Genomic DNA, 121,852 nt, shown 5'->3' with positions numbered 1-121,852 from the left:
TGCTGACTATTGCAAGTGGGACTGGAGCTGCGATTTGAGGACGTGGTCTACAAGGTCAGGCACTAAGGCTCACATACCCGCTATGACATCAGTATGTGTGTGTGTGTGTGTGTGTGTGTGTGTGAGAGAGAGAGAGAGAGAGAGAGAGAGAGTGAGAGAGAGAGAGAGAGAGAGAGAGAGAGACTAACTTTATTAGTTTATGCCACAAATAATATATATAACATTATTTATCTCTGGGACGGTTCCCAGTATACCAGCAAATTATGTGTTGATCCACCCACACCTTCTTGAACTGGCCTTCCCAATATCTACTCTTAGTCTTACGGCCTTGGAGATATTTTTCAGAAAAAAATGGAAATCTCTGGAAAGTTTCTGGAAAGCGTGTTGGAGTTGAGCACGATTGAAGAGGTGAGCGCGTTTGAAGAAGTGAGCGTGATTGAGGACACAACAGCGCCATCTACTTCAACGCCTCTGGCTGAAGGCAAAGGTTGAAATGTTTCCTTGAAATATAAAACAAAAAGGCCTGGTCTGTTCTCTGAACACTAATTCAATGTTTGTCATGCTAACCAAGAACTCAAAACGATCAGAACACACTATCAGAATACATATAGAATGGGTTGCTTCCAATCAAAGTTAGAACACAAACTCACAAGAAGTAAGTTTGCATGCGTTCTCTCTACGGTTATGGTACTCGCGGTTGTGGTACGCGCGGTAGTGTGACACGCGGCAGTGTTATACTCGCGGTAGTGTCGTACTCGCGGTAGTGTGACACGCGGTAGTGTTACACGCGGTAGTGTCGTACTCGCGGTAGTGTGACACGCGGTAGTGACGCTCGCGGTAGTGTCGCATAACCGGAGTGATCTGGAAAGGTGTCAATCTCTCTCTCTCTCTCTCTCACACACACACACACACACACACACACATACTGATGTCATCTGACTTACTTGGTATCACAAAAGGTGCTGCCTTGCCGGTTTTTGCTGAAAAATAACTCCGAGACAATTAGATTCAATGAATACAATGATACAAGTAACCGGCAAGTCATAAATCCAAGAAGGTGTGGGGACCGACACAAAATAGGCTGGTTGTGGGGTCCGTCACAGAGAAATTAGGTCGAAAGTGGGGTCCGACACAGAAAGTGGGGACCGACACAATGAATTATGGGAACCGTCACGCCTACGTCACAAAAGTGTGGGGGGACTGAACACAGCCAATTTCACTGACTACTTTTGTTGTTATATTTAGTCAAGTTTTGACTAAATATTTTAACATCGAGGGGGAATCGAAACGAGGGTCGTGGCGTATGTGCGTGTGTCTGTGTGTCTGTGTGTGTGTGTGTGTGTGTGTAGAGCGATTCAGACTAAACTACTGGACCGATCTTTATGAAATTTGACATGAGAGTTTCTGGGTATGAAATCCCCAGACGTTTTTTTCATTTTTTTGATAAATGTCTTTGATGACGTCATATCCGGCTTTTCGTGAAAGTTGAGGCGGCACTGTCACGCCCTCATTTTTCAACCAAATTGGTTCAAATTTTGGTCAAGTAATCTTCGACGAAGCCCGGACTTCGGTATTGCATTTCAGCTTGGTGGCTTAAAAATTAATTAATGACTTTGGTCATTAAAAATCTGAAAATTGTAAAAAAAAATAAAAATTTATAAAACGATCCAAATTTACGTTTATCTTATTCTCCATCATTTGCTGATTCCAAAAACATATAAATATGTTATATTCGGATTAAAAACAAGCTCTGAAAATTAAATATATAAAAATTATTATCAAATTTTTTTTTTCGAAATCAATTTAAAAAACTTTCATCTTATTCCTTGTTGGTTCCTGATTCCAAAAACATATAGATATGATATGTTTGGATTAAAAACACGCTCAGAAAGTTAAAACGAAGAGAGGTACAGAAAAGCGTGCTATCCTTCTCAGCGCAACGAATACCCCGCTCTTCTTGTCAATTCCACGGGCACTGCCTTTGCCACGGGCGGTGGAGTGACGATGCTACGAGTATACGGTCTTGCTGCGTTGCGTTGCGTTCAGTTTCATTCTGTGAGTTCGACAGCTACTTGACTAAATATTGTATTTTCGCCTTACGCGACTTGTTTTTATTATTACGGCTGTTTGGATGGCCCTACAATCTTGAAACTTGGGCTGTCTGCTACAGACATGTTGAACTTTTTGCTGGACCAACGACAGTTCCAAGCAGGCATTTTTTGGTAGGATATTTCTTGCCGATGCTACGAATTATGCAGTTTTGCAGTAAAGTGGAAGGCATTCTACCTAATAACGGCTAAAATATCAAAAACCTTCAATCCAACAGCACCTAGGCATGTAGTGTAAACACTCACAGATCTAACAAGACCATTCTCAGAGAGCAAGATTGCGTAATACTACCATAAATGGATGTTTTGGGTGACAGTACCTCGATCTTGTCCGCGAATTTTGGCGTGTGGGAACCGAGTGGGAACCGAACACAAAGGGTCAGGGCACCGAACACAAAGCGTAGGGGAACCGTCATAGTGTCACCGGTGTGATATTCCAAAGACTCGTGCAATCTTTGACGTCAAAGCAAAGACACGTCACTCTAGAAAGTGTAGCGTGACGTGACAGTTCTAAAACTTCCAAGTTTACCAGAAGAAACAGGGGACTATTACATTGGTGTTACGAGATCCGAGACCCCGTACTCACCGGCCTTGTTGATCTCGAATCAAGTCCACACTGACTAGCTATTCGCCCACAACACGCACTCGGACAACTCACACGGCACAAAAAACAAAGGAACATTCCAATCATTTTACTATTGAATCGAATCCGTCATAAATAACCATACAAGATATACATTCTCGCCGTGCAGAAGAAAAACACACTTCCACCAGTATCCTTGGAAACCATTGTTCTCAAGTCTTTGCAATGACATCACAAAGCCCTGAAAGTTTTATCATTGTAGTCTGCACAAAATATATCGAACGTTCACATCAGTCTCCATAATTATTTTCTGTCTTTATCGCAGGCAAAACCTAAACACTATTTCTAATACACAAAACTCTCAATCGCTCTCTGACCATCACAACCTGAGGCCAAACTGGACAGGCACACAGGCGGGTTGACAGCCTGCTTGCCCCCCCCCCCCCCCCTCCCAAGTCGTCATATACACACAGCACTCGTGCATGCCTGCCTCTAAAACCAAAGCCCTATTGTAAACCTAAAACCTATTCAAATTTCATTAGGTCAATCGGTTCCTCCGCAGTACCATTATTTTGGCGAATCGTTTAAGAATAAATCTGATGCTGGGACTGGCACGTGCACACTAAGGTACATTAAACATCCCGGTATTTCACTACCGTAAACATTAGGAAATGTTCCCGTTAACAGTACGCCCAAGTGTTCATTTCTTACGACAAAATAGTGTCTACAGTCTTCTCTATTAATCTCGTTGGCAACAGGCCTATTTTCTCTCTTCACTTGCTGTATTTAAACATTCAGTCAAGTGAAGACTGTGCGCGGTGTGTGTGTGTGCGCACTGCCACATGTAGCCTCAGTGATGATGACTCAGCGGTTTCCAGTGTTGATAACAGAGATCCACAGATTGACTAAATTTAAATATTATATGGCTTAAAGGCACAGTAAGCCTCCCGTAAACCATCACAGAGCTCCCCGAGCGTCTAAATACAGTACAAGCATACTTCCATTTGAACGCTCACCGAACGGGAACATCCTGGCTGCTTTCTGTCGAGCGTGAGACATTTTCCAAGAATTTATTTTCGTAGACTTGTTCCGTTAACAACAACGGCGCCTCGTTTTTGCGCTAGACCTAACTTTTAAAATCTAAATAATAAATTGACAGCTTGTTACACAAACATTCTTTAATCATAAAAGAATTCGTTTTTCATCAAGACAAGATCAGAACAATTCGAAGTTGTGAAAGTTTAAAAAAAGAAAAGCCCGGAAGCAGGGTCACGCAAGGGTCGTAGCAGACGACGGCCGGTTTATCAGTGCAAATCGCCGTTCCTCTCAACAGTCACAAGCCATCGCTAGAGTTCTTGTGAACCACAGCCAATGTTTCGTGCATAAAAAAACGTGCTATTGTAGATAAGCTCACGTCGAGTCGCATTCAAATGACTAACTATGACGACTGCATTGTGAAAAGGGAAAACTGGATCACACGGGTTCACGATGGCTCAGGGGTAAGATAAACCACGCAAAAATAAATTCTTTGAAAATTGTTCGCTCTTTACGGAGGGCACCTAGGATGTTCTCAATTGGTGAGTGTTTAAATGAAAGGGTGTTTGTACTGTGTGTAAAAGCCTGACCGTATCTGTGATGGTTTACGGGAGGCTTACTCTGCCTTTAAGCGACAAGTTTACACTTTAGTTCATGTGCAAAACTACTGCAGAATGGACTAATACCAAGCCATCTGACTATTCCAGAAGAAAACGGAGTGTCATGCCGTTTTAATGACTTGATGATAAGCTTACTGATTATGAAGGCACGAGATTTTGTTGAAATAACGATGTGGGGAAATGTCATGCCACTCAGCGCGTTACCCCTCACCCCTCTCACACACTCGAGTCACTCACTCACACACACACTGACTCGGACTAATCAGATTAGGTAGGGGAAGGGCCCCTAATATGGACCACTTTTTGTTTATTGCTGATAACTAGCTTGTTTTCTTGCGAAGAAGTTTCATTTTGTGGTTGGTAGTCCTTCTCTCTTAGTTGAACAGTTAGGCCTAATTAGAGTGAAATAGCTTTGATAGACCTTCAGCAAAAATTAAATACAGAAAAAAATCACAAATGGTCCATATTAGGAGCCTGTGCGCCCAATATGGACCAGTGAAGCGGCCTTCACGAATCACTGTAAAAAGCCCCCTATACTTCAAAATAACATGATACAACTTAGTGTGCAAGTCAGACTAATTCAAATATGCTTTAGATTTAGCTGTTTCGGGTTGATGAGAGCATTATTTGAAGCGCGCCAGGAAACCGAAGAAGCTTATCAAAAACAGAGTGAAAATAAGTGAAATTATCAACTTCCACAAAAGAAAGACTATTTGTTATATTTTTTTGAAATCTCGAGGGCTAGTTATAGGTTATTTTCAGCAAGCTTCGAATTAATTAAAATTGCCTTTAGTTTTTATTTTCTTCGATTTGTTGAAGGTGGTCCATATTAGGGGACTCACACATACTTTGAGGTTTTGCTATTATTTTTTGTTAGCAGTAGAAACTCGGGGTACACACTGTTAAAATGTAACAAATACTGCCTTAGCTGTCATATATAGCCATTTTTGTGTTATGAAAGCTTTGACTGTGGACAGAAACGAGTCCGTTTTAGGGGGCAAATTTAGAGTGAACGCTGCCAAAAGTGAAAAAAAGCGAAACAGCCTAACCGTTTTAAGGTTTGTGTTTCTGCAACTGTTTTGACATGTGCAACTCATCCAGAGAGGGTGAATAAAGCGAATGAAATTGTTTTGAGCGCTCTAGCGCCGTTAGTTTGTCAGAACAGGAGGTGGTCCATATTAGGAGCCGGTCCATATTAGGAGCCTTTCCCCTAATACAGACAAACCCACACGGAACACATCAGTGAACCTGGTGCAAGTGTGACTTAGGGAGTTACACACAGACAAAAAGCACACACACACAGGCTAAACTCTGTTCCGCAGCACACAATGGTATGGCTTCAAATGAAGCATAGCGCCGCTGTCCCAGGAATCGCGCTGCAGTGGGAGTAGTTCGTGCTTTACCGGCGGGAGGATGTCGAACTTCTGAAGCAGCGTGGTGACGTACAGAAACACACGGGTGCGGGCAAAATTTTCCCCTGGGCAGGCACGCTTTCCAGCACCGAAAGAGAGAAGGCTGAAATGAAAAAGCATAATAACATGATCAACTGCAATAACGTCAAAAGCACAGCAAGCTCTCACTACACCCCGTGTATTCTTCATGCAGAAATACACTATGATTCGTATGTGTCGTTTAGTCATTGGTTTTCAGTCAAGGTAACGTTTTGTTTTTTCAACAATTCTTGTTTTTTGGTTTAGTCAATGCCGTTCTGGAAAGAGAGAATGTTCTACAGGCTAAATATTTCGCCTCTTAAGGACAAGATACGGGTTATATGATTCGAGTTTTACGCCCTCATCGCTTTTGACGAGACACACAAGTGTATGCGTGTTTTAGGTGGTATCAGCCATCTGCACTTATGGCAGAATGACCGAGGTCTTTTACGTGCCATTGTGGTGACACGGGGGTGGGACATGGCTTCCGTCTCTGGGTCTGCACATAAAGTTGACCCGTGTCCGTCCCGGCCCGAATTCGAAACTGCGACCTTCCGATCACAAGACCAACTGAGCTACCGGGGCCCCCATAATGCCGTTCTTAACATTCAGTCAATATTTGACTAGGCGTAACTTATAAGTCGACATCATTGTTGGCAGGTGATGGGCGCAGTGGCGTGGTGGTAAGATGTCGGCCTCCTAATCGGGAGGTCGTCAGTTCGAATCCCGGTCGCTGCTGCCTGGTGGGTTAAGACTGTAGATTTTTCTGATCTTCCAGGTCAACTTATGTACAGACCTACTATAGTGACTTAACCCCCTTCGTGTGTACACGCAAGCACAAGACCAAGTGCGCACGGAAAAGATCCTGTAATCCATGTCAGAGTTCGGTGGGTTATAGAAACACGAAAATACCCAGCATGCCTCCCCCGAAATCGGCGTATGCTGCCTGAATGGCGGGGTAAAAACGGTCATACACGTAAAAATCCACTCGTGCTAAAAACATGAGTGAACGTGGAAGCCCATGAACGAAGAAGAAGAATTGTTGGCAGGTGTCAATGTGGTTCTGACATCCCTGCTAAGGGAGAAATAGATACAAGGGCAGTGAACATACGTCATCAAGCCAAACTCTCCACTAATCCTGAAATATTATTGTCTGAACATCTGAAAGTGGACACCACACCATCTGAAATTGCCCCATCAGTTCTAAGTAATTTCCCACTTCTAATTTTCTTCTGCTGATTCCCTCAAGACTGAAACGGACCACCACAACTTGAAATCTCAAAATCGCCCACAATCTTCTTAAGTAAAACTGCTGACTTCTGAATATTTTCTGATCCCTGAAATGTGACCACACGAAGTCTAAAAATCTCCCATCATCTGTTCCGCTGAACCAAACTTGTTTTGATGATCTGTGAGTTCTCATGACTTTATCATCTAATCCAATCTGCTGTGATCTGTTCTATGGCGTTTAGCCTCCATACTTTTGCCTTAGTGGGTGCGTGATCTGTGAGTTCTCATAACTTTCTCATCTAATCCAATCTACTGTGATCTGTTCTATGGCGTTTAGCCTCCATATTTTTGCCTTATATAGTGGGTGCGTGATCTGTGAGTTCTCATAACTTTCTCATCTAATCCAATCTACTGTGATCAGTTGTATGGCGTTGAGCCTCCATACTTTTGCCTGAATGGGTGCGTGATCTGTGAGTTCTTATAACTTTCTCATCTAATCCAATCTACTGTGATCAGTTGTATGGCGTTGAGCCTCCATACTTTTGCCTGAGTGGGTTCGTGGCCAGAATCAAGCGACCACTGTCGTCCAAGAATCGCTCTGGCCGGAAGTCAGTGGGATCCTCAAAGGCGTTTGGGTCCTGATGGCACACCCACGTGTTGGCAAACAGCTGCACACAGGTATTTAGAGTCTGAGAGTTAATGGTACACAAACAAACCAAAAGCCTATATGTCGACTCCATGCATTTCACTACTTCGTTAGCCATACAAGACACACAGACAGACAGACAGACCGACAGACAGACATACACATACACACACACTCAAACACACGTGCGTGTACACATTTTATACGCACTCACACACAACATCTTTTGCCATTATCCGTCTCCTGTTCTTACCAAAGAACCCTATACCCATGCCAACACACACGGTTGGTTTTATCTCTTGCCTCCGACGGTGCACAACAACCACAACACAAACATCACTCACACACACACACAAACACACACACACACACACACACACACACACACACACACACACACACACACACACACGTCCTACGTACCAAAGAACCTTTGGGGATCGTCATCTCATTGTACACGATTGCCTCCCGACACTCGTGAGGTACACCCAGAGGGATGAAAGAGCTGTGACGTAATACTTCCAGAATGACAGCTTCTGTGTAAGGGAGGTTACTCTTGTCCTCTATCCGGGGCATTCTGTCCCCTATAGAGTGATCCACTTCCGCTTGTATCTTGCGGGTCACTTCCGGTAGATGTTGCAGGTACAGGAACAGATCCAGCAACGTTTCTCGTGACGTCAGATAGGCTGAAATGAGACGTCAATTTTTGTTGCATGGGCAAAATTCAAAGACCGATTGTCTTCGGTTTCATCTTTATCCACCAAGACCGAAGGCCCTTTTTGTAAGCGTTATAGCCCCATGAACCTACAGTCGAATACAAATCTTGTAAGGCATTTGAGTGTGTGTGTGTGTGATATAATTTCCTTTGTTAGCATTAAAGCCCCATGAGCTACAGTTCAATACAAATCTTGCGAGGAATTTTTGTGTGTGAGTTAGTTAGCGTTAACCGTTAGCGCGGTTAACGCCCCATGATCCTTAAAGGCACAGTAAGCCTCCCGTAAACCATCAGTGATCACAGATCGAGCTCCCCGAGCGTATACATACAGTCCAAGCATACTTCCATTTGAACGCTCACCGAACGGGAACATCCTGGCTGCTTTCTGTCAAACGTGAGAAATTTTCAAAGAATTTATTTTCGTGGACTTGGTCCTCTACAACAATGGCGCCTCGTTTTGGTGCTGGACGGCTGTTATCAATATTCAATACCGGAAATCACGCCCGGACAGTAAGCCTCCCGTAAACCATCACAGGCTTTTACACACAGTACAAACACCCTTCCATTTGAACGCTCACCAAACGGGAACATCCTAGGTGCCCTACGTAAAGAGCGAGCAATTTTTAAAGAATTAATTTTGCAGATTGTCTCGAACACTTTTTGGACCCATCCTGAACTCAGGTCAAAAATGAGTTACTTCCCTTCGGGTCTCATTCTATCGATGTAAACTGACGATAGCCGTGGATCGATGATTATCAGAATGTTTTTGGACCGTGGTGCGTTTTTGCGCTAGACCTAACTTTTAAAATCTAAATAATAAATTGACAGCTTGTTACACAAACATTCTTTAATCATAAAAGAATTCTTTTTTCATCAAGACAAGATCAGTACAATTCGAAGTTGTGAAAGTTTGAAAAAAGAAAAGCCCGGAAGCAGGGTCACGCAAGGGTCGTAGCAGACGACGGTTTATGCATATCGCCGTTCCTCTCAACAGTCAAAAGCCATCGCTAGAGTTCTTGTGAACCACAGCCGTTTGTTTCGTGCATAAAAACGTGCTATTGTAGATAAGCTCACATCGAGTCGCATTCAAATGACTAACTGACGACTACATTGTGAAAAAGGGACACTGGATCACACGGGTTCACGATGGCTCAGGGGTAAGATAAACCACGCAAAAATAAATTCTTTGAAAATTGTTCGCTCTTTACGGAGGGCACCTAGGATGTTCTCAATCGGTGAGTGTTTAAATGAAAGGGTGTTTGTACTGTGTGTAAAAGCCTGACCGTATCTGTGATGGTTTACGGGAGGCTTACTGTGCCTTTAAATGTAATAGAAATGTTGAGAGACTTAGCGTGAAGCATTGCAACACACCCGTGATGACGGTGTCCATGATGACGCACTGGATGTGAGTGTCGGTCAGCCAGTCGCCCTGTGCTTTGTCTTGCTCCTCCAGCAACACGTCCACTATACCGCGCGGCTGTCCGGGCTGTCTGGTCTGCTGAAACGACACACAGTCACGACTCTTCCATCACTCAGCCCCTTTACACACGTCCACTATACCGCGCGGCTGTCCGGGATATCTGGTCCGCTGAAACGACACACAGTCAACAACAACAAAAACAACAACAACAACACCCCCACTGATCTCACTGAGAGGGTGAATACAGCGAATAAAATTATTTTGGGCGCTCTAACATCGTTAGTTTCTTAGAACAGGAGGTGGTCCTTATTAGGCAACCATCCCGTACACACATACGCACGCAAGAGCACACACACACACACACACACACACACACACACACACACACACACACACACACATGAATATATACACCAACAAAAAATCCCAGAGCAAATCACATCAAGATTTCGAATGTTTTCCTTTTTTAGAATCAATACCTTTGCTTCGGTAAATAGTGTGTCCATGAGATCCGCTCTGCTACGTTCTACGTTACGACACACGTTACGGTAGTAACCAGGAAGATGACGTAAAAATGGTAATGCCGTCATCATGCCGTCGGTGCTTGGGTTGAAGAGGATGTTGACGTCACGATCAAATTTCTTGATGCGTTGCACCACGTCTGCGTCCGGCTCTGGACATTCACCCGTTAACTGTGGATGGAAAAGGAAGCATGACCACAAGCAGATTTCTCTGAGTAAACTGTGTCGGTAATCTGAGGCGGATCCACTTTTATCCTACATACGTGAAAGATACCACTCATGAGATAACAATATCGTTCAAACCACAGTTCATGTGAATGAGGTCGTGTCAAACTAGTCTGGCAGGGACCTGATTTTCCACTGCTCGTGATGCCGAGTCACCGAGACAAACGTCATTCTGGGAACACTGTTGCGCTCGTTGTTCTCCCTAGAAGGATTTTGAGAACGTACACGTCACACTATGCTTTCTAGAGTGACGTCTCTTTGCTTTGACGTCAAAGATTACACGAGGCTTTGGAAGTGATCGACGTTCCATTTAAAGCGTCTTCAATTTGGGCGCTTCGACTGGAGCAAGAACGTTGGTTGAAAGCATGTCTTCATTTCACAGACACCGAACAATTGTTCTGAGAAAAAGGAAAACATCGGCTGGGGTTAGTCTGTCTTCCTGTGCGCCCTGTATAAAAAAAATAAAGGCAGCTCACTTGGTAGAACTAGTCGGTTCGAATGTCTGAGTCCCTGACAGACACGGATCATATCCAGGGCCGGACTAGGCAAAGAGGAGGGGGGGGGGGGGGGGGGTTGCCAGTGGTGGTCCAGGTCCCCTTGTGGGGGTTCGCCCCCTGAAGCTGGAGGGTAGGTCATATTCTGAGATAGGAAAATGGTCGCTCCTTGCATGAAACGGCATAAAATAAACAATAATACATTTTTTTTTTAAATAAGTGAGGTACATGTTTAGGCTGGGGGGGGGGGGGGGTTGCGCAACCCCCATAACCCCCCCGGTAGTCCGGCCCTGATATCTTCTTCTTCAGCGTTCCAGAATTTTCTGGTTACGTGTGAGCTCGTTTGCCCATTTGGGTTCCCCAAACGATACTCTGAGAGCATAGTCAGCTTCACTCCGCTTTCGTTGAGTAGGCATGCTGGATATTTTCGTGTTTCCATAATCCACCGAACTCCGACATGGATTACAAGATCTTTTCCGTGCGCACTTGGTCTTGTGCTTGCGTGTACACACGAATGGGGGTTAAGTCACTAGCAGGTCTGCACATAAGTTCACCTGGGAGATCGGAAAAATCTCCACTCTTAACCCACCAGGCGGCAGCGACCGGGATTCGAACTCACGACCTCCCGATTAGGAGGCCGACGTCTTACCACCACGCCACTGCCAATATGTACGCAACACGTGAAACTGAAGCAGTAAACCGTTCTTATGTTAATTTTATTTTATTATGCTATACTTTTAAAAAGGGACACATACCGTACAAGATAGACAATGCTTGCAGGGTCAGGTCAAGTTTATGGTATGAAGATGAACGATCATACGCGATGAGGTACAATGATACAGGGAACTTAACGGGCCCCGGCGTTTTGCCTGTTCGTTCAAATACAAAAAAATTCTTTTGAGTTTTGCCTTATTCAGTTGTCTGTACTCACCAAGACACTGAGGACGCAGAGTAGTGAGTAGGACGTAAGGTCTGACATGTTCAACTCCCTCTCCACAATTCCTCCGCGGCTCTGCGCATGCTCGCTCGGTGACGTCACAGTTTCCGTAGCGAGCACGCGCTCCGTCAGGCGGCGTAACTCGATTTGCACAGTGCTCTCAAAGCGCTCCACGCCATCGCCGTAAAATCTGGAAAACACACACACACACAAGTCAAACTTAAAAGTAAAGAGTGAACGTAAAATGTGTTTGATTTTGCACAGCGCTTTGAGTAGGTATAGGCTATTTGGCCATTGTCTATGTTTCTTCAATTTTTTGTATGCGAGAACATTTTTTTAAATTGCATTTTAATAGTGCTTAGGCTACGTACTGTAATCTGCACATCTCGAGATAGCGAAACTGAACAATACAAATCTACACCCTGTTGTCTATTATGCCATGTTAACACAGCCTGACCAGATCTCAGACAGTGAGGCCAACTGTTGTCTATTATGCCATGTTAACACAGCCTGACCAGATCTCAGACAGTGAGGCCGACTGTTGTCTATTATGCCATGTTAACACAGCCTGACCAGATCTGAGACAGTGAGGCCGACTGTTGTCTATTATGCCATGTTAACACAGCCTGACCAGATCTCAGACAGTGAGGCCGACTGTTGTCTATTATGCCATGTTAACACAGCCTGACCAGATCTCAGACAGTGAGGCCGACTGTTGTCTATTATGCCATGTTAACACAGCCTGACCAGATCTCAGACAGTGAGGCCGACTGTTGTCTATTATGCCATGTTAACACAGCCTGACCAGATCTCAGACAGTGAGGCCGACTGTTGTCTATTATGCCATGTTAACACAGCCTGACCAGATCTCAGACAGTGAGGCCGACTGTTGTCTATTATGCCATGTTAACACAGCCTGACCAGATCTGAGACAGTGAGGCCGACTGTTGTCTATTATGCCATGTTAACACAGCCTGACCAGATCTCAGACAGTGAGGCCGACTGTTGTCTATTATGCCATGTTAACACAGCCTGACCAGATCTCAGACAGTGAGGCCGACTGTTGTCTATTATGCCATGTTAACACAGCCTGACCAGATCTCAGACAGTGAGGCCGACTGTTGTCTATTATGCCATGTTAACACAGCCTGACCAGATCTGAGACAGTGAGGCCAACTGTTGTCTATTATGCCATGTTAACACAGCCTGACCAGATCTGAGACAGTGAGGCCGACTGTTGTCTATTATGCCATGTTAACACAGCCTGACCAGATCTGAGACAGTGAGGCCGACTGTTGTCTATTATGCCATGTTAACACAGCCTGACCAGATCTCAGACAGTGAGGCCGACTGTTGTCTATTATGCCATGTTAACATAGCCTGACCAGATCTGAGACAGTGAGGCCAACTGTTTTCACGAGGCGAAATGAGCCTTTTAACGCCAAGAGTGGCAGCCGTGGCCAATTATAGGTGCATGTTTTCAAAATACGCTTCAAACAAAATTGTAGGAATGGGGTGTATAAATACAATGTAATACAGCCGAACCCGCCCTAGCGACAACATCTTGATAACGACCACGTGTCTAAAACGACCACCCCAAAGGGTCCACGACGGTCTTTTTATATTTAGTCAAGTTTTGACTAAATATTTTAACATCGAGGGGGAATCGAAACGAGGGTCGTGGTGTATGTGTGTGTGTATGTGTGTGTGTATGTGTGTGTGTGTGTGTGTGCGTGCGTGTAGAGCGATTCAGACCAAACTACTGAACCGATCTTTATGAAATTTGACATGAGAGTTTCTGGGATTGATATCCCCATACGTTTTTTTCATTTTTTTGATAAATGTCTTTGATGACGTCATATCCGGCTTTTCGTGAAAGTTGAGGCGGCACTGTCACGCCCTCATTTTTCAACCAAATTGGTTCAAATTTTGGTCAAGTATTCTTCGACGAAGCCCGGGATTCGGTATTGCATTTCAGCTTGGTGGCTTAAAAATTAATTAATGACTTTGGTCATTAAAAATCGGAAAATTGTAAAAAAAAATAAAAATTTATAAAACGATCCAAATTTACGTTTATCTTATTCTCCATCATTTGCTGATTCCAAAAACATATAAATATGTTATATTCGGATTAAAAACAAGCTCTGAAAATTAAATATATAAAAATTATTATCAAAATTAAATTTTCCAAATCAATTTAAAAACACTTTCATCTTATTCCTTGTCGGTTCCTGATTCCAAAAACATATAGATATGATATGTTTGGATTAAAAACACGCTCAGAAAGTTAAAACAAAGAGAGGTACAGAAAAGCGTGCTATCCTTCTTAGCGCAACTACTACCCCGCTCTTCTTGTCAATTTCACTGCCTTTGCCATGAGCGGTGGACTGACGATGCTACGAGTATACGGTCTTGCTGAAAAATGGCAGCTACTTGACTAAATATTGTATTTTCGCCTTACGCGACTTGTTTCTTCTTATAATTGGCCTTTCCATGTGTAACAACCACCTGTCTGTAAAGACTACTCCGGGAACAGACTACTTCCAATTCAGTAGGGGGGCGACTATCCTCAACCCGGCGGGTCCCCAGGTGGTGGATAGGGGAACAGCCCCCAGATATGGGGGCCAGCTGCGAATATAGAATAAGCAGTCCCGGACCAACTAGCGGTGTCTCTACCAGGACGGGGTGGGTTGGCAGATGGCACTGACTACCCTATAAATGCCCTACGTTTCCGATGACGGTTACACCATGCGAGTAAGAGCCGGATTAAAAGCTCTAGCCCCGGGGTGGGACCCCCGGTAAGAAATCCCCCATGTGTTCCCAGGGTTAGGTTTTTGAGCCAGGAACTAAGGGCGGGGTAACCCTGAAAGAAACCTAAGGGCTGAAGTCGGCGGATCTGGGCCAACAGGCGCACCTTAACCAACCACAGATCCACGCAAATCGCCAAAAGCGAACGACAAGAAAGATAAAGACTACTTTTGGTCGGTCCCTTGGGAGGTGGTTAAAGACAGGTGCCGCGCCACTGTTTAGCACGTGCCTGCCACTGACCTGATGGACGAGTGGAAGAGCTTCCGCAGCTTGGTCCAGCGCGGGTCGGTGGGCGAGCCGAGGATGACATCACTGTAGCGGTGCATGGTGAACCAGCCGCTGAAGGTGTGTGGCCTGTCATTGGTCACGTGCTCTCTGTCCTTACTGCTGTACACCTCACGGATGGCGCGGCTACACACACATTGTTTAAAACATTCATTCGACTAATTTTTTCTTTGATTTTTTAAATATTTTGTTTTCTTTATTCATTTATACAATTCTTATAACCTTTATGATTGTGCCATTTAATCAGTGTGTGTGTGTGTGTGTGTGTGTGTGTGTGTGTGTGTGTGTGTGTGTGTGTGTGTGTGTGTGTGTGTGTGTGTCCATGACACCCTCTTACCAATTCTCTCCCCTGTAAAATACAACCACCACCAACCACAACAACAACAAAACACAAGAGCTTGCCTCCGTGTATCTATGAAAAAGCAAGGAAAAACAAGGGAAAGCAACTCTTTCATAACCCATAAAAACCCGATAGAGTTATTTCCGCTATTCGTTTATTTAATTGCAATGTCAGAACATGTGTATTAATGTGAAAATTGGATCCGTACCCAAGTCTGTGCTTATATTCTCAGATCCTTTACAGTTTAACAAAGCAGAATTAAATGCGTTGACGAACAAATTGGAGAAACTGTTGAAACAAGGACAAGATATAAAGCTGTCTGTCTGATTTTTGCAATTTCGATTTCAAGCAAAAGTTTGATTAACAAATAAATTAAAGCCGTCATTTAAGCTTCCATGCTAAAATGCAATCTTGTAGTCCAGACCGGCTCTAACGTTGTTGAACCAAAATGTCCATCAATGCGATTGAAAAATGCAAAAATGCGTCCAACACAGTGCTGTCTCAATTTTTTTTTAAAGCCTGATACGATGCCATCACTAACTACATTTATTGAAAAATGAGAACAATTTCTGTGTGGGTATCATCTGTCCAGTAGTTTCTGTTTTCTAACAACTCACCTTGAGTTTAAAAAGACAATGTTTCTGCCAGGAACTTTGCACAAGACGACTTCGCCGTACTGCTTGGCCCAATTCTCCGCCTCAAGGTGGAGTTTGCCGCTCAGCATGGCGTCAAGCAACACTCGCAGGGAGTGCACTCCCCTGGGCCCAGGCGGCAGGCGGTAGGGAGCGTGCTTGTTGCTGACGAGCATGTAGAGGACGACAGAGACGACGGAGAGAAGGAGACCGATGGTGAGGGGCTCCATGGCACCTCTCAGTGTCGTGATGCACACCCCCACAACACTAGCACTGAAAATGAATGAAATGGTTGTGCTTGGCTTAAAAGTAGTTCAGTTAATTGGTTATAAACCAATGTGTCGTTGGCCTGTCCTTAAGAGGCGAACAATATATGCCTGTAAGACATCAATATACCTTGTCTTGTCTTGTGTCGTTGGGTTGCTGCGACAAATTAAGTTCCACGTTTAATGAAACCATTCTCGGATTCACATTCTCTGGGTTGTCGCGAAACATAATTTGTTGGTTACTTCAAGCAAGCAATCCAGAGAGAATAACATATCTTTCTGAATCAAACAGTTGAAAAAAAAAAAAATGCTCCGCAATTTCCACTTCAAAAATACATCACTAAGCCAAGATCGTCAATCCAATGTGTCTTACATCAATTCTTTAATGCGGCTTACCAACAACACAACAGCACTGCAAATGAAGAGTATTGCATGCGGCTTACCAACAACACAACAGCACCGCAAATGAAGGGTATTGCATGCGGCTTCAGCTGTGACACACATAAACGTTCGGCTCTGCAACACCATCACTGAATATGAACATAAACAAGAAAATTGGTTGATTATAATCAACAGGGGTCGAAGCTGTGTAACAATAAAAGAAACGGTTATGTACGGACTCTATCATATTGTATTTGGGTTACAAAACTTACATGTGTTACATAATATTTGAAATGGCGGTATTACTGTATATACAGTGGTACCTGTGGTTAAAGGATACGATTTGGATTAGCCATTGGCTGTGCGATTGTGATGCGTTTGACCAATGAGATACAATTCTATACTGGACATTGTGATTGGTTGTATTGACGCTATTATGTGCTGTTTGGTACGGTACGGTTTGAGATTGTTGGCAGATGTAAGAAGAACTGTGACTGACTCAGCGCAGGTAGAATTTGATAGATGATCGAAGAATGTGCTTCGTACAGTTGGTTTAAAACAATGTTTTATTCATGTATTACATATGTTCCTAAAGTTTACATTGACATGAAGTGAAAACAATAACAAGCCCACAGCTTGTGGCGGTGTCTTCAACACAAACTTACAATCATAGGTAGGAACATGGCAGACAATCAAGTACTTACACAATGTGCAAAAACAGTCAGTCAGTTTAACACAAGATGTCACCCAAATTTAGAAGGGAAAAAACACAACACCAACAACAGAGAAGGGAAAAGATATTTAAAAAGTTAACACACATATACACGTCTAACCAGAGCATGCGTAAAGAATAAAAACCGCCCAAGGAAAACGGATTAAAGGACATGTATTCAGACCGGGGGGAGGGGATTCTGTGTTTTTCTAATTTTGTCCAAACACGCCAGTTAGTTTTACAAATTCCTGAACGGTTTTGAATATATTAATGTTTTCCAGCTGACTTGCATTCATATCCCCTTCTAATGATATAACTGAGTATTAAAAAAAAGACTCTGAAGGCTATAAATGGTATCCTGGCGGCGTTCTTGCAAATAAGTTGGGCATTCAAAGAAATAATGATCAACTGTTTCTGCACTTGACCAGTGCCGCATTCACATACACTATCGTTCCTTAAATGTCGATTAACAAAATGTTGCTTCGTATGGTTCTATTATATCATGGATAGAGCATTATGATTGTATTTGTCGTGTGGACATTTTATTTTGGTCTTGTGCTGTTTTTGGGACGAGGGAGGAACGGGAATTAAAACGACTTGACACGTGTGCGAACGAGGAGTCATGGTTTTATTGAAGAGTGTGTATGCAATTGTGCGTCGGTTTGTGCTAGTGAACTGTTGTTTATTTTTGTACATATCAGATGCACAAGAAAATGTTTTTTTCACCCATGTTCATTTCAGTGATTACTGCATTTTGTCAACAAATGCTGCTTCTAGCCTCGGCGTGACCAATACATGAACATTCTGTAAAATTCTTCAAGTCAATTTCGTAAACACTACTACTACTACTACTACTACTACTACTACTACTACTACTACTACTACAGGCATCAACATAATGGGGGAAAACAACAAACAACAACAGCACAAACACAAATAATACAGAAAGACAAACAAACAAATAAGCAAACAAACAAACAATCATGAGAACACAAAAAAAAGGAAACAAAAAGGTACGTTGGAGAGAAATTAAATAAAATAGATTCCAGGACCATAATTTAATTTTGATATTCCTGGCAACGTAATCTTTTACACATGAATAAAAATAAACAAAAATAAACAAATTTGACAAAGGGTTAACAAAAAACACGTGAGAACGGTAACAACGATGGCCCATGTCACAATCCCCAAGGCCATTATTGAAAAGGGGGTATCAGGTAATGCCCTCGTTTTTACAAATTGTACCGAAGTCGATTAACTTTATTATGTACGATGTTTGCTTGCAAATTACAACACAAACGCGAAATCTATACATATAATAAAAGAGAGTGTCTGTCTGTGTGTCTGTCTGTCTGTCTGTGGTCGCCATACCTCTGAGATGGCAAGATAGTGTGCACGTACACTCCCTAGGTGCCGCAGATGTGCACCTGGGTTTTAGTTTCTTGATTCACTGTTTCCTTTCTCAGATTATGGACCTCCCATTTATTGAATACAGCCTATATGGTGCAAGACCAGTTCAGTGCCTACTGTTCACCTGTAGCAAGCACATCATGCCAGTGATATTAGAGACTCGCTGTTGCTCCTATGAGGGGAAGAAATGAAGAATGAAAAATTAACTGGACAGTTCCGGAAATTTCTAGAAGGTAAGGGAGATAACTGTTCACCTGTAGCAAGCACATCATGCCAGTGATATTAGAGACTTGCTATTGCTCCTATGAGGGGAAGAAATGAAGAATGAAAAATTAACTGGACAGTTCCGGAAATTTCTAGAAGGTAAGGGAGATAACTCTTTTTTGTCTGTGGTCGCCATACCTCTGAGATGGCAAGAGGCAGGAACAAGATAGTGTGCACGTACACTCCCTAGGTGCCGCAGATGTGCACCTGGGTTTTAGTTTCTTGATTCATTGTTTCCTTTCTCAGATTATGGACCTCCCATTTATTGAATACAGCCTATATGGTGCAAGACCAGTTCAGTGCCTACTGTTCACCTGTAGCAAGCACATCATGCCAGTGATATTAGAGACTCGCTGTTGCTCCTATGAGGGGAAGAAATGAAGAATGAAAAATTAACTGGACAGTTCCGGAAATTTCTAGAAGGTAAGGGAGATAACTCTTTTTTGTCTGTGGTCGCCATACCTCTGAGATGGCAAGAGGCAGGAACAAGATAGTGTGCACGTACACTCCCTAGGTGCCGCAGATGTGCACCTGGGTTTTAGTTTCTTGATTCATTGTTTCCTTTCTCAGATTATGGACCTCCCATTTATTGAATAAAGCCTATATGGTGCAAGACCAGTTCAGTGCCTACTGTTCACCTGTAGCAAGCACATTATGCCAGTGATATTAGAGACTCGCTATTGCTCCTATGAGGGGAAGAAATGAAGAAAGAAAAATTAACTGGACAGTTCCGGAAATTTCTAGAAGGTAAGGGAGATAACTCTTTTTTTGTATCCAAACAAAGGAGGTAAAGCTAATGATAATGGGATAGCGAGCGTCTTAAATTGCTACAGGACTCCGCTTACTCCCGGGCGAAGCCGGGCTTAACTGCTAGTATTTAACTATTTGTAGATTTAAGGCATTGCAGACAAAGCAACTGTGAGAAAGTAAGGTTTTAGCAGTGTGAAAATCCACTGAAAACGGGCTTATATCCCTTCCGTTAACATGGCTTCGTCCGGCCATACATGTATGACACTGACCCTGAGCTGACCCTGAGGCACTGGAAAGGTTTTCCCGGAAAACTTCTCTCGAAGAACGTCGAATGGGTTCGGTGGATTTGTCAGTCTGTCACGAGATAAGTTACTTCTGTTTTGTTCCGTTTTCCTTGTTTATACGAGTGCATAAGACATTAGACTTGTACAACAAAGGTACCATTGAGTTGATTAATGCAGAATTTCTTTTGTATGGTTAATTGAACGCTGATTTTTGTCTTCCCGCGGTAAACTTTTGACTTTAAATGCTTGCTTCTTCACAGAATCCTTTTGAGTGAAAAGTGTAAGGATGCCATAACAAACTTGAATATGTTCTGCTAATTTCTGTTGTTGAGAATCAGACCTGTTTACCCTTAATATTTTGGAGTAATTTATTACTATTTTTTTGTTTTTGTTTGGGGAAAAATACTCCATTTGAGTCCAGACTACGATTTTCAAATGTGCTTCAAATTAGGTTTGTGTTGCTAATGTTGGCGTTTGTACACTGGGTTACTATTTTGGTCATCAGAGTACTATTTTTTTACTTGACCATTACTCTTGTCAAGTGTTGGGGGTAAACAGGTCTGGAGAATGGAGGAAATGTTTAGTAGAATTGATTTAGAAGATCAGATGTTCACGTTTTCAAACAACGGTGCCGCCACGTGGAGACGAAAGCATGACAACGGCGCTGACTTGGTCAGTATGGACAACAGTGCTGAGTCGCTTACCAGGAAGACTCTGTAGTTGATTGAGTCATAAAACAGCGTTGTATTGAGTAACTAGGGTATATCATTGTTCAATAGTATACAGAAATGGCAGAGACTGAAATGTGGATTGAGTTTGATTTCAGATGGATGTTGAGATTTCCGGAGAGTGGGTGGAGAGTTTTGTTGAGGTTGAAACAACATCAAAGCAGATCTTAATCTGGGTTTTGTTCTGTGCAATAGCTTTCAGTGTATCTTCACGAACACCAGGGCGCACTTGTTTCTGTTGTGTGAGGGAAGAACTTTGAAGGCATTTTGCTGATGGAAGTTAATGTTTGCTTCAAGCAGATTGTACCGACCTCTTTCTGCACACCCTTAATAAGCTGTCCTGCATTTGTTGGTCCTCCCATGAACCTCAGAAAACGTCCATGAAACAGACGAAAACCAGTCATCCAAAATCGCTTGACTTCATTGCTGTATCTCATTTCGATTGTACTTTGTGTTCCAAAATCTGACCACATCGAGAAATAACTAAAAGCAAATATTGTTAATTGGAAACGTTCCTTCTGAGACCATTTGGTGAAACTGTATCCAAGGTTTCAAGCACCCAAAGAATTTCATGCATTCAGCAACATATGGGGCAAGTGACCTCAGCAATGCTATGTCTTCCATTTCTTAACTTGTGCTGGGTACTGGTTGCTCAGGAAGCTGCTTAAAGTGTTGTCGCCACTCCTCAAGATGAAATGATCCTGAAGACTGTTCCTTGATTTTGAGCTGATTTTCAAATGAACATGAAGAAGGTGTTTCTGACAACTTCTAGTTTATTTTTTTGAAGCTTGAGATCACTAACTGTGATTTTCAATCCCTTGTCATGGATGTCTTTTGGTACCGTACACGCCCTAGCAAACGCCCCCCCCCCCTCCGCACAGTTCGGCTAAAAGTAGGGGGTGGGCGTTTGCTAGGTATACACCCCCTTGCAAGATAAAGTGTCATCACATTTTCACAAGAAAATAATTGATACAACAATTTCAGAGAAATACAGTTGGACAAAAAAAAACCACCGACACACAGATACAGACACAGACACACACACACTAATAAATGAAGAAGAAACAAGTCGCGTAAGGCGAAATTACTACATTTAGTCAAGCTGTGGAACTCACAGAATGAAACTGAACGCACTGCATTTTTTCACAATGACCGTAGTCCGCCGCTTGTGCATAACGGAGTGAAACTGACGAACCTGTTCAGCGCCGGGTAGTGGTTTCGCTGTGCTGCATAGCACGCTTTTCTGTACCTCTCTTCGTTTTAACTTTCTGAGCGTGTTTTTAATCCAAACATATCATATCTATATGTTTTTGGAATCAGGAACCGACAACGAATAAGACGAAATTGTTTTTAAATCGATTTCGGAAATTTAATTTTGATCACAATATTTATATTTTTAATTTTCAGAGCTTGTTTTTAATCCAAATATAACATATTTATATGTTTTTTGAATCAGGAAATGATGTAGAATAAGATGAACGTAAATTTGGATCGTTTTATATAAAAAAAAATTATTACAATTTTCAGATTTTTAATGACCAAAGTCATAAATTAATTTTTAAGCCACCAAGCTGAAATGCAATACCGAAGTCCGGCCTTCGTCGAAGATTGCTTTACAAAAATTTCAATCAATTTGATTGAAAAATGAGGGTGTGACAGTGCCGCCTGAACTTTTACAAAAAGCCGGATATGACGTCATCAAAAGTATTTATCGAAAAAAAGAAAAAAAAGTCCGGGGATATCATTCCCAGAAACTCTCATGTCAAATTTCATAAAGATTGGTTCAGTACTTTGGTCTGAATCGCTCTACACACACACACGCACAGACACACAGACACACACACACACACACACACACACACACACACATACACCACGACCCTCGTCTCGATTCCCCCTCTATGTTAAAACATTTAGTCAAAACTTGACTAAATGTAAAAAGAACGCTGAGGCGTGGTTAACCATTCAGTCAAGCGATTGCACGCTAAACTACGCCCGTGTTCATTTTACACACACACGCGCACACGCACACACACGCACATACTAAAGATGTGCTTTTTGATCTATGGATAACACAGAGAAGTACAGGCAAGAATAAATGGATCGTAAGCTTTTTTGGCGACAGCCGTCTGACATATGAAAGCAGTAAGCATCCATTAGGAAAACCTTTTGATTGCTAAAGTAATATATATTCTACAAACAACTCGGCTCATTTGCAAACTTTATGTCCTGACATTGTAGCCTGCAACTTAAAAAGCACAGATATGGGCCATTCTTTCAAGTCACAGTACCAGCACTTAAATTCATTCAAATCCATTATCAGTCCATAATATTTCACTGGAATCCAAACAACAGAAAAACTTATTAAAAGTGATCACGGGGATATAGCTCAGTTGGTAGCGCGCTGGATTTGTATTCAGTTGGCCGCTGTCAGCGCGAGTTCGATCCCAGGTTCGGCGGAAATTTATTTCACAGAGTCAACTTTGTGTGCAGACTCTCTTCGGTGTCCGAACCACCCCCCGTGTATACTACATTGGGTGTGCACGTTAAAGATCCCACGATTGACAAAAGGGTCTTTCCTGGCAAAATTGCTTAGGCACAGTTGATAATTGTCTACCATACCCGTGTGACTTGGAATAAAGCCGTGATAGGTAAATATGCGCCGACATGGCTGCAATCTACTGGCCGTATAAAATTTCATCTCACACGGCATCACTGCAGAGCGCCTAGAACTGTACCCACGGAATATGCGCGATACAAGCTTCATTGATTGATTGATTGACTGCAAACAGTTTTTCTTTTTACAAACAGAGAAATGTCACAATATTGCATTGTTTACAGTTATCTGATGGGAAAATACGCAATTGTTCATTCCTATTTTTGTAATGCGAACAAAATTAAATGAAAGGTATGTGAATGCGCATGTACGTTTTGTTTGCATATATACATGTTTCCTCTGTCTCCAGTAACCACAGACAGGTAACCCTTGACATGCCAGTGGGAATTTACATCCGACAAAATCACTGAATCACTTCACAACTTAACAAGCACTGGAATGCTTTCAATGTTAGCAAACATAAACAACGGATGCATAGTCAAGTATCATAATAACTATCTGTGCAAATATATGAAATAAGAAAATATTGTTCAGAGTTAAAATCAATATCATGTCATTTTAATGTTTTTGTGTAGAAATATTGCCTGTCAACACCGTTGTATCCCTTGCACAGACTCTGCTTCGCACCGTTGTTTGGTACATGTCCGCACCGTTGTCATCGAACTGCAGTATCAGTTCTTTCGAATTATTTTAAAACAACTTAGACACAACTTACAGTCACAACACTTGACGACCTGTTTAAGTAGACATTAAAGTGCGATTTAAAACATACTCTTTTGTTCTACAGAGAATCAGTACGGAGAAACGGGGTCAACCCGCTATTGCCGCGGCCCGTTATTGCCGCAACCCGCTATTGCCGCAACCCGTTACGGTTAGGGTTAGGGTTAGGATTGCGGCAATAACGGGCCGCGGCAACAACGGGCCGCAGCAATAGCGAGTTGTAACCGGAGAAACGACCATCAAAACGGAAAAAATCGGGACAGAAAGACAAAAAACGGCGTTGTATGTTAGATAATTTGCATGAAACAACCTAACGGTTGGTGTAATATCCGAGCCTAATGTTTCATACGCTTCTTGAAGTAAAATCAGCCTTATAAACGTCAAACTGACCTCAAACGAGAACACTTTCCAAACACACCCGATCGGAATCGCCACCGGATGCACGCGCGAAGCGAGTACGTTGGCGTTTCCGGCGATTCTCCGGCGTGAGCTAGAGCTTTTATGGCGGCTCTTAATCGCCATGATGAGCCTGTCATTGGACATGTAAGGCATTTTGTAGAAGTAAGTGGAGCCACCATCTACCCCACCCCGTCCTGGTAGGAACATCGCCAGTTTGTTCGGGACTGCTTATTTGCTAAAGATAGCTTTTTCGCAGCTAACCCCTAGATCTAAGGGCCATCTGTGACCCGCTGTCCGGCCTGACATTGTAAGTGTGATCGACAAGAAGAAGAAGTTTTCTTGTGGATATCCCTTACTAAAAATAGAATACGGGATTCTGGGAAAGCTGTTCAAGGGCACTTCCGCACTATATTCGATTTTCAATACACGACTCAAAGCCTTTGGAATAAATCAAAAAGAATAAAATAAAAGAATAAAGAGTTCAGAAAAGGAGTAAAAAAAAGATGAAAAATTGAGAAAACAGTTTGACAAAAGTCTTTCGATTTACGGGACTCGAACTCGAGTCGATAGTCACAGTTTTTAATTGCTTCGTGCGTCTTTGTTTCTTGGCCTGTACTCTTGATTTTAGTACCGGTGTGTTCCTAAGACTCTGCACTTTCCTTTGATATGATGCTCACTGCGAATAACTGGATCAAACACGTGATAGTCGCTGAAAAATAAAGTGATTAGTTTGTTTGTGATTATGGTACATGGTGTGACTAATTGGAACCTCGCAGTGAGGAAGGAATAACCGCAACAGTTGGTCTACATCCTTATGCACCCGTGTACGTATGTTTGGTTTTGATTATCTGCTAGAGGAAGAAGATATCAGCAAAATGTTAAAAATATGGCCACCATTTGCATTTCACATTGCCAAAAGAAGACGCAAGGAGCAATTGAAAACTGTGACTGTCGTACGTAACAGATTACTTTACCTTCACCAAATAGCAAGAAGATTACGCCACAAGAACAACAATTTCTGCAAAGTTCACATCGTGAACTTTCAGAGACAGCGGAAATAAATGTCAAAGCAAGACCGTGAAGTCTAGCACCGATACATTAGGATTTGTTCACACAAGACAAAGTAAAAACTTAAATCAACAATATCAGCGTGATTTTTTCTGAAGAATGACACTTCAAATGCTGTCAGATAATACTCTCTTTATCTAAAAAATACCGAAAAGCGAGTTTTGTCGGTGGTGCTTTACGGAACAGCAAGTGTGCACAATGCCGACCCGCTCACTTGAAATCTAAATTATCCAAGCTCGAAAAAATTAAGTGAAATTGCTCACTCGCTTTATGTCAAATCTGCCGTGTGCTGACAAAACCGAGTAAGTCCACTGACGCTACTTCCGAGAAAAACGACTTTTACTGTTTATTGGTTTGTTTGTTTGTTTGTTTGTTTGCTTAACGCCCAGCCGACCACGAAGGGCCATATCAGGGCGGTGCTGCTTTGATATTTAACGTGCGCCACACACAAGACAGAAGTCGCAGCACAGGCTTCATGTCTCACCCAGTCACATTATTCTGACACCGGACCAACCAGTCCTAGCACCAACCCCATAATGCCAGACGCCAGGCGGAGCAGCCACTAGATTGCCAATTTTAAAGTCTTAGGTATGACCCGGCCGGGGTTCGAACCCACGACCTCCCGCTCACTGGGCGGACGCCTTACCACTAGGCCACCGTGTTGCGGTGTTTATTGGTTAATAACAGGATATTCGATGATTATTTTCCCGTGGGTAGCTTCCCTTTGCTGCACAATATTTACATATGTTTTAGACCAATGAGCGCTGGTATGCATATTCGGTGCGGATGCATGATTTGACGCAGAGTGGATATTAGCGGCTCGCAAACGAAGATTCGTCCAAATGATGGTTAAAAACAACCTGCACCGGACGGAAGCTGAAAACTAAAGGCACATAATAGTTCAAACAATCATTCAACTGTATTTATTTGACCTTACACAGACTGTAGGAAGAGACAAACCGTCTTGAACAATATTTTTCCCCAGGAAGCGACTCCAAGAACACAGAAGACTCGAAGGTGAGTGACAGACCTTGTAGTCTTTCTGTGATAGTAGAAGTCCAGTCAGAGATATGTAGCCTATATATGTCAATACACATCTATGGTCCAGTGGACGATACCTTCCGCCTGTGGTTCAACATGGTTTAACTTGTGAGATTGTTGTGTGTCAAACGCATTTGACCTGTGAATATTCATCACGTCGGGTGTGTTACTCTGATTGGCTGACCCAGGTCACGAGAATTCTTTGACTGACACTGCTCTGTCACTGAATATAACCAGACGTTGCGCTCAATTCTTGATAGGCACGCCCCTCTCTGCCAACGCACGGTTCGTCAGCGGAAATCTAACCCGTGGTTCAGTAGCATCTCTGAGCAGTTTGGCAAACTGAAACGTGAACGTCGTCAGGCGGAGAGGTGCTGGCTTAAATCCAAACTCACTGTTCACAAAGAGATTTTTGAAACCATCAAACGCAAAGTAAATGACTTAGTTGAAGGCGCTAAAACTGCTTTCTTCTCTGCCCAGATTATAGGTAGTAGAACATGCAAAGAACTTTTTCAAAATTTCAATTCTCTGCTTGGAAAACAGACGGTTTCCAGCCTCCCCACCACCCATGACCCCAAGGACCTGCCAACTGTATTTTCTGACTACTTCACTGAGAAGATCGAAACCATCAGAAATAGCTTTCCTCCACCAGTGGCTTCGCCTCCGGCTTCACAATTCTCTGGTTCTTTGTTGGATAGCTTCATTCCTGTATCTGAGCAGTTTGTTTTGAAGATTTTGAAGAACACAGTGCCAAAGTCTTGTGAGCTAGACCCCATCCCCACCAACTTGTTTTATGAAAACCTTGACCTTTTTCTTCCCATCATAACCAACATAATCAACTCTTCTCTCACTTCTGGCACTGTGCCAATGGACTTGAAAACTGCAGTAGTTAAACCTTTGATCAAGAAACCATCTCTGGATAAAAATCAGTTGAAAAACTATAGGCCTGTTTCCAACTTGCCATTCATTTCTAAAATTCTGGAAAAAGTAGTGCTTAGTCAGCTTCTCTCCCACCTTGAAACCAACAACCTCTGCAACCCTCTTCAGTCAGCGTATAGGGCTGGCCACAGCACCGAGACTGTTTTGCTTCGTGTTGTGAATGACATTCTTTCTGCTCTGGATAATGATGACCTATCAGTTCTGCTTCTCTTGGATAACTCAGCTGCGTTCGATACGATCGATCACTCTGTTCTGCTCTCTCGTCTCGAATCTGTTTTTGGCATTCACTCTACCGCTCTTCACTGGTTTAGTTCATATCTACAGGGCCGTAGTCAGTATGTGTCTGTCAATAATCTCTCATCTCCTCCATCTCCTCTCTGTTTCGGCGTTCCCCAGGGATCAGTTCTAGGCCCAGTTTTATTTGTACTATACACCACTCCTCTCTCTGCCGTCATCAAGCAACACGCAGTCAATCACTACCTCTTTGCAGACGACACACAACTCCAACAAGCATGCAAGCCTACAGAAATCCAAGCGGTGACGCACACTCTCCAAAACTGCACTTCAGATATTAAATCATGGATGACAAACAATATGCTCAAGTTAAATGATGACAAGACTGAATTTCTTCTTTTCTCTGGAGCTTCCTGTTCGACCACTTCCCTTCCAGCCTCCATCACAGTAGGTTCTAGTGACATTTCTCTCTCTGATAGTGCTAGGAATCTTGGGTTCATCATGGACTCCCACCTCTCAATGAAACAACACATCAAAAAAGTCTGTCAGACATGTTACTTTGAGATCAGAAGAATAGGTTCCATAAGAAAATTTCTCACTGTTGATGCCACTAAAACTCTCGTTACATCCTGCATTCTGTCCAGATTAGATTACTGCAACTCCCTTCTCATAGGCTGCCCTGACTCCACTCTCCAACCCTTGCAAAAAGTACAACACTCTGCTGCACGTCTCATTTTCAGAGCACAGCATCGACAACCCTGCACTCCTCTCATGAAAGAACTTCACTGGCTTCCTGTATCTGAACGTATTAGGTATAAAGCTGCCTGCTTCTGCTACAATATCATCTCTGAATCGGCACCTGCCTATCTTTCTGAACTGGTCTCTCTCTACACTCCCTCTCGCACCCTTCGTTCTTCTGATGATGCTCGACTTCTCTGTCAAGGTCGCTTTAAACGCAAGGCTCATGGCTTCCGCACGTTTTTGTATTATGGACCTCAGTTATGGAATTCACTCCCCTTTCAATTACGTCACTCTCCATCCATTTCATCTTTTAAGTCCAATTTGAAAACTCACTTGTTCCAACAACACTACGGATAGTTCCTTAGTATAGAGTCTGGGGATGTGAGATGTGCATGATGTGTTGTTTGAATCTGACAGTGATTGTATGATTTTTGTATACATGTATTGTTGTCCCGCGCTTTGAACTTTTGATAAGGCGCTTTATAAATGCCCGTTATTATTATTATTATAATCAGGTACTGGGCGCTCAAGTTCCCATTGCGGCTGTTCTGTCTAATTCGCGGGGTCGCTTCGAAATTTCTTTTGTTCGAATTACGGTAATAAAACCGTTATTTCTAATATGCTGACTGATAGCAAATGATAACAGACATGTCTCACAAACGATATCAGCATTCGCCTAAAAGGCTCATGCTTGATATCTTTTAACAGTCAGCATATTAGAAATAACTCATAACTTATTCTTCTCCGTTACAGATCATGTCAGGACTCGACGACTGACACGCCGCATTCGAACAAGTGTTTCCGACTGATCTGCCCTTTCATCCAACCCTATAAACCCATTTGTTTGCACAGCGACTATCTCGTAAACACTAAGTCTTTAGTGCACGCTCAAACCGGCCGGCGAGGAAAAAATACACACAAGAAACTTGAAGCTACTATAACATTAATGCATTTCACTTTCTTTTCTTTTCTTTTTATTTTTTTACTTATGTTTTTAGCTATGCGAGAAGTAGTCAAGTTCGTCGGGTGCACGGGTACTACACATCAGTGTTGGTCTATAAATAACTCAATAGCATGAAATTGTGTCAGTAGTATGGGTGGGTGCAGGCTTGTAGAAGTACTGTTGACCCCGTTACCTTTTCACAGGCCTCTTTCTTGCATGGAACGTTCTTGCTCGTTTGCTGTATGCATAGCACATGGTTTTTCAGAGATATCTCGCCAGCTATTCACATGTTGATATGGGGGGGAGAACAAAATATGTTCTCAAAAAGTATACCTAATTTAATTTAATTTTGCTTCATCTCTCAGTAGTCATGGGCTGGCGTTCATGAGGTCTTCATGGTGTCCTGTTAAATAACTAACTTCTGTTCCCTTTACCGGGCCTCAGAGCTAGTTTTCTGCATAATGCAGGTCAAACTCGTGCGTTTTCTGTGTTACGTATGTAACCCGTGTACACGATTTGGTTCACTACATTGGGGTGTGCACGTTAAAGATCCCACGATTGACAAAAGGGTCTTTTCTGGCAAAATTGTATAGGCATAGATAAAAAAAAAGTCCACCAAATACCCGTATGACTTGGAATAATAGGCCGTGAAAAGTAAATATTCGCCGTAATGGCTTGAGATTTACTGGCCGATGTGAATACGTGATATATTGTGTAAAAAATTCCATCCCACACAGCAGAAATTGATATGTAAAGCGCTTAGAGAACGTCAAGCGCTATATAAATCTCCCATATAAATAAAAAATAACTGACCAGGCATTTATTGGGTTAAGCCCAACCCCCCCCCCCCCCCCACCCCCACACACACACCGTTTAACAAATACCAGGAATCAACAATATCTGCTTTTCGTGGTGCAGATATTTTGTCAGTTTGTATCAATTAATGTCTAAAAAGCCACCAGTGTAAACTGCAAGAATCATTCCTTAAAACCACAGCTCAAGAAACAGTCAGGATGTTGATTATTGGTAAGTGTCCAAGTCGAGAGATGGAAGTTAATCCTCTGTAAAAGCCTTGGCAAATCTCAGTGTATAGTGAGCACAACTGTGATTGTTTTGGGGCAAGGACTGTGCCGGTAAGCCTGTATTGACGGCTCAATTGTTTTGAATACCTCCATGGCAATGAGTGTTCGTTCACGAGCTGGTCCTACGTAGTCCGGCCCAGATGACAACAAACCGACCTGCGTTTTTGTTCGGAGGCCTTGGAAAGGGGAAACTTAAGTTTTGTTCATTTCAAGTAGTTTTTATAAAGAAATACCGTAACAAGAAGGAAATTGGAACTTTAAGTAAATGCAAATTAAGTTAGGTTTCTGACAAACTTTTTCTGTTCTTATTCACATACTGAATTATGTGTTGATCGCGAGATATTTTCGAGAAAACAAATATGTTTCAGGCAACCCGCAAAGGACTATAGCAGTCTATCTGTTTTTAGATGTACACGGACCACCGAGCCATATGCCACGTGAAGGAAATACTACAGGTACAGTAGGCTTCTGGCCACATCTATAGACAACTGAGACTACAACGCCGGTGACTCAGTAATTCAGTTTAAAAGCAAGACGGATAATCACGACAAGGCGTCTTTGTATACTCAAGTCAACTGAATGCAAATATAGTCTCGCCGCAGGGCGCTTATCTCAGTTTAGGCTCCAATACATACTTCGAAGCATGACGTTGCTCCTCCCCCATCACACAGACCATTTTTACCTTCTTACCTTATAATTAACCGCCGAAGCCAAGGCACTCCGTATTGAAGACACACAACACATTCCCTGGAACCGTAGCGGCCGGATTGAACACGTCTCTAGGTGTAGGTGTTGGTGTTGGGAATCCAAAGTAGGCAATCGCACTCAAGCCGAACCGGCCCCCCTGTTGCCTCGTGCCAGCTGGACTGCTGAGCACAGGCGCTGGAAAATGAAAACTCAAAATTTCTCACAAACTGGTATTGGTCGAGATCTGTGTGTGTGTGTGTGTGTGTGTGTGCGCGCGCGCGCGTGTGTGTGTGTGTGTGTGTGTGTGTGTGTGTGTGTGTGTGTGTGTATGTGTGTGTGTGAGTGTGTGTGTGTGTGTGTTCAAGGAAAGAGAGTAAGAAAAGGCCTGGCCTTAAATAAAGTTCAGTTCAGTTTAGTTCTCTCTCTCAACGAGGTGTAATAACATGTCAGCATCTACATACATACACTGACAGCTCTGATGGGGAACAATGAAACAATAAATGACACGATAAATCTTACATACAGAAATACATACATTGCAAATACATTTTCTGAAGCAAGGACGCGCGCGCGCACGCACACACACACACAAACACACACACACACACACACACACACACACACACACACACACACACACACACACACACACACACACACACACACACACTTTCAGTTTATCTCTTTTTCTTTCTCTTTGAGATGCACTTCATATGTCGAATGCAGTCGACACTATTTTCTAACGTGTTAATAGAAGTTTCAAGTTGCGGTAATTACTTCGTCAGGACTGACTTACAAGCGTTGTCGAAGTCAGGAGTTTCGATCGTTGTTTGAACTGGTCGACCATGTGTTTTCTGTTTACAAATCCTGACCGGGTTATTTCCAAAAATCGTCTATTTATCAAAAACAGGTACTGTACAGAACAAGAGAAGAACTAGAGGTGTTTTCTGATGTTTGAACGAAGGAAGTGTTTTCCAACAAGGGAATGTTTCAGGGTGTATTAATTGTTCCAGATGGGGGGGGGGGGGGGGAGGGGGAGGGGGAGGGAGGGGGAGGGAGGGGGGGAGGGGGAGGGAGGGGGGAGGGAGAGAGAGAAAGCACGATCGTGGCCTTCGGATTTTGTGTGGACTTTTGATTTGGGATAAAAATACAAAGTTGTTGTCACGGTGTCCGAATGGCTCGGGTTTGTGCATTACAGGAATATCTGAGAGACATAGCTTATGAAGGACGTAGACTTATGTCTACCAGGCGACACAAACCAAGGACAGAGCTCGAGACCCTGTATTTGATGCGTCAGTGCATCTCACTACCGGATCTCAGTGTAATATGCTGAGGTGAGGATAGATGCGATCTCTTTTGCCAACCTTAGAAATAAGAATTATCAAGGATGTTTTGCCGGACCGGCTTTAAAGGGATAACAAACCTGAAAACAAAAGACAGACAGACAGACACTGACAGTGAGAATGACACGCGGCACGCATGCACACACGTTCACACACACGCACCTATGCATACGCCCCAGAATAATTCGCTGTTATAACTGTCATTGCTTTTTAAACAACAACAAACAAACAAACGACGAATAAATGTTACGCTTTTAATTACACAGTGTCATAATGGTTCGCACCCTAACACTGACTCGGAGAAACAGACGCATGTGTGCGCTTGGCACAAAGGGTCAAAAATCCCAAAAATAAGGCCTTAAAAAAATAAGCCCTTATTTTAAAAATAAGGCCTTATTTTTAGAAATAAGCCTTTATTTTTGAGAAATAAGGCCTTATTTTGAAAATAAGGCCTTAAATGTCCATGGTCATAACAAATGAGGGCGCAAAGCAATAAGGCCTTATTTATTTTAAAACCTTAATAAAATAAGGCCTTAAGAAAAATAAGCCCTTAAAAAAATAAGGCCTTAAAAAAAAAGGCCTTATTTTTCTGCGCATCACTACTGCTAACCCTAATAGCAACACACAATAACTTAATGACACATATAGACGACAACACACACACACATTCACTCACACGCACGCGCACAATCACGAACGCACATCAGTATGCGGGTGAGCGCTAAAAAAGAGATAATAAATGGAACAAGAGAAAACATTTCCAAACGATAAACATTACGACACTGGTTGAAATCGATTGTCGCACCTGGACTCTCCTGTACACCTGTACCTACCCTAACACATTTGCAAACACACACACACACACTGACACACACACACCCACCCACACACACACACAAACGTAGAAAAAAGACACACATATATATATACGTACCAACACACAAACACACAAACAGACAGACACACACACACACACACACACACACACACACACACACACACACACACACTCTCTCTCTCTCTTTCTATCTTTCTCTCTCTGTCTGTCAGTCCGTCAGTCAGTTCGTTCGTCAGTCCGTCTGTCTGTCTGTCAATCCGTCTGTTTGTCTGTGTGTATCCCTCTCTCTCTCTCTCTCTCTCTCTCTCTCTCTCTCTCGTTCTCTCTCCCAGTCTAACGCCGCTCTCTCTGTGTACCAGCATACAACTGAGAGACGCAAAAATAAGGCCTTACAAAATAAGGCCTTATAAAATAAGGCCTTATTTCTGTTAAGGCCTTAAAGAAATAAGGCCTTAAAACAAAAGCCCATACAAAAATAAGCCCTTATTTTAGAAATAAGGCCTTATTTCTTGAAAATAAGCCCTTATTTAAAGGCATATGTACGCGCTCCCGTGTTTACAAAGTGTAGTTTGCCCATAATCGATGTCAAACGCACCATAAGACCATGTAATGACGATATGTCGCCATGCGCGGACCATATACATGCATTACAGCTTGTTTTAGAGTCTCAAAAACTTTGGATGTAAACAAAGACGCGGAGTTATTTCCCTTGCGTCAACGCTACCTCTGTTGGCAAATCTATAAATAGGACGATCCAGATCAAAATGAAAATTAACATATCTCAACATTGAAGGGGTCCTAGACCACAATATTTTGCAGGGAACTTAATTTATCATGTCTCCAGCTGTTGGTAAAGCAATTAGCGTGTATAGTCATCGAGTACATATGGCTTTAAGGAAATAAGGCTTTATCCCCGAGTACGCTAGGACTAGGGCTCAGCAGACTTTAATTGTGTGTCTGTGTGTGTCTGTCTTTCTCCACTTAACAGCTTATTGCTGGGAAACTACTGGGCGCAGTTCGTTCAAAAGGTGATACACTAACTTGATAATAGGTCCGATTGATCGTATTAAAACTTCATAATGTTACCTGGGACCTAAATGCGAAATAAACCACAAAAAAACGACTTGACGGTGGGAGGAATTCGCGGAGCCACAGCCAGCCAGGCAGTCTGATAGAACAGCCGAACTCGTCACACATTGACGAGAAATATAGCGTCATAAAAAGATTACGTCACGGTCAAAAGTCTTTGACGTCTTTTTCTCTCGCGCGGTGTGTGTGTGTTCATTTTGTGCACATGTGTTAGTGTTACTGTTGGTGTGTGTGTGTGTGTGTGTGTGTGTGTGTGTGTGTGTGTGTGTGTGTCACAGTGTTTGTGTGTGTGCGTGCGTGTGTGAGTGTTATTTTGTGTGTGTGTGTGTGTGTGTGTGTGTGCGCGTGCATGAGTCTGTACTCGTGTGTGTGTGTTTGTGTGTGTGTGTGTGTGTGTGTGTGTGTGTAAGAAAGAGAGAGAGAGAGAGCGAGAGAGAGAGGAAGAGAGAGAGGGAGTGAGGGAGAGAGAGTGTGTGTGTGTGTGTGTGTGAATGTGTGTGTGCATTTTCACTGTGATCAAATAAAAGAGAAAGGCCAGTCACCACGCACATCCTCGGCTCGCATGCAATGTATTTATATATCAAAGGGAATGCCTGTAATTCACACAGATCAATCACTTGGTCTTAAACGTGCACAAGACAAAAACGTTCATACTGGGGGAGCGAGCCAGTCTGAAGAGTATTAGGGTCCAGCGCGAGCGTTTTTTTTTTATTCATTTAAGGCCTTATATTTTGGATTTTTGACCCTTTGTGCCAAGGATACACAGCGCGCGGCTTCGTCATGGTCCAGGAAGTTAGTTAGCTAGCACTCGGCTTCGTCATGGTCAAGAAAATTAGCGAGCTTCATATTGTAACCTGAACGGCCGCTCTTTCTGACGTCATCTCGTTCACGCGCACACAGACTATATTAAAAATAGTCTCGACTAACCACACCCAAAGACCGGCGTAGGATCCGGTCCGGTCCCCCCTCCGAAGTAGTCCCCCGGGGGACCAATTCGTGGCAAAAACTGCTCTATAATGGTCCCCCCTTAGGCATCCAGCCTCGTTTTTCTTGTTACAATGTTAGTAATGTTACCAGCATTAATTTCAGAGAAAAGAAAGGAAAGAATCAGAGACTGGTTTCATTTCTTCTTATCAGTATTTATTTATTATTCATTTTATTTCATGTGATTTTTCTTTTGAACAGCATTATAAATCAGATCTATTTTATTTTCTGCAAAATATAGTCAAACAAAGAGATTGCTGTCTGTGCACTACATAATACCGGACGAAGATATAGATTGAAAATGGCTTGAATGCCTAAGAAAAACGAGGCTGGATGTCTAAGGGGGGACCATTATAGAGCAGTTTTTGCCACGAATTGGTCCCCCGGGGGACTACTTCAGAGGGGGGACCGGACCGGATCCTACACCGGGACGAGTCACGCTCGTCTCCGCCCGTTAGCTCATGTGGGGCCTCTGTTGCTTGCAAGTAGTCGAGGTGAAGCCGTGCAGTGGATCGAGCTTTACGTCGCACGAGGGAGACGTTGACTTGAGACTTGCACGTTTGTTACGCGTGATCACACGTTCTCTTCGAACACCACTGGTTGAGGTCAGAGAGAGAGAGAGAGAGAGAGAGAGAGAGAGGGGGGGAGGGAGGAGAGAGAGAGAGAGAGGGGGAGAGAGAGGAGAGAGAGAGAGAGAGGGCGGGGGAGAGAGGGAGAGAGAGAGAGGGGAGAGGAGAGAGAGAGAGAGAGAGATAGGGGGGGGGGGGGAGGGGGGGGGAGAGCGAGAGTGAAACAGAGAAAGAGAGAGAGTGAGACAGAGTGAGACAGAGAGAGGGGGGAGACAGAGAGGAAGAGAAATGAGGGAAAGACTAAGAGAGATACGGTGGAGAGAGAAAGGGAGAGAGATGGTGCGGGGAGATAAAGAGAAAAATGGGGGGAGAGAGAGAGAGGGGGAGACGGAGAGAGAGAGAGAGGGAGAGAGAAAGGAAGAGAGAGAGAGAAAGGAAAAAAGAGAGAGAGAGAGAAAGGAAGAGAGAGAGAAAGGAAGAGAGAGAGAGAGCGAGAGAAAGGAAAAGAGAGAGAGAGAGAGAGAGAGAGAGAGAAAGGAAAGAGAGAGAGAGAGAGAAAGGAAAAAAAAGAGAGAGAGAGAGAGAGAGAGAAAGAGAGAAAGGAAAAGAGAGAGGGGGGGGGGGGGGGGGGGGTCGGAGGGAAAAAGAGAACTCAGAACGGTTTGTTGCCATTATAACCTTAATAGGGAGCCCTATTACCTTCACATTGATTAGTCATGAACCGGGGTCTATTTTAAAGGAGCAGAACACAGGAGCTGGCCAAATACGATCGTCAAATGCCGCCAGTAATTATGGTAAGCCGGCTTTACTTCTTTGAATCTAACACACATGTTGTTGGCTTTTCATTTTAGTGTGTTTGTTTTAGGGGGAGGAGAGAGACAGACAGACAGAGATTCGGAAATAGACAGAGAGAGAGAGAGAGAGAGAGAGAGAGAGGGGGGGAGGGAGGGAGGGAGGGAGGGAGAGGGAGATAGAAAGAGAGACAGAAAGACAGACAGACAGAACAAAAATACAGAGAGAAAGAAATAAGGGCAGAGATTTAGGGACAAATCGAGTGACAGATGTGCACAGATAGAACCCACAGGCTGTTTATGTTTGGTATGTGATCAACTGGAGATGGTCTTTTTTTCTCTCAACACATTACAAAGGAAAACAAGAGGCGAAGCCTTCAAGGCTCCCGTAAGAAATCAACAAACAGTAACATAACACAAACTCACTCACTCCGTAACACACACACACACAAACACACACACACACACACACACACACACACACACACACGCACACACACACACAGTTAAAACTAACGCATCATATCAACTCCATGTATAATTTTCAAAAGAAGGCAAACAGATAAAATGACAAGGGTAATAGGTTAGGTACCTGCCATGTGGGCACTTTTTCCACTGCTGTCCTCAGTCCTATACTTTTCATCAAGACTTGTCACCATGCCGAGTAGATCTAAATTCGGAAGTCTTCATGTGGCTGAGGCATATATATCTGACATAGCGTCGATCTTGTTGTAGGTTAACCTCCTTTCTGAAACAAATGGCAAAATGCGATTAGTTATGATGACTACAACCTACACAAATATAAACAGTGTTTTGAAACAGAATAGTCAGGTTATACAAGCCACTTTACCTATGCAGCATGGTAACCCTACAATATGCGAAACATGTCGACTGCAGCAGCCTGGTTCTTAAAATAATTCTGACGGTCAACACAGCCAGAAATGCCAACAAAGACAAGAAAGCTGTTGCAAGGTAAGCTTACCAAACGTTACATAGCGAATCATATGATAGTGCGTAAACAGCAAACAGTAGATCTACAATCAAAGAGAGGATCGAGTCTGGAATGAAACGCGATACAGATCTAGCATTCAAAAACTGTCTTTCACGTTCAAGGAAGTTGTTGCAAAGTACTTAAGACTTACTAAATTGTACAGACAAAACCATGACAGTGCATGTTTTGAATCTGAGGAAAAAATCGTGATCATTTTGACTTTGAGAACAGATTCATTCCGTTTCCTTATATCTGCATGTTCAAGTAAATGGTGGACATTTTTTTTCGGGCAGAGTAAACTTAACTTGAGACTCTACTGCAAGTCTTGAAATTCACATAAATCGAACCACGAGCAAAGACATCCAAACATTACAGGCACTTTAGATCAACTCATTTCACTAGAGGTGACTGCCTAGCACTGTGTTTGACATCCGTGTCTGCTGAAATAAAAAGAAATTAAAACAAAACGGATTAACAGTAGGTGACACGTTATCAGAGTGGGAGACACTGGATCTGTCTCTGAACTTACCGGGATACGGCTGCAAGATCGACACTGACTGCCGCGCTTTCGACAGCTCTTCCTCGCGTGGGGCATTGGAAACACGCTGTGCAGATCAAATTGTAGGAAATCTCCCTTTGGTATCTTCTTTATTTACTTTTCTGGAGCTTAGAAACCGAACAACATGAAATCGTCTTCCCCGGCGAATCGGCGAGGTGAGAACTGGACCACAATCCTTCGCGCGACCCCTGACCTGATCTTGACACCTGACCTGCCGTCTGCATGCCAAACACGACACAAACCAGTCAACTGCTTGTACCCCTTCAAAACCCCCCACCACCCGTTTTCTTTGGATACACGCTTTAACTACACACATGCCGACACAATGTTGATCATTGCTTCAATAATTTGAAGATGGTGCTTGAAAATTAACCACGTGAAATGAGTATTTCGGTGTTTAGCCAAAAATGTTAAAGTTTCTACCACAGACATACACACATACATACGCACGCACGCACAGACAGACAAAGTTTACCATCGCATAGGCTACACTTACGTGAGCCAAACATATGATTGTTCTTGTTACGATGTACCTCAATATACATTGTTTTACGTTGTTTAAAGGACTGTGTTGAGAATGTCTGGGTTTTGAAGTGCTCTAGTTTCTGTGCTGATGTGTGTGCGAGGTGGATGCTCACTTCCAAAACATCAAGTTCGCGTTTTCCTTACTAATAATACGGTACAGACAAACAGAAAGTACCACCCCACCCCCCCAAAAAACACACACAAAAACACACACAATAAAGCATAGACTAAACAAATAGCAGTGACAAATACAACAAGAGGCGAAGCCTTCAAGGCTCCCGTAAGAAATCGACAAACAGTAACACAAACTCAATCACTCCGTCACACATACACACACACAGTAAGCATAGACACAGTGCAAGAGTGGGAGACGCTAGATCTAGATCTGTCTGTCTGTAGCCTACTTTACTTAGTACTTACGGGGACACGACTGCCACTGAGATCGACACTGCCCTTTTGACAGCGCTTCCTCACGCAGACACTGAAAACACGCTGTGCAGATCAACCTGTAGGAAATCTCCTTTGGTATCTTCTTTATCTACTTTTTCTGGAGCCGCTACGAAACCGAACAATGTGAAATCGTCTTCCCCGAATCGGCAAATGCAGCTCGGTTAGAACTGAGAAGTGAATCTATACCACAATGCTTCACGCGATCTGACCTAAACCTTGACCCCTGACCTGGTCTACATACCACACAGAACACAAACCAGTCACCTGTTTTTACCCCCCCAAAAACCACCACCACCCGTTTTCTTTGGATACACACTTTATCTACATACGTGCCGACGAAATGTTGATCATTGCTTCAATACTTTGAAGCTGTTGCTTGGATAATAACCCGGTAAAATTAGTATATCGGTGTTCAGTCAAATGTTACACACACGCACGCACGCACGCACGCACGCACAGACAGACAAAAGTTAGCATCGCATAGGCTACACTTACGTGAGCCAAAAAGCACCTGGGGATACATTATACAAAACAAGAGGCGAAGCCTTCAAGGCTCCCGTAAGAAATCAACAAACAGTAACATAACACAAACTCACTCACTCCGTAACACACACACACACAAACACACACACACACACACACACACACACACGCACACACACACACAGTTAAAACTAACGCATCATATCAACTCCATGTATAATTTTCAAAAGAAGGCAAACAGATAAAATGACAAGGGTAATAGGTTAGGTACCTGCCATGTGGGCACTTTTTCCACTGCTGTCCTCAGTCCTATACTTTTCATCAAGACTTGTCACCATGCCGAGTAGATCTAAATTCGGAAGTCTTCATGTGGCTGAGGCATATATATCTGACATAGCGTCGATCTTGTTGTAGGTTAACCTCCTTTCTGAAACAAATGGCAAAATGCGATTAGTTATGATGACTACAACCTACACAAATATAAACAGTGTTTTGAAACAGAATAGTCAGGTTATACAAGCCACTTTACCTATGCAGCATGGTAACCCTACAATATGCGAAACATGTCGACTGCAGCAGCCTGGTTCTTAAAATAATTCTGACGGTCAACACAGCCAGAAATGCCAACAAAGACAAGAAAGCTGTTGCAAGGTAAGCTTACCAAACGTTACATAGCGAATCATATGATAGTGCGTAAACAGCAAACAGTAGATCTACAATCAAAGAGAGGATCGAGTCTGGAATGAAACGCGATACAGATCTAGCATTCAAAAACTGTCTTTCACGTTCAAGGAAGTTGTTGCAAAGTACTTAAGACTTACTAAATTGTACAGACAAAACCATGACAGTGCATGTTTTGAATCTGAGGAAAAAATCGTGATCATTTTGACTTTGAGAACAGATTCATTCCGTTTCCTTATATCTGCATGTTCAAGTAAATGGTGGACATTTTTTTTCGGGCAGAGTAAACTTAACTTGAGACTCTACTGCAAGTCTTGAAATTCACATAAATCGAACCACGAGCAAAGACATCCAAACATTACAGGCACTTTAGATCAACTCATTTCACTAGAGGTGACTGCCTAGCACTGTGTTTGACATCCGTGTCTGCTGAAATAAAAAGAAATTAAAACAAAACGGATTAACAGTAGGTGACACGTTATCAGAGTGGGAGACACTGGATCTGTCTCTGAACTTACCGGGATACGGCTGCAAGATCGACACTGACTGCCGCGCTTTCGACAGCTCTTCCTCGCGTGGACATTGGAAACACGCTGTGCAGATCAAATTGTAGGAAATCTCCCTTTGGTATCTTCTTTATTTACTTTTCTGGAGCTTAGAAACCGAACAACATGAAATCGTCTTCCCCGGCGAATCGGCGAGGTGAGAACTGGACCACAATCCTTCGCGCGACCCCTGACCTGATCTTGACACCTGACCTGCCGTCTGCATGCCAAACACGACACAAACCAGTCAACTGCTTGTACCCCTTCAAAACCCCCCACCACCCGTTTTCTTTGGATACACGCTTTAACTACACACATGCCGACACAATGTTGATCATTGCTTCAATAATTTGAAGATGGTGCTTGAAAATTAACCACGTGAAATGAGTATTTCGGTGTTTAGCCAAAAATGTTAAAGTTTCTACCACAGACATACACACATACATACGCACGCACGCACAGACAGACAAAGTTTACCATCGCATAGGCTACACTTACGTGAGCCAACAAGTCGCGTAAGGCGAAAATACAACATTTAGTCCAGCTGTCGAACTCACAGAATGAAACTGAACGCACTGCAATTTTTCAGCAAGACCGTATACTCGTAGCATCGTCAGTCCACCGCTCGTGGCAAAGGCAGTGAAATTGACAAGAAGAGCGGGGTAGTAGTTGCGCTGAGAAGGACAGCACGCTTTTCTGTACCTCTCTTCGTTTTTAACTTTCTGAGCGTGTTTTTAATCCAAACATATCATATCTATATGTTTTTGGAATCAGGAAACGACAAGGAATAAGATGAAAGTGTTTTTAAATTGATTTCCAAAATTTAATTTTGATCATAATTTTTATATTTTTAATTTTCAGAGCTTGTTTTTAATCCAAATATAACATATTTATATGTTTTTGGAATCAAAAAATGATGAAGAATAAGATGAACGTAAATTTGGATCGTTTTATAAAAAAAATATTTTTGTGTGTATGTATGTATGTCTGTGGTAGAAATTTTAACATTTGACTAAACACCGAAATACTCATTTTACCTGGTTGTTTTTCAAGCACCATCTTCAAAGTATTGAAGCAATGAGCAATGTGTGTAGTTAAAGCGTGTATAAAAAAAACCCGGGTGGTGGGGGGTTTTGAGGGGGTACAAGTATCTGATTGGTTTGTGTCGTGTGTGGTATGTAGACCAGGTCAGGGGTCAAGATCAGGTCAGGTCGCGTGAAGGATTGTGGTATAGATTCACTTTTCAATTCTCACCTCGATTCGGGGAAGACGATTTCACATTGTTCGGTTTCTTAGCTCACGAAAAATAGATAAAGAAGATACCAAAGGGAGATTTCCGACAGTTTGATCTGCACAGCGTTTTTACAATGTCTGCGCGAGGAAGAGCTGTCCAAAGTGCAGTGTCGATCTGGCAGTCGTGTCCCCGGTAAGTACAGAAGACGCTTAACATTTTTTGTTACATTGTCCAAAATTTAAAGAACATAGAACCATTTTATTCAATAGTCTGCCAACGCACGCTCTGGATTGCAAAACACTTTTGTTTGGAAATATTGATTTAACTATATCTTTGAACACGAAAATATTTTCTGCTGTACAAGATTACGTTATGTCAACTGATTGCTTCGGCTGATATTATATTAACAGTGACAGCAATAGATGTAGCAAAGCATTCTCTCTCTCTCTCTCTCTCTCTCTCTCTCTCTCTCTCTCTCTCTCTCTCTCTCTCTCTCTCTCTCTCTCTCTCTCTCTCTCTCTCTCTCTTTATTTGTATAAAATATTATGAAATATTTTGAAAGAAAAGGGTTGAAGTTCGCCATGTCTTGTTATCAGAATGTGTATTGATTATCAGTTTTAGAACGTGTCCATAAGCAGTCTGCTTGTTAACGTTCTTAATGTTGCTACTGTATATAACATGTATACAAGAAATTAATAAAAACACGCTTAAACCAAGTACAGACTGATCTATAGTGTTTCCCACTCTTACAATGTATCACCTAAGCTTAGCCCCCCCCCCCCCCCCCACAAAAGTTGTATGTTTCTGGTAACATGGCTAAAAAAAAAAAGGGTAGGTAGGTACGGATTTTTTATTTTTATTTTTTTTAATTTTTTTTGTGTGGTCAGGGTAGAAAATATATATAACGCAAAGAGACTGGACTTACTATACAAAGAGAAAGACAACACATTACAAAACAAATGAGACAAAAGGACCCCTTGTGTCGTCTGCCGTCTGTTACTTTCGTTTTGACGCTTTTTTTTATTATTTTTTTTTAACAAATGCAATAAAATAAAAGTCTAGGGTCGGCGGGAAAAAACTAGGCAGGGTCGGGTGACCAGAAACATACAACTTTTTTTTGGGGCCTTACTTTTTGTTTGTTTGTTTGTTTGCTTAACGCCCAGCCGACCACGAAGGGCCATATTAGGGCGGTGCTGCTTTGACATATAACGTGCGCCACACACAAGACAGAAGTCGCAGCACAGGCTTCATGTCTCACCCAGTCACATTATTCTGACACCGGACCAACCAGTCCTAGCACTAACCCCATAATGCCAGACGCCAGGCGGAGCAGCCACTAGATTGCCAATTTTAAAGTCTTAGGTAAGAGCCGGGGTTCGAACCCACGACCTCCCGATCACGGGGCGGACGCCTTACCACTAGGCCAACCGTGCCTTACTGATAATCCGGCTTGTTTTAATTTCTTTTCATTTCAGCAGACACGGATGGCAAACACAGTGCTAGGCAGTCACCTCTAGTGAAATATTTCATGCCAACTTACTATCACAGGGTTATCCAGTCATTTTCTGTGTACGGGGGAGTAACGAGCCGGGGGAGTAGCGATACGGGGGAGTAACGAGCCGGGGGAGTATCGAGCCGCCGGGGGAGTACGGGGGAGTAACGAGCTGATCCCGATCTAAAGTGCCTGTAATGTTTGAATGTCTTTGTTCTTGGTTCGATTTATGTGAATTTCAAGGCTTGCAGTAGAGTCTCAAGTTAAATCTGCCCGTATAAAACTGTCCACCTAACATGCAGATAATAAGGAAACGGAATGGATCTGTTCTCAAAGTCAGAATTATTACGATTTTGCCTCAGTTTCAAAACATGCTCTGTCATGGTTCTGTCCGAGTGTAAAATTTGGTACCTTGCAGCAACTTCCCTGAATTTGAAAGACAGTGTTTGAATGCTAGATCTGCCTAGATCTGTATCGCGTTTCATTTCAGACTCCTGTCTTTGATTGTACTGTTTTCTGTTTACCCATTATCATGATTCGCTTATGTCGGTAACTTTTGGTAAACTTACCTTGCAACAGCGTCCTTGTCTTTGTTGGCATTTTTTTTTCAAGGCAGCACAACGTAAGATTTTGGACAGCAAGTAGAATGCGAGTTTTGAGACAACGACAGTCGTCCAAAGAAAGCTTACTGTGGAATGTTGTTGTACATAATGGTACATGTAATTCTGTATTTTTCTGCGGTTAATGTTAATGGTTTCTTTTTTCTTCTGTTGGTTTCTTCCTCCTGAGTTGACCGTATCACTGAAACAAGACCATCAGAGAGGACCTCAGTTGCTCCTCAAAATGGACTGTGAATAGTGTGTTGGCTGTGTTGACCGTCAGAATTATTTTAAGAACCAGTCTGCGGCAGTCTGTTGACATGTTACGCATATTGAAGAGTTCCCATGCTGCATAGGTAAAGTGGCTTGTATAACCCGACTATTCAGTATCAAAACACTGTTTATATTTGTGTAGGTTGTAGTCATCACAACTAATCGCATTTTGCCTTTTGTTTCAGAAAGGAGGATAAGCGACAACAAGATCGACGCTATGTCAGATATGCCTCAGCCACATGACGACTTCCGAATTTAGATCCACTCGGCATGGTGACAAGTCTTGATGAAAAGTATAAGACTGACGACAGCAGTGGAAAAAGTGACCACATGGCAGGTACATTGCTTAGTGTCTGCAGTGCAAAAGACAGATACGCTGATGGTAGATTTCCAAATGAACACAGTACCCTCAGATCTACTGCTGATTTACGACGGGCCCGCTACAATCCAGGGCAGAACATTGCGGAGCTGGTGGCCAGCAGGACAATGTGTCACTAGAAAATATAATAGACTTCGGAGTGCGAGGACCAGGGAAAACAACCTCATGTGAACCTGTCTGAGTGTGACCATCGTGACGCCCATATCTTTAAACTCTTAGTCGTATGACAATTCCAAGAGTATATATATAGGTTACACACTCCGAGTTCTGAATATCGTGCATATTTTCCCTAGGGTCGATTTTCAGGTATTACCGAGCCTCTGGCGAGGTAATACCTGTAAATCGACCCGAGGGAAAATATGCACGATATTCAGGACGAGGTGTGTAAGCTGTTTATCCCATTACTCCGACGTTTTAATTAAAAAACCGAACTTTTTGACACAAACTCTGCGAGTGCCTGTTTACTGCTCATCATACCTTCTCCACCAAAAATCGTGTCATGATATTCATGTGCAAAACGAGTCCCCTTTTGTCTTTTTGTTTCCAGGATTGTGCCGTTGAATGCATTTGATACTGTGCAGTTACCGGCCGGTTTCAGTCGGTTACCCGAGCTGGCATTCGTCAAAACTGCGAAAGACCGCATTCTGATAATCTTCGCTTCACAGCTAGCGACGGGAGAGAATGATACCCGAAGGGAAGTAACTCATTTTTGACCTGAGTTCAGTGGGATTCGAAAGACCGCGTGTGTGATTTTACAAGCGATGAAGATGATTGCTGAGTTTGTGCTTATTCGAGCCTTTGTGCTTCAGTGTTCAAATTTGTATTACCTACTTCTTCAATCGTCACTTACTGATTTAGGTGAGCCTAACTTTGGTGTCTGTCGTTGTCTTAGGCGAGGTAGTCTGTCTGGGGGATAACGGCGCACCACTGACTGTCGAGTTGTTTTTATGCGGCAACGCATGTAGCCTAGTGGTCTCTGTATGTCCAAGATCCGACCTTCTTCGCCACCTTTTATTCTAACAGTATCACCAACTTTGAAAATGACAATTTCCATGCTTGAGCCGAAGATACTACATGTATAGCAAACGACAGATCCTGCAGCAGACGACAGATCTGTAGCAGACGACTGATGAGACAGCCTTGTTCTGTTGAACCATATTTAGCAATCAATGCTCTAAAAGCGATAACAAATGAACAAAACTATAAGCATACTGTTTTAGTGTAAGTTTTATTTTGTCGCTCAAGATTTTGAGTCAGGATGCTCTTGGGATTGATCTAAGCGGTTGCCCATGAAGCGTACCTCGTTACGACAACTTTACTAGAGTTGTGCGCCTTGAATCACTGTGTGTCTCTGTCGCTCTCTCTCGTGCTCTCTGTCTCTCTCTCAGTCTCACCGCGTCGGACAACTCATAATCTTCACTCAGCTCTATTCACCCAAACAGATTATGTACATTCTTTGTTGTTTTCTTTATTTCTTCAATGATAATGTTTGCAGATCGTTAGCCAAACGTCAGTTCGACTTTTTTACCGCAGAATATCTCAATCGTTTTGCTGAAAAAAAGTAGTCCTGAGTTAACGATAAATATGCAGATGACCTCTAAAAATTATTCAGTTGTACTCTGAGACCAAAGACCAATGACAGGTGAGATCGAGACTCGGTTGTGATGGATAATTCATATGGTTGTGATGGATAATCCAGAATAATCCCCTCCTCAGCTAACAGAGACAAAGAGGCAGGTCATGGGATAATATCTTCATACGCAAGCTCTAGGGTTAATGATTGTAGATAAGCTTTGCCATGATAATTATGCTGATGCTGTGTGTGTCTGTGTGTGCGTGCGTGTTTGTGCGGCCTTGTGTGTGTGTGTGTGTGTGTGTGTGTGTGAGGATTGCACAAGATCTCCTTCAGGGACAACTGCACCAACAACAAATACAGTCATTTTATCTGTTTGCCTTCTTTTGAAAATTATACATGGAATTGATATGATGCGTTAGTTTAGTGTGTGTGTGTGTGTGTGTGTGTGTGTGTGTGTGTGTGTGTGTGTGTGTGTGACGGAGTGAGTGAGTTTGTGTTACTGTTTGTCGATTTCTTACGTGAGCCTTGAAGGCTTCGCCTCTTGTTTTTCATGTATTTGCATGACTAGCAAATTAACGCCAGCGGCTACACACAAATGAAACTTGAACAAAATCTGTATCAATCTTCTCTCTGTAGATATGCAAAGTTATGAATTTGTTTACACAAGTTGTCACGATCGGGTGACAGAGACCAAGAAAGTGTCACTCAGTGGAGTGCCTGTTCTTGGTCGATAATGATAGAAAGCGCCTGTGCGTGATATTGGACACAGCAGAGTTTGCTGACAGTGCTCAACGAGCACGGATGTTTTGAAACGCACGAGCTTCACAGTGCGGGTTTCTGCTATCATAGGGCTGACGGTTTTTCGCTGACAGCGCACACGGGATTTTCAGGGATTGAGTTTCTCGTGTCTTTTTTCTGCTTGGGGAGGCAGAATTGTGTATAGCTGGACTGGTTTTGTGACAAGGTCAGTCACGTGTATTTGGCTAGGTTGTCTGACAGAGACACGAGTACGGGACACTTGACACCCAGCGGCAGAAGGGGAAGGAGCTAACACACAGTTTCTAGAGTATGATGGTTTTTCACCGAATATTGTATTCGGCACTCTAGGGGAACTTCCACTGCCACATGTTTTGCTGAGGACAAGTCGTCAACATTCCTTCGTCGGCGATGGCTTTCGCATAAGGATTCGACAAGGGGTTCTGGAGGTTTTTGGTCACTGTTGACGAACAGAGGCTGTTCCAGGGAGGAGGCGGACTTTGCTTCCATTGAGAGTTACAATCATAGGCTTTTGAGGTAATAAATCATTATTTAACGCTGTTGATGAGTCTGTGTTGTGGAATGAAATACTCTCTGTTGTTCTTTCCAGGTTAGCGCATAATTTACTCTCTGTGACGCTAAAATACTAATCTGTATATGGTTTTTGCAGATAGGGAGAGAAGGACGGAAAATGGCTGTTTTGTTGTTGTAAAAAGTCAGTTTTGTGCAGGCCCACGTGCTCGATGAGATATTTAAAGATGACATGTTTTAAGGTGGTGGGTGAGGGGTAGCTGACATGTTTAGTGCACCGATGCTTTCTGTTTGCAGCCTTCGATTCGTTCGATCCGATTCGTTCGTTTCGTGTTCCTGTAACATCTGCACGGCTGACTCTGGCGGGAACTGTTGAGGCTACGCTAACCAGGAGACCGGCTAACCAGGAGACCGGCTAACCAGCGGACCGGCTAACCAGCGAACCGGCTAACCAGCGGACCGGCTAACCAGCGAACCGACTAACCAGCATACCGGCTAAGCGGCAGCAGCAGAGATAAAGCTAAGTGCACCATGTCGTACGCACCCCGTTGACCACCGTTGTCTTTTCGTATCTATGATTTCATTGGAGTAGTGACAACGTGGGGTGTGGGACACCTGCACGAACTAGAGCTTTTCGAACAGAACATTCTCATTTGACTGTATTTACACGGGTTCAGCGTGTTACTATAATTTTCTACATACTACTGGCATTTTGTCAGTGAACACTGGTTTTTTACGTGTTGAGAACGTAAAAGGAACATATTTTGAGTGAAGGCTCGAGGGAGGTGGCGAGTTTATACATAAACAGGCGTCTGAAACTTATACTTTTGTTGACTCTATTTAATTGTATGCCTGCGAGAGTGGATCGTGGTGTGGTTAGTTAATTAGTAGTAATTAACCGGTTCATAATCACCTTAAGTGATATATTGAAACGTGACACATGGGGGCCAAGCCGGGATTTACTCAGTTAATTTCCAACTGATAAAGACCCACCAATTAAGGATAACTAAGAGCAGATAATCTCGTCAGTGCTCGACTTATTTTCTGCTTGGTGCTACCCTTTTTTGTATAGTTTTGATCATATGCCACACCTTAAGCGATTCACATCTTGCAGGAAATGTAAATTGTAATTTGTGAGTTATTGTATGCGCTAACTGTGATTACTTCCCTTTCCTTTGTTTGTGAATCTTTGTTGTTGTACGTTCAGAGTTTTCCGTTGCAGAGAGCTGAGCGGGGTTAGCGGATTTGTTATTCGTTTTACTCAGTTTTCTCTACATTGTTGTTTCGCACTCTGTAACAGGTTACATTTGTACCGTCTTGCTTTACTTGGATTTTTCTCCATATTTTGACTTTGTTGGAATTTTGGGGGGGAAGGGTCCGAGGACTTCTGTCCTAACCAAGGCTGTGGGAGACACTCTGTTTCACCGCAAAAAGCAGCCGATAAAGTAGGCCACGGCTGTGGGAAACACTTTGTTTCACCGCAAAAAGCAGCCATAAAGTAGGCTACGCGATTTGTTCTACATCGTTTGGATTTTTCTTCTGCATTTTCTGGTTGCTGGATTTTTGTATCCACCGCTTTCGTCACCGCGTGTTCTAGCTATAGCTGCGTTAGACTTACTTTTGTGATAAAGCTTTGCTAAAACTAACCATGGCTACAGGGGGATCTCCTACGAAGAGGTTAACTTTTGAGACTCCTGGTAGCGAGGAACAGACAGAGCGAGACGCACGCGTTAGAGCGCGTAGTTTGCTTAAGCGCAAGGAGTTAGAACGTAAGGAAGACATAGAGCGACAGACGAGGAAAGAAGAGCTTGACAGACAAGAACGACAGGCCGAACGTGAGAGACAGGAACGACAAGACGAACGTGACCGACAGGATAAGAAAGACGAGCTTGACAGACAAGAACGACAGGCCGAACGAGACAGACAAGAAAAGAAAGAACAGGCTGAACTTGAGAGACAGGAACGACAGGCCGAACGTGACAGACAGGACAAACAGGCGGATCGCGATCACCAGCTAGAACTAGCTAGGCTACAGGCCGAGAAGGGTACGCTTACTCAGGCTAGCGCGCCGACGTTTGTTGCCGACCGTACGAGACTGCCGACGTTCGACGATGACAAGGACGAGCTCGACGATTTTTTACGCCGGTTTGAGCGCATTGCATCTGACCAGAAGTGGGAAGAGGCCACGTGGGCTAGCCGCCTTAGCACCTGCTTAAAAGGACGCGCATTGCAGCTCTACAACGCTTTGGAGGACGACGAGGCGAGAGACTATCAGGCACTAAAGAAGGCGTTACTCCAGCGCTTCAACCTGACTGCGGAAGCCTACAGACGGCGTCTGCGTAACAGCAAGAGACTGAGCGGCGAGCTGAGTCATCAGTTTGTGGCACGCCTTAATCTCTACCTGCGGCGCTGGGTGGAGATGGCCGAAAAGGACTGGACCGTCAACGACCTTGCCGACCTCATAGTCATGGAGCAACTGATGTCCAGCCTGCGACCTGAGGTGGTGACCTTCGTGCAGGAGCACCAACCAAAGACTACTCAGGAGGCAGCCGACTGGATCAGAGTACACGAGGACGCCCAGGCGATCTCCGGAAAATCCTCAGGCTCACGGCCAGGAAAATCAGGAAATTCGGGTTCTTCAGGACCCAAGGACGGGAAGGACGATCAGGGACACAAGGGATCGAGTTCCAGATCTGACATCCAGTGTTACTACTGCAACAAGCGGGGCCACGTGAAGAAGGACTGCCACAGGAGACAGGCTGACCAGAAGGGCGTTCACTTCGTTGGCAGTGAGGAGTTCAGGGACGTCACGAGCTCATGCACCATTCCACAACTCTGCGTTCCGTGCTCCAGGAAACATTTCCAGCCCCACTGCAACGTCTACGTTAACGGAGTGAAGGGCGAAGGTCTGCGGGACACAGGGGCAGACATGATAGTGGTTCGGGCGAGTCTAGTTCCAGCTATGGCCTACACAGGAGACAGCATCAGAGTGAGAATGGCCGAGGCATCTCACGCTTACGACTTGAACACGGCAGTGATCAAGGTCGTAACACCGTTGTTCACGGGGACCATTGTGGCCGTCGTCATGGACGATCCTCCATGCGACTTGCTCATTGGAAACCGGGTTCAGTTTGTGGACGGCGTCACCAGGGAGGTTCCCGTTTACCGGTCTCCCGACGTCATTTCAGTTCTCACGCGGGCACAGGCGGAGCGAGAGGACAAACCTCTCAAACCCCTACCTGCTGCACGAGCTGCCCTGGGGAACGTGACCCCCGCGCTTCTCGCGAAGGCTCAGGATTCTGACCCGACCTTAGCTACTCCTCGGGAGCACGCGAAGTCGGGGAAGGTGAAGCTGAGCGGGAAGCATGGGAGGTCAAGGTTCCTCAGGGACAAGAAGTTGCTCTACCGTGAGTTCAGCAACAAGGAAGGTGCATTCAAACAGGTTGTCGTGCCTCGCGAGTTTCGCGAGGGTGTCATGGCAACGGCACACGACTCGATTCTGGGAGGTCATCTTGGCACCAAGAAGACCACGGATCGTGTCTGGCGCCACTTTTACTGGCCAGGCATCTGCACGGATGTCCGACGTTTCTGTGCGTCCTGCGATAAGTGCCAGAAGGTGGTTGCCAAGGGAAGGGTGAGGAAGGTCCCCTTAGAGAAGATGCCGCTCATCGACGAACCCTTTCGTCGGGTGGCAGTGGACATCATCGGGCCCATCTTGCCTGCGTCTGAGGACGGAAACAGATACATTTTGACCATGGTGGACTACGCTACTCGATACCCAGAGGCGATCCCTCTGAAATCGATTGAAGCCACGCGAGTAGCTGAGGCTCTGGTTACTATGTGGTCCCGGCTGGGAATTCCATCAGAGGTACTCACCGACAGAGGCACGCAGTTCACGGGAGGAGTGATGGCGGAGGCAGCACGACTGCTATCACTGGAGCAGCACTTCACCACTCCTTACCATGCTCAGTGCAACGGACTGGTGGAAAGGTTCAATGGCACCTTGAAGACCATGCTGAGGAAACTAGCTCAGGAGAAACCACGCACGTGGGACAGGTACATCCCAGCATTGCTTTTTGCATACCGCGAGGTTCCTCAGGAGAGCTTGGGCTTTTCCCCATTCGAGCTGTTGTACGGCAGGCAGGTACGCGGTCCCATGGCTATCCTGCGTCAGGCTTGGACAGACGAAGAAGCTGACGAGGAGGTGCAGACGACAGCGACCTACATCGTAGAACTAAGGAACAGGATCGAAGAGACCTGCAAACTGGCTCAAGAGAACCTGGGAAGAGCAGCACAGCGTTACGCGCGAGGATTCGACCGCAAGGCACGGCCGCGCAGCTTCAAGATTGGAGAACGGGTGTTGCTACTTCTACCTGTCAAACACAACAAGCTACAACTGCAGTGGCAAGGACCTTTTGAGGTGACAGCGAAAGTGGGCCAGAACGACTACAGGATCGTCATGAACGGGAAAGCACGCCTGTACCACGCCAACCTGCTGCGCGCCTACATAGAGAGGACTGCCTACGGGGAAAAGGACAAAGTGACAGAAGCAGTTGCTGTCGTGATGGACGAGACAACGGAAGAACAGGGAGGAGGACGTGTACCAGTTTGTCCGCTGGAGGCTAGTGAGGATCACACGGACGTGCACATCTCACCTGATCTTGGGGACGACCAGCAGGCGGACCTGCAAGAGATCCTGAAGGATGCAGCACGGGTCCTTACAGACATACCACTTCAGACGCATTTAGAGGAGTTTACCTTCGACTTGCTGGAGAAACAGCCAGTGAGGACGAAGCAGTATCCCATGCCTCATGCCCAGAAGGAGGTGGTCAGGAAGGAAATCGCCGACATGACGAAGTTGGGCGTCATCGAGCCAGCGAACTCTCCCTACAGTTCTCCAATTGTGCTTGTGAAGAAGAAGGATGGACGCGTCAGGTTCTGTGTCGACTACCGGAAGCTGAACAAAATCACGGCGTTTGACGCGGAACCCATGCCTGACGTGGACTACCTCTTCAGTCACTTGGCCAAGGCCAAGTACTTTTCCAAACTGGACCTCACCAAGGGATACTGGCAAATTCCAGTTGCCGAGGAAGATCGCCCAAAGACTGCATTTACCACTCCATTCGGCCAGTTCCAGTGGACAGTCATGCCTTTTGGTCTACAGAATGCAGGTGCCGTCTTCACTCGCATGATGAGGAAACTTTTGGAACCATTGAAGCGCGAGGACATCAGCAGTTTCATCGACGATGTGCTGATCGCGACAGAGACATGGACTGAACATCTCGACGCCCTGCGCGACGTGTTCGGAAGGTTGAAGGACGGAAATCTGGGAGCTAAACCGTCCAAGTGCTACTTGGGATTTCGGGAATTGTCTTTCCTGGGTCATGTTGTCGGCGAGGGATTGCTCGTTCCAGAGGACGACAAGATCCAGAAGATTCGGGAGGCGGAGCCACCGCGCACGAAGAAAGAAGTCAGGTCTTTCCTGGGCCTAGCCAGCTTCTACAGACGCTTCATCCCGCACTTTGCCGAAATCGCACTACCGCTGACCAACCTTACCAAGAAACTACAACCGACCGTTGTAGTGTGGACTGAGGAATGCAGCTCCGCATTCAACACCCTGAAGAGGCGACTCACCAGTCAGCCTATTCTCCGACTACCAGACCTGAACAAGGACTTCGTGCTGAGGACAGACGCTTCAGGGAAGGGACTTGGGGCAGTGTTGCTTCAGGAGACAGAGGGGTTTTTGCACCCTGTTTGCTTCGCCAGCCGTAAGCTGACCTCGGCCGAGGCAGCGTATGCAACGGTTGAACGCGAGTGTCTCGCCATTGTCTGGGGCATCCAGAAGTTCGAAGCGTACCTGTACGGACGACCTTTCTGTCTGGAGACGGACCATCAACCTCTGCAATATCTTCAGGTTGCAAGGTTGGCAAACGCCAGACTTATGCGCTGGGCGTTGATTCTCCAACCGTACCAATTCACGGTACGCGTCATTCCGGACGCCAACAATGTTGGAGCTGACTTTCTCTCTCGGGCGGTAGAGGAGAACATGACTGTGAGCGAAACCGAGGTTTCGTCTTGAAGAGGGGAGGTGTGTCACGATCGGGTGACAGAGACCAAGAAAGTGTCACTCAGTGGAGTGCCTGTTCTTGGTCGATAATGATAGAAAGCGCCTGTGCGTGATATTGGACACAGCAGAGTTTGCTGACAGTGCTCAACGAGCACGGATGTTTTGAAACGCACGAGCTTCACAGTGCGGGTTTCTGCTATCATAGGGCTGACGGTTTTTCGCTGACAGCGCACACGGGATTTTCAGGGATTGAGTTTCTCGTGTCTTTTTTCTGCTTGGGGAGGCAGAATTGTGTATAGCTGGACTGGTTTTGTGACAAGGTCAGTCACGTGTATTTGGCTAGGTTGTCTGACAGAGACACGAGTACGGGACACTTGACACCCAGCGGCAGAAGGGGAAGGAGCTAACACACAGTTTCTAGAGTATGATGGTTTTTCACCGAATATTGTATTCGGCACTCTAGGGGAACTTCCACTGCCACATGTTTTGCTGAGGACAAGTCGTCAACATTCCTTCGTCGGCGATGGCTTTCGCATAAGGATTCGACAAGGGGTTCTGGAGGTTTTTGGTCACTGTTGACGAACAGAGGCTGTTCCAGGGAGGAGGCGGACTTTGCTTCCATTGAGAGTTACAATCATAGGCTTTTGAGGTAATAAATCATTATTTAACGCTGTTGATGAGTCTGTGTTGTGGAATGAAATACTCTCTGTTGTTCTTTCCAGGTTAGCGCATAATTTACTCTCTGTGACGCTAAAATACTAATCTGTATATGGTTTTTGCAGATAGGGAGAGAAGGACGGAAAATGGCTGTTTTGTTGTTGTAAAAAGTCAGTTTTGTGCAGGCCCACGTGCTCGATGAGATATTTAAAGATGACATGTTTTAAGGTGGTGGGTGAGGGGTAGCTGACATGTTTAGTGCACCGATGCTTTCTGTTTGCAGCCTTCGATTCGTTCGATCCGATTCGTTCGTTTCGTGTTCCTGTAACATCTGCACGGCTGACTCTGGCGGGAACTGTTGAGGCTACGCTAACCAGGAGACCGGCTAACCAGGAGACCGGCTAACCAGCGGACCGGCTAACCAGCGAACCGGCTAACCAGCGGACCGGCTAACCAGCGAACCGACTAACCAGCATACCGGCTAAGCGGCAGCAGCAGAGATAAAGCTAAGTGCACCATGTCGTACGCACCCCGTTGACCACCGTTGTCTTTTCGTATCTATGATTTCATTGGAGTAGTGACAACGTGGGGTGTGGGACACCTGCACGAACTAGAGCTTTTCGAACAGAACATTCTCATTTGACTGTATTTACACGGGTTCAGCGTGTTACTATAATTTTCTACATACTACTGGCATTTTGTCAGTGAACACTGGTTTTTTACGTGTTGAGAACGTAAAAGGAACACATTTTGAGTGAAGGCTCGAGGGAGGTGGCGAGTTTATACATAAACAGGCGTCTGAAACTTATACTTTTGTTGACTCTATTTAATTGTATGCCTGCGAGAGTGGATCGTGGTGTGGTTAGTTAATTAGTAGTAATTAACCGGTTCATAATCACCTTAAGTGATATATTGAAACGTGACACAAGTGAACAATCCCATGACGGGTTTAACAACATTTTCCGAAACATTGCGTAAAATCTGGATAAACAACCGTAACGATCCAAACGTTCGCACGAATTATCTCTAGTATGTTGGTAAAATATTCTGAAAGTTTCAAAGCAATCCACGAAGTCATTGCCAAAATGTAGCGCTTTTTGACATGATACCCATAAAAATGGACGTAAAACGTCCCGTTTTTGACCGCTCTTGCGATCGACACCTGCATCAGTAGGAATAGCATAGCACACGAAATACGCAAGTAGCAAAACAAAGCAAGCATAGGGTAGATGATTGGTTTGACTTTCTTCTCGTATGTCAAAGTTGCAAAGTTTTGCCTATTGTGATTTTTTTGTCGATTTTTCCTTCGGCTCTTCCGTTTTTGTCTGGTCGATTGTGAGGGTACCCTTACTTAAGCGGCGGTCACGTGAACCATGTTAAAAAAAAATACTTAATCCAAAATAAACGGCCGTAACTGGCATATAAAGTTGTAATGAAATGGGAATCAATGCTCTAATTTGGGTTTGAAATTTGTTGCAATAATTTTTTGGCCAAGTTTATATTTCAACAGCACATACATATTCAAAGAAGAAAATAAACGAATAAAAGCCAGAGGCAAAGTTCATCAAAATGTCAATGGCCATGGTAAGTTAAACACATTTGCACGATATTTGTTGGAACAGTGATGAAAAAAAAAATTAACAAACAAAAAATAATAACAATCAATACTCTTATAACCTGTGCAGGTCATTGACACACCTGGAATGCCAGCCTCAACTCTTCATTCGGACAACACCTTCAATGAAATCAAAAAAGGATTTCCTCTCAGCAAACCAGGGCCTCCCGCCATTGTATACGTCCTTGACCCCGTACACCGCAGCATGGACGACGATTTTCAACTTTACTACAGGTTGCACCAATACTATGGCTGATGGGGTCTATGTCGACCAAAAGAGTGGGATTCCCTGTAGGTGGAGTTCCTGTAGAGGGATTCCCTGTATACAGGGAATCCCACAGGTTAAAGTTTTTCAATAAAACTTGAAAACCATACTCGAATTTCTAAGAATTATCACTAAAGATCGAAAAACATCAAATTCTACCGATGTCGCTAAGCATCACGTGACTTTCAGCGATATCAGCGAAACACTACTGGAATCCCACTCTTTTGGTCGACATAGACCCCATCAGCAATACTATCGAGACAGCATCAAGAAGTATATCATCTTACTAGTTACTCATGGAAGGGAAAAGAGACATTTTGGAACGATGCAGAGTGTTGGCCAGTCATGGAGAGACTGGCATGAGAAATATTCTGGATGAGGTGTCTCAGATGTTCACGATTTTCAACAACCACGGGGTCACAGCGACCAAACGTGAACATGTTCATGAACTGCTGCTGATGATTGATCGAATGATCCACAATAATGGCGAAAAGCCGTACTTCCAAATGAAAGCTCCGAATGGAAGGGAGATAAAAATGCAGCGCATTGGAAGACAAACGGATTGACAGACATGAAGCAAGGGAAGGGATTCGAAAAAGGTGCAGCGAGTCAAACGCGTGTTCTGTTTCATAAACTGTGAAATCTCTTATTGGGTATCAATGACGACATCAGTTATAGACTAGACATATATGCGTTCATATGTTGACAGTTGACAGCAATTCTCGTATAATACGTTTTGGATTTTACTTGATTTGGATTTCAGAAACTTTATATGTGAATGGACCAGGTAGGCAGAAAAAAACCAAAGACAGACAAACACACACACCTCTCATTTATAAGCATATGCATAGTCGCATAGCCACACACACGTACACACACACACACGTACACGCGAGCACACTAGTCTTGATGTCCGTGTATCTTTAAAAAGGAACATTGTTTAACATAATGATTAAATGAAAAATTGAACGGTATCTTTGCTAATATCGGATAAAGAACTAATAAAACGAAAATAGGTGTATGTCTTGAGTAGATTTATTCATTTTTCAATCATTCCACTGTATCAATTTCACCAGATCAACATAACACGTTGACATCTGCGAGTATTTCACAAGCTTAACAAGTCGCTAAGGCAAAAATACAACATTTAGTCAAGCTCAGTCGAACTCACAGAATGAAACTGAACGCATTGCATTTTTTCCGCAAGACCGTACACTCGTAGCATCTGTCCACCGCTCGTGGCAAAGGCAGTGAAAGTAACAATCCAGAAAAGCGCGGGAGCGGTTGCGCTGAGGAGGATAGCACGCTTTTCTATATCTCTATTCTTTTTAACTCTCTGAACGTGTTTTTAATCCAAACATATCATATCTATATGTTTTTGGAATCAGGAATGGACAAGGAATAAGATGAAATTGTTTTTAAATCGATTTCGGAAATTTAATTTTAATCATAATTTTTATATTTTTAATGTTTAGAGCTTGTTTTTCATACGAATATAACATATTTATATGTTTTTGGAATCAGAAAATGATGAAGAATACAATAAACGTAAATTTGGATCGTTTTCTATAAAAAAAATTTAATTACAATTTTCAGATTTTTTAATGACCAAAGTCATTAATTAATTTTTAAGCCTCCAAGCTAAAATGCAATACCAAAGTCCGGCCTTCGTCGAAGATTGCTTGGGCAAAATTTCAATCAATTTGATTGAAAAATGAGGGTGTGACAGTGCCGCCTCAACTTTTACAAAATGCCGGATATGACGTCATCAAAGACATTTATCGAAAAAATGAAAAATATATCTGGGGATATCGTACCCAGGAACCTTCATGAAAAATTTCATGGAGATCGGTCCAGTAGTTTACTCTGAATCGCTCTACACACACACACACACACACACACACCACGACCCTCGTCTCGATTCCCCCCTCTATGTTAAAACATTTAGTCAAAACTTGACTAAATGTAACAAAAAGGCTGGTCCACATGCCAGCAATAATTTGTTGGCAAACAGTTATAGACAAAATTAATATATCCAGGTAGCATTACTCAACGTGGAGGCCATAGTATAAGTAAGTAACACGTAATTGTCACTCAACGTTTGACTGATAGATCATGTATATATTAAATGATAATAAATAATAATAATGATAATAATAATAATAATAATGATAATAATAATAATAATAATAAAACATTATTGTATTGCGCTATTCACCGCCAGATTACAGTCTCATGGCGCTTTACAAATCCATCATAGTACAATACAAGCATTAATAGTTAACATTTTATAAACAACAACCAGATACATATGATACTCTAGAAGGTTTAAAAACAACCAGTCAACAAGCAAACTTATCATTCGGCACATTCACTCACAAGTCACACGCACGCATTACACCACAGCTTCAATGTCCTAATTACTTTGCTCATTTCAATAAAAGGAAGATTTGTACAGGCAAGTCATCAGTTTAATCTTACATGATGGTAGTGACGAAAGTCACAGATTTCGATCATAATTAATAGACTCCCAGTCTTGTCAGACACTCCTTGCTGTCAGAAGAGGGTGTCCTGGATGTTTAGCTCAAAGCCAGCCCAGTAATAAACAGCTCGTGAGACTCGTTGCCATGGTAATCACTAGGGAGGGTACTGTCACGCTGCAGCCATCTGTGAACACACAAGTTTAATAACTGTAATACGAAATCTTAGTATAATTAACAATTTGCCCTGGGAGTGTCATAAGCAACATGGCTTTTAATAATAAAAAAACTAATAAAAAAATCAAAAAATAAAAGAATAAAAAAAATCATGGCTTTTAATCAAAATTCTTCTCATAAGAATAGTTGAGCTCACCATCTTAGAGTTAGCGGCTAGGCTATTACATGGTATAAGGCCATCCCTCCACTCGGCCGCGTACCGAGAATCATCAGCCTGTGTGCTCTCTGTGCACAATCAGCAAGTTTTGATAAATTGATGTTGTAAATGCAACCAGTTTTTTTTTTTTTTTTTTTTTTTTTTACAAAACTAATGCATTAAAACCAAAATGGCAGCAAGCAGTCATGGTGTTGATTGTTGGTAAGTGACCAAGTTAAGGTGTGGGTTTTCCTCATGTAAAAACCAGGACATATCTGAGAAAGTGTGTCCAACTGTTTACACACTGAAGAGTGTGCCTTTAATCGGGGCGGGGATGTAGCTCAGTCGGTAGCGCGCTGGATTTGTATCCAGTTGGCCGCTGTCAGCGTGAGTTCGTCCCCACGTTCGGCGAGAGATTTATTTCTCAGAGTCAACTTTGTGTGCAGACTCTCCTCGGTGTCCGAACACCCCCCGTGTGTACACGCAAGCACAAGACCAAGTGCGCACGAAAAAGATCCTGTAATCCATGTCAGAGTTCGGTGGGTTATAGAAACACGAAAATACCCAGCATGCTTCCTCCGAAAACGGCGTATGGCTGCCTTAATGGCGGGGTAAAAAACAGTCATACACGTACAATTCCACTCGTGCAAAAAAACACGAGTGTACGTGGGAGTTTCAGCCCACGAACGCAGAAGAAGAAGAAGTGCCTTTAAGTGTCATGATTGTAACCTTTGTTAAAATAAACTTATGTTTAAACCAAGTGCCTTTAATCTCACAGGTGGTGTCCAAAATCTCCGCCTGAATTTTCTGTTTTGCTTCAGACCTGTTTCTTCTTCTGTCGCACTGCTTTCAGAACACCTACGCCCGAATGCCGGCTTCTGGCATGGCCACATGCACTATTAATATTGGATTGGATTGGATTGGATAAGATTTACAGTCCAGTGAGGTTACCCTCATGGAAATTCGGGCTGCTTTCTCCCCGGGGAAAGCGAGCTGCCATACATACGGCGCTACCCATATTTTTTTTTTCCTGCATGCGTGTATTCATGTTTCCTGAGACTTAATGCCGTGTGAGATGGAATTTTTTTTTACTTTATTCCAAGTCCCACGGGTATTTGATGGACATTTTTATCTATGCCTATACAATTTTGCCAGGAAAGCCCTTTTGTCAATCGTGGGATCTTTAACGTGCACACCCCAATGTAGTGTACACGAAGGGACCTCGGTTTTTCGTCTCATCCGAAAGACTAGCACTTGAACCCACCACCTAGGTTAGGAAAGGGGGGAGAAAATTGCGGCCTGACCCAGGCCTGAACACGCAACCTCTCGGTTCCGAGCGCAAGTGCGTTACCACTCGGCCACCCAGTCATAGCCTATGTGGCTTTCAAAACTCCTTGCAAAACATCTTGCTCAACTAAGTGCAATGTTCATGAAAACAACTTGCGCTCATGTGTAAATGCGCATGTTTGAGCCTGTACGTAATAATGTATTCAAGTGAAAATCAGAAGAGATGCAGCAAAATAATGTTGTGTGACAATTAGAAGAATGATATATACTTATATTCTGGCATGTACGTCATCCGTCACCAATGACCGTATTATTTTAAAAAGATCGATTAAATGGCAAAAGAAGGCCATCCGTACTCCGTTGTGACTATTAAGGACAATAAAACCAACACACTGAAGTTTCAAACAAGGGGAGAGATCGAGACAGACAGAGGGGAGGGAGAGACTGAGGTGGAAGAGGGTGAAAACAGGAGAGATGGTTCAGAAGAGACGTCGGAGAAAGCGGCCTCTCTCTCTCTCTCTCTCTCTCTCTCTCTCTCTCGTTCTCTCTCTCGTTCTGTGATCGGGGATGGGAGAGAGAGAGAGAGAGAGAGTGTGAGAATGGTCAGAGACAAAGTCGGAGACAGCGAGAGGGGAGCCGCTATCTTAGACGTTCTTTAAACAAAATAAAAATGGTGTATATCTTCCATCATCCCAGTGTTCTACTCGCAGTTGCCGGACATTATTTTCACACTCCAGAGAGGAGACTTACCACAGACATTCGCTGCCTTGTCCCAGCTTTTCCCGTCTGCACACTTGCACATATCCTTCTCGGAATGGGAGTCGTAGGCACAGCTTGTGGTGTCAGCACAAATGGTGGTAGCACAGTTGGGCGTGGGGATGTTTGGAACAAGACCTGCAAACAAAGTAAAAACAAGGCAAGTTTTTATTGAATAAATATGTATTAAAAAAGTAAAAGTGGTGCAGAAAATACACTTAAAACAATTAGGCAAAATCATGGTATCACTTTACAATTCATATTCAAGAAAAATAACGTCAATTAAACAGTGACTCACGACACTCGAACTGACAGACAAGCAGACTGGCGAGTAGACATATGCACACCCACGTATATGCATGTTTTAAAAAAAGAAAAAGAAAACAAGGAAAGAAGAAGACAAAACCCAGAAAGGAAAACCAAATAAACAAGGGCAAAAAGAAAAAGAAAAAAGATTAAACAAAAAACGAGATGAAAAAAAGAAAAATCAAAGAAACAAGTACTGAAGTACAAACGAAACAAACAAACAAACAAAGAAAAAGAATGGACAAATTCAAGACAACCGATAAAAAAACAAAACTAAATAAAAATCATAACAAGCGAAAACCTTACCACAAGTGGTGTCGGATTTCATGACAGAAATGCTGGGGTTGCATTTACACTCATGCCCGGCACTCACTGTCATGCACGTGGCATACAGCACGCATGACGTGATGATCCTGCAGTCCTTTGAAGGCACGTCGGTCTTCAGACCTGGGGTAAGAAGGCAGGCATGCGTTACTCGTAGCAAGACGCACCCATACCGTACAGATTCACTGAGAAAAGGGAACAGGCACAGAGATAGACACACACAGAAATACAAACACATGCGCGCTCGCTCTCACTAGCACACACACACACACACACACACACACACACACACACACACACACACACACACGCACACACGGTTCTAAAGCAGGGTGAACACTCAGCGATTTTATTTCCGACTTCATCTAAGAATTGACCCAGGATATTATTGAGAATGGAACATACACACACACACACACACACACACACACACACACACACACACACACACATGAGCGTCACAGTCCACAAAGACACACACACACAAAGACACACACACATACACACACGAGTGTCCACAAAGACACACACATACACACACACATACACATACACACACGAGAGCGTCCACAAAGACACACACATACACATACCGTCCACAAAGACACACACATACACACACAAGAGCGTCCACAAAGACACATGCACACACACACACGAGTACAAACAAACACGCACACACACACATACACTTACACACACACACAGATACACTTACACACACAGATACACTCACATACACACACACAGATACACTCACACACACACACATACACATCTCTCGTGATACAAAATGCCCATGTATTAGGCTACATCTCAAGGGGAGTCAGTGTGACTCACCACACGTTCTGTTGAAGAGCTGTGCAAAGTCCTGCTCACACAAACAGCTGTGCTGAGTGTCCGAACACTGGGCGTAGTCTACACACGGCGGAAAGTCCACACACGCTGTGTCCGGCCGTTTGACTGATGCTTGCAACCCTGCATAGAAAAAACGACCAGACCTAAGTTATGCAGTGATGATACAGTGGAACCACCTTCTTAATATTAGGTCTATAATTCGTACATTCGTCTCCGGGCCACAAAGCTTCGTTTTGGTAGAAGGCCACACAGTACTCTCAGCGTTGCCAATGGCATCGGATGTGATCCAGACACACATAAAAACAGGGGCGGAGCAGTTAAGCCCGAGGGGGGAGGGGGGGGGGATTACAACCTAGGGTCCAGGGGTAGGTAGAGGTGGGGTACCGTGGCAACGCCCCGTTGGGGGGTCTGGGGGGCAAAGCCCCCCTGAAGCTGAAGAAATGTAGCTATCTTATAAACAATGTGTGGCTTATCCTTGATTTTAAACATGATCAACTGGTGTCAGCAGCCACTCATTATTTCTTTTTAAAGTTAGTATTAAATAATGGCAATGTATCGTCCATGATATCTGCTCCCGACATCATATATTCTGATTCTGATTCTGATTCTAGTATGGTCAGAAGGAAGACATGTCGCATAGGAGTGGCAGTTAAAACTGTACAAACATGATACTGATTAAACAATTAACTCTTCCCCCGGCTTTACAGACTGAAACAACAACATAATTCACCAACAGGTTTGGTTTTTGTTTTTTTACAGCCGAAGGGGGGGGGGGGGCCGGGGGGGGGGGCCGGAACCCCTGTAACCACCCCCCTAATCCGCCCCTGTAAAAACAGAGCTGCATCTGTCGCGCCCGCATGCCAGCCGATGTTGAGCTGGCCATGATTGTCCTTGGAATAAGGACATCCCCCCGCTTGAACGCATACCGAAATTAAAATCCTGAATTCTACATGTGCAGAGAGAAATTATTTTGAAGAATTTATTTCAAGGGTTGCCACTAGTTCCTGCTAAGAAATGTATTCATCAGAAAAGCCCTCACCTCCTCTGTACGGGAAGCACACAGGCTGTTCATTTTTCATGTGCATAGAGAAATTATCTTGAAGAATTTATTTCAAAAAATGCCACTAGTTCCTGCCAAGAAATGTATTCGTCAGAAAAGCCCTCCTCTGTACGGGAAGCACACAGTGTTATGGAGTGGTATAGCCCGGTTTTTAGACAATCATAAATGCCTCTACACAACTCTATAAATTTAGTATTTGTTTACAGACTTGAATGTAATCTGAATAGTTGTCCGCTACCGTAGCTTACAAGGCACAAGCGCACACGCACTCACACACGCAAAAACCTGGTGTTAAATGGATCTTGACACTGCCAAGACTAATTATTATTAGTTTACAAAGCTTTTTACATCACAAAATCATTTCCGGCTTCGACCAGTACCCTAGGCCGACAACACCGCAAGAAACTCTACAGTCCAAGACGCAGACACCTTTTGGCTCAAACAAAGCAGCTTAACAGGTAAGACGAATAGGTATTCTACTGTACGTTACCCTACTGCCATCTTTCGGCTTTCAAGATGTTGGTATGGCTGTAAGTCCTTCAGACGACTGACAAGGATGCACCAGTCCTCACGACACCGCGACCATTGCTTGACGTAGTCCTTGATCCTTCCAGTTCGTCTCGGCGGCTAACTGTAGAACCCTGCCAGCTCTCCATGCCATGGTCATGTACATCAAGCCGCAGTTGACTGGTTCAGTTCAGCCTCCGTCGATGAAACCCTCCAGTTGGAACACTGTAAAGTTTATAGTCCATAAATCAACTTGTCTTTAGTTTCTTTCACTCGCACAATAAAAATACTCACTCGTCCAACATATTAAGCTGCATGAGCCAATATAATTATTTACACGTTAATTCCTGTTTTCTAAAGCCAAGAAAACGTTACGTAAAACCCTCACATGTTTAAGCAGTGTAGCACAATAGCTTAGGCCTACACAATAACGCTAAACACAGAAACAGTCACTCTTCTCACATAACGGACAACATGACATGAAAATATAAGTATTTAACCGGTTTCAAACATACCTCAAAAGAGTGTAAAGCCAACATTTAGTACAGTCGCCGGCCTGGCATGAATATGAAAATGGAAGATATCACGTAAACTGATAGGGAAAGTTCGTCAGTCTTCATCCTTCTTCAGTCAGATACCTAAAACAGGAGCCCGTCTGCTAAAGTGTTACGAAAAACATGAGTCGAGCTTGGCTCCTTGACGGCGACTGATTTTACAAAGTCGTTCTTGCTATGACATTGCCAGTGAGCTGTCGCCTGCATTACTTGCACGTGAAAAACCTTGTCAGTTACACAAGGTTCAACTGCGGTCAACGCGACGGTATGCAGCCTATAGCCCTTTCCAATGTCTGACCATCGCTATAGTCTATTCTATTTACAACAATACACATTATCAAAAATACGAGTAAACCGCTTCGTAACATCACCCCCTTTCCTCAAAAGAAAATGAATTGTTGAAAAAACGATGAAATTTTCTGAATCTCGATCAGAGATTATCCAAAAAGTCAAAAGAATTATATACAGGTGTCATGTTCAGAAGCTGTTTAAAAAAAATATCATGAATGAAACTCGAGTTAGACCTTGGCCTTGCAAGAATATACCAGTCAACACATCAAATCAAAAATCAAATCAAATCTGAAAATGTTACTGGACAAACAGGACAAACAAAACAATCATTCACACCCGTGTAAGCGCACGTGCCTTGAGATAGAAACAATACTGCTAAAGGGTCAAACAAACAAACACTATTGGGCGCCATTTGTTATGGTCCTTTATTGGCCGGTTTCTAGACAATCATAAATGCCTCTACACAACTCTATAAATTTAGTATTTGTTTACAGACTTGAATGTAATCTGAATAGTTGTCCGCTACCGTAGCTTACAAGGCACAAGCGCACACGCACTCACACACGCAAAAACCTGGTGTTAAATGGATCTTGACACTGCCAAGACTAATTATTATTAGTTTACAAAGCTTTTTACATCACAAAATCATTTCCGGCTTCGACCAGTACCCTAGGCCGACAACACCGCAAGAAACTCTACAGTCCAAGACGCAGACACCTTTTGGCTCAAACAAAGCAGCTTAACAGGTAAGACGAATAGGTATTCTACTGTACGTTACCCTACTGCCATCTTTCGGCTTTCAAGATGTTGGTATGGCTGTAAGTCCTTCAGACGACTGACAAGGATGCACCAGTCCTCACGACACCGCGACCATTGCTTGACGTAGTCCTTGATCCTTCCAGTTCGTCTCGGCGGCTAACTGTAGAACCCTGCCAGCTCTCCATGCCATGGTCATGTACATCAAGCCGCAGTTGACTGGTTCAGTTCAGCCTCCGTCGATGAAACCCTCCAGTTGGAACACTGTAAAGTTTATAGTCCATAAATCAACTTGTCTTTAGTTTCTTTCACTCGCACAATAAAAATACTCACTCGTCCAACATATTAAGCTGCATGAGCCAATATAATTATTTACACGTTAATTCCTGTTTTCTAAAGCCAAGAAAACGTTACGTAAAACCCTCACATGTTTAAGCAGTGTAGCACAATAGCTTAGGCCTACACAATAACGCTAAACACAGAAACAGTCACTCTTCTCACATAACGGACAACATGACATGAAAATATAACCGGTTTCAAACATACCTCAAAAGAGTGTAAAGCCAACATTTAGTACAGTCGCCGGCCTGGCATGAATATGAAAATGGAAGATATCACGTAAACTGATAGGGAAAGTTCGTCAGTCTTCATCCTTCTTCAGTCAGATACCTAAAACAGGAGCCCGTCTGCTAAAGTGTTACGAAAAACATGAGTCGAGCTTGGCTCCTTGACGGCGACTGATTTTACAAAGTCGTTCTTGCTATGACATTGCCAGTGAGCTGTCGCCTGCATTACTTGCACGTGAAAAACCTTGTCAGTTACACAAGGTTCAACTGCGGTCAACGCGACGGTATGCAGCCTATAGCCCTTTCCAATGTCTGACCATCGCTATAGTCTATTCTATTTACAACAATACACATTATCAAAAATACGAGTAAACCGCTTCGTAACACACAGGCTGTTCATTTTTCATGTGCATAGAGAAATTATCTTGAAGAATTTATTTCAAAGAATGCCACTAGTTCCTGCCAAGAAATGTATTCGTCAGAAAAGCCCTCCTCTGTACGGGAAGCACACAGGCTGTTCATTTTTCATGTGCATAGAGAAATTATCTTGAAGAATTTATTTCAAAGAATGCCACTAGTTCCTGCCAAGAAATGTATTCGTCAGAAAAGCCCTCCTCTGTACGGGAAGCACACAGGCTGTTCATTTTTCATGTGCATAGAGAAATTATCTTGAAGAATTTATTTCAAAGAATGCCACTAGTTCCTGCCAAGAAATGTATTCGTCAGAAAAGCCCTCCTCTGTACAGGAAGCACACAGGCTGTTCATTTTTCATGTGCATAGAGAAATTATCTAGCCACTAGTTCCTGCTAAGAAATGTATTTATAAGAAAAGTCCTCCTCTGTACGGGAAGCACACAGGCTGTTCATGTTTCATGTGCATAGATAAATTATTTTGAAGAATTTATTTCAAATATTGCCACTAGTTCCTGCTAAGAAATGTATTTATAAGAAAAGTCCTCCTCTGTACGGGAAGCACACAGGCTGTTCATGTTTCATGTGCATAGAGAAATTATCTTGAAGAATTTATTTCAAGGATTGCCACTAGTTCCTGCTAAGAAATGTATTCATCAGAAAAGTCCTCACCTCCTCTGTACGGGAAGCACACAGGCTGTTCATGTTTCATGCGTATAGAGAAATTATCTTGAAGAATTTATTTCAAAGATTCCCACTAGTTCCTGCTAAGAAATGTATTCATCAGAAAAGTCCTCCTCTGTACGGGAAGCACATGTGCGTCTAAGTAGTAAGATGGTTTCAGCCTGGCCAGATCTGAGACGATGAGTCTCATCGTTTACTCGAAAGGACTGTGCGTTTAAATAGAGAAACATTTGTTGATTTAAAGACACAGCTAAGCCTCCCGTAAACCATCACAGATACGGTCAGGCTTTTACACACAGTACAAACACCCTTTCATTTAAACACTCACCGCTTGAGAACATCCTAGGTGCCCTCTGTAAAGAGCGAGCAATTTTCAAAGAATTTATTTTTGCGTGGTTTATCTTACCCCTGAGCCATCGTGAACCCGTGTGATCCAGTTTCCCTTTTTCACAATGTAGTCGTCAGTGAGTAATTTGAATGCGACTCGATGTGAGCTTATCTGCAATAGCACGTTATTATGTACCTCTGACTATGCACGAAACAAACGGCTGTGGTTCACAAGAACTCTCGCGATGGCTTTTGACTGTTCAGAGGCGATAAACCGTCGTCTGCTAGAGAACCACGACCTTGCTAACTTTCAAAACTTCGAATTGTACTGATCTTGTCTTGATGAAAAAAGAATTCTTTTATGATTTAAGAATGTTTGTCTCACAAGCTGTCAATTTATTATTTAGATTTTAAAAGTTAGGTCTAGCGCCAAAACGCACCACCGTCCGAGGTCTCTGAGACAATCCGCAAAATTAATTCTTTAAAAATTGCTCGCTCTTTACGTAGGGTACCTAGGATGTTCTCGTTTGGTGAGCGTTCAAATGGAAGGGTGTTTGTACTGTGTGTAAAAGCCTGTCAGTATCTGTGATGGTTTACGGGGGGCTTACTGTGCCTTTAATAAACAACAAATCTAAACAAAAAAGAGAAGAAAAACATTTTGTCGACATAAGGTAAGTCTTGAAACCAGTCTTGAAAAGGGAATTGCACTGGTATCACTTCCAGAGATCTAGGTCACGTCATGTGGTGCTCATGAATGTAATGGTCTATACCCCATTCCACACAACCGTTCTAGCTTCCGTTCCCAGCCGTCCTGAGATCTAGGTCAAGTCATGTGGTGCTCATGAATGTAACGGTCTAATACCCCCATTCCACACAACCGTTCTAGCTGGGAAGCCGTCCTGAGGACGGCTGCCACAACAATGAGACGCTGGGCAAACGGCCGTTTTTGGCATCTTTGAGCAGCGTCTGACCGTACTAGCCAGGACGGCTGGGAACGGAAGCTAGAACGGATGTGTGGAATGTGGGTATGACAACTCAGTGTGTGAGTGCGCTAGCGTTGCGTTACCATTGCGTTAAATTCCATTAACGATCCATGAGTTCCGTTGCCGATGTGTTAAGGTTCCATTACCGTTCATTTGGAACGGGCGGGGAATGCCTAAAATTTTGAACATGCAGCCCGAACCGTTCCTACCGTTCAAAAGAGTTCCGTTAACGTCCATTGGCGTTCCATTAAGGTCCCCTCCCGATCCCTCCCATTCCCGTGCCGTTCCTTGGTCGCTACGGGAACGGGACCTAGAACGGATGTGTGGAATGGGGGTATAAACAAAGTCAGATGGTATCGGTAATGTTCAATAAGTTAGGCAAAGTAAGACACTACTCATACTTCCGAGATGGCCAAATCAACCTTCAGTGCCTGAATACAGTTCCAACAAGGAACTTAGTCGATAAATATCGACAGGGGGCCGACAAATGGTTTAAATGGGAAATGTGTGTATATGGGTGTGGGTTTGAAACAAACAAACAAACCAACCCATGTGAACCCCGGGCCGCAGGCCTTCGATGTAGTGATTGAAAAAAAAGGATGTTCTCAAATGGTTCAATTCTCATTTGGTCTGATTCTCAAATGGTACCGGTATACTCCCCCCCCCCCCCCCTGGCCGCAAGCCTAGGAGTAAAATTTTATAGACACTGACCTTCTTCCCAGGGGTCATTGACCCAGTTTTAGCTATGAGAGGTGGTTCGCCCAGAGGCTGTAGAGTATACTGGGGCGGTCTCTTTGATGTCTTGAGAGGAAACTTGGCCAGGGTAGTACATGCACCAGAACTGGTGGACACCAAGGACAAACATGAAATCGAAGCAGTTTGCTTTCAGAGAGAACGGTCGTCAGCAACTCAAACTTCTCTGTTTTCTTTTTTTTTTTAAATCTGACTGTCTTTGTGGCCCCCTGACTCCGCCCCCCTCCCTCTGTAAGGACCCCCCTCCACAAGGACCGATTTTTGTCAACATTTTAAAGGTCGCTAGAGAGGGGTTCCACTGTATGACCTAACCGCTACTGGCAGACGGCCTCAATCTTCACGCGCAAAGACGAGATTAATAGGTGCTCGGTTTTGGTATTTTGAATTACATTACATTAAACCTTTGTTGGGTTTCATGGTCATGGCAACAGCCATAATAATATTACATGATGTATAATATCATATTTCAGCATATGTGAATTACATGTCATCATACTAAACTGTCATACATTTTTATTCCTACATTATTGTGATTGATCACAACCAAACCTACTATCATTGGACACATCCAAATGCAAGCGCCTGTTCTTGACAATTTCCCTCTAATCTAAATATAAAATCAGTGCAATTTCCTGGGTCGGGCTTTGCCACAGACACTCACGGTTTGGCCTGTAGGTAAAATGTACAATGTATTTTCTGATTTGTGCACAAAAGCTTTTTTTCTTTTTTCTTTTTTTTAACATAACAATGTTTAATGTCACTGTATGTTTAAAAGACCATGGTCATATTTGTAAAAAAAATGTTAAATTAGAAAATAAATAACATTTTGGTTCATGATTTTTCCTACACCTGTGCTAAAAATAAGAAATAAAAATGTCGGGTATATAAGTCACTCAAATACAGCTAGGTATGAATGGCTCGGTTTGAGTTTGTTGCAGTTGACCCTGCACAATGCGACATATCATGTTTTTGTTGAACAATTTTGACGTCACCCCTCCCATAGGGTGACGTATTTCACAACTTCCTGTGTTACACAAACTCTGTGATGACCAATTTTGACGTCACCCCTCCCATAGGGTGACGGATTTCACAACTTTCTACAGATGAACAATTTTGACGTCACCCCTCCCATAGGGTGACGGATGTCACAACTTCCTGTGTACACAAACTGATGACGTATTTCACAACAAAATGGCGCTGCCCATGGTCAACCTCGAAACTATCCGTATAGAATGGGGGCGTCCTCGCCCCCATAATGACTTGGTCAAAACCTGGGCAAAATATGAATTTATATCAATTAAGAATCACTGAATAGGTAAAAATAATTCCTTACAATATTCAGTTCATTATATTTAGTCAAGTTTTGTTTTATATTTTAGCATTCCATTGCTGGGATTTCGGGTGGCTTGCTCCCAGAAGTTAAACAACAGCTGATCTGCCAGAACTCAAGGCAGGATTTTTTTAAAATTAATGTATTATCTTATCGCCTGGAAATTAGTGTCGCTTTCTCTCAGTGGAAAGCTAGCAGCAACAAGAGTCGCGCTACCCTGGTGTTTATGTGTAATCAGCCATCTTCGCTTCTGGCAGAAGGGTCGAGATATTTTACGTGCCACTGAGGTGACACAGGGGTAGGACATGGTAATGTCTTTGAGTCTGCTAGTAAACGTGACCTGTTTCCGCCCCGGCCTGGATTCAAACCCGAGATCTAAGGATCACAGTTGCAGAGCTTTACCTACTGATGTCATGTCAGAAGTCTACAAGCCGAAACAAGAGTCCCTGCAAAACAAAATGGTTTCACATCGCCACAAGAGCTACTCTTTGCGGTGAGATGATTGTCAAGATGTCACCACAAACCGGAAATACATTATATATCGGTCTTTGGGCGTTCAGTAATTGAAGTTTTCCACCCTTCCATAGGGACCAGCTTTTTAAGCCTGTCACTTGGGTGGTCGTCATCAACAGGTTTCACTGTATCTGTTTCAGGAATACGTACCACACGTGTGTTCACTTTTGATACTGAAGTTCTCATCACACAAACACTGCCCCCTGTTGCTCTCGCACGTCGCGTGGTCCACACACGCAGTGACTTGACTGCAGTCAACATTCGGCACCTCAGCCTTCAGTCCTGGACAGAGAAAGTGACTGATTTAGTTTGTTTGTTTGTTTGTTTGTTGCAAAATTAAGGTGTTGATTTCAGGATATGGAAACAGTTTGTGTTCGACTTTGTTTCATATGTTTGATGATGTTTTCTTTCCTGGAAATAATATACGTTAATTGTATTTTTGACCAAAATATGACATTTTACACAGTTTGAGACAGACAGTGTTCATCCGAAACCGCGCTCAACTCAACTCAACTCAACTCAACTCAAATTTATTAATCCATATGGAAACTACATTGTAACAATACTCTTTTCCAATCAAAAGAATAAGAATGCATAATAAACAAGTCGCGTAAGGCGAAAATACAATATTTAGTCAAGTAGCTGCCCTTTTTCAGCAAGACCGTATACTCGTAGCATCGTCAGTCCACCGCTCATGGCAAAGGCAGTGAAATTGACAAGAAGAGCGGGGTAGTAGTTGCGCTAAGAAGGATAGCACGCTTTTCTGTACCTCTCTTTGTTTTAACTTTCTGAGCGTGTTTTTAATCCAAACATATCATATCTATATGTTTTTGGAATCAGGAACCGACAAGGAATAAGATGAAAGTGTTTTTAAATTGATTTCGAAAAAAAAATTTTGATAATAATTTTTATATATTTAATTTTCAGAGCTTGTTTTTAATCCGAATATAACATATTTATATGTTTTTGGAATCAGCAAATGATGGAGAATAAGATAAACGTAAATTTGGATCGTTTTATAAATTTTTATTTTTTTTTTTACAATTTTCCGATTTTTAATGACCAAAGTCATAAATTAATTTTTAAGCCACCAAGCTGAAATGCAATACCGAACCCCGGGCTTCGTCGAAGATTACTTGACCAAAATTTCAACCAATTTGGTTGAAAAATGAGGGCGTGACAGTGCCGCCTCAACTTTCACGAAAAGCCGGATATGACGTCATCAAAGACATTTATCAAAAAAATGAAAAAAACGTTCGGGGATTTCATACCCAGGAACTCTCATGTCAAATTTCATAAAGATCGGTCCAGTAGTTTAGTCTGAATCGCTCTACACACACACACAGACACACAGACACACAGACACACGCACATACACCATACCCTCGTTTCGATTCCCCCTCGATGTTAAAATATTTAGTCAAAACTTGACTAAATATAAAAACAAAAACATCATAAGAAAATAAGTGAATATGATTATTATGAGTATGATCACAGTCTCACTAACGCAAACAGTCATCCGTCAAGTCAAGTCTGCCAACACACAACTCACTTACACAACAACAACAGCAACAGCAATACAATTTAACAACAAGTCGCGTAAGGCGAAAATACAATATTTAGTCAAGTAGCTGCCATTTTTCAGCAAGACCGTATACTCGTAGCATGGTCAGTCCACCGCTCATGGCAAAGGCAGTGAAATTGACAAGAAGAGCGGGGTAGTAGTTGCGCTAAGAAGGATAGCACGCTTTTCTGTACCTCTCTTTGTTTTAACTTTCTGAGCGTGTTTTTAATCCAAACATATCATATCTATATGTTTTTGGAATCAGGAACCGACAAGGAATAAGATGAAAGTGTTTTTAAATTGATTTGGACAATTTAATTTTGATAATAATTTTTATATATTTAATTTTCAGAGCTTGTTTTTAATCCGAATATAACATATTTATATGTTTTTGGAATCAGCAAATGATGGAGAATAAGATAAACGTAAATTTGGATCGTTTTATAAATTTTTATTTTTTTTTACAATTTTCAGATTTTTAATGACCAAAGTCATTAATTAATTTTTAAGCCACCAAGCTGAAATGCAATACCGAACCCCGGGCTTCGTCGAAGATTACTTGACCAAAATTTCAACCAATTTGGTTGAAAAATGAGGGCGTGACAGTGCCGCCTCAACTTTCACGAAAAGCCGGATATGACGTCATCAAAGACATTTATCAAAAAAATGAAAAAAACGTATGGGGATATCAATCCCAGGAACTCTCATGTCAAATTTCATAAAGATCGGTCCAGTAGTTTGGTCTGAATCGCTCTACACGCACGCACGCACACACGCACGCACACACACACACACACACACACATACACCACGACCCTCGTTTCGATTCCCCCTCGATGTTAAAATATTTAGTCAAAACTTGACTAAATATAAAAACCATAATTCCAATAACAAAAAGACGTCCGAGGTTAATCATATTTTGGTCAAGAATACAAATAACAATTATGTATCGATTCATTCTGGTTTGAATTCCTTTTAGCACATTGTAATTCAATCAAGTTGGCGTTTTAATGAAACAGATCCTTTGATTGGTCAGAATTCCCCAACTCATTAAAAATTAACAGGTCATTAATTGTCGATAACAACTCGCTAACAAGTCGCGTAAGGCGAAAATACAACATTTAGTCAAGTAGCTGTCGAACTCACAGAATGAAACTGAACGCAATGCCATTTTTCAGCAAGACCGTATACTCGTAGCATCGTCAGTCCACCGCTCATGGCAAAGGCAGTGAAATTGCCAAGAAGAGCGGGGTAGTAGTTGCGCTAAGAAGGATAGCACGCTTTTCTGTACCTCTCTTTGTTTTAACTTTCTGAGCGTATTTTTAATCCAAACATATCATATCTATATGTTTTTGGAATCAGGAACCGACAAGGAATAAGATGCAAGTGTTTTTAAATTGATTTGGACAATTTAATTTTGATAATAATTTTTATATATTTAATTTTCAGAGCTTGTTTTTAATCCGAATATAACATATTTATATGTTTTTGGAATCAGCAAATGATGGAAAATAAGATGAACGTAAATTTGAATCGTTTTATAAATTTTTATTTTTTTTTACAATTTTCAGATTTTTAATGACCAAAGTCATTAATTAATTTTTAAGCCACCAAGCTGAAATGCAATACCGAAGTCCGGGCTTCGTCGAAGATTACTTGACCAAAATTTCAACCAATTTGGTTGAAAAATGAGGGCGTGACAGTGCCGCCTCAACTTTCACGAAAAGCCGGATATGACGTCATCAAAGACATTTATCAAAAAAATGAAAAAAACGTATGGGGATATCAATCCCAGGAACTCTCATGTCAAATTTCATAAAGATCGGTCCAGTAGTTTGGTCTGAATCGCTCTACACGCACGCACGCACACACGCACGCACACACACACACACACACACATACACCACGACCCTCGTTTCGATTCCCCCTCGATGTTAAAATATTTAGTCAAAACTTGACTAAATATAAAAACCATAATTCCAATAACAAAAAGACGTCCGAGGTTAATCATATTTTGGTCAAGAATACAAATAACAATTATGTATCGATTCATTCTGGTTTGAATTCCTTTTAGCACATTGTAATTCAATCAAGTTGGCGTTTTAATGAAACAGATCCTTTGATTGGTCAGAATTCCCCAACTCATTAAAAATTAACAGGTCATTAATTGTCGATAACAACTCGCTAACAAGTCGCGTAAGGCGAAAATACAACATTTAGTCAAGTAGCTGTCGAACTCACAGAATGAAACTGAACGCAATGCCATTTTTCAGCAAGACCGTATACTCGTAGCATCGTCAGTCCACCGCTCATGGCAAAGGCAGTGAAATTGCCAAGAAGAGCGGGGTAGTAGTTGCGCTAAGAAGGATAGCACGCTTTTCTGTACCTCTCTTTGTTTTAACTTTCTGAGCGTATTTTTAATCCAAACATATCATATCTATATGTTTTTGGAATCAGGAACCGACAAGGAATAAGATGCAAGTGTTTTTAAATTGATTTGGACAATTTAATTTTGATAATAATTTTTATATATTTAATTTTCAGAGCTTGTTTTTAATCCGAATATAACATATTTATATGTTTTTGGAATCAGCAAATGATGGAAAATAAGATGAACGTAAATTTGAATCGTTTTATAAATTTTTATTTTTTTTTACAATTTTCAGATTTTTAATGACCAAAGTCATTAATTAATTTTTAAGCCACCAAGCTGAAATGCAATACCGAAGTCCGGGCTTCGTCGAAGATTACTTGACCAAAATTTCAACCAATTTGGTTGAAAAATGAGGGCGTGACAGTGCCGCCTCAACTTTCACGAAAAGCCGGATATGACGTCATCAAAGACATTTATCAAAAAACTGAAAAAAACGTCTGGGGATATCATACCCAGGAACTCTCATGTCAAATTTCATAAAGATCGGTCCAGTAGTTTAGTCTGAATCGCTCTACACACACACACAGACAGACAGACAGACAGACACACGCACATACACCACGACCCTCGTTTCGATTCCCCCTCGATGTTAAAATATTTAGTCAAAACTTGACTAAATATAAAAAAAGCCATTAACAACCTGCTGGTGAGGCGCATTGATACAACCTCAACTAGTCTCGGTTAGCTTTGAGAGTCATTTTACAAGTAGGAAATATGAAGGCCAACAAAATACCGAGCCCATAATAGTCACCTGGCTGGCTATAGTGGAAAGGTTACTTTTGTTGGTCACATTAGATATTATGTGTTTTGGAAAGTTCGTTTTATTTGCAGCCACAGTTTGGTAAACGACAAATGGCTAAACCCAACCACCTAAGAATGAGAAGCGTTTTTGTAACATGACCCATATTCTGCAAAAATGCAGCCATGACGCAGGGGGTAGGTTACAAAAAACCGTCATGTACCGCTTGACTGCATACGGATATAAGCAAATTATACCTTAAACGAAAGCTAAAGATTTTTGCCATCAGACAGCAAGTAAAATGCTTAATTCGTATACACAGTTTTATTTTTAACAACATCTGTATAACATGCGGACGACAAAACAGGAAATGCCATTTTCTCAATCGATATGTATAGCTAACTGAACGCCTGGTTGAAACCGCAATCAAAAACATCTTGAAAATTGTTTATTCTCACAGCTAGAATTATTTTACATCAACAATTGTTAATTTACCGAGGAAAACAACAGTCACATAAGATACATAATGGATGATTTTGAATCAACTCCGAAAACCGAACCGGGTCGAAGCAAAAAAGAGTTTACACATACACAGGCTTGAAAAAGGATAATTTGGTTCAATCTGTTAGATTTTTACCCATAACGTTAAAGATCAGCTTAATATAAAAGGAAAGTGATCATTGTAAAAGGATTTTGCTATCGCAAAATAATTCAACTTCCGGTTTTACCATATGGCGTCCATAATATTATCAATTTATTACATAGCGTGCATTTGTCAGAAATTATACTAAATGTTAGAAGCGATCTTAAAGTGAAAGTAACGTTTAATAAAAGTATGCGCATTTATTTATTGATTGATATATGACTAAAATAATGGACATGTAATTTAAACGTACAAAACGACATTTTGTACACTACCTCTCTAAAAAAAAACGCGACTATGACCGACCGATATGTATGTGTAAATTAGGTCATTGTTAGTGATGAAAACGGGTTTTCTTTAAAAGATAACACGCAAACTGTGAAGTTCAAGCCCATAAATGATTTTAGTACGACTTCTTCAAAACAGGTCTGTTTTTCGCTCCACCAGTTTCAGTTTTAATAAAATATATGTATAGCTCTCATTTTCAAAAAAAACTTATCTGCAATTCACTTAACCAAATACACAATGAACCCAGAAGGTATTACAGTGAGACACATTACAGTGACATATGTTATGATTCCCCTTATTTCAAAATATATGCATTTTAATTGGCAGACAAGATTCACGTCGTTGGTACGTGTCCTCTGGTGAGGCAACCGTTAGCATTTATTGTCGTAAAAATTGACATTTTTAAACATAAATCATGGACAAAAAACTAATTCTACAAAAAGTGCAGGTTTTCTTGGTATAGTCAGTTAAAGCATCTTAAAATTCAAGAAATTGTGCAATTACGTGTATGTATTTGAAATGGCAGAAAATATTGAATGATAGTGATTTTTGACTGATTGAAACCCTACCCCCACTAACAAAATGTGCCCTGAGATTAGGGGTGTTAGTTGAAGATGAATGAATAATGGCTATGGTTTTCCCCTAAAGTATTCAAAACCTAAACATATACATAGGCAAGATGTTCTACATTAACACAATTAACTTTTTAAACATATACATATGCTTAGTACACGATACTTCCGGTTTTTCTACCGGATGACTTATACATTTAAGGGGTAAACACCTTATCGTAGAAAAAGCTTTATTTTCAAAAAGTGCAAGTAATTATTAAAAATCATACATAATATTTATATATTGGAGTTAATTTTCCTTCGAAAGTCATTTGTTTCAAGTGGCAGACAATGTCAGTTGGAGAGTTACATGTACGTAAAGTGTATAACTGTTGTCTGTGATTAGTGCATTGTGTACACATTGGCACCATTTGATCCTAAATGCTAAACGATGTCGTGATCATACCACAGTTTTAGGATAATTTACATCGCATCGATTACTAAATTGATGGTAGAATTTCACTGATAAATTCTATTTCCGGTAGCGTCAGTGCCGTTATCTGAGATAGTAACGTTTTACATGGTTTCACGTTCAGTGGTGAACGTAACGTGTGGTTTAACAAAATTACTTGCACATACAATAGTGAAGTCTGTCTGTGTGTCTTTGTTTGTGTGTTTGTCTATGTCTGTCTGTGTGTTCGTCTGTTTGTCTCTCCCTCTGTCTGTCTATCTCTTTCTCTCTGTGTCTTTGTCTGTCTGTCTGTGTCTCTCTCTCTCTCTCTCTCTCTCTCTCTCTCTCATACTTCGCCATGCGGTCTATTTTTAGCCACCCCTGAGTTCATGCCTCTGTCACAACATGACAGTACACATTCCTGTGTTGACACGCCACGCTCTGCACGTGAGACAGACCCACCACCTGCCACTTACACTAGGCGCAGTGGAGAGGAACATGTAAACAATAGAGACGACACCATGTGTTTGGGCGCAAGTGGTTCGCAGACCAAAGACTGTTTGCATGATAGCCTAGTGCGGTAAATCAGACAGACGACAACAGTGAGAGTCTTGAACACATGGAAAAGATAACGTCTGAAAGAGGTATTGACATCAGACACATCAAGCTGCTGGCTAGTGAACTGAGAGACCGCCGTAAACAAAGACTTCTCCGCGATAGAAGAAGAAATGAATCTTTTGATACTGTTGTATTTGAACAACATATTGGCACCCAGAGTTTGTACTGCAAAAGTGATGATGTTGTGCTCATGTATGATTTCAACACAGATCGTAAACGCTGGTTCTTCGATCAGTCAGACAGCATGACCAAGATTCAGAAACATGCCATGTCGTGTCTTCGGACATTGCCCCCGATCAGCAAAGATCGGTACGCTGAATTGTACAAAGAAGAACTGGAAGAAGATCTGAGAATAGTGTCTCGCGTAGTCCGCTTTTACTTAGGATGAACAGTTTCAAACACAGTGATGTTTTCATTCTTGGAATGTCTAATGCTGATCAAATCATGATGTTATGATGAATGGTATTGGTGTGCAGTGTGAGTCAAGGTATCCCTGACTCTGACAAATGCAGTGGACTCTCTATCGGACTTCCAGTAGCGAGAACTTTGCGCGATCGTGCATGCTTCGGTATATAGAAAGCGCTTGTATTATGTGTCACCAGTCTTGTTATGGGCCGGAGGCCTAACAAATAAAATTTCCGACTCCGACTCTCTCTCTCTGCTTCTACATAATGCGCTTCATGTACATAAACTTATATGTTCTACCATTAATGTTTTTATGTAACCTTTTTTTTTCTTTTTTTTTTCTCTCCCTAGTCATAGTTATAGTAAAATAGTTTAGTCCCTCTTTAGGGCGAGGGCCAGATGCAAAAAAGCATATCTATGCTTATTCTTGTCACCCTCGAAAAATAAAGATTTGTCATTGTCATTGTCATTGTCTCTCTCTCTCTGCGAGGTAGGTGCACTTAAAGAGAAAGCAATACAGAAAGAAATGCATTTCTCTACCAAGAATGAAGTTTGTCTGTCTGTGTGTTTGTGTGCGTGTTTTTTTGGTTGCGTAAGTGTTTCTCTATAAGCATCTCTACGTCTTTGTTTGCGTAAAAATAAGTGCGTGCGTGCATGTGTGGGGGTTTCTGTGTCGGTTTGTCTCACTAAGTGTATGTCTGTCATTTTGTCGGTATGTTTGTGTATGTCTTTGTGTGTGTGTGTGTGTGTGTGTGTGTGTGTGTGTGTGTGTGTGTGTGTGTGTGTGTGTGTGTGTGTGTGTGTGCGTGCGTGCGTGCACGCCCGCGCGTGTGTGTGTGTGAGTGCGTGTGTGTGTGTGTGTGTGTGTGTGTGTGTGTGTGTGTGATTGCAATTATTCCTCCTTTTTACATTTAGTCAAGTTTTGACTAAATGTTTTAACGTAGAGCGGGGAATCGAGACGAGGGTCGTGGTGTATGTGCGTGTGTGTGTCTGTCTGTGTGTGTGTGTGTGTGTGTGTGTGTGTAGAGCGATTTAGACTAAACTACTGGACCGATCTTTATGAAATTTGACATGAGAGTTCCTGGGTATGATATCCCCAGACGTTTTTTTCAGTTTTTTGATAAATGTATTTGATGACGTCATATCCGGCTTTTCGTGAAAGTTGAGGCGGCACTGTCACACTCTTATTTTTCAACCAAATTGGTTGAAATTTTGGTCAAGTAATTTTCGACAAAGCCCAGACTTCGGTATTGCATTTCAGTTTGGTGGCTTAAAAATTAATTGATGACTTTGGTCATTAAAAATCTTAAAATTGTAAAAACAATATTTTATTTTATAAAACGATCCAAATTTACGTTCATCGTATTGGCCATCATTTTCTGATTCCATAAACATATAAATATGTTATATTTGGATTAAAAACAAGCTCTAAAAATTAAAAATTTAAAAATTATTATCAAAATTAAATTTTCGAAATCAATTTAAAAACACTTTCATCTTATTCCTTGTCGGTTCCTGATTCCAAAAACATATAGATGAAAGTGTTTTTAAATTGATAGTATGACCTCTTTTGACATTTCTGCTCCAGTCTTTTTCATTTCGATCTGTTGTAAAATATCTTTATGCTTGTTTTTATCGGTGTGTATTAACAAAGAGTAAAATGTTTGGTTCATGGTAAATTCAAATCTGCTTTAACGTTACAACCAGGGCATGTCAACCTCACTCAGAGATGAGCAACTGAAAATGTCCTTACCGCAAGTATGGTTTGAAAGCGGTGCAAAATTCTGATCACAAATACAACTGTGCTGTGCATCAGAACATGTGGCGTTGTCCACACAGGTTGGAAACTCGGCACACGTTTTGTCCTCCAATTTCCATGACACCTGCAAACCTACACAAACATCATGGCAACAGAAAATATTAAAAAAACAAAACAAAAATTCGCTGTTCTGCCCAATATAGGATGGCACCCACGAGGCTCTCCCAAGTGCGGGTGGCCCGGCGGGCGAAGAACTAAGAGAAACAGTAATGCGGTAAAGAGCGGCATGGAAGGTAATGTTTTAATCGACTTTTATTATCGTATTGATAAAAGATAATGATTTTTGTTTTGTTATTTCTCCTCTTAAACAACTTATTCTTAACATATATGTGTAAGAAAGATATATGTTGTCATGTTGTGATTGTTTTTGTGTACATACGACACGGCGAAGCAACCTGAGTGTACATATGTATAGAACGTATTATGTTTTAATCAGCCAGCGCTTTTAACCAGTGGTTCTGAAATTGTATCCCTTTTAATCATTTTGTGAAAATAAAAACTTTTTTAACGGCCCAATCCCAAGTAACGTACGTTGTCCAAGATTAAATACGGCGAGGTGGTAGAAGCCTACAATGTCTAAACATTTTATCGCATAACTTTTCAATTTGTTTCATGGTCCCCCCCCCCCCACCCTTTTTTTGTTTTCTTCCTCTTATTGTATTCAAGTAAATGTCCCAATATAGGTACGTCACTAGCTACCTCAGAGGACGTTAATCCCCAAAAGTCGGTTTGTTTGTTTGTTTGTTTGCTTAACGCCCAGCCGACCACGAAGGGCCATATCAGGGCGGTGCTGCTTTGACATATAACGTGCGCCACACACAAGACAGAAGTCGCAGCACAGGCTTCATGTCTCACCCAGTCACATTATTCTGACACCGGACCAACCAGTCCTAGCACTAACCCCATAATGCCAGACGCCAGGTGGAGCAGCCACTAGATTGCCAATTGTAAAGTCTTAGGTATGACCCGACCGGGGTTCGAACCCACGACCTCCCGATCACGGGGCGGACGCCTTACCACTAGGCCAACCCAAAAGTCGGTCAGTCAGTCGGTCAAAACAAAAACTTAGACAGATACCTTGCTTACTTTCCAAAAACAAAACAAATAACAAACACACAAACAAAAAACAACAAAAACCAAGAAAAGTTAATGAAAGAAATCTTTAAGTAAAGACAAAATAAAACATTCACAACAAATTTTCCATCTTTTCCAATTTCTCCATAAAATGTTCTTTTCATTTCATCAAATCTAGTGAGAGTTTTTGTTGGTTCGTTTGCTTTTTTTGTGCTTCTTTAAACAAATGGGAAATTTGAGTCAACTTAAAAATACATCCCTTCACGTGTAAACCTTGGTGTAAACCAACACTTATCTATCAAAAATTATACACGGGGTAAAAGTATTCTCCCAACAGGAAGCATGCCTGACTGCACTGTTTGTCGATTGAAATTGTTACGCTGAGTTACTTTTGCAACGGACGTCTTCGTAATTAAGCAAACTGTGTAAGCCATCTTGTAATCCACTAGTCTGTCAAACCCTTTTGACATGAGCGCGCAGGGTAAATCATTTAGACGCATATAAAGAAGCTACAGCCTGGCTGCTTTGTGTGCAGTCATGTCAGAAGTCTACAAACCGAAACAAGATTCCCTGCTAAACAAAATGGTTTCACATCGCCACAAGAGCTACTCTTTGCGGCTAGATGATTGTCAAGATGTCACAAGAAACCAGAAATACCTGAAATCGTTCTTTGAGCGTTCAATAATTGAAGTTTTCCAGGGACAACCTCTCCGTAACAACAGGGACAACCTCTCCGAAACAACACTTTTAGCCTGTGATTAGGGTGTTATAAACAGGTTCGACTTTATCTGTTTCACTATTAACATACCACACGTTCTTTCACGTTTGATACTGAATTTCTCATCACACAAACACTGCCTCCTGTTACGCGTTGTCCACACACGCAGTGACTTGACTGCAGTCAACATTCGGTACCTCAGCCTTCAGTCCTGGAAAGAGAAAGTGACTGATTTAGTTTGTTTGTTTGTTTTTTTGTTTGTTTGTTTGTTGCAAAAATTAAGGTGTTGATTTCAGGATATGGAAACAGTTTGTGTTTGACTTTGTTTTCATATGTTTGAGGATGTTTTCTTTCCTGGAAATAAAGAGTGTTGTTCTGAAAGAATTGTTAAAACCCAACAAAAAATATTAAAAAAACAAAAACAAACTTAGACAGATACCTAGCTTACTTTCCAAAAACAAAACAAATAACACACAAACAAAAAACAACAACAAACAAGAAAGGTTACTAAAAAGTATGCTTATGTAAAGACAAATTAAAACATTCACAACAAATTTTCCATCTTTTTAAATTTCTCGATAAAATGTTCTTTTCATTTCATCAAATCTGGTGAGAGTTTTTGTAGGTTCGTTTGCTTTTTACATTTAAATGTTTTAACATAGAGGGGGAATCGAGACGAGGGTCATGGTGTATGTGTGTATGTGTGTATGTGTGTATGTGTGTGTGTGTGTGCGTGTGTGTGTGTGTAGAGCGATTCAGAGTAAACTACTGGACCGATCTTTATGAAATTTGACATGAGAGTTCCTGGGTATGATATCCCCGAACATATTTTCCTTTTTTTCGATAAATGTCTTTGATGACGTCATATCCGGCTTTTTGTAAAAGTTGAGGCGGCACTGTCACACCCTCATTTTTCAATCAAATTGATTGAAATTTTGGCCAAGTAATCTTCGTCGAAGGCCGGACTTCGGTATTGCATTTCAGTTTGGTGGCTTACAAATTAATTAATGACTTTGGTCATTAAAAATCTAAAAATTGTAAAAAAAAATTAATTATAAAACGATCCAAATTTACGTTCATCTTATTCTTCATCATTTTCTGATTCCAAAAACATATAAATATGTTATATTTGGATTAAAAACAAGCTCTGAAAATTAAAAATATAAAAATTATGATCAAAATTAAATTTTCGAAATCAATTTAAAAACACTTTCATCTTATTCCTTGTCGGTTCCTGATTCCAAAAACATATAGATATGATATGTTTGGATTAAAAACACGCTCAGAAAGTTAAAACGAAGAGAGGTACAGTAAAGCGTGCTATGAAGCACAGCGCAACCGCTACCGCGCCAAACAGGCTCGTAACTTTCACTGCCTTTTGCACTAGCGGCGGACTACGTTCAGTTTCATTCTGTGAGTTCCACAGCTTGACTAAATGTAGTAATTTTGCCTTACGCGACTTGTTTGTTTTGCGCACACACACACACACACACACACACACACACACACACACACACACACACACACACACACACACACACACACACACATTAATGGTCGAATAGTTCACCGTAAATCAGACAATTAGCCACAAACACAGGTTCCATCATTTCAACAGAAAGCAAACACCACATACCGCAGGTACCATCATTTCTGACGCTGAACTTTTCATCACACAGACATTGCTGGCTGGTTGTGTCGCATGAAGCGTCTTCCACACACGCAGTGACTTGCCTGCAGTCAACATCAGGTACTTTGGCTTTTAGACCTAAATAAAATGGATAGAAAACTTGTCTTGGTCATGACTTCCTGTTAAATAAACCTAAAAAAAGTCTCCCATGTAAGAAAAAAAAATCTTTCTTGAGTTGTGCTTTGTTGTTGTTGTGGTTGTTTTGGTTGTTGTGGTGGTGTGGTTGCGGTTGTTCTGGTTGTTTTGGTTGTTGTGGTGGTGTGGTTGCGGTTGTTGTGGTTGTTTTGGTTGTTGTGGTGGTGTGGTTGCGGTTGTTGTGGTTGTTTTGGTTGTTGTGGTGGTGTGGTTGCGGTTGTTGTGGTTGTTTTGGTTGTTGTGGTGGTGTGGTTGCGGTTGTTCTGGTTGTTTTCCAACAGATTGTGTTAGTAGCACAGACTTTTCTTTTTCAACTTGAATACGTATCATGCGTCGGATGCACTTACAATAAAAAGAAAGCTGTCCAGGGAGAAGCTATTTCAACAAAACTTGTATGAGAATGAAACCGTTATGTTTGGCATGTGAATATAATTGAGGTGTTTGTAGTGAACAACTCTTATTACCGCAAGTTCGATTTGGAAGCGGTGCGAACTTGTCGTCACAGACACAGCTGTGTTGAGCATCTGTACACGTGGCGTTGTCTACACACAGCGGAAAGTCTGCACATGTTGTGTTCTGGAGTCTCACCGAGACTTGTAAACCTGTAATCAAAAATCAGTCGTGAGCAGTCGAGCGCTGAAAAAGTAACGTTCATAGTAAACGTCAATATAAACGTCAATATAAAATTCCAATTTGTAGCTACACGCCTGCAAATCTAATTCTACATATTTTATTGCAGATATATCAAGTATTTAAAATGAAGCACAAACCCACAAAAGAAAACATCGGTGTTACACATCCTGAAACCGCTATATCAGACATATCTCTTGAGGAGGAAAAGAAGGGATGTCCATCCCCAATGCGTAAAAGCAAGCTACATTTTTACATGTATGACCGTTTTAACCTCGCCATTAGTCAGCCATACGCCGATTCCGGGGGTGATTCTAAACAATAACCAAAGAGGGAGAAAATAATACTCTGTTTCGGAGGATGCATGCTGGTTATGTTCGTGTTTCTATCTCCCACCAAACCCTGAAATGGATTACTAGAAATGCATGTTCCCTGCGTACTTGGTCTTGTGCTCGCGTGTCCACACAAAGAACAACGATAACAAGAAACTAGCAGGTAACTAGCAGGTATGTTCATCAGTTGACATGGAAGATCTGAAAAAATTTAGGATTTGAACCCCGAATCTTCCAAATGGAAGGTCGACATCTTAATCACTAGGCTATTGTGCTTATCCTCTATACCTTCAAGTTTTCATGAAGTGGAACACTGAGATATAAAGCCAGATGGAATCTTACCACAAGTGCCCTCCTCTTTACTGCTCAAATCCTTATAGCAGAGAGATTATCTATTCACAGTAAAACGCTAAACAACAAAAGCAGATATGAAGCCAGAAGGAATCTTACCACAAGTACCCTCCTCCTTAACACTGAAGTCCTTATCGCAGAGACACTGTTCCGTCTTAGTGTCACAGCTGGCGTGTTCCACACATGACGTCATATCCATGACCTGACTGCAGTCAACACTTGCCACCCCAGCTTTCAGCCCTGAAAGAAAAACAAAGATAGCACTTTCTTACTTACTTACTTACTGACTAAATTACTTACTTGCTTACCTGTGACTGTGTCAATAAAACACATGTAACTAGTCATTTGATCATATTTGATCATATATTTACTGCATCGTGGCAGGGATGGAAGTTCGGAAGATGCTCAGTGTTTCTGACTTTTACAAAGGTTTTATGTACGATTTTGACATTCTGCGTAGCTCGAAAATGTGAAGGCTATTGGGAAATCTTTATTTGAATCATGAATTCTTATTTCCTGACGGTTACTTTTATCCACGCCAATGCAGCAAATAGCATCTTTTAATTCATTTCAATCGTTTCAATTTTTCTCAGTTTATACACAATGGACGTTTTGGTTGAATTGACTTACGACAGATGTAACCGCTGGGATGGTATTCTTTGAGACACCGACACTGCTTGGTTCCATGCAGGTCACAATATTCATCCATGTAGCACATGTTGTTATTCCACGCTGAGCATTCCTCGCCGAGCTCCAGCACTGCAAACCAAGCCAGATAACATCATAGAACATACAATGTACATCCATTTATCCTACATACGTGAGAGAGACACCCGTGAGATAATAATCGTTCAAATCAGACGTGTGTATAGGGGAGACCGGGGATAGTCGGCCCCCGGGGTAAGTTGGACTATTGGCTTTTATTTGATTCCTTTGGTGTATTTAGACATTTTGGTCATGTGACTACGTCACGCGACTGCCCGCCTTCCTGCACAGAAAATATGGCGCCAATCTGATGCAGATATTGGAGGTAAGTGATAAAAAACTGATTTTGATCATTTGGAGTAAATTTGTTAAAGATTTGTTTGGATCAGATTTCAGCGCTAATGAATCGCATCAGTCAGACAAAAACATATATGAACAAAACATGTATATCAACGGTTTCACTGGAAAGTGATACTTTTGCTCTGCCCAGTGTCAGTGTTTATTGCTACCCCTCCAAATAAAATTTCCTGTGTTGGGGTAAGTTGGTCCTCATGTGATGGGGCACGTTGGTTCCAGGGGCCGACTTGCCCCGGGGGGTAGGGCCAACATGCCCCATATAGTGTATATTCTTTTTTCGTGATAATACACTGTTGTTGTGTTTATTTGTTCTTTTAAATAACCGTGAGATTGATGTGTGTGTGTGTGTGTGTGTGTGTGTGTGTGTGTGTGTGTGTGCGTGTGTGTGAAAGAGAGAGAGAAAGCCTGTGTGCGTGCCAAATCACTGGGACACTTTGGTGATTTATTTTTTGCATTTGTGTAGGTTCCACTATGGTGAGAACATATGAAAGAAAGACCAGCAGAGGATGCATGCCAGATGTAATTCGCAGGGCGATAGATCACTACCACACCACAGAAGATGGGGTGAAGAAAACTGCTGCTCTTTTCGACGTGCCAAAGACAACACTCCGACGCCAGCTTCTGAAATTTAAGAACCTGTCTGCCCCACAGCGAGAGAAAAATGTTGCAGGTCTTCCTTTAGGGTATACCCGACACCGACAGGTCTTCACTGACGAACAGGAGTTGGCACTGGTCAAGTACCTAAAGGATGCTTGTGACATATATTTTAGATTGTGCCCAATCGAGGTCCGTGTCTTGGCATATCAGTGTGCAAAGCAATTAGTACATAGATAGATAGATAGATAATTTATTGCCAAGTGTACAATACATGAATGAACATAAAAAATACACGAGGAAAGCAGCTTGCTGTGTGATAAAAACAAAAATAAATAGCATTCATACATCACTGGCGCATAGCATCATACATACATGGGTAAGACAATTTGGTATCACAGTAACTAATACATACACTATACAGACATGGTGAGAACTATGAAACTCTAAGAGCTATCGGAACCACAATAAAAGTACGCAGAATAAGATAGGATCCCCCCCCCCCCCCACTATCAACTACTGTAAGAACTGAACATGTTCCATACTGATAAAATGTACCTCTAAAACAGCACATAAAAATAAACTCTTCCAACACATCACAGTGGTTAAAGAACGACTAAAACTACTAAAACATACTAGATGTGTATTCCGGTAATATAACCAGCTGCTAAAACATAGTCTGGCTTCATCGCGTCACAGTGGTGTCACCATGCTAAAACCCACTCTATATATCACAGTATGTCATGTCAGCTACTAAAATCATACTCCTAGAGCATCCTAAAACGTGTCACAGTCTGTAGAGTTCATTTACCGGTTATTAAAAGCCAGGACAGCCTGGGGGTAGAAACTGTTTCTGAGTCTTGCCGTACGGCATCTGAGGGTTCTGAGCCTGCGCCCCGAGAGCAGAGGCTGGAAGAGATGACCAGCCGGGTGTGTGGGATCCTGCATGATGGACCTACATTTCCTCATCATGCGCAGGATGTGAAGGGAGTCTATAGAGGGGAGATCTCTGCCAATGATCCTGCTGGCAGCCCTAACGACCTTCTCCAGTTTTTCTTTCTCAAACTGGCAGGAGCTGCTGTACCAAACCGTGATAGAAAAGGTAAGGAGACTCTCTACAGCAGCCCTGTAGAACTGGGACATGATGGAGGAGGACACTTTGAACTTCCTCAGCTGTCTCAGGAAGTAGAGACGCTGATGGGCCTTCTTTACTGAAAGGTCAGTATGAACAGCCCAGCTAAGGTCATTGGAGATGGTCACCCCTAGAAATTTGAAGGAATCAACCTGCTCTACGTTCTCACCGCTGATGGTGAGTGGTAAGAGGGGAGTCTTTTTCTTCCTACGGTCAAAGACCATCTCCTTGGTTTTGGTGACGTTAAGGTCAAGGTCATTAGCCACACACCAGCCCGACACTCTCGCAACCTCCGCTCGCTACCCCGACTCATCACCGACACTGATCAGGCCTTCCAGAGTAGTGTCATCGGAGAACTTCAGGATGACTACTGAGGGGTCATGGCTCACGTTGTCGTTGGTGAAGAGGGAGAACAACAGTGGGGAGAGAACACACCCCTGTGGGGCACCAATGTTCAAGGTGATTGAGCTAGAAGTACTGCTGCCTACTCTTACAACCTGAGGCCTATCCAACAAAAAATCTAGAACCCACTTACAAAGGGATTCCTCGACGCACATGCCAGTGAGCTTGGAGAACAGTTTATGTGGAACAATGGTGTTAAAGGCAGAGCTATAGTCAATGAAAAGAACTCTAGCATAGCTACCAGACTTCTCCAGGTGCTCAACAATATGATGTAGACCTAAGGCTACTGCATCGTCCACGGAACGGTTGGCCCGATATGCAAACTGGTGAGGGTCAAGACTAGCATCAGTGGCTACCTTCAAGCGCTGGAGCACTAAACGCTCCAAACACTTCATCACGACTGAAGTCAATGCCACAGGGCGGTAGTCGTTGAGACCAGAAACGTTAGCCTTCTTCGGTACAGGCACCACAATGGAGCGCTTGAAGCATTTAGGAACATGGCACTGTTCTAGCGACTTGTTGAAAATGTCCGTGAAGACTGGAGCAAGTTGGTCTGCACACGTCTTCAGAGTCTGAGGAGTGATCCCATCTGGGCCTGCAGCCTTCCTGGGGTTCTGAGCCAAAAACAGTTTACGAACCTCGCTCACTTGGATAGGAAGTGGGCCCAGAGGGAGGGACGTTAGTGAAGGTGGAGACGTACATCCATCTGAGGGTGAAGGGGGGCCGTAGACGTCAGTCATCGCAGGGGGTGAAGGTGGTAGACCCCAGCCAGCCGGTGATGGGGAGCGGCCGTCAGCGACGTCTGTCGACGCAGAAGGTGGTAGACCCCATCCCTATGCCCCAGTCATGGAGTGAGAAAGAACGTGCTGGGGCTGACTGGTTTTCAGGCTTCATGAAGAGACATAAAGACTGTATTTCTATCAGAACACCTGAAGCTACCAGTATTGGTCGTGCTACAGCGTTTAACAAAGCAAACATTGATGACTTCTTTCAGAAGTTGGGCACTGTAATCGACAGGTACAAGTTTGAGGCGAAGGACATTTGGAACGTTGACGAAACGGGGGTGGTGACAGTCCAAAAGCCTCGCAAAGTCGTGGGACCTACTGGTGCCAAACAAGTTGGATCGTTGGTGTCATCAAAAAGGGGACAACTAGTCACCCTGCGTGCTGCAATATCTGCAGATGGTCGTTCAGTTCCACCATTTTTTGTGTTTCCAAGGGTCAAGTTCTCTGACCATTTCCTCACAGGAGCCCCTACTGGATCTAAGGGAAGTGCACACAAGTCTGGTTGGATGACGGAAGAGAACTTCCCGAAGTTCTTGGAACATTTCAAGCATCACGTGAGACCTTCAAAGGAGTCACCTGTTCTCGTACTATTGGACATGTACTGATGTCCTCAACGCGAAAAGAATTTGTTGTCCTTTGATTCATTTTGTTCAGTTTTGCGATGCAAAACATAATGTTGTTTTTATTTCTGTTTCGGTCTAATAAATTCCGTTGAACTGAGTGCTCTCGTGAATCATTTCTGACATTCTGAAAGTGAGGGTCCAACTTGCCCCATACGTAGGGCCAACTTACCCCGACACGGGGCAAGTTGGACCCTGTGTCACTAGGTCTGTTTGCAGCCAAACTGTAAACAATATTACAATAGTTTGGCCACTTTTTTATATCACAAATTTGAGCAAGATATTAACGCTCATTTTAAACCATAAATCGTTTCTCTATCTCTCTTAAATTAGTCTCCACATTGGTTTAAGTGCAAAAGGGGGCCGACTATCCCCGGTCTCCCCTATCATGTAAATGAGGTCATGTAAAGCAAGTCTGGCAGGGACCTGTTTTTCCACTGCTTATGATGCCAAAGTCACCGAGACAAACGTCATTATAGAAACACAAACTGCGCTCGCTAATTACCCTCGATTAATCTTTAGAACTAACACGTCACGCCACACTTTCAGAGTGACGTTTCTTTGCTTTGACGTAATAGATTGCACGAGGCTTTAGAAGAGATCGATGTTCCAAAACAAGCGTCTTCAATTTAGCTGCCTCGAATGCGGGACATTTTCAGTAAAATACACGTAAGTACACGTAAGTATCTGTAGGATAAACAGAATACTACATGGCTTGCTGTGTCGTAACAGATTTACACTCGTTGCTTTTTCAAATAGTGAACAGCTCGCTTTCGCGCTCGCAGTTCAATATTTTAAAAAAAAACTCGTGTAAATCTGGTACGACACAGCAAGCCATGTAGTATTCTCTATTTATCCTACATACTGTGAGATACTACTCATGTCATAACAATATCGTTCACTCCACAGTTCATGTGAAGAGGTCATGTCTGGCAGGGACCTGATTTTACACTGCCCGTGATGCCGAGTCACAGAGACAAACGTCATTATTGGAACAATTAGAAGAATTTTAAGAAAGTACACGTCACGATATGCTTTCTAGAGTGACGTCTCTTTGCTTTGACGTCAAAGATTAACGGAGGTTTTTTGAGAGATCCACGTTCCATTTGAAGCGTCTTCAATTTGGGTGCTTTGACTGGGGGACGTTTGGAGCAATAAACACGCAAGTACAGTATATGTAGGATAAACAGAATACTACATGGCTTCTTGTTTAATACCAGTTTTACACTCGTTGTGTTGTTTAAATATTGAAAAGTTATCTTTCGCTCGCAGTTCACTATTTAGAAACATAACTCGTGTAAAACTGGTATCACATAGGAAGCCATGTAGTATTCTCCATGTAGCGCAGGTTTTTTGTCCCTGCTAAGCATAGCTCGCCGAGCTGCAGCAATGCAAACCAAGCAAGATAACATCTTACAATATACAATATTAACTCAAAAGAGGTAAAAGCATGAGTTAACTTAAACACGTACCAAAATTAAACAGCCAGGCTGCTCTGTGTAAAAAACAGAAGGGTAAAGTAATAGGTATATACATATTAATAGGTTACACACTCCGAGTTCTGATTATCTTGCATATTTTCCCGAGGGTCGATTTTCAGGCCAATCTGCTACCAAGAAAAAGCTTCTTTTTTTTAAACACAAGCAGCGGTATGTGTTTAACTGGATGAGTATTTTAAGTCCGTGAACAAGTCCGAACAGATCCGTAATTAATCTCTCTCTCTCTCTCTCTCTCTCTCTCTCTCTCTCTCTCTCTCTCTCTCTCTCTCTCTCTCTCTCTCTCTCTCTCTCTCTCTCTCTCTCTCTCTCTCTCTTTGTAATTCTGTCTCTATGTCTTTGCCTCTCTCGTTTTATCTGTGTCTCTCTGTCTCTGTCTCACTCTTTCCCTGCATGCGCGCACACGTTTGTGCTTAAATGCGTGAGTGCGACTCTATGTGCGTAAGTTTATATATATGTTTTGCTTAAATTCTATTAATTTTGAATTACGGCAGGCTTCAGACAGTTAATCGAAGGAGTATCTACTGTGTTGTAGTGCGTTTTCACTAGTTTTGTGTTCCTACCACAAATGTTGTGGACTGCATGAAAGCCAGCAGCACAGACGCAGCTTTTTGAAGTCTGGTTACAGAACGCGCCGCTCACGCAGGAGTCGTGGTACTGTCCACTGCAGTTTGCCCCTGTCTGCAGCACTGCAACAAAGCGTACATCAACATGGGTGGATGGGTAGCTGGGGTGAGTTGGGATGGGTGGCTGGGGTGAGTTGGGACGGATGGGTGGCTGGGGTGAGTTGGGATGGGTGGGTGGCTGGGGTGAGTTGGGATGGGTGGGTGGCTGGTGTGCGTTGGGATGGGTGGGTGACTGGGGTGCGTTGGGATGGGTGGGTGACTGGGGTGAGTTGGGATGGGTGGGTGGCTGGTGTGCGTTGGGATGGGTGGGTGACTGGGGTGCGTTGGGATGGGTGGGTGACTGGGGTGAGTTGGGACGGATGGGTGGCTGGTGTGAGTTGGGATGGGTGGGTGACTGGGGTGAGTTGGGATGGGTGGGTGGCTGGGGTGAGTTGGGATGGGTGGGTGGCTGGTGTGCGTTGGGATGGGTGGGTGACTGGGGTGCGTTGGGATGGGTGACTGGGGTGAGTTGGGATGGGTGGGTGACTGGGGTGAGTTGGGATGGGTGGGTGACTGGGGTGAGTTGGGATGGGTGGCTGGGGTGAGTTGGGACGGATGGGTGGCTGGGGTGAGTTGGGATGGGTGGGTGACTGGGGTGAGTTGGGATGGGTGGGTGACTGGGGTGAGTTGGGATGGGTGGCTGGGGTGAGTTGGGACGGATGGGTGGCTGGGGTGAGTTGGGATGGGTGGGTGACTGGGGTGAGTTGGGATGGGTGGGTGACTGGGGTGCGTTGGGATGGGTGGGTGACTGGGGTGAGTTGGGACGGATGGGTGACTGGGGTGCGTTGGGATGGGTGGGTGACTGGGGTGAGTTGGGACGGATGGGTGACTGGGGTGAGTTGGGATGGGTGGGTGACTGGGGTGCGTTGGGATGGGTGGGTGACTGGGGTGAGTTGGGACGGATGGGTGACTGTGGTGAGTTGGGACGGATGGGTGACTGGGGTGAGTTGGGATGGGTGGGTGACTGGGGTGAGTTGGGATGGGTGGGTGGCTGGGGTGCGTTGGGATGGGTGGGTGACTGGGGTGAGTTGGGACGGATGGGTGACTGGGGTGAGTTGGGATGGGTGGGTGACTGGGGTGCGTTGGGATGGGTGGGTGACTGGGGTGAGTTGGGACGGATGGGTGACTGTGGTGAGTTGGGACGGATGGGTGACTGGGGTGAGTTGGGACGGATGGGTGGCTGGGGTGAGTTGGGATGGGTGGGTGACTGGGGTGAGTTGGGATGGATGGGTGACTGGGGTGAGTTGGGACGGATGGGTGGCTGGGGTGAGTTGGGATGGGTGGGTGACTAGGGTGAGTTGGGATGGATGGGTGGCTGGGGTGAGTTGGGACGGATGGGTGGCTGGGGTGAGTTGGGATGGGTGGGTGACTGGGGTGAGTTGGGATGGATGGGTGACTGGGGTGAGTTGGGATGGATAAGTGGCTGGGGTGAGTTGGGACGGATGGGTGGCTGGGGTGAGTTGGGATGGGTGGGTGGCTGGGGTGAGTTGGGATGGATGGGTGGCTGGGGTGAGTTGGGATGGATGGGTGACTGGGGTGAGTTGGGATGGGTGGGTGACTGGGGTGAGTTGGGATGGGTGGGTGACTGGGGTGAGTTGGGATGGGTGGGTGACTGGGGTGAGTTGGGATGGGTGGGTGACTGGGGTGAGTTGGGATGGGTGACTGGGGTGAGTTGGGATGGATGGGTGACTGGGGTGAGTTGGGATGGGTGACTGGGGTGAGTTGGGATGGATGGGTGACTGGGGTGAGTTGGGATGGATGGGTGGCTGGTGTGAGTTGGGACGGATGGGTGACTGGGGTGAGTTGGGATGGATGGGTGGCTGGTGTGAGTTGGGACGGATGGGTGACTGGGGTGAGTTGGGATGGATGGGTGGCTGGTGTGAGTTGGGACGGATGGGTGACTGGGGTGAGTTGGGATGGGTGGGTGGCTGGGGTGAGTTGGGATGGATGACTGGGGTGAGTTGGGATGGGTGGCTGGGGTGAGTTGGGATGGATGGGTGACTGGGGTGAGTTGGGATGGGTGGGTGGCTGGGGTGAGTTGGAATGGATGGGTGGCTGGTGTGAGTTGGGACGGATGGGTGACTGGGGTGAGTTGGGATGGGTGACTGGGGTGAGTTGGGATGGGTGGCTGGGGTGAGTTGGGACGGATGGGTGACTGGGGTGAGTTGGGATGGGTGGGTGGCTGGGGTGAGTTGGGATGGATGGGTGGCTGGTGTGAGTTGGGACGGATGGGTGGCTGGTGTGAGTTGGGATGGATGGGTGACTGGGGTGAGTTGGGATGGGTGGCTGGGGTGAGTTGGGATGGATGGGTGGCTGGGGTGAGTTGGGATGGATGGGTGGCTGGTGTGAGTTGGGATGGATGGGTGACTGGGGTGAGTTGGGATGGGTGGCTGGGGTGAGTTGGGATGGGTGGCTGGGGTGAGTTGGGACGGATGGGTGACTGGGGTGAGTTGGGATGGGTGGGTGACTGGGGTGAGTTGGGATGGGTGGGTGACTGGGGTGAGTTGGGATGGGTGGGTGACTGGGGTGAGTTGGGACGGATGGGTGGCTGGGGTGAGTTGGGACGGATGGGTGGCTGTGGTGAGTTGGGATGGGTGGGTGGCTGGGGTGAGGTGGGATGGGTGGGTGGGTGAGTTGGGATGGGTGGGTGGCTGGGGTGAGTTGGGATAGGTGGGTGGCTGGGGTGAGTTGGGATGGGTGGGTGGCTGGGGTGAGTTGGGATGGGTGGGTGGCTGGGGTGAGTTGGGATGGGTGGGTGGCTGGGGTGAGTTGGGATGGGTGGGTGGCTGGGGTGAGTTGGGATGGGTGGGTGGCTGGGGTGAGTTGGGACGGATGGGTGACTGGGGTGAGTTGGGACGGATGGGTGGCTGGGGTGAGTTGGGACGGATGGGTGGCTGTGGTGAGTTGGGATGGGTGGGTGGCTGGGGTGAGGTGGGATGGGTGGGTGGGTGAGTTGGGATGGGTGGGTGGCTGGGGTGAGTTGGGATGGGTGGGTGGCTGGAGTGAGTTGGGATGGGTGGGTGGCTGGGGTGAGTTGGGATGGGTGGGTGGCTGGGGTGAGTTGGGATGGGTGGGTGGCTGGGGTGAGTTGGGATGGGTGGGTGGCTGGGGTGAGTTGGGATGGGTGGGTGGCTGGGGTGAGTTGGGATGGATGGGTGACTGGGGTGAGTTGGGATGGATGGGTGGCTGGGTGAATTAATTGGGATGGATGGGTGGCTAGGGCGAGTTGGGACGGATGGGTGGCTGGGTGAATTAATTGGGATGGATGGGTGGCTGGGGTGAGTTGGAATGGGTGAGTGGCTGGGGTGAGTTGGGATGGATGTGGCTGGGGTGAATTGGGGTGGGATGGTGTACTGTTGAGTTGATGGCTGGGTTGGGTGGGTGGGTGGATGGATGGATGCATGGGTGGATAGGTGGATGGTATGGTGAGAGAATTATTGATGAGTGGGTGGATGGATGCACGGGTTGATATATGTTTGGTAGAGTGGAAGAATGATTGATGAGTGGGTGGGTGAGTGGATAGGTGGATAGGTGGGTGGGTGGATTGGCGTTTGGTGAATGGATAGATATATGTTTGTGTTAAGGTCGATATGTTGTTTCACATTTAGTCCCCAAAAATGTTGAGATACAAGTTTCAAAGATTATATTTTGGATGGATGCATGATAGATGAATTCCTTCAACATATTGTGACCGATGAATTGATGGATTAATCGGTGGTTGTGTAATTGGAGAATGGATAGCCAGATTTTTTGTTGGATGAATTGATAGTGGTATAAGTGTAATGGTCGATGGCTGGTGGGATGCAAGGATGCAATATTGGATTGTCAGTATGTGTGTGTGTCCAAGATATTTATGAGAGAAAAAAGAAAAAACAATAAATGAGATTTAACTTGAACTTTCAGCTTTAGAGTCCTGACAAATCCAAGACGGCCATGACCAGGGCTAGGAGAGATGAGTAAAGATGAATGAGTTTTAAAATGTCCACTTACAACAGGTGAGCTTTGCCAGATCGCAGCTGAGGTGAAGTGATCCGGAGGGATCGGCGCACGTGGCCCCGCGGGTAGAGCATCTCCCGTTTAGGGCAGATTGTGCATGAGGCTTTTCTTGGTAGTGCATTACTGCAAGACAGTAATTAAATCATATACTAACAAGAGGAGCACATAACCACGCAACTCATTTTCGTCATACGTAACACGAATCCCACACGTTTTATCTGCTGTTACATGTATTCTCTCACACACACACACACACACACACACACACACACACACACACACACACACACACACACACACACACACACACACACACGTGACACACACACACACACACCTTACGCTATGCCCTGGTTTTATAAAAATCTAAATGATAAGTGTGTATAATCAACTTCTTACCAGTCGCTTTCTTCTTAAATGTACAAAAAGAAAGTTTCTCACTAATTACTGTAACCGGTCAAAATGTTAATTTTGGGTTATTTCCAGGTTGAAGATTTATCTTATTCCATTTAAAACCCCAGACAGACTTGTGTCGGTTCCTATGAGCAAGTACTTACACTAGACAGAAGGAAGGTAACTTAAATAAAGACAGACTACAAGTTTGAATGAAGGAAGGCTTACCCAACAGTGGGACAAGAATGCATGCAGCGATGAAGACTACCAGCAGTGCTGTCAAACACTGACGTTGCCAGTTCCGACACAGCTCTGAAATCAAATGCATTCTCTTTACTCATCATCTCTCACTCTCCCTTTGTCTCTCGTACATACCAATGCTGTGTCTGACAGACTGACTGACTGATTGACTATATTATTGTTCCCAGTACTAGTGACTATCTTGTACATGAAACGTTGATAAACTAAAAAAAAAAAAGGGTTTGGGGCAGGTGGAGGAAGGGGCAGGATGGGTTTATTTATTTTTTTATTTTTTGTATGGTCTCTTCAGCTGATATTGCTATTGGAGACCGCTGCAAGTGTGTTTCTTTTCTCAGTTCCCATGGCAACCTGCACGCTTAAAAACTATTTTCAATCAGGTCTATCATTGTAAAATGAAGGTTCTTAAACTTCATTACTGTCACACTTGTATTGTCAAATCTTGTTAAACATCTTGATCTCCTTTAAAAAGTTGCAAGTCTTGTCCGGGGGGACATTCCGGAATAAAACCTTCAGAGTTTTGTACACTGTAGTGTTTGTCACGAATCTCTTGAACGTCCACACAACCGCAACACGGTGGCCTAGTTAGAGGTAAGGCGTCCGCCCAGTGAGCGGGAGGTCGTGGGTTCGAACCCCGGCCGGGTCATACCTAAGACTTTAAAATTGGCAATCTAGTGGCTGCTCTGCCTGGCGTCTGGCATTATGGGGTTAGTGCTAGGACTGGTTGGTCGGGTGTCAGAATAATGTGACTGGGTGAGACATGAAGCCTGTGCTGCGACTTCTGTCTTGTGTGTGGCGCACGTTAAATGTCAAAGCAGCACCGCCCTGATATCACCCTTCGTGGTGGACTGGGCGTTAAGCAAACAAACAAACCAAACCAAACGTCCACACACTTGGCAAGGACGTGTTGAAGGGTAGGGACGGGAGGATGGCCATCCCTCCACTTGGTCACATACTAGAAGTCAACGCCCTGACTGCTTGCTGTGGTGAGTTGGACAGACACTAGTGGCTTTTAATAAATTAATTCTTCAACAGATTCCTATCATGCACAAAGAGTACACATGCTGTCAGTTTTTGGAATGGGTTCAAGTGGCAGGATGGTCTTATCCCACGTACACGCCAGGCCAGCTCTTCTTCTTCTTCAGCGTTCCAGAAATTCTGGTGACGTGTGAGCTCGCTTGCCCATTTGGGTTCCCCACACTATACTCTGAGAGCATAGTCAGCTTCACTCCGCTTTCGTTGGGTAGGCATGCTGGGTATTTTCGTGTTTCCATAACCCACCGAATTCCCACATGGATTACAGGATCTTTTCCGTGCGCACTTGGTCCTGTGCTTGCGTGTACACACGAAGGGGGTTAAGTCACTAGAAGCTAGGTCTGCACATAAGTTGACCTGTGTGATCGGAAAAATCTCCACTTTTAACCCACCACGCGGCAGCGACCGGGATTGGAACTCACGCGTGACCTCCCGATTAGGAGGCCGACGTCTTACCACTGCGCCACTTCGCCCGTTAAGCCAGGTCGAAATAGTGAGCTGAAAAGTGTTGACGTGAAGGAGTGTGTCTTTAACTAAACTATCGGCTGAAGAATGTTGTTTGTGTGATTGTTTGTTTGTCTGTCCATCCTTCTGTCTGCACTCAGATCCCTGATGTTTATGGGCCGATTACACTGACATTTGGTGTGTAGCTTAGCAGTGGGGTACATGGGATCTTAGAAATGCAAAGGGTTCCTAACTTAAAGGGAAGAGGGAATACGCCGAGGACACTGATTGACGAAGACTGTTTGCATGAGCTATAGCGGAGCCAAACTAAGAACGATTATCATACTGTTTGTAAAGTGAATTCTGTCCCCTTGATGATAAATCGCACAAGGCAGAGCGGCATTAGATCGACTTGAGAAATTTTCTTCCCGATAATACATGATAAAGAAGCATTCTTTGTTGCCAAACTGTGGCTATAGTTGGGGACAGAAGTTCACCAAACGTTGGGAACACACACGGTGGGTGTTAGCTACGGATACGATTTTTGATCAAACGCCACCCTTAATGTTGTTCCCGTTTACAGTTAAATTTCTATGGACAGTACACACTTACAAGTCCTTGACAGTACTATACAACAATCAACTACAAACTTCGCTATCGTCTATTGTGCTTATACTTATAGTGATACTCACGTGAGTGTATTGTTACTCTCAGGCTGAAACTCGTAATTGGACAGCGCACACGGTACCCCGGAAAGTCAGTACCCTTTAACAAGATGAATAAGCAAAGATATTACTGAATCGTTTAATGCATGATGTGGCTGCAACATAATAGTGTAAGCTTAAATTTTAAACAAATTCTTTCTCTCTTTGCATGTCTTATAGTATTTTATGTTTTTGTAATGTCTGTCTGTCAGTCTCTGTCTGTCTGACTGACACACACACACACACACACACACACACACACACACACACACACACACACACACACACACACACACACACACACACACACACACACACACACACACACACATACACACACACTACAACAGATCGTCGACGACTCAGAAAGTCATTCGAGTGAACGCACAACTCGTAAAGCAGGAGAACACGAATTGTCAAGGCAACACTGTAAACTTAAGTGTTCCACTTTTGAAAAAACACTTTTTGTAACCAGCTGTGAACACTAGTGTTTACTGTGTGTGCTACTCTTCCTACTAATGTACTATATTCCACTGTCTTCAAAACTGGTTACACTGAAAAGTGCGTTTAAAAGTGAAACACTTTAGTTTTGAGTGTAAGCCTGACGGGTGCAATCACCTATAGTGGATAAGACACTGGCCTCCAAAGCTGAGGGTCGTGAGTTCGAGTCCCGGTCGCGCCTGGTGCCGTTTAAAAGTAGATATGTTTTTTCCCCGATCTCCCAGTTCAACTTCCAGCACACGTGCTAGTGCCTTATCCCCCTTTGTGTGTACACGCAAGCGCAAGACCAAGCACGGTGCGCACGGAAAATATGCTGTAATCCATGTCAGAGTTCGGTGGGTTATTGAAACACGAAAATACCAAGCATGAAATCCCACGAAAGCGGCGTATGGCTGCCTAAATGGCGGGGTAAAAACGGTCATACACACGTGTACAAATAGTCTATGGACCATTTCGAAGCTGGGTTGGGAGAGGGGAGGAAGAGATAGCAGACTCTCTGTTTCAGCGCACCGCGTGACACCGCTAGACGCGTGAAGATTTTCTAAATGTGACCCTCCACCACGGAATACGTCGCCTGTCACCTTTGCATGATTTTTATATTTTTACATTTTCTTAAAGAGTTGTTCATGCTCTATCCAGTGGTGAAAGCCGTTTTGGAAACGAGCCAAAACTTTTTGAGTTATAAGCCTGTGACTAAGGACTGTGTCCCTAACACTGATACGTTAAAATTAATATTAAAAGTCCTACGGTTTTGAGCCATTAAGGACTTGAGTGTTTGTCCGCTTTCAAAAAGAGGAAAGAAAGAAACAAAAAATAAGGAGAGGAGGGCAGGGGGTGGGGTTGAGTTGATAATGCTCTGTGGAATTTGTTAAAATGAAAAGTAGTTAAGATGTTTCTTGGTAAGAATTATAAGTCTGTATTCTATATCTTGAATAACGGGCTTGTAATATTATTTTTATTTTATTTCAAATCGAGTTAAAAAGTGGAACCTTTCAGGATCACCAATAAAACCAAATAGATGAGCAAGTAAGAGGAACACGAACAATAAATCTCAAAACTTTTTACAAATAAAAGGATTAAGATGTAAGCCACGAAGGCCGTGGTAATAAAAACAATATGTACAGTTTGGCGACTAGTGGGCCTTGGGTGAGGATATGTTGTCTAGAGGGTAGTCGCTGGAATCAGGAGGGATGGCGGGAGCCACTCGACCTCAAACTGAAACACGCTGATGTGATAATCTGGGCTTAGTTATACCCACAGCCCCATGTCCGAGTCCCTGACCAGTCGGCACAGCAGCAAGCTGTGTGACCAGCCTAGAGAACTGCTACTGCGCAGATAATCCTGGGGACTCAGACCATGGAGCTGCATATGGTCATATAAGGTTTTAAAGGTAATTCTATTTGTAGCGCATGGAGCGAAAATGTGTTGAAATGAATAGGGTTCTCCACAATGGCAGGACTTGTTAAAGATATGGAAGCGGCAGCCGCCGGCACGGAGGCGTCTGAAGATAGTGAGGAGGTTTGTTGGGAGATCGGGGTGTAGATCGTTCATATCAATGGGTTGATAGGACAGAGATGTTACGTACTGACTTCGAATGAGTTTACGGATTTTACTGTAGAACTCGGTTACTGAGTAGCCGATGTTAGTGTTAGCTGGGCTATATTCTGCCGCTTCTTTGGCAGCGACATCCGCCAGTTCATTTCCCCGGACCCCTACGTGAGAGGGGACCCAGAGAAATGATACGGATGTGCCGGATGAGATTAACTGGTGACATATAAAGAGGATTTCTCTTTGTAGCTCTGCCCGATTTGATGTGTTTCGATGCAGAGCTTGTAATGAAGAGCGCGAGTCAGAGCAGAAAACTACCGCACGCGGTGTGACTGGGAGGTCATTTATAAAAGTGCATGCCATGAGCAAGGCAAATAGCTCGGCTGAGAATATGGAGATGTCTTTATTAAGAGTATATTTCCTTGAGATTTTGAGATCTGGGATCACAAAGGCGCAGCCAACGCTGCCGTCTGCAAATTTGGATCCGTCAGTAAAGACTTTTAAATGCTCCGAGAATTTGTAGTTTAGGGTTTCTTTTGTAACAGTAGCTAGGTAGACGGGGTTATCTTTTTTGGTAGTATTATCTTCACTGTCGTATATGATAGTAGGGGTTTCCTCAAGCCAAGGCGGGTAGGAGGGCGGGGGGACCCTGGCCAGCTCACTGACCTTCACCCCGCTATCGGCTAGAATGCGGTTTACTGTGTCGGATAAGGGTAGCGTTTTGGCCAAGAGTTGAGTGCTATGTTTGGTGTTGGCCTCATAATTTTGGTGCTGAGGAAAAAAGTCAGTCAGGACCTCGCAGGCAGAGTTCTCTACCGCGTGGGCTCTGACAGCATACTGAGCTGAACGGAGTTTTATCTCATCCACAAGGGGCAGCCACCCACACTCGCTGTAGACTCGACTCTTACTCGCTTGTTGGGAGAGTCCCAGAGCTATTTTGAGCGCCCTGCACTCTATAATAGCCAGTTTTTTCATGAGCGCCGGGCGCGTCGCGAAATAAGCTTCGCACCCGTAAAGGAGCGCTTTGAACTTCGGATAAGGCGCTATATAAATAAAGAGAATAAAGGGAGGCGGGAGCGAATTAATGCCCGCACTACCTCTGTGACACACTTACGTCCTCTGGCCCAGGATTGGGACGCCAGGTAGCGTATGATATAAAGATCCTTGTTGGCCTTATTGATCAGATGTTCGATATGACTGGTCCAGTTAAGTCGGGTATCGATGATAACGCCGAGGAACTTAACTTCTGAGCTCGGTTTGATAATATCACAACCTATCTTTATACTGCAGTTCCTGTACAGTTGTCTACGGGAGACAACAAGAAAGACTGTTTTATTTGAGGCTAGTTGGAAGCCGTTGGTGTACATATATTGACAGAGGTTGTCGATTTTAGTTTGGTAAGAAGATAAGTCAACAGTGTTGGTAACTCTGTTATGGCGTGGTCTATTAGTGTCTATTAAGGCGAGGTCGTCCGCATACAGAAGTACACTGGCACCGTCAACCTTAACAGAAGTAATGTCATAGAGCATGATGCTGAATAAGTTTGGCGCGATGATACTGCCCTGGGGAACCCCCATGTCCAGCGCATGGGTTTCGGACACCGAAGAGCCCACTCGGACAGACATCTTGCGATTGCTGATGAAGTTTTTGATGAATTGGTACATGTGGCCAGAGACACCGATTCTGCCGAGTTTTAGGAGTAGACGAGCATGCCAGACGCTGTCGTACGCAGATTTAATATCAAAGAAGGTTCCAAGAAGAGAATTATTACTATGTGCCAAGGTCTTTTTGATTTTTTCAGTGACGTGCACAATGTGGTCCGCACACGAACGACCTTGCCTAAAACCTGCCTGGCATGTAGGAATGATATTGTGTTTATTGAGGTGGAACTCCAGCCTCTGGTTCACCACACGCTCAAAGATCTTGCTGAGGTGGGGGGTTAGTGATATGGGGCGGTAACTGCCAGGTAGATTGCCCGGTTTTCCGCTCTTCAATACTGCTACTACTTGTGAGTCTGACCACGCTGCGGGGATAGTATCCTTTAACCAGCATAGGTTGAAAAACTGAGTGAGCAACTTAACAAAGTTAGGTGGTAGATGTTTTATCATGTGATATGATATTGGGTCTAAACCTGTGGATTTTTTTGGGTCTTTCACAGAAGAGATGGCGTTTTGGACTTCTTTTGCCTTAAACATGCAGTTTATAGGCAACTGGTTGTCATCTGGGGGGTATGTGAAACCCTTCTCCTGATCTAACCTATAATTGAGTCGTTCAGTATCTAGGGATTTTGATTGACTATTTTTGGCAAAGGTATCTGCTAATAGGTTTGCCTTTTCAGAGTCAGTTGTGGTCATTTTATCACCCGATAGTAGTGGCTTTTCTTTAGTTCTGTATCTACATTTAAATCTGCGGATTTTCTTCCAGATTTTGCCACAGTCTTTGTAATCTTTAGTTTCTTTGTGGACAAAGTTTTCCCAGTTTTGAAGTTTAGCCTCAGCGGTGATCTGGTTAAATTGTATTTCAGCTGACTTCATATTCGTGAAGTTAGCGTCTGAGCAGTGCCTGAGATATGTCCTAATGTGATATCGCTTGTTTGCCAAGGCTTCATCACAGTCTGCATTCCACCACTCATTCCTTTTGGCCTTACAGTTAGGATTTACTGATTTAAGCGGAATGTGATTATTGGCAGCAGTGAGTATACATTGACGTATGTTATTGTAAGAGGCTTCGATGTCATCCGTAAGGAGAGTTTCCTCCCTGACACCCTCGAGCTCCGCACGGAAGCTGTCCCAATTTGCCTGTTTGTAATTGTACTTTTTTCTGACCTCCGAGTTATTGCGATTAGGGGCGAAGTGGCGGAAGGTAAGAACAATGGGTAAGTGATCGGAGCCGAGGGCGTCCGGGAAAACGTTCCAGTCGATGTCAGTGACTATGGCATTTGAGCAAAGGGAGAGATCGATTGCTGACGGGGAATGGTCAGCTCTGTCTGGAAGTCTGGTTGCCGAGCCATCGTTTAGTATACAAAAGTCAGTTTCCAAAATGACGTCAGCAAGGTTGCTATTGGCATGTTTGTATCTAGGGTTAGCAGAGTCCCACAGAGGGTGGTGATTATTAAAATCACCCATCACGCACCAGTGTGCCCTGCCATGATCCAGGGATTTTAGCCAGTCGGTAGTTCCTTTTTTATTACACCCGTGGGGGTAATATATGTTAACTATGTTGAGGTTTTTGGATCCTTTTATTTCGATTTCAACAGCACATGTACTGAGATTTTCTGAACTAGGGATGAGAGGTGCAAAGGGTTTGTAATTTAAGGAAGACTTTAGATAAATAGCTGTTTGAATGAGTTGCCCTGAGCCCTTTTGCTCTACTATGGGAGGGAAGTCAAAACCATCTATAGAAGGCAGTAGGGAGCGTTTTCTCTTGACTGACTGGATAACTAAGATGTCAGCAGAGTGATTTGATATATAATTATATAGCTGAGAGAAGTTAGAGTTGATAGAGCGACAGTTCCACTGTAATATGATAAATCCGTGACCGCTTTCACTTTGTTCAGCCATTTTAACACGCACAAAAAAGGTAAGTTAAAGGGCAGATTTAAAATAGGTTAAAAAGTGGTTTTGACAGCTTTCATATCCGTCACGGACAACTGCTTGGCACCAGCAAGGGCGCCCAGCGCCAGAGTGGCGCCGCCCGGAATGAAGCGTTCAACCTTGGTGTTGGAGAGTTGTGTGTATGTAGCTGAGAGGGAGTCGATCAGGTCGAGAGGACTCTGCATCTGTCTGGCCTTAACCATGAAGCCGAGGCACTGCTCGATGAAACCTTGAAGGCCTCTTTGTTGTTCATTTAAATTTGCATATTGCTCTCCTGTTTTTAGCTTATCTAGTGCAGCGTCGGCTAGCTCAAGCTCTGCCTTCTCCTGCTCCTCCCTCATCTGCTGCTTTATTTCCTGTTCAGTTTTAAGTTTGTATTCTCTGAATCTCTGGGCCAATCCCTCCTCCATTCTCCCCATCAACCTCTCGAAGAGCTGCTCTTCTTTCGAGTCCTCCTTCCTGTTCTGGGCTTTGCGTAGGAGGGAGGCCTTTAACCCGGGGGTCCCATGAAGCGGCGCCTCTGCCCGAGCCGTCTGAGACTTACAGGGCGCCTGGGGGCCAGGATTTGGATTTTGCGAAGTTGTTTGGTGCTTCGCGGTTGCAGCAGAACTGTCCGCATGAACTGGAAGGAGTGTATTGTCATGTTCGGTCATTTTGTTTTTGATTTCTTGTATTTTATTTACTTGCCCACCCAGGGGGGGTCTCTGGACAGCCAAAGAGTACCCGGACCGGGGGGTTGAGGTCCGCCGGATCGGTTGCGGAGGGGGACGCCAGAAGGAGTCCCTCATTTCCGCTGGGGCAGTCGCTGTTTTATTTTGTTGTTTGGCGAGCTCGCGCCGCGCCCGATCCAGGGCCTCAGAATATGGTATGTATGCTGCCGACCTGATCTTATTGGCCTGCAACCTCAGTCTCATTTCCGGGCATCCAAGATAAGCGGCGGAATGCTCGCCCTTGCAGTTTACGCAATGTTTGGCCTTGGTGCACGTCGCTCCGTCGTGGCCCTTGGAGCCACATCGGGGGCAGATCTGCACTTTTGATTTGCATTGTTGTTTTAGGTGCGATAGTCTCTGGCACTTCGTACAGCGCCGCACTGGAGGAGTGTAGGGTTCGACGCCGTACACCTCACTCTCCAGAACGACGCTGTCTGGAAGAATTGCCGTTGTAAACGTGACACGGACCGCCTGAGACGGTTTCCCATCCCTAAGGAGAAGACGGCGGAAAGATCGAACCGAGGAGGGGCCCTTTTCTACAAGACTCCCATCCTCCATCCGGACGCGCACGCCCACTGCCATCTCAGACAGGTCTGTTCCTGAATGTATTGTGGGTATGCGTTTAATGACACCTTCGGTTGTTACCTCCGGACGGTGGCATTTCACTTTGATGCCGCCGATCGAGTCCAGCCTCAATAGCTTGTTTTGTTGTGATGCTGAGGAGCACCCTACCAGGACGCTCCCAGCTGCCAGCATGCGTATTTCTTTGACCTCGCCGATGGCAAGGTCAAAAGTTTTTTTCCTCCTGAGGCCGAGTCCCTGCAATGTTGCAGGGCCCTCCTTCAGGTCCTGCACCACCACGGGGAACTCTAAGAAGGAGGGAGGAGGTTGCTTGGGTTGGTAAAGAAGTTTTCTTCGGGGTCTTTGTTTTGTGTGTGTGTGTGTATTGGCAGGTGGTAGTGGCTGTTGAGTTGTCTGGTTTTCTTGTGATTCAGTTAGGGGTTGGGAGGTGTCGACCCCCCGGGCAGATGTTGCATGGGAAATACCTGTGTTTCCCTGAAGAGGGGGACCCTCGCAGAGGACCTTTTGCTTCTTTTTCTTTTTGGGCTTCTTACGATTGACTTCGGTGAAGTCTTCCTCAAAATGATCAGTAATCTGAGAGCGTGGGGGGCTATCCCGGAAGAGAAGAGATTCCGGAGAGCTCTGCCCCCCCTCAGGGTCGTCCTCCCGCAATCTCTTTCTCTTGAAAGGAGAAGATATGCTGGTTTTCTCATTGGTGATTGCTTTATTAAGCTGTTTGGATTTTGGGGACTGACCAGTCCGGCTGGCCCGGTCAGTCTCATTCAGTGATTCCATGGGAATATCTGGGGCGCGGTCAGAACCGCTTGCTGTTTGGTCCATATTAAGGGACCAATCTTGCTCCCTCAGAGCAGTGGTGTCCGTTGGAAGGTAGTTATCTACCCAGATGAACGTTTCCCGCCTATCAGCAAAGGTGGTGTTTGGCAGTTTGTGTTTAGCAACTTGGCTCATCACTTACAAGGTACGGTACGGTCACCAAGAAAAAACAAGCCAAACAGCTCAGGGTTAAAAAGGCAGGATAAAAGCAGGGTAACAAAAGCGTCCCTAGACAAAGAGTGAGCTGAAGCTCACCCCTCTAGCGACTTTCACTTCTCTCCCGAGAAACACGAGGACTCCTGCAGGGCGAGTGGGAACGCCACCAAGGGCAGCTAGCCCCCTTTCTGGACCCACGCCAAGAGCAGAGGGAGCTGTGTCGTGTGTTTAAGACACAACGAAAATGTGATTGTCCCCCTTTACCCTCAGGAATTCGGGAGAAAATCGCTATTTGAGCACTGACTTGGCTATGTAAGCTCGAGGTGCGTTAAAGCAGTCGCTATGTAATCAGCATGTTTGCTTGTGAAAGAACGCACTCTACGGGCCAGCAACTGCAGTGAATTACTCGTGCTGAGTGTGACATGACATGCACGTGACAGAACACGACGCATGACATGAATGGCATGAACACTGATACCTGACATCCCCTGGACGTATATTAAACCTAGAGTAGAACCGCGCGAGGTGACATCCGACTCATTTCCTGGTGGAGGGTCACAAATGGTCGCTAGGCTATACAAACCGTGGGAGTTTCATCCCATGAACGAAGGGGGAAGAACAGAAGAGTGTTAGCCTCACCTCACTACCGCTGTCTCTCCCTGAACTTCCACAGGGGCTAAGCAGAGGCGAACTTTCACCCAGGGTGCGTTGGATAGGCAGAACGTTCTATTCGAGAAGAAATAAAAACTGTATTCGGCTCTACTTCTTCCCGCCGGCGAAGCCGTACCCGGCGAAGCGGGTATTCATCTAGTACCGCATACATACATACATACATCTTTCTTTATTTGGTGTTCAACGTCGTTTTCAACCGTTCACATACATATATTTATTTTTCATTTTCATTTTCATTACTTTATTGTCCCATCGTTGGGAAATTCGGGTCGCTTCCTCCCAGTGGAAAGCTAGCAGCAACGGAGTCGCGCTACCCAGGTGTCTGCGTGTTTAGGTGTATTCAGCCACCTGCACTTATGGCAGAATGACCAAGGTCTTTTACGTGCCATTGTGATGACACGGGGGTGGGACATGGCTTCCGTCTCTGGGTCTGCACATAAAGTTGACCCGTGTCCGTCCCGGCCCGAATTCGAACCTGCGACCTTCCGATCACAAGTCCAGTGCTCTACCAACTGAGCTACCGGGCCCCCATACATACATACATACATACATACATACTTACATACATACAAGTATACATACACACAAACATGCATACATGTATGCATACATTCACGCATACACGCCTATCCAACGCACCCCTGATGTTTGATGATTCCTTCTGTTATCTTCCTCCTCTGTGAGAACGGGGTACAGACTCCTGTGGCTCGTGGTCCGTGAATTAGTTCCCCTTGCAGGCATCGGATATGGACCTCGGCAAGTTTGGGTGTGCTCCTTTGACAGAACAAAGAGATGTTTCGTGGAATCTGTCTTGTAAGACTGAACCGGCGTTGTATAAGACCGCCCTACACCCTTCCGAGTCCCGTTAAAAGACCACACTTTTTCCAGTCTGTTCATGACGTCCGTAAATTTGCCTTCGCTTGAAGACAAAATTCGTTGGGTTATAGAAATACGAAAATACCAAATTTCACTTTTCCCCTCTGTCGAATGTGTTTGCAAACACACACACACACACACACACACACACACACACACACACACACACACACACACACACACACACACACACATATATATATATATATATATAAAACATCAGAAATTGTGAAAGAAACAATTGAATGTATATATATATACACACCACCCCCAAACAAACACACACACACAGACACACACTCACCACACACACACACACCCGGCAGGGGCGGATCAGTTGCTTGGTAAGGGGGGGTGCACTTTGAATCGAAAGTGAATGTGATGGGCGCAAAGCGCCCGAATTTGCTAGGGGGGTCCGGGGGCATGCTCCCCCGGAAAATTTATTTGCTCAAAGAAGCAAAATGGTGCCATCTGGTGCCATTTGAACTTATAAATGGTCATAGAATCAGCTTTCCAATTGTGTTTTTTTGCTGGCCACACAACCAAACACCACCCCCCCCACACACACACACACACACACACTGACACAAACTCACACATAAATCAAACTTAGGCCTAATGAACGTCTCTCGCGCGTGTCTGACCTGGTATCGTAGAACAGTGGGTGTTTCTCTGCAGCCCGCCGCAGCGTTAGGACAGCTCGCCAGTAGATTGCCGATCTCGCGTTCCAAGGAATGCACGGGGTGGACACTGTTCTCTGTCACCTCCGTTCGGTCGCTGGGACACGTTAGCGATTGGCTGAAATAGTTGTTGTCTGGTTAAAAACTGAAGCGTAACATTAAAACATTAAACAATTTGCTTTTGACGGGATTTGTTATTGTCCTGAAAACAAATGAGAACCTTAAGCAAACGAGGCATAACGCAGTTTAGAGATCAATGAACAAAGGGAAGAAAACGCTCAAAGATGCATACGACATGTGACACAGGGCCGGACCCAGGGGGGGGGGGGGGGGGTTCCAGGGGTTCCGGAACCCCACCCCTGGAAAAAGCATGTACCTTGCTTTGAGTGTTTGTTTTTTTTACTAGTTTTAGCACCAAAACAATGCTGCTCTTAACCCTCAAAACAAGGCCCAGAATGCACCAGATTGCACAGATTTTAACCGTTTTTTCAAAACATTTCCGGGGGAGCATGCCCCCGGACCCCCCTAGTTCGCGCAGGCACTTCGCTGATTTGTCCCCCCAAAAAAGGAGGAACCCCCCACTTACAACTCATTTGGTCCGGCCCTGATGTGTGAATGGAGTAAGTGAGAGTTATTCGGAGCTATTCCTCTGGCACCTGAAAAAAACTTCAAGCATTGTTCGCTTGTTCGCTTGTACATTTCAATGCTGGTTATTGAGAATCATATGGTTCCGAATAACTCTGAATTGTCGACAACTGGCTACAATATTGCTTAAATAAATAAAACTTTAAACCTACAGGGTGACCCCCCCCCCCCCCCCCCCCCCCTGTCCTTCCCTAAAAAAATGATAAGAATTTCTGTATCTGTTCTGCATCTAGTTCGCATTTAATGTAAATTTACTTCAACTTGTGCATGATCATAACACAAAGTTTCACTACCGGCACGGTTGGCCTAGTGGTAAGGCGTCCGCCCCGTGATCGGGAGGTCGTGGGTTCGAACCCCGGCCGGGTCATACCTAAGACTTTAAAATTGGCGATCTAGTGGCTGCTCCGCCTGGCGTCTGGCATTATGGGGTTAGTGCTAGGACTGGTTGGTCCGGTGTCAGAATAATGTGACTGGGTGAGACATGAAGCCTTGTGCTGCGACTTCTGTCTTGTGTGTGGCGCACGTTATATGTCAAAGCAGCACCGCCCTGATATGGCCCTTCGTGGTCGGCTGGGCGTTAAGCAAACAAACAAACAAACAAACAAACAAACAAACAAAGTTTCACGTCTGTAGGTTACATGGTCTGACGCCTTTCGAAAAGTAATAAAATCAAAATTCTGGGTTCGATTCAATAGTAGGAGGTTTGGCCACACTCGTTCATTATAAACCCTCCAGATCGTTACCTGAAGGATCTCATCATTTTCATGGGTGGCATTTTTTTTAGGTCACACACTATGTCGTAGTTGACAAAAAAGTTAGTAGAGTGTTAAACTAATGTTCCGGAATGACGTTAAAAAAAGCTCGTTTGTAATGCTTATGCCACAACCCTCGTAAAAGAAAATTTTATTTTATTTTATTTTATTTGATTTGATTTGATTTGTTCTCTCTCTCTCTCTCTCTCTCTCTCTCTCTCTCTCTCTCTCTCTCTCTCTCTCTCTCTCTCTCTCTCTCTCTCTCTCTCTCTCTCTCTCTCTCTCTAAAGTATATCATGGCGAAGTGCCCAACTATATTCAGGACCTATTTCACAGAGTCACCGAAAGGTACGGGTCTATCAATTTTCTACCACCAATACCCAGGATTGATTTCTTCAAAACTAGTCAAGCCTTCTCTGGCTCTATGGTGTGGAACTCCATTCTGTCTGTAATAAGATCCTTAACCTCACTAAAGAGTTTTAAACAAGCTCTGCATAATCATTATATGTCTACCTAGATGGCTATATCTAGTCTTAACATGTGCAAGTAGCTGTCAACAATTGGCAAAGCTTTATTAATTACAAAAATATGTTCTTTATTACATGTATTATGTGGAATTTATGTTGCGATTTTCCATCATCATCAACATCATCATCATCATCATCATCATCATCATCATCATCATCATCATCATCATCATCATCATCATCATCTTCATCTCCATCATCATCATCTTCATCATCATCATTTACACCATATAATCATTGTAAGCATTAGTGTAAACGTTGGTATTGTGTGAATTTTACCGTCGATCACTTTACATGTGTAACCTCAATTAACAAGTTGCATGTTCCGCTTTTGATTTGTATGTTGCTTACTTTGTCATTTTGTGCTTACTTGTCGATTGTTTGCTGGTTCGTTCGTTTAATTTGTTTATTTGTCATGTTGCTTTACTTGTTTATCATTTATTAGACATTTGTATTAGAAGTAAGGACCGATTGTAAGAAAAGGCGTCGCCTTAAACCTCTATCCTTGAAAAATAAAGTTCCATCAGCATCATCATCTCTCTCTCTCTCTCTCTCTCTCTCTCTCTCTCTCTCTCTCTCTCTCTCTCTCTCTCTCTCTCTCTCTCTCTCTCTCTCTCTCTCTCTCTCTCTCTCTCTCTCTCTCTCTCTCTCTCTACAACATAAGAAGCAAACAGTACCCATTTTAGCCAAACGTGGAGACAGTCATCATCATCATCATCATCATCATCATCATCATCATCTCTCTCTCTCTCCCCCCCTCTCTTTCTCCCTCCCCTGGCCCTCTGTCTCTGTCTCTGTGTCTCTCTCTCCTCTCTCTCTTTTCACCACCTAAAATCATGTTAAATGGTCCACAATTATCAGCTGATTTGAAGTTAAAGAATCTAAACTACCTGCCGCTAGTTAAACAGTTACAGTTTAATAAGACTGTAATGATGTATAAAGTATATCATGGCGAAGTGCCCATCTATATTCAGGACCTATTTCACAGAGTCACCGAAAGGTACGGGTCTATCAATTTTCTACCACCAATACCCAGGATTGATTTGTTCAAAACTAGTCAAGCCTTCTCTGGCGCTATGGTGTGGAACTCCATTCCGTCTGTAATAAGATCATTAACCTCACTAAAGAGTTTTAAACAAGCTCTGCATAATCATTTTATGTCTACCTAGATGGCTATACTAGTCTTAACACGTGCAAGTAGCTGTCAACAATTGGCAGAGCTTTATGAATTACACAAATATGTTCTTTACTATATGTATTATGTGGAATTTATGTTGCGATTTTCCATCATCACTTCATCATCATCATCATCATCATCATCATCTTCATCATCATCATCATCATCATCATCATCATCATCACCATCATCATCATCATTATCATTTACACCATATAATCATTATTAGCATTAGTGTAAACGTTGGTATCGTGTGAATTTTACTGTCGATCCCTTTACATGTGTTAACATGTTGCATGTTTCGCTTTCGATTTGTATGTTGCTTACTTTGCCATTTTATTGTTTATGTTTATTTGCTTGTTTGCTTACTTGTCGATTGTTTGCTGGTTCGTTCGTTTACTTTGTTTATTTGTCATGTTGCTTTACTTGTTTATCATTTATTAGATATTTGTATTAGAAGTAAGGACCGGTTGTAAGAAAAGGCGTCGCCTTAAACCTCTATCCTTGAAAAATAAAGTTCCATCATCATCATCATCTCTCTCTCTCTCTCTCTCTCTCTCTCTCTCTCTCTCTCTCTCTCTCTCTCTCTCTCTCTCTCTCTCTCTCTTGCTCTCTTTGTCTCTCCCTCTCTCTCTCCTTAAATTGTGTTCAGACATGCATGTTCAGAAATTCCCACTTCTCTACATGACGTCAGAATTCGTGCAAAGCCTGTAATTGTGTACATAGTCCTGTGTTTATACGAGCGTATGTTATCATAACATTTTAGTTCCTTCTTTGGGCGAGGGCTGGTTGAAAAAAGCTCGTTTTTATTGCTTATGCCACAACCCTCGTAAAATAAAATTTGATTTGATTTGTTTTGATTTGATCCTTCACTCTCTAACATAAGTAGCAAACAGTACCCACCTGAGCCAGTAGTGGAGACAGTCGTGACAGAAGACGTGACCACAGGGCGTCTCCACTGGCTTGACCATCAGATTGTGGCAGATTGAACACAGGAACCTTTCCTCTGGCTCGGACACCAGACACAGGGCAGGCTGCATCATGTGTGGCATTCCTGATGCTTGATGGTCTACGGCCACAACTCGACGGAAAGAATGACCTGATAATCGTCACGCTCATAAGATAATTGCCAATGTCATTTTTTTTAGAGTTTTGAGAAAAACGCAAAAAATCTTTTTGGTTTCTGAACAATCTGCCAATCTCATTTTAGTTATAAGTTTCAAATTGCCTATCTCGAGCGGTTGGCAGCGGTATAGGTCTACACATGAGATAAAGAGCTGACTACAACATGTTCATTCAGCACAACTGCATGACAACCCCGAAAAAGCTTTTGCATACCTTCACATTCTCCAAACAAGTCTTTATGTATCAAAACAGAAAAGTGCCTAACTCAGAAACGAGAACGGCAGTTTTGCTTACGTAACCGTGGCAATGGTTTCCGATTGTCTGAGAGTTTAAACTCTCTAACTCATGACAGGTACCCTTCCAGTAGCTTCCCCTGTAGTCTCACTGCAGAAATGCCTTTCACTGAGTTAGGTATTTTTCTCATGAGCATGACGTAATATAATATATCAACTCTGCACAACATTATTGCACCCATTTTCGTACCCCAACTAAAACATTCATACCCGCGTGTCATGTCATTCAAACTGTACATGCCATTAAAGGCCCTCCACTTGGCTATCAGGCACACTTTATTTTTGGTTCAAAGATTTCTGTTATAGGTGTCACGTGACCGCCGCCGAAGCAAGGGTACTCCCCCCAAAAAAATGTATTTGCATTTTTTAGTTAAATCAAATAACCAGGACGACTTTCTGAGCCTTCTGCGAATAATTAACTGTGAATCAAGTCATTAAATTTTCTCTCAAAACCGCTGCAGGTGTAGCTACGGTTAAATCCCAGTATGTTTGTAAACATGTTGCTCAAAAGCAGAACGAGATTCTGTAACTCGTTGTGAACTAAGTCACTGCATATATTCACAAACAACAACCTGTATTCATTATTCCACTGAAGAAGCGTATTACACATATCAAAAACAAAACAGATGTGAACGTCTTCGCTAAATTACCATGTGCACACTTTACGAACCTGAAAGTGCCGAAAATCACTCGTTTTCGATGATCTGTTTTTTGTTTTACAAACCGGAAAGCAAAAGTAGGCTCGAAAAGCTCAAATAACACGAAAGCAAAGATAATGTGGCAAAAAGGCTTATCTAACCGACATGAAATTGGATGTCCTTATAACTCAATGTTTTCAATAACCCAGGCTAGTAGGCCTATCTCTGCATTGAGAACCCAAGCAATAGCAAAGTTAAGATGACAAACCACGACGATAAAAAAAGCTGAACAATATATGTGACCCTTCACCACGGAATGAGTTGCATGTCACCTTTGCATGATTTTCATATTTTTACATTTTCCTAAAGAGTTTGTTGTGCTCTATCCAGTGGTGAAAACCGTTTTAGAAAAGAGCGAACACTTTTTGAGTTATAAGCCTGTGACTAAGGTGACCCTCACACTGTTACCAGACACCCCCCAGACTTATATTAAGCCTAGCGCAGAACCGCGTGAGGTGACATGCGACTCATTTCGTGGTGGAGGGTCACATATGTTACTGACATGAACTTAAATTAATGTGTTATTCACAGTTTCCTATGTCATTGTACCTGCATTACTCACCTGCCAGCAAAGGCAGGCCCGCCTTGAAAGGCTCAACTAACCTCAATTTAAAAGCAAAACCACGCTGACATAACTCAACGATATGTAATTGACATGGAGTAGTGTGTATCTTAACGCAATGTTTTGTGACGTCCTGTTATCTGCATTGCAAACCCGAAAGCCACGGTTGGATCGAAAAGCCGCAGTGATGAGATATGTACTTTCGATGCCTTGTGTTAGTGTTCTGGCTCAGATTCCAACTCTCCCACTAACACAAAATGGCGATAACACAGAGAGACAAAGTAGCAAGCGTGTTCAGATAAATCCACCAAGTTTCGTATTGTGTTCGATGTTCTGTTACGATCTTTAACAGACACGGAGCAAGATCCTATGATCCTATGATCACCAATCTGGCAATCAATATTTACGATGTTCTGTTAAAATGTATCCAAGTGATATGGAGTCAAATCACTGTTGATTCATATTATAATTACTCACTGTTTTCGATGTGATTGCAGTGTATCACCGTACCTGCGTAATCTCACCACTACACTCTCCGATATGCACAACGTAGGCTAAGTGAAAATTGCGACAACAGTGACAAAGCAACAAGCGCATTCCGAGAAATCTACTTTCTATTCTCACTGTTTTCAGCGTGCTTTTGCGATATTTAACTGACATTGATTTATATCTTTGTATTAGATCGCAGCGACTCTTGTGTTGCTGCTGTGTTAGCTTTCTAATGGGAGCAGACGATCAGAATTTCCCAGAAATGGGATAATAATAAAAAATAAAAATGAAATCAGTATTACTCACTGGTTTCGATGTCTTCTTCTGCTTCGTAGGCTATACTGAGGAGATCCCTGTACAGAGCAACTATTCTGTCCTGTGAAGTCCCTGTACAGAGCAACTATCCTGTCCTGCGATGTCCCTGTACAGAGCAACTATCCTGTCCTGCGATGTCCCTGTACAGAGCAACTAACCTGTCCTGTGAAGTCCCTGTACAGAGCAACTATCCTGTCCTGTGAAGTCCCTGTACAGAGCAACTAACCTGTCCTGTGAAGTCCCTGTACAGAGCAACTATCCTGTCCTGCGATGTCCCTGTACAGAGCAACTAACCTGTCCTGTGAAGTCCCTGTACAGAGCAACTATCCTGTCCTGCGATGTCCCTGTACAGAGCAACTATCCTGTTCTGCGATGTCCCTGTACAGAGCAACTAACCTGTCCTGTGAAGTCCCTGTACAGAGCAACTATCCTGTCCTGTGAAGTCCCTGTACATGTACCCCCTTTCTGTGTGACCTCCGCACTACACTCTCCAATAGACACAAAACCAACATCAAATTGGCGACGAATGTGAAACAGAAAGCAGAAAGTAACTTCTTCCCAGTAGCAGTCTATTTACGTCTGTTCGCAATAGATACAACAAGTTCAAAAGCGTGGCTGGCCCAGTTTTGCACCAGCCGCGGGGATAAAAGACCAAGTCGCGTAAGGCGAAATTACTAGATTTTTTTTATTTTTTTTTTTAACACGTTTTTATTTCTTTTTGGTACACCACATCAACATCACACAGCAACATCAAATAACATCAGCCATACAAAACTATGCATCTCCAACAAAGACAAAGAAATTTAGATTTAGTCAAGCTGTCGAACTTACAGAATGAAACTGAACTCACTGCATTTTTGTTCTCACCAAGACAGTATAGCATCGTCAGTCCCCCGCTCGTGAAAAAGGCAGTGAAATTGACGAGCCAGTTAAGCGCGGTAGTGGTCACGCTGAGCTGCATAGCGCGCTTTTCTGTATCTCTCTTCTTTTGAACTTTCTGAGCTTGTTTTTAATCCAAACATAACATATCTATATGTTTTTGGAATCAGGAATCAACAATGAATAAGATGATATTGTTTTTCAATCGATTTCGGAAATGTTATTTTAATCATAATTTTCATATTCTTATTTGTCTTAGCTTGTTTTTAATCAAAATATAACATATTTATATGATTTTTGGAATCAAAAAATGATGAAGAATAAGATGACATTATTTTTGGATCGTTTTATACAACAAAATTTAATTACAATGTTGAGATTTTCAATGACCAAACTCATTCATTAATTTGTAGGCCTCCAAGCTGAAATGCAATACTAAAGTCCGAACTGAGTCGAAGATTGCTTGACCAAAGTTTCAATCAATTTGATTAAAAAATGAGGGCGTGACAATGCCGCCTCAACTTTCACAAAAAGCTGGATATAACGTCATCAGTGATATTTATCCAAAAAAAGAAAATATGGTCTGGGGATATTATACCCAGGAACTTTCATGTGAAGTTTCATTAAGATCGGTCCAGTAGTTGTCTTGGAATCGTTCTACACGCACACATACACACACACACACACACACCACACACACACACGCACACACACGCACACACACACACCACAACCCTCGTCTCGATTCCCCATCTATGTTAACACATTTAGTCATATCTTGACTAAATGTCAAAAGACATTGCACCATTATCATGCTCGGGCGACACTGACATACTCCGAATGGGCGTGTTTACCGTGAGCGCGTTCAAAAGACAACGTATCGAATTCCAGGCTTCTTTGTATGGATCTGAAGCTTTCTGAAATGGATCTTAATTCGAGGCTGGCCGCGCATTAAGTTTAATACTGTGACAAAGAGCCTGAAGGAGAGAGAGAGAGAGAGAGAGAGAGAGAGAGAGAGAGAGAGAGAGAGAGAGAGAACGAACGAACCAACTTTATTTTTCGAGGGTAATGGAGTAGATACAGCAGAGAGAGAGAGAGAGAGTTCTTTTTCTCTCTTATGCCTTATCACAATAAGCCGCAAGGGTCACTTTCTGAACGCAATCTTCTCTCTGTGAATGTCACAGTTTAGGGTCGTCAGCTTGGTGGCTTAAAAATTAAAATGTGTGTTCATGTGTGGCAGACATTATGTGTTTTACAACCAAAGGAATGTTTCGTTTGTTTTTCCACTGAATTTCGATATTTGAACAATGTTTTGAACAATGATGTGTACCCTAAGCGCACGCCTTCCACGTATCCCGAACCACTCAGACAAGAAGACTTTGTTGATTATTATATAGCAAAGCTGGCTGTGAATATAATCAAGAGACAACAAGTCGCGTAAGGCGAAATAACAACATTTAGTCAAGCTGTGGAACGCACAGAATGAAACTGAACGCACTGCATTTTTTCACAATGACCGTAGTCCGCCGCTCGTGCAAAACGCAGTGAAACTGACGAGCCTGTTTAGCGCGGTAGTGGTTTCGCTGTGCTGCATAGCACGCTTTTCTGTACCTCACTTCGTTTTAACTTTCTGAGCGTGTTTTTAACCCAAACATATCATATCTATATGTTTTTGGAATCAGGAACCGACAAGGAATAAGATGAAATTGTTTTAAATCGATTTCGGACATTTAATTTTGATCATAATTTTTATATTTTTAATTTTTAGACCTTTTTTTTTAATCCGAATATAACATATTTATATGTTTTTGGAATCAGAAAATGATGAAGAATAAGATGAACGTAATTTTGGATCGTTTTATAAAAAACAAAATTTAATTACAATTTTCAGATGTTTAATGACCAAAGTCATTATTAATTTTTAAGCCACCAAGCTAAAATGCAATACCGAAGTCCGGCCTTCGTCGAAGATTGCTTTACAAAAATTTCAATCAATTTGATTGAAAAATGAGGGTGTGACAGTGCCGCCTCAACTTTTACAAAAAGCCGGATATGACGTCATCAGACATTTATCGAAAAAAAGAAAAAAACATCTGGGGATATCATACCCAGGAACTCTCATGTAAAATTTCATAAAGATCGGTCCAGTAGTTCACTCTGAATCGCTCTACACACACACACAGACACTTACACCACGACCCTCGTCTCGATTCCCCCTCTATGTTAAAACATTTAGTCAAATCTTGACTAAATGTAAAAAGGAATATAACCAACAACATAAACCCTTCAAAAAAGAGTGTGCGGGCGTGCGTGCGTATGTGTGTGTGTGTGTGTCCCGTCCGTCCGTGATTGTCACTATGGTATGGGCACTTGCACTGGAACACACCCCCCCCCCCCCCATCCCCCTTAAGACCCTGATCTCTCAGCAGTAATAAGGTCTGTGGTTCTCCTCCGTTTGAAGGCACCCTCTTCTCAAGAACTATTTTCTGACATCTCTGGCGGTCGTGCAGGAGGGGGGGGGGGGGTGGTGTTCCAGTGCAAGTGCCCATACCATAGTGACAATCCTGGGACGGACTAGACACACACATACACACACATATATACGCACGCACGCACACACGCACACGACCGCATGCACGCACACACGCACGTATTCACGCAGACTTTGACACAGACTAGGAAAGGAACACAAAAACAAATTTCAATAACTCGTAATTCAATGGAATCAATTTTTATTCATACACATACACAGACAAAGTTAAATTCAGCCGTAAAATGCTAAATATTAATATGCTTGGAAGTTCGGACGGACAAAGAAAACTGATATCAGAAAATAATGTTTTTGAACGGAGTTCACAAGTTCTCTTGAAAATCTTAGGTATCACAGAAGTGTAGGATTTTACAATCATCACATTAACAATGGTGATCCAACGAGAGGAAGTAAACGATGAAAAAAAGATAACCCCCCCAAAAATAAAACAAGAGGCGAAGCCATCAAGGCTCACGTAAGAAATCGACAAACAGTAACACAAACTCAATCACTCCGTCACACATACACACACACACACACACACACACACACACACACACACACACACACACACACACACACACACACACAGAAAGAGCATAGGTGAAACTGTGCAAGAAAGCGAGACACTAGATCAAGATCTGTCTGTCTGCATGTAGCCTACTTACAGGGACACGACTGCCAACAGAGTCTCGGCCCGCTCAAAATAATAATGACCGAGACTTTCAGTACTTCCTTCGCGTGACGTCTAACCGTCTTACGTCATAATGTGACGTCAATGTAATGTGACGTCTTCAAATGTTAGAGTTTCTACCACAGACATACACACGCACACACACACGCACGCACAGACAGACAAAGTTACGATCGCATAGGCTACACTTACGTGAGCCAATAAACGTTGAAAAAATGAAATAAATAAAAAGCTCCTTAAAACTTAAGAAAAAGAAGTGTTTACTGTACTTTCAAATGAGCACTAGAATAATAGGTCTCAGTCTTTAAAATGGAGACAGTTTGGCATAAGAAAGTATAACAAGAGGAAGAAGACAACGCCAAAAGAGAACCATAAGTAGAAGAAAATGGAGAAGGCGCAGGAAGAACAAGGAGAACACAAGGAAGAAAAAGAACAAGAAGAACAAATAAAGACACACAGACAGACAGACATTTCATCCACCTATCCCAGTCTAAACCAAAATAAAATAAAATAAAACAAGTGTAAGCAAAAAGTATCTTACCATAGAAACAAATCCACTTGAACGTAAATAAATAAAAATAACATCAGCATCACAAATGACAGTTGTTGTTTTTTGCGAATACAAGACACGACGATGGACTAAAGAGGTCTGAATTTGTTGGCCTGTGCCTCGGCCTGTAGCGTGTCCTGGAATACTTGGTCCATCTGATCAGCCTTCTCCGCTAGGATGAGGAAGGCCTGCCATACACCGAGAGAAAAAGGCATGTTAAATCACATGTTAACAGTACATATGTCGGCCATACAACGAGAAAGAAAGGCATGTTAAGAGATATATTATGTTAATACTTGGTCCATCTGATAAGCCTTCTTCCCTAGGATGAGGAAGGCCTGCCACACACCGAGAGAAAAAGGCATGTTAAGAGATATGTTTACAGAACAGATGTCATTACGGAGAAGTTTTCTGGCGAAAGTAATCTTGAGAAGTCTCAGGAACATTTGGTGTGCATAAATTTGACGTTTTTTGGAGAGAAAAATCTGTCAGGATTTTCAAGTGGTGTGGCAGAGCAGGGACCTATGTATAAGCCAGAAACACAGCCAGACACACAGCCATACACACAGCCAGACACACAGCCAGACACACAGACAGAAACACAGCCAGACACACAGCCAGACACACAGCCAGACACACAGACAGACAAAGAAACAGTCAGTGAGATTAGGCCCCCCAAAAAATAGTCTGTTTACGGTAACGGACCCTATTTTTTTCGCGCGACCCGAGACTTTTTTTTGGCATCTGGGGG

The 121,852-nt window shown here is 43.4% G+C and overlaps 3 protein-coding genes and 1 long non-coding RNA gene across 19 annotated transcripts in view; all 4 read right to left on the bottom strand.

The window, feature by feature from the left end:
- Positions 1-2,785: 2,785 nt before the first annotated feature.
- LOC138950930 (cytochrome P450 2B4-like) lies at positions 2,786-31,465 on the bottom strand. 2 transcript variants are annotated; one of them, XM_070322647.1, is made up of 9 exons: positions 31,299-31,465; positions 16,015-16,302; positions 15,013-15,183; positions 11,959-12,154; positions 10,267-10,479; positions 9,739-9,865; positions 8,076-8,338; positions 7,547-7,674; positions 2,786-5,861 (listed from the first exon to the last, which is right to left on the bottom strand). In XM_070322647.1, the coding sequence occupies exons 2-9, from the start codon at positions 16,257-16,259 to the stop codon at positions 5,651-5,653; spliced, it is 1,554 nt and encodes a 517-aa protein (XP_070178748.1). In that variant the 5' UTR covers positions 16,260-16,302; positions 31,299-31,465; the 3' UTR covers positions 2,786-5,650. The 2 variants fall into 2 exon arrangements, with proteins under 2 accessions (XP_070178748.1, XP_070178749.1); XM_070322648.1 differs by lacking the exon at positions 31,299-31,465 and having other exon boundaries at positions 16,015-18,040.
- Positions 31,466-57,606: 26,141 nt separating this feature from the next.
- Positions 57,607-117,027, bottom strand: LOC138950918 (multiple epidermal growth factor-like domains protein 10). 8 transcript variants are annotated; one of them, XM_070322629.1, is made up of 19 exons: positions 116,440-117,027; positions 113,870-114,065; positions 109,830-109,983; positions 108,949-109,083; positions 108,277-108,363; positions 99,723-99,795; positions 97,522-97,605; positions 96,895-97,023; positions 92,803-92,928; positions 86,779-86,907; positions 86,248-86,388; positions 85,300-85,437; positions 84,647-84,778; positions 81,153-81,290; positions 71,857-71,988; positions 62,954-63,091; positions 62,163-62,236; positions 61,478-61,621; positions 57,607-59,254 (listed from the first exon to the last, which is right to left on the bottom strand). In XM_070322629.1, exons 2-19 carry the CDS (start codon positions 114,016-114,018, stop codon positions 59,240-59,242), a joined length of 2,118 nt encoding a protein of 705 aa, XP_070178730.1. In that variant the 5' UTR covers positions 114,019-114,065; positions 116,440-117,027; the 3' UTR covers positions 57,607-59,239. The 8 variants fall into 8 exon arrangements, with proteins under 8 accessions (XP_070178730.1, XP_070178724.1, XP_070178727.1 ...); XM_070322623.1 differs by having other exon boundaries at positions 62,096-62,236; positions 116,440-117,025; XM_070322626.1 differs by having other exon boundaries at positions 62,096-62,236; positions 113,870-114,047; positions 116,440-117,025.
- Positions 64,323-66,668, bottom strand: LOC138950917 (uncharacterized). The gene is made up of 2 exons (XR_011450866.1): positions 65,054-66,668; positions 64,323-64,763 (listed from the first exon to the last, which is right to left on the bottom strand). It is a non-coding gene; the product is annotated as an uncharacterized lncRNA (long non-coding RNA).
- A 3,015-nt stretch (positions 117,028-120,042) lies between the features above and the next one.
- LOC138950927 (MYCBP-associated protein-like) overlaps positions 120,043-121,852 on the bottom strand; it is a 71,130-nt gene continuing 69,320 nt past the window's right edge. For all 8 annotated transcript variants that reach the window (XM_070322640.1, XM_070322642.1, XM_070322644.1 and 5 more), the window contains one exon: positions 120,043-121,289. In XM_070322640.1, coding sequence (XP_070178741.1) covers positions 121,191-121,289 — 99 coding nt within the window. In that variant the 3' untranslated portion in view covers positions 120,043-121,190. The remainder of the gene's footprint in view (positions 121,290-121,852) is intronic.

This window comes from Littorina saxatilis, linkage group LG16, assembly GCF_037325665.1.
Source record: "Littorina saxatilis isolate snail1 linkage group LG16, US_GU_Lsax_2.0, whole genome shotgun sequence".
In the NCBI taxonomy this organism is placed as follows: Eukaryota; Metazoa; Mollusca; class Gastropoda; order Littorinimorpha; family Littorinidae; genus Littorina; species Littorina saxatilis.
Note: the sequence above shows the minus strand (reverse complement) of the source record. Positions and strands in the feature narration are given on the sequence as shown.

Coding starts and splice junctions, on each gene's coding strand:
- LOC138950918 (XM_070322623.1), bottom strand. CDS start 114,018: ATGCCACACATGATGCAGCCTGCCCTGTGTCTGGTGTCCGAGCCAGAG. Junction 99,796..108,276: donor GGAGAGACAGCGGTAGTGAG/GTGAGGCTAACA, acceptor ATCTTGTTAAAG/GGTACTGACTTTCCGGGGTA. Junction 85,438..86,247: donor TAAGGAGGAGGGTACTTGTG/GTAAGATTCCTT, acceptor TTTTGATTACAG/GTTTACAAGTCTCGGTGAGA.
- LOC138950930 (XM_070322647.1), bottom strand. CDS start 16,259: ATGGAGCCCCTCACCATCGGTCTCCTTCTCTCCGTCGTCTCTGTCGTC. Junction 10,480..11,958: donor TCTGCGTCCTCAGTGTCTTG/GTGAGTACAGAC, acceptor TTCCATCCACAG/TTAACGGGTGAATGTCCAGA. Junction 9,866..10,266: donor CACTATTTACCGAAGCAAAG/GTATTGATTCTA, acceptor GTGTCGTTTCAG/CAGACCAGACAGCCCGGACA.